Below are 144,179 nucleotides of genomic sequence, written 5' to 3'. Positions count from 1 at the left end.
TATTGTTTAAATGCTTATCTGAATGTTAAATGATCATTTAACGTTTATAAATTTAAAAACAATTCTACTAGCTAGTCTTTTAGTTCATATTTTGTTTTGTTTTTTAGAAACGTTTATGTTAACTCTTCTAACTATTGCTCTATGAATTGCAGTGTGTTTTATATCGCTTGTGTCATTGTAAATGCTAATAAAAATGTCTTAAATGATTACATATTATTTTAATGTGTTATGCCTAAGGATATTTAAGTTTTTCTAGTGATAAAGTAACTATATAAGCAGGTTAATTCATAAAATTTAATTAAAATAAATTAAAAACTAAATCAATAAAATGAACCCACAAAAGGTTCTATACACTCTAAAAAATGCTGGGTTAAAAACAACCCAAGTTGTTTTTAACCCAGCGGTTGGGTTAAATGTTTGCCCAACCTGCTGGGTAGTTTTATTAAAACCAACTATTATTTAAAAATTGCTATATGGCTAGCTTAAAATGAACTCAAAATAGTTGGGAAATTAAAAACCAGACGCAATTAGAGACAACAATAATAGACAAAAGGTGAATGTTTATTAATAAGCTTTAATATTTTATTAATATAAAATTTAATAGTTTAATAGTTTATTAATATAAATTTATTAATAAGCAATTTAATAAATGTTTATTGTTTAATAATTATTCATTCAACATTAATAAATGTTCATTTCCAACATACTTTGGGTTAATTTTAATTAAGCAATACAGTAATTTTTAAACAATAGTTGAGTTAAATAAAACTACTCAGCAGGTTGGGCAAACATTTAACCCTACCGCTGGGTTAAAAGAACCCAATTGCTGGGTTTGTCCATTTTCAACCCAACTTGGGTTGTTTTTAACTCAGCATTTTTTAGAGTGTATAGAACCTTTTTTCTGGCAATAAAGTACCCTAAAGGGTTCTTTTGATTGAACCCTTAAAAAGAGGACCTTTTAGGGGTTCCATATATGAAGTGCCTGATAGAACCTTTTTAGGTTCTATATAGATGTCATGGATGGCACAGAGACAAGAAGGTAAGATCCATGTGCAGCTTTAAATGGGGTAATCCAAAACGTAATCCAGAACAGGCAGGGTCAAAATCCAAAGAACAGTCCATACAAAACAAAGATAACAGAACAGAGAAACCAGTGACCGTAAATGAAACCTCAATAACAAAAGCAGAAACAAACAGGGTATAAATAGACAGACACAAATGATCAAACAAAAAACAGCTGAATGCAATCACAGGATAATGAGTGCGGGAAGTGGTTTATGGGAAATGAAGTCCAAAAGTGGTGAAGCAATAGTCCGGGTTGGAGTGCCCTCTAGTGGCTAACTAGGGCACTCCAACTTGTGATCATGACAACAGAACCTTTTCTTCTAAGAGTGTTATCACTATTGGGTTCCTGCATAGTGACTAGGTAACACTTGAGTAATTAATGAAGCATTTTAGGCATTTATGACCACTTTGTGAGTAAAAAAAAGACAATTGCTCACATCTCAGACACTTTAATGTTGTGATTAGTAATTAATTAGTAATTATTTAATAATAATTAGTAATTCTTTATAATTTGTCATAGTTACCTATTAGTTCTTAATGATGCCAATCTCATTCTCTAATTATTGATTAGCTAATAAGGAACTATCTTAGTCCTAAATTTGATATTACTTACTGATTAGATAAGCTTGTTTCTATATTAGTTAACAGTAGTAGCTGAAGTGTTAATGTAGTACTACTCATTAGTCCTGCATTACTTTCTGCATATTTAATTGCAGACTATTATTCTAAAGTGTATGTAGAAAATGCCAAAATATCGCAATCATTCCTTCTGGTATGATATTAATTTGATATGTTCGCTCAGGTTTTTCTGTCAGGTCTTATATCCCAATTATTTATTTCATTTTTAATTTGCCTAAAAAATAGACTTTGTTTTGTAGATATACTTCAGTTTTAGCTATGATTTTTACACAGTGTTGATTCTCATACAAGTAAAATCAAGCAGAAATCAAAACAAAAGTGAAGCTCTGATGCAGCATTTACTTTAAACCTACTTTACTAAAACCTAAACTTACCTAAATATTTAACAGTTTTGTTTTGTTTTTGTTTTTTTGTTGTTATTTTGCTGTGGTGATTCACAGGAAATGCTAATCTAGTTTCAAAAGAGCAATTGTGGACTTTTACAATTGTGCGCCTCTGAAGAATCAGCATCTGTTCCATTCGTTCTCAACCACCTCTTTATTTTTCTCTTCCTGTCTTTTTGCTCACTCTAACAAGCTGGCTCCAGCGAGGAGGGGAGGTGAAGAGTGCATACACACTGTTTTATGTTTGTGAGTGTGTGGATTATTTAGGCTACCTGTACATCTGTCAAACGGCCTGGGTAAATGGCTGAACAGTCTCATCCATATTTCAGAGCTTGTGGCAGAAGTAACAATCAGGGCTCTTGTATGGCTGGGAGGCCAAACTCATGAAATATTGAAGGCATAAAGATCAGGTTAGATCATTCAGAGACTGTGGCCTGTTAAGCAGCAACTTTAGTATGGGGTGGGATGTTTCTCGCTTGTTTCCCCATAAGAAAAAACACCACTTTTAAACACAAAACAGAGGAAAAACATAGTACACACTGCACAGGTAGTTTACTGATAGAACAGCTTGAACTGTTTAAGAAATATAGTTATTTCTCATAGGAACTGTGTGTGTGTGTCTGTCTGTCTGTCTGTCTATCAATAAATCTATCTGGTCTCAATATCATAAGTGGAAATGTGGTTTTAGCACACATACAGTACATTTGTAAGCTAAGCTTTCATAAACACTGAAACTTTATCAACCTATTGACAGCATCTAAAATGTTAACATATTAGGTATGAACAACTTTAGAGACATGCAGATATTTAAAAATCCTTTTGGGCTTAAAAAATATTGAATTACAGTTTTTCTCAATCGCTTTGGCACACTTTTCAAAACAGTCTTAACATTCTCTAAACTGTAAGTGCAATAGTCACAACTGTTTCCTGGAACATCGCAACTCTATTGCATATCTGCATAATGTATTAATTCAACCAAAACATTGAATTCATGCTTCATAACCTAGTTATTATGTCAATAAAATGCCATCAAAATAAAGTAAACACAAAAATGCTTTTGAACTGTACTGGTCAAAATGTTTAGATGTTTTTTTTTTTTGTTTTTTGTTTTTTTTCACCATGTTTGTTATAGTTCTACATTTTTCATGACACTGACTGCTTACTGTACTATACAAGAATGTCAGTTTTGCCTTTGAGTATGCTCTTGTATCAAACAATACCATGCTGGTCCAGGCTGGTTTATGCTGGTTAGTGTTGATATACTGCTGGCCATTGATGGTATAGTGCAGGTCTAGATGGAGAACCTGGATAGTCATGCTGTTCATAAACAAAAATGGAGTTGGTGAAGCTGGTTCACCAGCATAGTCTTGCGAGGTTGCAAGCAGTGTTTTGGGCACAAGCATTTTTTTTTTTTTTTTTTGCTTGTATATTTCAATATTTAACACATTAATGGTGTAAAGGAAAAAATATAAGATTAAAACATATGATTTATTGTAATATATGATTATAACTTTGTAATTTTTTTTTCTCCCTCTGTTGAAAGAACTAAAATTTTAATTGTTTTTAGTCACTTGAGACCCACACCTGGAGATTTCAACAACTGTTGTGCCTCACAAACTTCCCAGACCGATCGCTGTGCACTTTCTTCCTGACCAGCCTGAACATGGAGCATGTTTGTGGAGCTGGTGCTGGAAAACAGTAGAGTGGCCAACACCATCTGCCCAGTGGAGGATTTCAGCCCTACTCCCACAGCCAACCATCATCCTGCCACACGGAATGGATGCCTGAGCCCCCCACAGATGGAGAGATTGAGACCGTCACGATGCACGATCCAACACCAGGAAAATGGAGTGATCCAAACATCACCCTGTAGCATGAGCATCCAATAACTGACCAGGGGTGGCCTCCTCTTCCAAGACCAGCATGTCCGTCAGACTCCCCTCCTCTGCCTCCCATCTGTGGCATGAATCCACCTCGGGCCTTTCAGCATCCAGCTCCTCCAGAATGAAGGTTTCCCTTGGCTCTGCTTCCAGCCGCTGATCCCTTCACTCCACCTCGGCCTGTCGTCCAGCTCCCTTCCCTCAGCTCCACCAGGGACCTATCGGCCTTATGACTCCACTGAGATCCCTCAATTCTTCGGCTCCACTTTGGTCAGACGTCGCCTCGCCTGTGTCATGGACTTGCGGACTGTCCACTGCGCTCCGTCTCTCCACCCCTACAGCTCTGTCTGTTTTCACCTTCCCTCCGACTCCACCTCAGTCACTCCGACTCAGCCTTCTGGTTCCCCGGTTCCTCCTCGGATGGTCATCACTGCAGCTCTGTTGTGGTCGCCAGGTCCAGCTGTGTTGGCTGGTCCCATCTGCAATCTGTCTGCGCCAAGGGCTCCACCAACATCGGCTCCATTGCTCATCCCCATGATGTGGGTGAGGACTTCTCCAACATGGCTCCTTCCTCCCTCGATGTCGCCATGGGCCTCCTTCCTGGATGTTTCTACATCGCCTCTCCTGCTCCTGGCAGTTCTGCCTAGCCCTGATTGGTTATGTACCACTCCAACTCCACATCTTCCACCAGAGCCCCCTTCCTTCTTAGTTGGACTTTGTTTATGGCATGGCGATGCGGCTTAATGGCTTATTTTCATTGTGTTTTGGTTCTCAAGAAGAGGCCAAGATTTATGATCAATTAGGTTGATTTCCATTACATTTGAAAGTCTGTACCTTCTGCATCAATTTCACTCTTCCGTCCCTTTCAATTCATGTCTTCTTGCAATTTCTCCTCTTATTCTTTCCTCTACACCAATGCCCTCCACTTTACCCATCTCTTCTCCCTCTCCTTTTCCCAATCCTACTCTTCATATACCCTCTCCTTTTCTTAAACTCTCTTCTCCTCTGCCTTCATCTCTTTCTATCTTCTCCACTCTTCCTTTACCTCTCATTACACCCATTCCTCAGCTCTCTCCACCACCTTCCACTCTTACACTTCTTTCTTTTACCCTTCTTGTGCTTATTCTTATTCTTTATTTGTGTAACAATGTTTGTGTCACGGATTCCAAAACAGCACCAGATCCCACAGCTCCACCCATCATCTCCAGAATATTAACCATCCGCTAACACCTGCTGCAGCTCATCAAGGACACTCATATAAACTCTCCCTTCACCACCTCATTTTGACTGGTCTTGTTTACCGCTATGGCTTACCTGCCCGTCTGCTTACATGCTACGAGGACTATCCTGTTGAGAACTCAATCTTCTGTTTATTGTTCATCAATTCATCATTTATCATCTTCCTCCCTCATCATTATCCTACAAAAGATAAGAAAAACGGCTTTTGAGCTGTTGGAGTGGTGACTAAAGTTTATCTGCCTGTGCAACTTACCAGCGAGTTTCCTGCTTGTTTATTTAAATAAACTGCCATTACTGTTCTGTCCACGACAGTTTGTTACTTTTAAACATAGTTTTTATAGTTAATTTGATTGTGATAGCTGTGTTTGTGGTTTTTGTAAACTCAATAAAATAGCTGAAAATGTATTTTTCCTGATATGGCCTGTTATGAACTGTTGTAAACACACTGGCAAATTTTGTACAAAATGTTTTGAGAAAATTCTGCATATGATTTGTAATTTCTATGAGATGAATGAAAACTAACAATGTTTAGGACAATTACTAAGTGTTCACATCATTGTGTTAAATTTTAATTTTAGAGTAGTGATCTGAGTTTAGAGAAATGAGTCAAATTGATTGAGAAAACTGTAATTAAATATTTTCAATGCCATCACATTTATCTAATTTGATATTATAAGTAAAATTAAAGCTGCAGTCCGTAACTTTTTTTGATTAAAAATTATCCAAAATCAATTTTTGAGTACATAACAAGCCAGTGTTTCAAAACTATCTCCTTACCTTAGCCCGATTCACAACGGTATGCCTGTAATAATGTTTTGCAATAAAATCAGTACTGGTGGATTTTTGCGTCATTACGTCATGTCTGTTTACATGAAGAAGGAGCATCAGCTAGTAGCTATATCATGTGAGGATGCTGCTGGTAGCGGATCATTTATAGCCTTTTCTCACAGCAGCCGGAATAATTAAACTTCTCATTTTGATTGTAATACAGAAAGGTCCAAATGACAATCATCAGTGATGACTGAAGATTCACCTGTGTCAAAAGCAAAAGACTCACTTCACCCAAGCCTAAAATGTAACATTTTAAAATGTATGTCATCATCAGTTATGTTTTTATTTTGTTTGCTGTGGGATTTGCAGTTCTTGCGAGTTGTATGACTTTCTAATCTAATCAAATTTTTCAATACATGTGGACAATATATTGACAAAGTTTTTGTAAACACCTCTAATCAAAAACTTTCTGGATGTTTTGCACTTGATCACAACAGCATGTCATGTGAATTTCAAGATTTGTTTACCAAGCTTTTCTGATTGTGTCTGATTGAGCTCAGTAAGTTTTCACCCCATACCATCACTGTCTGTTAGTCAACATAATACATTTTAACAGCAGTCAGTGTAGGCAGAACAATGATTTTGCATGTGTCTGCAAGGGGCCTTGATTGAACTATCAACTGATTATAGAAGTCCAGCTGCCTTAAATCATCAAGCATGTTTGTTAAAGAATCTACACACACACACACACACACACACACTTTTTTTTTCATGCTCAGGATTTACCTTCAGCTTCATTTATCTCTTCGCCTTCTTTTCTAGCTAATGAAAATTTCCCTTACACTTAAACCTAACCCTCATAAAAACATTTATGATTTTTTTTATTGTTATTAAGTCCATATTTACTGTGTTTGTTAAGCTGTTTTGATTGTTGGCATTGACATGTCCCCACAATATTGCTTTCAGGATTTATTATCCTTGTGTGAACATTTAGTCCTTAGAATAGACAAAACCTGACCTACCCACACAAACATACACATGCATGTATAAATGTATCTTTGTGCATGTTACTTCATTTCCTTATACTCTGTAATAGATTATGTAGTTTAGGAACACACTACCCTGGTCAAATATATACAGAATAACATACACTTTGTGGAGGTTTATTCTGATATATCTATAAAGATTTTAAAGTTTAAGTTTGTAAACAAACACAAAATAATTTTTTCTTCATAATTTAAAAGGAAAGATTTTAAATGATAAAAATATTTATACATATACACATATATACACATTGAGAATATACACTATATGGCCAAAAGTATTGGGACGCCGCTCCAAATCATTGAACTCAGGTGTTCCAGTCACTTTGGGTTTCCATAGCCGAGCAGCTGCATCCAAGCCTTACATCACCAAGTGCAATGCAAAGCGCCAGAAGCAGTGGTGTAAAGCACACCGCCACTGGACTCTTGAGCAGTGGAGACGTGCTCTCTGGAGTGACAAATCACACTTCTCTGTCTGGCAATCCAATGGATGAGTCTGGATTTGGCGGGTGCTGGGAGAACGGTACTTGCCTGACTGCATTGAGCCAAGTGTAAAGTTTGGTGGAGGGGGGATTATGGTGTGGGTCTGTTTTTCAGGGGTTGGGCTTGGCCCCTTAGTTCCAATGAAAGGAACTCTTAATCCTTCAGCATACCAAGACATTCTGGACAAATTCATGCTCCCAACTTTGTGGGAACAGTTTGGGTATGACTGTTCCAACATGACTGCACACCAGTGCACAAAGCAAGGTCCATAAAGACATGGATGAGTGAGTTTGGTGTGGAGGATCCTGACTGGCCTGCACAGAGTCCTGACCTCAACCCGACAGAACACCTTTCGGATGAAATAGAGCGAAGACTGTGAGCCAGACCTTCTCGCCAACATCACTGCCTGACCTCTCAAAAATGCACTTCTAGAAGAATGGTCAAAAATTCCCATAAACACACTCCTAAACATTGTGGAAAGCCTTCCCAGAAGGGTGGGCCAACTCCATATTAAACCCTACGGATTAAGAATGGGATGCACGTAAAGGCCGGCGTCCCAAAACTTTTGGCAATATACAGCTATGGAAAAAATTAAGAGACCACTTAACATTGAATTCTGAACTTGGAGTGGTCTCTTAATTTTTTCCATAGCTGTATATGTCACAGTTCCAGTCATTCCCAGACTACATTTCCCACAATCCTCCCTGGCAATCACCTGCACTCACTTCACCAATCAGTAATCACCACACCCAGCTGCAGCACATTATCTGGACTATTTATCACATCCTGTCATACTTTGCGAGGTCTTGTATACTACTGTTGCAGTTCTGAGCATTGTTCATTCTGTCTGCCTGCCTGTTATCGAACCTGTTTGATCTTCGTCTACGATTCTCTGCTGCCTGCCCTTGGACCGTGTATTGTTTATTGGACTTATGACTGTTACCTGCCAGCCCTGATCTACTGCCTGTTTACTGACCTCGATTCTGCCTGTCCCTTGCTGTACCTGTTTGCCCCTGTCTGACCTTGACTGTCTCACTACGCTCTTATCTAATAAAAGTTTGCAAATGGATCCTACCCTGAGTCCCGCCTCGTTACAGTATATATACTGTACCTTGTATCTATCATAAATCAGATGACACTTTCTCAGCACCTGCTCAGAATTCCCTCTCTTTCTGTGAAAAAGAAAAGTGATTGTTTTGCTTTGACAAATTTACAACAGAAAAAATTTGCCACATTTGATCTTCTTTAGTCTCTTTATGGTTTCTACATTTTTACTTTGGGAATTTTTGCATTTTTACTTGTCTATCAAAAACACTGGCGTCTGTTTTTTCCAGTTTGGCAAACATTTTTACATTGCTTTTACAACTTTCTCAAATGAGAACTTTCATTTTTCTAATCACAACTGTAGGTAATGAACTTGTTATCAGAAAGTCCTTAGAGCTTTAGTCAATGGATCCAACTGCACAGGGCCCGTGGAGGCTTGTTAAACCCCTGAGGAGGGTCCCTAGTTGGCCCATTTTCCACTGCCCTGAGGGCCAGCTAAGGTTCTGCACTCTCAGGTCAGGTAGTCTCAGTTTGGCCCACTGGGGTGCTCCAGGCCAGAAGACAAAAAAAAAAAACTTATAATGCAACCTGCAGCAGTGAACAGGAATCAAGGCTGCTTTGCTCTGAGGATCTTTGGGAAGGTGTTTGGATAATAAGGGTTGAAACTTTTTGGCTTGTTTCCATGGAGACCTGGGTTGCAGGGAGAAAATTGGGAATATAGCCCTGGGCATTGCAGAGGAATGTTGGACTTGCTGATGCAATACATATTTCTGCCATAAAGACCTTTCTTTTGTTTTCTTTCAGTTTTGTTTTTATATTCTTGTTTGATATTTTCTCAAGTCTTATGCCAAGTCAACATGACACCATGTTAAATAAGTTATATAAAGAAAGAAGGGAAGAAACAGAATGACTTTGAAGAGTGGATGAAATCCCAAGTTTCTAGAAATGTATGCATTTAGAACTTGACCTGAATGAAACACCAGTCATTAATTTAATCTTCATATTGTTTCCTAACAGGGTTATGAAACTTTATATTAGAGTTCAGCTATGATCTGGAGGCTTGTATTTGTGAAAAAGAACTTAAGTGAGACTAGACCAGTTACATATCTTGTTCATGCTGGTAGCCTAGACTAGCCAGGTCAGAGTCTTGCACGTGAACATGGGTGAACCACTAATATTTGATTTGAATTTGATTTGATTGATTTGAAGTTCACACTTACAAATAATCAGAGTAAAAGTATGCATATTTTGCATGCTGTCTGAGTAGAAGGCTCCTAGGTTGGAATTTGGCCTGAACTTAGAGTACTCCCCCATATCTCTGGTTAGGATAGTAACCAGGCAAGTGTGAGGAGACAGAGTAATGGAGGGATGCAGAAAACTGTCAGTGAACATAGGTGAGTTGGCTATGTATATATAGGTCTCCTCGTGCTAATTGTATAAGCAATTTGAACATGTCCCTCCCGAACTTTGTTAATAAAATATAAATTGTCATTTGCGTGAAATCAATAGGCATGGGCAGATTGCGGTTCCAATAGCTAAGACTATTTCAACTCAGTTTTGTACCCACTGATAGGCACCTGCGTTACAAATGGTCCCGTGTTTATTTGTCACATAGTCTGAAGACTGTAAAAGGTTTCTAATTACAATGTGATTTGCAGCGTTGAGCATTGTAGACAATCATGCTGCAACTGAAGTTATTGACAGCTTCAGTCATTATGAAGGGAGCACTCTTTGAAGCAAAAAAAAAACAAAACAAAACAAAACAAAACAAAAAACAGTTCATAGTAAGCACTGGTTACACTTTGTTTTGATGGTCCCCTTTAGACATTGTTGACTATAAGTAACGTTGCACCTACATGTCAGCTAACTTTCATTAGAGTATTATTTGAGAGTAGTAGGCTGTTAGGGGAAGGGGTAGGGTTAGTATAGTAAGATGATATAGAAGATGTACTTGCAGAGTTAATTATAATCAGTCGAATATCTATTGGGGAACTATCACAAAGTGTTAGCAGACATTACCCTACTACTAATACTCTGAGAGTTAGTCAGTTGACTTGTAGGTGTAACTCTAGTTAGTCAACAGAATGTCCAAAGGGGATCATCAAAATAAAGTGTTACCCAAATATCTTTGAGCCTAGACAAACAAACAACTTTAAACAAGATAAACATTTAAGGGATATTTTACAGAATAATTAATTTTATAATTTATTACACAGACCTTTTTGCCTCAAAAGATGTCCTAACATTTTATCTAAATTAAATTTAATCTTTTGCGTTGGTTTGAGCTACAGTAAAGAAGGGTAGATAGTGTAAAGTTGGAACACTTTTTTACCAGGGAGTCAGTCATGCCGCAAACGCTAGCTCCAGAATGGGGCACTGCCTCCGAAATGAAGGTCTAGGCCAGGGGTTTTGTGATAAACACACTTGACAGGGAAGTAAGTGAATCCACACAAGCTTTATTGAACACACATGCTGAAGCAGAGGTAAACAGGTGAGTAGTTATCAGGTTTGTGGATGGAATGCAGATAATAATGAAATGTCTCCCTTACATGTGATAGACTGAAGGAGTGGATAGCAGAGAAGATTGTTGAAGCACACACCTCAGTGGCTAGACATGGGAGACGAGCACAGGTAAGTATCACTTATATGCACGGGCATTTCCTCCGAGTAGGCAAGGGAGGCAGTGCCTCCTCAAAAAAATAGGATGAGAAAATAATCCATATTACATATAAAACACCACAAATATTACAAATTATGACATTAAAAAGAGCGCAAGTCACGCGTATTTCTTAAGGAACACTGCCCAACAGCGACACCCGTAGGTAAAGTTACACAGAGGAGTCATGCTTTACAGTCTATGGAGTCATGCCTCCCTTTCCTCTCATAGGAATCCATAGAAAATCTGAACATAGAAAACCGCAACAAACAAATAAAATATATTGTTTAAATTATTATTGCCTTTAGTTATTATTTTGGAATGAATGTAGAAATGCTTAAAACACTTGATGCTTGATGAGATTGACTTGGTTTTGATAAATAGAACATTACATTGTTAATGTAAAATTACAAAATAGAATTGTATTTGGTCTCTTTTTTTTTTTTTTTTTTTTATGTACTGTAAAGTAATTTTCATTTAACAAGGAAGATGTGTCAACTTTAAGATTTACAATGATTCATAAAAAAAAAAAAAAAAAAAATGTGCCTCCTCATTTCAGAACACCACTGCACGCCATGGACGTCACTTTCCCGCCGGAACAGGCTCCCTCAGCTGGACTGAGTAGCAAAAGAACCTGCTGCGTGACTGGATTTAATAGGACAAACTGCGAAAACGCAAGTAAAACTAACGAATTACACTGAAGGTTGGGCTCGAAAGCGTTCCTTATAACTTGTCAAATAAACCTAATCCATGGATATTGACATGCAGCCGGGAGTCGTGTTTCCTGACATTTACATGTGCCTGATTTCAACATTTGGAAAATACATAAAGCAAATCTGCCTGTGAATATTTTATATAGCTACAATATAGCAGTGGCGTGCGGTCCATATAAGCTGCGAATGCTCTGCATACCCAAGCCATTCGTGGACTCGGCAACTAATATTAACATTACAAATTACTATTAAATCCCTTGTTTGATGTGTACCATAAAGCCTACATGATTGGTAATGCGTATGTAACTGTCCATAATTAATTTATTTGCCAAACGACGGTAATTTTCCCTAAATCTGCCAGTTACGGAGACTTCCGGGTAAGCTGATCTGCAGCAGCTATTGCGCCTTCGCGCTTTTGTTATGGAACGTCATCATTGTTGCGCGTTCTCATTGGTTTGCTGGTCTATTGCAAATTACATGGGCAGGATAAGCTATGAGCGGACCGCTCGCCCAAGAGGAAAAAATAGCTACTGCCAGATCTCGATCACCGAAAATCACATTGTATTTGAAACAAAACTAACTAAACTTAGCCAAATGGGGGGGTAGGTCTGTGACACTAGTGGCACCTAGCGGATTACAAAAATACAGCATGTTTTGCAAACACACCTTTCGCAATGTTGCGCCTCCGTCGACTCAAACGTCACAAAAGCTCTTACAGGTGCTTGTGAAGGCATGTCTCAACAGGTAAATATGGACTACTCTCAATAAAAGTTCCAACATATTAGAAATACTTTTCGCTCTGTTGCCATTTGTCATGAGCAAGCAAATGAGTAAACTAACATTGTCTAGAGAGAACATGAGCGTCTTGCATATTAGCTATAAATCGTAACGGTCGATGGTGATGTCACGTGCATACCCTCTATAACAGGGCTGGGAAAACTCAGTCCTGGAGGGCCGCTGTCCCTGCAGAGTTTAGCTGCAACCCTGATAAAACTCACCTGCATGTAATCCTGAAGACCTTGATTAGCTGGCTCAGGTATGTTTGATTAGGGTTGGAGCAAAACTCTGCAGGGACAGCGGCCCTCCAGGACAGAGTTTGCCCACCCCTGCTCTATACACTTCGACCGCCACAAGAGAGGAATCACAGGAACCAGAGTTCAGGTGATGATCACAGGTAAGTCCTATAGACATTGAGTGAACTGAGGTGTGTGCTTATATGTGGTGGCTGATAAGGTGAGTAATTGAGTGACAGGTGTTGGTGTTTAGAACTTGGTGGACTGGGATCGTTGAGTGGTGGTGAGAGAGCCTGGTGAACCTGTCACAGCTAATTAAGGTCTTCTGATCGACTCGGATGTACGTCATTGCTTATGTTGCATGAGTACCCACTACTGGTGGAAACCTTGCAATGAGTATAATTGAAACATCCTAAGCCCTTGATCACCTGGAAAATGCTATGGAGTTGATTTAATATTTACACTTGTTTCCCTTACACAATTATATTGGTGTATATATATATATATATATATATATATATATATATATATATATATATATATATATATAGTTGCCTGAAATGTACATATGAAGTAGACTCACTCCCTCTGTCAAAATCGAGTGGCCAAGGGTCTGTCCATATGAACTTCACTCGTTCACTTCACAGAGTGGAATGGATTTCAAAATGCTTAGAAATCCCGAGGGGAAGTGCTTAGGGAAGTTTGCGAGTGTGTGTCTAAAAGCGAAGTGGAACTCAGCCCTGGAAAGCTACTGACAGTTAAGTTTGATAAAGGTTGGAGCTGAACTCAGGAAATTCAACCTCAGAGGTCAGAATTGAGAACCCCTGGACTAGATGGTTGGTGCTGGCTCCAGGACAGACAAGGTTCAGGTCTGTGTTTACAATGATTAAGACCTCCAGGGCTAGAACAAACTCTGATGAGTCTGGGAGATCTGGGGCAGACTTGGGAATTTCGAGGAGGACTGGAAAGTATTCGAGAGGCCTTGGAAAGATTGGATTGTGGAGGCTCTGGGGAAACTGGATTGATGCGGTTCAGGTACTCTTCAGCTTTTTCCACCATAAGTGAAGACTCAATTAGTAAGAGTAATGAAGCATAAGTAATGTACTGGTCTAAGGACTGTGTGTGTCTCCCACGGCCATCAATAGGAACAGAGGATCATCCAGTCCAACCCAGGAAACATACCTTCTGTGCTCTATCTGTCCATGTTGTTTGGTTACAGAGCTCCTGGAATTCCTCCACATAGATCTCTAGGGATAGTCCTCAGGTCCAGCAGGTCTTCCACAGGAGGGAGAATAGATCCTTTTGGGTTTATAGTGAGGTCTGGTCAAAGTGAGGCTTTTTTATAGTCTTATTAAATATTGTCATTTATCAGAACTATACTTATATACCAAGTTCTTCCATGAAACACAAGATGGTGCAGTCCTTAATTGAACCCTTTGACAATTACATCATTAACTACATGGCACAAGCTGATTGGTTCCCGTTGCATCTGCAGCCAGTGTGCTTGCTGCTCATTATTTAAATATTTGGTCAGTATTTGCTGTATTTCAAAGTTCCTCTGAAACCCTCCACCTTCCCCAGCTCCACCTGGACAGATCTGCAATGGGTAATTTCATATGTGCTTTTTGTGCAGCAGCAGTATGTCCTACATGCTCACAGCAGTGTGTCGTGTATGTACTGGCAATAGCAAGTCTCTGTATTTGCTCTGCAGCAGCAATAATCAACAGCAGCAGCAATGTCAGCAGCAGCAGTGTAGCAAATCTATTCCACCAAGTCCAAATACATTAACATTGTCATATCAATTACCATGCTAAACTCTTCCGATAGTTGTCATGATAGAAATATAGTTAAATAAATTATAGTTAAAGGTGCCGTAGAACATCTTTTCAAAAGATGTAATATAAGTCTAAGGTGTCCCCTGAATGTGTCTGTGAAGTTTCAGCTCAAAATACCCCATAGATTTTTTTTTTTTATTAATTTTATAACTGCCTATTTTGGGGCATCATTAACTAGCGGCCCCTTTAAATCTCTCGCTCCCTGCCCTCCCAAGCTTTCGACTATACATGCAGTTAGACAGTGCATAAACAAAGTTCACACAGCTAATATAACCCTCAAATGGATCTTTACAGGGTGTTCGTCATGCATGCTGCATGCTGCATGCTTGGATCGGATCATGTGAGTACAGTTTTTATTTGGATGTTTACATTTGATTCTGAATGAATTTGAGGCTGTGCTCTGTGGCTAACAGGCTAATGCTACACTGTTGGAGAGATTTATAAAGAATGAAGTTGTGTTTATGAATTATACAGACTGTAAGTGTTTAAAAAGGAAAATAGCGACAGCTCTTGTCTCCACGAATACACTAATAAACGATGGTAACTTTAACCACATTTAACAGTACATTAGCAACATTCTAACAAAACATTTAGAAAGACAGTTTAAAAATATCACTAAAAATATCATGATATCATGGATCATGCCAGTTATTATTGCTCCATCTGCCATTTTTCACTGTTGTCCTTGCTTGCTTACCTAGTCTGATGATTCAGCTGTGCACATCCAGACGTTAATACTGCCTGCCTTTGTGTAATGCCTTGAACATGGGCTGGCATATGCAAATATTGGGGTCATACATATTAATGATCCCGACAGTTATGTATCAGTCGGTGTTATGTTGAGATTCGCCTGTTTTCCAGAGGTCTTTTAAACAAATGAGATTTATATAAGAAGGAGGAAGCAATGGTGTTTGAAGCTCAATGTATGTCTTTTCCATGTACTGAACTCGTGTTATTCAACTATGCCAAGGTAAATTAAATTTTTGATTCTAGGGCAACATATTTTTTTTTTTTTTTTATATATATATCATACAGGGCTATAATTGGATATCACATAATTCTATTGGGAATCACATGTTCCAAAATATTACATTGATCTAGTTTGAACCATTAGTTTTAGTTTGATGTTGGAAATCTTAAATGACATTTCCCTGTACGGTTCAAAAGAATTGATTCCAAATTATTCCCATCTAATGTGTACAAATAATTAATGTGGAAACAGAAATTCCATTATGTAACCTTTACACATTCCTTTCATCATTCATAGAAGCACTTAAAAAAAGACAATGGTGGAATAAGGTTTCGAGTGACTTTGGGAGACATACTAAGAAGAGAGGGATGACCGGTACGCATTCTATTAAGAAGTGGTTAAGGACACCCTTGGAGGGTGTTTAGAATTTAATTTCTCAGACAGTATTGAGAGAGAGAAGGAGGTGAACTGGTTGAGCAGAATAAAAAATATGACAGTAGAGGGAAGAGATACGGATGTAAGGGGCATAGAAACAAAGGCAAAGAATGGGGGTTGGGGGGGTATAATGACAGAAAATGCAGTCCACTCCTGAGCTGAAAGAAATGTTTTATTCATGCTGAGGCTGTAGATGCAAGACATGACAGAACAGAGAATTGCAAAAAGAGGGATGAATGCATAACATTACTGTCTAGCAAACACCACTGAAATATAAATAACTTGTTTACTACTCACTGAATTATCAGTTTTGTTATTACCTAGTCAAGTTAAGTTAAGTTAATCTAGGATCTTGACCCAAAGTGTGCTGCATACGTCCTAAAAAGTGAATCTATAACATGCCATAGTTTTTGGATAGTGTTGGCTATCTGTAAGGCAAAAATTGTATCTTTGGATTAAATTGTGATAGAAATGCCATTAGGAATCCTTTACAAATTTAACATTGCGTTTATTTAGGATTTTCTGGCCATTCTCATCTAAAATTGAATATGTTAAAAACATAATTTTTAATGATTGGATCTGTTTTGCTTTAGTTTTGCTGTGCTGGTCACCTTTATAGTCAACGGCTATGCCATTCCATCACTCTTTGACGGGCACCTTCCTTCTCTCTTATTGAAAATGCTGTGAGCATCGCCACCCTCTCAGCTCACGGATGAGGATGCTGGAAACACCCGAGCAGACAAGAAAAATGATCCTCATTTTCCAAAGGGCTGCAAGTCAGCCAGGAATGTCTATTATTCCATCGACACTGTCGGTATTAAGTTATTTCCCTCTCTAAATACGAAAAAGTTCATGAATATCTATTGAGTTCCAGGTGCGGACTCAGAGGGCTCCTCTTCACCACAATACTTTTCTCTTACGAGTGATTGAGACTCTGTATTCTACCTCGCTAACTTTTTTCTGCTGAGATTGAAGTGTAAGACAATAGTATTGGAAATTGGCTTATAAATCCTTTGAGAAAAGCACCACTACTTCTTTTTCTTTTCCATGAGAGGGTTAAAGATGTTCTTTTTGTTTTCACCATCTTGTCTCTTGAATTTGATTGCTGGGCAATCCTACGCCTGTTTAAGTCTGCACCCTTGCGCAAGCCGAGGCTCATGAGGGAGATTTTAATGTGCTCCAAAGCCTGGGAGAATGGCAGCATGCCAGGACTTGACTGGATGGTGATGCTGAGTGGAGCTACAAGCTGTTCCTGCACTCCCTCAATAATTTAGGTAAATAATATCATAAATAAAAGGGCCTGGGAGAGCTAGCACAATGAGGATTCAAAGAGGGATGAAGGGAAAGGGCAATGTTTGAGAGACATACAGTACAAGAAGGGAAGAAATCAGCAACTGTATGCTTATGAGCTACCAGGATGATCATATTCGTTCCCTGTGATTTTACCTTTAGCTTTGTATGGCCAATTTTTATAATTACCTGTTGAAATGTGTCTTTCATGTTTGTGTCAAATATTTAAATTTACAAAAGCCATCTTTACATTGCCATGTGTGGCATCTGACAAGGTATGTTTACTTACACAAGTCTGTTTAATGCTCCTTAAAGTTGTTATAAATGTATAACAACTGCATAATGTTCTGAGATTAATGTAATTTTAAATAGCCTACATAATTACTAGCAAAAGTGGATTCAGACATGCCCTAAGTGCACCTGCGCCATACACCAATTCTTATAGGTTTCTACACTGAAAACAAAATGGTGTAGGATTTACTTGGACACAGTTTTTACTCAGACATGGCTTATAAATTTCACAAATAATAACAGAAAAATGGCAGCAATACAGTGAATTAAATGTGAAAATTTAAAGCAGAAAGTCTGAAAAATGTTATTGTTCCTTCGTATTTTGCTGATATTTAATGCTGATATTTAATTACCTGCTATTTTGTCCTTGACTGTGTGATGTGATAATTTAACTCACACATCTTTGCTTCCTCTCTCTTTCGCTTCCCCCCCCCTCTCTCTCTCTGACACACACACACACACACACACTTTCACATTCTTCACACACATCTTTCACATCCTCCAGCACACATAGCCGCACATGTTGCCTCTTGTCATTTCCCTCTTCGATAGCGTGATCACACTAGTGCTATATGAGATTGTGTGGAAGAAACAGTACTCTTATATGTACGTAGATATCCAAAAACACAGAGCCAGAAACAAAGAGAAAGATGCAACCTAAAAATAAAACTTAAAAAGTCAAGACAAAACTACTGGAATGACATACTTATCCTCATTATACAAAAAAAGAAAAGCATGAATTAGGGCTGCACAATGATTAATCGCGATTAATCGTTTGCAAAATAAAAGTCTGTGTTATGTAATATATGTGTGTGTTTTGTGTATTATAATTATGTTTATATAAGTACACGCACATACATGTATATATTTAAGAAAAAAAATATTTATATATAAAATATTTATATTTATATGTAATATAAAAATATATAAATATATATTTATTTATACATGTGTATATATTTCTTAAATGTATACATGTATGTGCATGTACTTATATACATAATTATTATACACAGAACACATATATTACGTAAACACAGACTTTTATTTTGCAAACGATTAATCGTGATTAATCGTTGTGCAGCCCTAGCATGAATGGATTATGAGTATTTAAGTGGATTAATGTTCTTTAAAGTCCTTTCATTATATTTTTTATTTTATCTTTAGGGAAATAGTTCCCCCAAAATTAACAATCTGTCATTATATACTTCCTTTCTTTACTTCATTAAATCTCTTCATGTCATTCCAATCCTGCACACTACAATGTTATTTTTGGTAACACTTATGGTGCAATAAATTATTATGGCACATCAATTCATGCTTAACTAATGCACATATAATCACATGTTTATGTATGACTCATGAAGAACTATACCATTAATTAATGATTACTGCATCAGCAACTAATACATATTCTACATGATTAATAGTTTAAGATATATGCATCGTTATTAATTAAATGTGTTATAATGTATTAATTACTTAGTAACAGTCACGTGCATCAACAAGTAAAATACATTTGCAGATCATTAGCTAATGATTAATTAAGCAGACAACTGGAAGTTGAAATACATTGCTTTGACCAATTGTGATAACACATTAATTTACACTATTAGTTATTACTATGTTATTAAGGAATTAATACATTGACACATTTAATTAATAGCGATTCATATATTACTTAATCTATTAGTCATATAGACTCAGACGCAGTGATTATTAATTAATGGTTTAGTTCTTCATGAGTCATACATTAACACATGATTATCTGTGCTTTAGTTAAGCATGAATTAATGCATAATAGTGTACATGTATTGTAAAATGTTACCTTGTTTTGTTTTCTCTACAACAGAAAAGTATGGATATTAAAGCAACTCTTTTCCATACAACAGTTCATAGTGACCAAAAACACCATAAACATGTTTGATTTTAAGTCTTCAGAAAAAAAAAAAAAAAAAAAAAAAGTAAATATTCTTCAAAATGTCTCCATTTGTTTTACACAAAATAAATAACAGCATACAGGTTTGGAACAACATGAGGGAAAATGAATAATGATTTTTACCTTTAACTGAATTGATTCATTTTATTCACTGGGAATAAAATGCTTTAAGTAAAAAACTGAATGTCTTAAATCTTACCACTTGCACAAAGTACCATTCCAATAAGTAAAATAATAAATGCTTTATCTATACTTTTTTTTTTTTTTTTTTTTTTTTTTTTTACACACTTTCCTTTCTCTGTCTCCCTCTCTTTCTGGCTGTCTCTCTCTCTCTCTCTCTCTCTCTCTCTCTCTCTCACCCTGGTTTTTGCCTTGCTGCTATGTCTCATTTGAATAATTCAGCACAGTACTACTATTCTCCAGGGCTCCATTGTCTCAGTGTGGCAGCCAAGCAAAAGAGAGAGAGAGTGGAAAGGAGCAAAGAAGGAAGGGCAAAAGCCATAGCAGTGAGGCTTCCTTGCCTGCTCGCCTGACTGTGTAAATCAGTCCTAATGAGCCAGTGAAATGGCAGATAGTCCAACACACACACATAGCAGCCATCATATCTTCCAGAAGCTTAAGGTATTGACTGCTCACCTGACCTTCTCCTTATTCCTCTACTCACATCTCTGTACCTTTTCTCAGCCTTTTCAATTCATCTCTGTACCTTTTCTCAGCCTTTTCGATTCAGTTCAAGCCAATTGTGGTGGGGAAAAAAATATACATTGTATTTAACTTAAAGAAGCAGAATTACAATAATAAGGACATTCAAATATATTAATTTAACTGCTGTAAGTGCAGTTTTTAATAATGCATTGGAATTACTCATAAACATAATCATAACACAACAAATATGAGGTATTTTTAAAAACATTAGCTTGATCCATCCATCCATTTTCTGCTTGCCATCCCACAAGTCCTTTTCCCCTAGCAACTTCCTCTAGTTCCTCTTGGGGGACCCCAGGGCATTCCCAGGCCTGCCGGGATATATAATTCCTCCAGTGCGTCTTGGGTTGGCTTGGGGTCTCTTCCCAGTTTGACATGCCCTGAAACACCTTTACTGGAAGACATCCCGGATATATCCTTACCAGATGCATAAACCATCTCAACCTCTCGGATATCTGAGCTTTGCATCTGGAATCTCAGGGTTAGTCCAGATACCCTGCGGAGAAAGCTCATTTCAGACACTTTTACTCCTTCTTTCAGTCACTACCCAAAGCTCATGACCATAGTTGAGTGTGGGAACACAGATAGACTTGTAAATTGAGATCTTTACCTTTAGGCTCAGATTCCTCTTTGCAGCTTTCTGCATTACAGCCGTAACCGCACGAATCTGCCTATCAACCTCATTCTGCGACCTGCCATCACTTGTGAACGAGACCCTGAGATACCTGAAGTCCTCCACTTGAAGAAGCAACTCACCCCCTACCCAAAGAGGGCAATCCACCTTTTCCAGCTGAGAACCATGGCCTTGGATTTAAAGGTGCTGATCCTCATCCCCACTGCTTTACAGTCTGCCATCTAATGGTTTGCAAGAACCTCTTTGAGGCCGACAAAAAAAAAATTCTCCCACAGCTAAGTTTTTGCTTCTAATACAACTGCAGCTGCAGTCCTTCTATCTTGCCAATATTTGACAATCACATCTGAAGTTAAATGATCCTGAAAGGTCTATTTCATCCACACTGCAGCCTCCCTCGCTGTTGGTGTCCACCAATGTCTTCTTGGGATGCCACCATGACAAGCACCAACAACCTTTCCAGTAAAGTCCCTTTAAGATAGGTAATTTCACTCAGTGCCCATCTTTGAGACGCCTCTCGGCCATGCAAGAGCAGCTCCTCTTTGAATGGGGTAACGTCAAATTCTCCAAAACTGTTCACCAAGCTTACAATTAAATTTCATATTTGAAATCACAAATGAAATCTGACAACAACTGTCTCATAAATTTTGTTTCTAAACACTTGGATCATGACAAAAACTGCAGTTTTCAGGCTGGACCAATCTAATGTGCATGTACAGTCCTAAGCGCTTGTCTCAGATCACTGACTGTTTCTATAGGAACCGGAGCTTCTAAAGGCAGCTGCAGTGACATGATGACTTTACCAATCGGCGGTTGGCTTTTTTTATTTAGAAGGCGGCACTTATTCCACCATATTGCACGTTGCACTTTCTCCCATTCATAGTAATACAAGTGCACCGTCTTTCTGTATAGAAAGTCTTTGCTTTAAGCCTCAGCTCAAAGTAGTTTCTTCTGCAATGGAGGCTTTGGAGAACCCACTCAAACTCTATGTCTTCAGCCTTTATTGGGTTGAAGAAGGTGGTAGTTAAAGATCTGGACAGGATCCAAACATTCCCAGTTCCCATAACAATCTGTTTGGGTTTCACAGGTCTATCCAGCAGTCTCCCTCACCATCTTATGACTGGCTCTACTGAGGACCCACTTATGATGGGCCCCACTTAGGACTAGGGTTGGGAATTGAAAATCGTTTTCAGTTTTCATCCAAGCGCATCATGAATTTTCGATTTCGGACCAGGTTTTTCCATTTAGGTGCATCCCTAGTAACAGCATGAGATCTTAAAGGGACAGCAGCCTAGGAAACCTGCTACAGTCTGTGTCATTAACTTTAATCAAAGAACAAAAGAAAAAGAAAATTACTCACTGATCTTGACTGAATAAATTTTGTAACTTTTATAATTAATGTATATTTTATTTGTATAAAGAAAACAATTCAATGTTATTTTACATTTGATTACAATTTCTGAACTTTGTTCAGTTCAGGAACATTTTACTGTTCTTTAGGCTGCTGATATAGACTGCTGATTTTTGTTCACGGAAATCAGCTGCAACAAGACGTTTTGCCAAAAGACAGAATAACTATATTTGATATAAATGTTTCTCTAAATGATTTTACTTCTCTAGAATTGAAACTGGGAATCAAAAAGAATCAGAATCGATAAGCAGAATTGGAATCGCTAAGATTCAAATGATAACCAACTCTATTTAGGACCCCCAAGGAAGGAAGATAATTTGAACTGTGGTTCGGTGCAAAAACACAGAGCACACTCAGAATCTTCCCTTCCGAAACAAAGTCACATTGATGCAACATTCTCATCTAGTGTGCTAAACCCCAAAACCATGGCACTAAGCCAGGGATTTATTCCCACCTCCACATGACTCTTACCATGGGTGACTCCAGAGAAGGAGAGTGTCTGACCACCATCCAGGTGTTTGGTTACAGAACCTGAGCTTTGCAGGGAAAGAGTGTACAATAGAGAAAGAGTGCTGTCCATCAAGTTGTCCCTTGAAAACCCTCAGATATTACCTGATTTGAAGGGAATTTGACCATCCCTTCAGCCCTTCTGCTTCATGGAAGAAAGAAAGTGGTAGCTGAGTACCTGTCCTGCTTCTCTGACTCTTTGCAGCTAGGAGAAGCCTAGCTTTTGGGCTGAATAGCACTGGACACACATTACATCCCTGTTTCCCCTCCATACAGTACATTGTATGAGCAGAGTCCTTGGCACAAATTCTCAGCAAAGACCATGGCAACAAGTCCTTGGCTCAGACCAGTTATGAACGCACCATGCCAGGACCTGATAGGCTTTGGCCAGTCTGAGCCTGTTTTCTCCCAAGGTTTTTTTTTTTTTTTTTTTCCTCAATTTCTGTCACCTGATGGAGTTTTATTTTCCCAAAAACAAAAAATAACCTGAACCCAACAGCAAGTAATCTTTTTAGTTTATGTCTTTCTGTGACAAAAGCTTGGCCATTAACAACAACTTATTCATGTAAAACTGGCATTTGTCTGCATTCTGTGTCAAACCACAGATTTCCAGTCTTTTTATAGGCTACACTGTAAAAAATAAATCTGTGAAATAACAGCAGCTCATTACCTGGACATTATCCAGTAATTTTAAAGACATTTCTATTTACCCTAAATCACAATGCAGTGCAAAATTCTAAATATAGGTAAAACACCTGTGAAAAATAAATACAGAAAATTCCATTAAACTAATATAATACATTGTGCCCTATTTTCACAGATCTTTTACCACATGTATCCGTTTATCATGACACTCTTTGTCAGGTGCATGGACAATGATGTCATTTTAAATGTTTAGTGCTGGTATACATGGTTTATCCGAATCTGCTCTCCATTCACTATGTTGCATTCACATTTTCTGATCTCTCCCCCCTTCTTTTAACACAAGATTCACTGTCTCTTTTACCTTCATTTCTGAAGTGATGTGCATTGCTGCCATCTGCAGTTCAACACGTTCGCACTGTGCTGCAATTTCTATAGTGCGAGCAAGAGTCAGATCTATTCCAGCAATTCTCTGCACACTTACTGAGACCTGCGCTGACTCAAAGCTGAAGCTCTTATTTGATTGTCTTTATCAGCTCCAAAATCACAATTTTCAGCTCTGTGTGTGTGTGTGTGAGAGAGAGAGAGAGAGAGAGAGAGAGAGAGTGTGAATGCTCTTTTATAGATTTGCACCTCTGAGCTTTCTGAATTCTGAGTTCCAGCATCCAAGAGAACCTGCTGATCCTTATGGATACTTGGAATTCTTTCAAAATAAACATAGCAACATAGCAAAATTCTCACAACATCCAAGGTTTAGATCCAGAATAAAAAATCAGAATATGTAAATTATTTAACACATCTGATGGGTTGTTTTTAACCCAGTGGTTGGGTTAAATGTTCGCCCAACCTGCTTGGTAGTTTTATTTAACTCAACTATTGTTTAAAAATTACTGTTATGCTTGCTTAAAATGAACACAAAATATGTTGGAAATTAACTTTTATTAGCATGTTTAATAAATGAACAGCATGACAAATAATTAAATAAAACTGCCCAGCGCGTTGGTCAAATATTTAACCCAACTGCTGGGTTATTTTACATTTTCAACCCAATTTGGGTTGTTTTTAACCCAGCATTTTTTAGAGTGTATGAAAGTAATGCTTTTTGATTCATGTTTCTACAAAATGAGCATAATGTGTTTTTAAACATATTATTATTATTTGTTTTTGGAAATAGGCTTTCTTCCTTGTTAAAAAAGAAGAAGAAAGTTTTCAGACATGTGAAACAATGACAAAATAAAGGACATAAATAAATAAATAAATAAATGCTCAGGTTTGCTGAAAAGGTATAAATGATTTACTGGACTATAAGTTGGCAATATCATGGGAGAGAGTTAACAGGAAAAGGAAAAACAGAAAATAAATGTCAAATATGATTTGGGGGTAGAGGGTTAAATAATAAATAATTAAAGGGTTAAATAAGGGAATAAGCAAAAATAAATAAAAAGGGTAAAACATGTTCTAGGCAGGGACGGATTAGCCCCATAAAATATTAAATATTAAAATATGCCCCTTAAAATGGGCACATATTCACGCTTATACTCTTATAGTATCTGATATGTCGAAAAAGCAAAGCGTTTAGTTTCTTGTCACTTTCATTATGCTACATCAAATGTAAATTACGCTATCACATATTTTCCATTCAAAAAAACAAAATGTATATTTATATTTATATGGAATATGGATTTTTATATATTTATATTTTAATGGAAAATATGTGATAGCCTAATATGTATAAATTGAGTAGCTTGCACTGTAGGATATTACTATGGGTCGTTCAACATTCCTCTAAAACAGTTGTCAAATATTATATATATATATATATATATATATATATTTATATATATATATATATATATATATATATATATATATATATATATATATATATATATATATATATATACACACACACACACACACATATATATATATATATATATATATATATATATATATATATATATATATATATATATATATATATATATATATATATATATATATATATATATATTTATATATACACACACATTTTGAGTGCTTAGCAAGAACAACCTTAAAATGTAACTTTTGAAGCTTTTTGAGGATGAGTTTAAACTCTTTTATGCAAAAAGAGAGAGATGGGATAAAGGAAATAAAGGAGTCATCTGTATAGCATTAAAAACATTTGGTTGTGCAAGAGTGGTTTATGGCAATGTAGAAGGAATGACACAATAGGCCTTCTATCTCAGCAAAGAACTGGATACTCTGCTGCTCTCAATAAATCATTTTTTATAATAGGAAAGCATGATTCTGCCAATTATGATTCAGAGACTTTGTGAGGAAGCTGATAAATGAGAATTCAAAAGAGGAAGAATCCAACACAGAGAATAATTAAAACCTCTTGGTATCAATTAATAATTCTTTTTAAGTATATAAAAGTTATTTTCAACTATTTAAAAGAAATACATGGGTTCCCACTCCTTTCATATATCAACGCTTCACACTCCATCCAGTAGGTGTCGAAAATCCACCAATAGTTGCACAAAACGTAGTAGTAGAAGAAGAAGACATCGGCGCCAAATTTCAACGTTCAGGGCGGAGTTTGGTGTCACTTGCTGGTGTATAGATTTTATTCACTAATAATTAAGTCTTTTTTAAGTAGTTGTTCTACATGTCAAATCGTTTGGAAACTCCTGCGACATTTTGCGCCCTGTGAATCGAAGTGTCATGCCGGTGGACAGTTAATATTACGCGTCGCGTTGGACCAAACTAATAAACGTCAAAAATGTGGAATAACGTCGAGCTTCTGCTGAACGAGGACACTAACACAGTCCGACTGTACAGCGATGCTGCACAAGAGTCCGGAAACGCTTTATATCAAGTGGATACCTTGGTTAAAATCTCATCCTCCGAAAGGGTTAGCAAAAACTGTATTTGTTGCTAATTGCAATAACAAAAAGTAACGTTACTGTCATATTTGGTAATGACAGCTTGGGTTTAACATACCTTGCATTACGATATCAATATATGTGTGATAGTTTTGGCATTGTTGATACCTTGTTTTGTGTTTTACACTGAAATTAATATTGTTTCTATATATCTGTATTTGTAGTCTATTGTTTGATTAAAGATAAAATAATAACTATGATTATTGTTTCTTTTCCTTTTATCATCATCATTATCATTATAGTTATTGTTGATTTATGCTCCAGGTACTGTCTAATCCAAAGGTCTACGCCTCCTGTACTCCAAACTGCTGTATTGTTGTTGCTGACACTGCAGTGGTTCTCTTTGATCCTGGTTTCCAGACTGTTCTGATTCACCTGTATTTTGGTAACACAAGCTGTATTATGCACAGTTAATATTAACTGTCCACAGTATTGTTTACAAAATAAGGAAAACCTATATCTTTAATTGTTCTCATGTTTGATTCAGACTCCGTAGTAGACGCAGTTACTGCTTGTCCCCAAGGACAGTTTCTTCTGGTTGGAGAGAGAAATGGAAGTCTACACATCATCTATGTTCCTCTGAAAAAGACAGTGCTGACCAAAGTAAGCTGCAATAAATGGAATTGTATTCATTGGTAGTCTGACTCTAATAACACAGAGCTGTTGAGATAGTTAAAGTTGACAAATCCGAGTGTAATGGCTTCTCGAACAAGAAAAAGGCGGGACTTGATTTTGTCCATCGGGAATCCTTTGGAACGTTGTGGCTTGCTATTGCTGTGATGTCATGTGAGTGACAGGTAGTCCCGCTTTCGCGTAAATACGTTGTCAGAGAAGAGATGAAGCTGGAAGGGGAAGTTGTTTTTTATTTAAAAATTACAAGGGCACATGAATAAAAAAAAAAAAAAGTGCACAGATGTTAAAGGTGCAATATGTACGATTTTTGCAGTAAAATATCTAAAAACCACTAGGCCAGTGTTACATATTTTGTTCAGTTGATTAAATCGTGAGAAAATTGCAGTTTTAACCAAGGCTCTGGGACGTGTGAGGAGTCGCCTGTCAATTGCGTCATACCCACGTTACCCTCGGTTTCCAGTTTTATTTTGTAGAAACCATGGAAACACCAAAGACGCTATAATATTGACTTGTTTTAATAGGCAAGGGAACAACTGTTTGGCTAGGTTTATAGACAGAAAACGAATTATTGTTATATAGCTCAACACATTTAGTCTTATTAAATCTAGTTTTCCTGATTTTTTTGCGAGTACCATGCTTTACCATGCCTCAGAGAAAAACACTATTTAGTGAAGTAGCTAACATAGCATAATCAGATGCAGCTTTATTTTTAGTAACCGTAATACAGCATTTTCTTTATTATACATTTAGTGTTGCTTTCGTCAACGAAAATTATGACTAAATATCGTCTTCAATGAACCTTTATCACGTGACGAAAATGAGACAAGATGCAACGTAAATGCTGGTCATGTGACGATGACCATAATTAAATGTATAATGCAATATTGTTGACGAATAAAAACAAGACTAAATGTGGTTAACAAAATAAAAACTATGCTAAAATGTCTCTTCATTTTCGTTAACCAAAACGAGAGAAGACAAAATGTTATAACATTTAATTTCGTTTAGTCGCGTTATTATTATTTTGCAGTGTTTCTGTTTCCTGTGTACTATACTACTATACTATATTGACTGCGTTAAATAGAATTGCATTACTAAAAAGAGACTAAAATAAATCTTTCATTGACTAAAATGTCATCAGTTTCCGTAGACTAAAACTATACGAAAATAGTCATGGATAATAAAATAAGACTAAAATGCTCAGACTTTTAGTCGACTGAAACTTGTCTAGACTAAAAAGAGTATGAATGTGACTAAAACTAATAAAAAGTAAAATGACAGCTTGACACAAAGACTAGACTAAAACTAAAATTAAAACAGGCCGCTAAACACAACACTACATACAATACGTTTTAAAATTAATTGCATGCCATTTATCAACACAAGACATCCAGTATTTAATATGATATTCTAAAATCGATCTATCTTACTGCAGTGTGTCTCAAACAAGTGTCTCACAGCAGCCGCCGAGCGAACGCACAGAGTAATGTTATAACATAATTTTCAACCCTCTCAAATGTATCTAATATGATAAACAGAGATGTGTTACATCATACTCGTGACCGCATAAGCGTAATCGGCGCCGGTGACTGTGTCATAATAAAAGATCTGCTGCTTGTGAGGCGTGTGTTGTGCTCCAGCGGCCTCGTTCAGCTCCCACAACACTCGGTCCTGCTCTGCTTCATACTACAGTAACGTTAATAATTGCATCCATGAACATGATTTCTTCCCGAGTCCTATCCCGATTGTTTCCACCGGTTGCGATGTGAAGACCACATGTCCCAATCAATGTTCCCTCTAATTTTATTTCCAGCTGAGCAAAACTTTTCTCTGTTGAGCGCACATTTTGGCCGCCTGAGCAAAAACATACTTTATATCAAACCTGTACAATGAACGTAAACACACACACACACACACACACACACACACACACACACACACACACACAAAAAAAAGTTTTATCATGCAACTGTAACATTTAACTTCAATGTGCCGTTTCTATTTTATTTGACCCTTGATGTAACTTGATTTATTAAATAATATGTTTGAAAACAAGCAGTTCAGTCACTAAATTTAGCACATTTTAGGTTACTTGAGAATTTTTCACATTGCTGTATTAACTGTACGTCTTTACCAAGAAATTCTATTAAAAAATCATTTCTGTCCTCCTGCAGGACAGTTTAATTCTTTATAATAATATAATATGAGCAGTTACAATGATGGTTTGGAACAACCATAATGTGTTTTTGTACAGTCAATTATTAGCAACAGACAGTGTTATACCATCAAAATTACATGTTTACTGCTTATGAATTTCCCAAATTTTATATAACAGGAGGTTTCAAGATTTTTCATGGCAAGGAGCTCTAAACAATCCCCTTGTGAGATAATTTTTTTATTAGGCTTAAATTATAATATAATAAAATATAATATTTAAGTATTTAAACTGATATACAGTATTATATCAGTTTAAATGCTTCCATTTGTTTTAATATATTATATAGTGAAAACAAACGTAAGCATTTAACAGATCTGATAGCTAAATATTTTTAAGAAAAGTGGACGTTAACTCTTTTATAGTTATCTAAATATCCCTGAAACCCACAGCACCACCACACACAAAAATCTATTTAAATGGAGATATATTACTGATGTATTTTGAGTTTGCAAGCTACACCTGTGGTGGGTGTGTGATTGTAAATGTCTCAGAGTTTTGTTAGCATTCTGTGCCCATCATCTGTTATTTCCACCACTTTTCATTAAAACATGACGTTTTATTTCACATTTCTTTTCGTTTCGCGTTGCCTCTCGTATTGATGTAATTTAGTCCGCAAACATTACAGTATTCTTACCACGACTGATTTGGCTCAGGGCCAGCCAGCTCACACACGCTCAATCGTTCTCTTTCTGTGAAAACTGTAAACCTCATTCACCGGTTCCAACTCTATAACGACAATAACTCTATATTGGTTGTCCAGAGCACTGCAATTATTTCTCATTTAAACTACTACAATCATTTTCACGTCTGTTCTTTGCGCGGCAATAATTTTTTCTGCGTGGCCGCGGCTTCAGAAGTGCGTGGCCGCGCACGGGCGCAACTTGGAGGGAACATTGGTCCCAATATTTAGCTCTCAAACTTGCCGTGATCAAGCTACGCCTTTGTTTTGAATAGGCCTCTAGCAACCACTAGCAGACAGAAATCCTACATACTGCACCTTAAAAAAAAAAAAAAATAATAATAATAAAATAAATAAAACTATATTTAGCAAATTGATTTCATGGTAACTTTAATCTTTTTCCAGACTCTGCGCCAACAAAACTCCTCTGATGGTGATGAGACAACCTTTAAGAGCCTAATTCTACATGAGACACCTGGTTCTAAAGGTGAGTTTATGTAAATACTAAGCAGTAAAATAAAGATGTAAACTTATACAACTTATATAGATGTGGCCACTGACAGCATTGCCATAGTCTGTACTTTGTACTTGTTAAATTATTATTAAAACATTTTCTTTCTTTTATGTTTTAGGAGTGTATGATCTCTTTTTTATTGTTGACAATGGTTTCCTACACACATCCAATGTGGCTTTGGGAAAAATACAGAGAGCGATTGAAAACATGGATCTAGTGGCTTTAAATAAGGTAGATGTTTCATTTAATCAAATGCTTCTACATTTTTTCACACATTTTATTAAAGGGTTCACCCAAAAGAAATATTTTTTTTTTCTTTCTTTAGTTACAAACCCTTACGTTGTTCCAAAACCTTAAAGGATTAGTTCACCCCAAAAATTCTGTCATTAATTACTCACCCTCATGTCACTCCAAACCCTTAAGACTTTTGTTCATCTTTGGAACACAAATGAAGATCTTTGTGATGAAATCTGAGCGCTTTCTTTCTGCTTCATGTGCTCTATGTATGTGATTTGATCAAATTAAATCTTTTAAATCATTTAAAAAATAATTAAACATGATTGTGTCTCTTCAGAATACTTGTATTAAACCACTCTATTCATATGTATTACTTTTACTATTTTTATGAACATTTTTGATGCATGACAGTATTGGGGGAATGGCCTTTCATTGGAGGAACAGGTCTTATTAAAAAATCTTCCTTTCTTTGTGTTATGAAGATTAATGGATTTGGAACAACATGAGTAAATTACATAATCAACATTTTTGCGTGAACTATCCTATCAAAATGACCTAAGCTGGTCATAGGTATGGTTGTCTCATGAGTTAGCCAGGAGAAGGTAAGATTGTAGGGCTGCATGATAATGACACAAATCATATTTGTCATTTATTCCCTTGAAATTGTAATTGCGATTATTAATTATGATTATCACAATTTACATTGAATGATGCTTTGAAGAGTTTTACCCCTTTGATTGAAGCAAGCATATTTTTATATGAAATAAACAAGCTGAAAACTGTATAGCATTAAGCCTCAAATGTCCACTATACATTGGTTGGGTTTCTTCTTCTTCTTAAAAAAAAAAGCATGGTATTTTAAATAATTTTTTGTTGTTGTAATTGTTTCTTTGAACGATTACATAATTGTGGCACCCATAACTGTAATCCTGATTAGAAATTCGATTAATTGTGCAGCCCTAGAAGATTGGTTATTTTGTTTATCTTACAGATCCAAGATGATATTCTTTTGAACTTCTGCTCAACTAAAGAGATTCATGAAGATGGTTGCATCTCAGCAGGTCTGGTCTGCTTTGGAAGCACAGTCCACCTTCTGATTGGGGTAACTTTGAGTCTATATCTCAAACTCAACTGCATGTTGTCTCTCTTCCCAAAAATTAGCTGATGCTTCTTTTTCTTCTGGCTTTCCAGCAAAATGATTGACATAATTTTTGATTTCTGAAAAGAAATTCAGGTGGTCACACTTCACATTTCATTCCATTGACTTCCATTTATACACTTTTTGCTACATCCCAGAGTTTTAAGTTTATTGAACTCTGACCTGTGAATTTGTATCACGTGCAGATGTGTGACCAATAGAAGATTCCACAGTGTGACCTCTTAGATTAAAAAAGAGGATGTTTTGTTTTATACATTTTTGCAATATTACTTGAAACTGTCTTTACTAACTGATAAAAGACTATTTATTAAGTGCACTGAAAGTAATAATATTAATATACATCGTCTGTGCACGAGGTAGGGCCTTAAAAACATCAGCCAATCGATTAACCCTCTGGCTTGTCAATCACTGCCGTGACGTTCCTTGTGAGAGACTAGCGCGGCTGCGCTCTCCAGTAACTTTCCACACTCCACAGGCGCCGCATGCGATGTTTTTGACCGGAGACAGGAGAAACAACTGCAGATTATGAGTTACCTGCGGTGAGTCCGACATAATGAATCCACTAACACGATACAGCGAATTCCGGTGGTAAACACTCGTGTTCCAATACTCGTGGCACGAGTTTTGGGAGGCGTTCCCTCGAAAGGAGGGGGGTTGTTCTTACACATGCGCTCATTTCAAAAACTCAGAAACAGTCTTTGGTTTCTCAGTCGACGAAAAGATCCTCTTTATCACCTTTAATTAACCGTACACAAACTTAAAATCTTCAGTGCTGCAGTAAAGTGAAGTAGATTGCATGTTTTGACATGTTTGATATATGTTGATTTTTTTTTTTTTTTTTTTTTTTTTTTTATGCTGTGGAGTGTGACGTCATATTGCAACCTTTGCAGTGTCCGTAAAAATGTTGCGTGCTTAAAGTGTAGTGTGACTAGCCTTACAGCAGTCAAGAATTGGTGGGGAAGGCATTAGATACATCAAGTACAAAAAGAAAACTAAGAATTGATGGCTTAAGTTCACTGCAACGATAAATCTTTTTTAAAAGACCTGCTTCAAATGTTAAACATATCTTTTGTTGAGGATATTGTCAAAGATATGGCCTTTAAAAGATCTTTTACGTACTCTTACTCATATTTATTGATTAGAGACCTAAAATGCATTTTCAAATTAAATTTCATTATCATTCCCTTTCCATGACTTATACAGCGAAGTGACCCTAACTCCACTCACAAATTGAAATGTAGGAGCTGTAAGTAATTTCTTCACCTGTATCTTTATGACAGGCGGATGGTGCTAATGTTCTTTCACTTTGGACCATGGGTCCTGGGCAGACTTCACTGTCTCTCACAAAACTCCTTGACTCTGCTTTAATGTCAGGTACTAAATGTGGTTTTGCTATGTGTACATTGATTATTACTAAATATGAAGTGTGTTAACAAAGCTTTAAATAAATGAAAATATTCTTTTTGTCTATTCAAGTGGTGAAGAAGATTCAAGTTGTGGATAATTTGATGTATGTCCTAAACGAAGAGGTAAGGCCTTCTGGAAACTGATGTTGATGCTAGTGATGCACCCAAATTAAAATTCTTGGCTGATTTTCTGGGTTTTAGTCTGTAATGATAATTAGAAGATACCTTGCTGAGTTTTTTTATGCCGGTTTCTTGGTTGATTTAGGCCTGTTGTGGACCTCTGACTCTCAAAAATATTCATATTCTGTGCAGACAAATCAACCTTTCTATTAAGGGGCACAATTCACAATTGATTTTCAGGGGCATTTTACCTTTTATAAGGGTGATTTTTCTAACATTATATGTATGCATCAACTTTTGCCACATCTGAGACTAAATCCAATTCCATTACAATAATAAGATATTGTAAGGCTGTTATTAATCAAATGAAATCAATATCCTTAAAATCCATCTTTGCACTACAGAGGTGGCATAGAAATGGCATCTGAAGTGACATTTAGATGTATTTACACAGACTGTTCATTGTTTACCAAATGATTTTGTGGGTGGACCTCAGACCCTCTAAGGCAGGGGTGTCAAACTCAGCTCCTGGAGGGCCACTGTCCTGCAGAGTTTAGCTCCAGCCCTAATTAAACACACCTAATGAATGCCCTCCAGGAGCAGAGTTTCACACGTGCTCTATGGTGATCTAGGGAAGGCGTCCCTGGAAGAAGTAATGTAAATAAAAATGTCTTTATTGACTTGGACCTGTAATGTCACTTTCCACATTACATTCACAGTGGTGTTTTTAGGAAACCGAACAATTTGCTAACCAATCAGATCTCAAGGTACCGCCCAAAATTCCTCCATAATCAGTCAGACAGTCAGACCATTTTTATAATCGATCATTGATGTCACTTTCGAGTATCTGGGTACTCTGGGTGCCCATCCCTAGTAAACAGCATAATGTAGAATTGAGTACTGGCCCACTTCAAGCACTGCCGTCACAGTCATATTTCAGACTGTCCTCATTCAGTTTATTACTTGAATGCTGCTGTTAAATCGAGTGCTGCCAACTCTGGCTAATCCTGAAGTTAGCATTACACTGGTTCCCTCAAAAAAAAAAAGTAAAAAAAAAAAGGATTTTTCAATGGGCTTTTGAATTATCACAAAAATAAGCTCTGTGATCAACAAAAGTTTGATACTTAAGATTTGTCCATCAAGATTATTTTAACAAAGATAAAATAATGAAATAAAATAAAGTGAAATATGATTGGTCATATTGTCCACCCATACTTTTTTTCTTTTGTTTTTATTGTGGAGTGTGATCCTGCCTGAAAAAAATCTATATATTATCACACGTCCCCACAGTCAATGATAGCATTTTAAATATCACTGTAAATTATGACTGGTTATAATTGCATAAAGCATATCTGCATATCAAAATAATTTTGATTAGTCAAAAGTGAATTATGACTAGTGAAGCTTGGGGAATTAAATGTTAAAATGGCTTGCTATAATGTGTCCGCTCAGTTGACGATATCCATGACGTCATTAAAGATATATCAGATGGAAACTTGACTAGTCTGTGTTTTTTCTGATATCTCGAATCATCTTGAATCATCAATCCTCAGGCCATACAGCGCAAACATGATGTTGATGCTATTTTAGTTTCTTGCATGTCATACATTAGGCAGATGCTGTTTATAGAACTTTTGTTCTTTGTTGAATTTTATATGAGCCTAAAGATAACATTGGCAGTTGTCATAGCTCGTGGTAGTTGTTTTTATTTATGAAGTCCTTCCTAAGAGGTATAGGAGATGACATACAAGTTTTCGGCTTTTGTCTAGCTGAGATTTAGCAGCAATTCAGTTAGCAAAATTGTCAATAAAATGACAGTTAGTGCATTTTGCTGTTTCATATAATTTGTAAGTGTTACAGAGAACTTTAAAAATACATTAGTGATCTGATCCGATCACAGTGTTAAAAAAAAATGGCCACCGGCTTCAAATATCCTGATCAGAGCACCACTAATTTGTATATAAAATATTCTTTTTCTTTCTAGGGCATGCTCAGCTTGTTGGACATTCACTCTTTTGTCATGCTTTGTTGCTGGCCAGATCAATACATTGTTGATTTCCTGCTGATATCAGAGGGAAACTCTTCATCTATTACACAGTAAGTGTCTTATTTGACTAGGGTTGGGAACCGAGAACCGGTTCTCAGTTCCGGAACTGGTAGTGTTTTTTTAAAAGAACCGGAACCGTGCAAGATTTCTAAGTTTCGGTTCTGAAAGCAGTCCTGGTGTGATGGGTGGGCGAAGTGCAGGGAGTGTATCCTTTAATAGAGACATCTCACCTTGTGAATATTATAGCAATGAATGCACTGAAAAGCCCTCGCGCTACGCGTATACGTCAGATTTCAATGCAGAGAGAAAGGGATGCATAAAGCTGCACGATTAATCTTTAAAAGATCGCGTTCTTGATTTCATCACCCACATGATCTAATTCCCAAATGACAACGATTCACCCTTGTATATTAAACCTTTGACAAAAATAAAATCATGACATTCAAATCTGCGTTCGCGTTGCAGCAGATCTAGAGAGAGTTGTCATGTTTAGACATAAACAGCTTCACAAACAATCTTTTCAAACACACAGTATCATTATTTCTGTGTGACACATATTCCAGTTATAACAGAAGTATTATTATTAGATAGAAGTATATTATTCAGATAGAAATGCTGATGTTACCAATCAAAATATAATAAATTACCTTCTGAAAGTAACTGGAATTCAAATAATGACTGTATCGATTGCATTGTCATGCCACTAGGTGGCAAGAAATGACTGTTAAAAATGTGTCTATCACTGAATCATTCTTTCAGAAACAAATTAAGTCTTTATGAACCCAACTTACAAAGATATTGTTTCACCTGTCTGGATCTTACATGTGTGTTCAAGCATCTTATCTAATTTGTGGTAACACTTTACAATAAGGTTCATTTATGAACTAACCATGAGTAATACATTTGTTTATCTTTGTTAGTTAATAAAAATACAGCTGTTCATTTTACTTCACAGTGCATTAACTAATGTTAATACAACAAATATAACTCTTGATTTTAATAATGTATTAGTAAACAATGAAATTAACATTAACAAAGATTAATAAATGTAGAAATGCAGTTCATTATTAGTTCATGTTAATGTAAGCCTAGTTAACTGATGTTAACTAATGAACACTAAGTGTTAGCGAATATGAGATTATCAGTCTGTTGAATTAATTTTACAAGAATCATATGATTATGATTCCCAACCCTATATTTGACTTCTTTTTGTAAGAAATACAGAGACGGGGTGCTTGTCTTTCATGATTAATCCACACATTGACAGATAAATGTGTCTTTTGTTTTAATCAGGCAAGATGACAACAGCATGAAAATCATGACCTTGGTAGCTGAAGAAAACAAGGTGTGTGTGTGTGTACAGTATGTATCACTGAAAATATATACCGCTGAAAATATAGTTTTATTTCTCACTTGTGTTCTTTATCTATGTCAAGGGTCATGCTAGGAAGCTTGTGGTTCAGTCCCTGCCTTCGATGGAGGTTTTCTACTCACTAGAAGTTTCTTCTGAGTCTTGGTTGATCCAGAAGGGAATCAATATGGTAATTATAACAATGCATATTAACAGTATGGAAATATACGTTATGTAATGTAAACCGGTAACATTTGTTTCTAATGTTCAGTGGGTTGTCCTTAAAAAGTTTTTTGCCATATTTTTTTAGGGGATATACTGGTTGAAATGATGAACCTAAAATTGGAGTATTTTTCTATCGTGATTATGCTCGTGTTTCTTGGCTGAATCTCAAATGTCTGTGCTTTGGATGTAACTGTACACAAAAATTACAAAAGTGGTATATTTTCAGCACAACAGGGGGGGGAAATAAATATAAAGTTGCTTCTTCAAATTTCTGGAAATCCGTTTAAGTCTGACTGCTCTGATCGGATTTCGTATAGCTTTTTTTTTTTTTTGCCTATGTCAATTCCTCACTCCACCAAAGCAGATAATCTGGAAAAATAGTGCCACGGGACGCACAAAACGGATCTGAAGAGTTGCGATACATGGTTTGGACAGTCAATCATTTCGATCCAATTCCAAATGGATACACAAACAAGTTTGTATTTAATTTCTAGAGGCCACTGTTATACTGTTGAATGACAACAGATCCTTTGTGTCTAGTGCTGGAGTGGCTGTGGGAGCAGGAAAAACTACTTGTAACTATCGATGTGGAATCTTTGATGACCGATGCTTTCAATAATTGGTTACCAATGCAGATTTGTCTTAAAACCAATATACTTGTTGACCTCTAAAAGAAACAATACTTAAATATTTATGCCGGTTAATAAATTTCTACCAGTATATCGTCCACCCCACCTGCCCTTGATATCTTGTATTGAAGGGAATTCATAATTCAACTCTCTTCCTCAGGACACAATCTATTTGCTGGAGGGAATTTTGGCGAACACAAAGAGGTGACTAACAGACACAGTCTATAAATATTAAGGGGAATGAAGTTTTGCATTTATGTTGTGATGTTAATATGTTGTAGTGAATTCATCACATTTGAGGATAGCCAGAGACGCAGATTAATGATTTTTATGTTTTAAAGCAGCCCTGAAGATCCAGTGTCTACTGTTGTGATAAGATGCTTCACAGAGGCGCTGCCAGAGAACAGGTACTCTCTTGAGAACATAAGTAATATTGATTATAATTGAACTGGCAGTTTAATTCTGATTTGGTTTTAATTGTATTTTAGTTTCAGAAAGATATTTGTAATAGATTCAGCTGAAAGAATGCACTGCTTGATTTTAATGCTTGTTTGGGTGGTTTTGCTCTTTAAAGTACTTAAATACTTAAAGTAAATTAAATTACACTTTTCTTCAGGTAAGCAATTACTTCATATTGTTTTCAGTGCAGTACTTTGTACACTATTTCTCTCTCTGTTTTCTCCAGACTGAACAAACTTCTTTATAAGTACAAGTTTGAAGAAGCAGAGAAATTTGCAAAAGCTTTTGGGCTTGATGTTGAAGTAAGACGTTGGTAAAGTTTCCATATCAACATATCCTATATAAAAGAATTTTCATGGTAAGCTGATAAGGTTTCTTTTTGTTTGTTTTAGCTGGTGTATAAGGTTAAACTGAATGTTGTGCTGGAGAAGCTCATCTCAACATCAAGCAGTGATCAAACCCTTGAGTGGCCCGAGCTCATTGATGAGGCTAAAACCAATCTTATGAAGATCATGGTAATGTTCAGCATTGCAACAAATGTAAATGTGCAGGGTTTCATGTGAGACATGTGAAACTAATAACAATACTATTATTCCATTTCAAAAATATGTACAGTATGTTGTACTGTTGGCATGCATATGAAAATTTACTGATATTAAACGGGTCATGACACAAGGAATCAAACTTTTTTTGACAGAAGTCATCATTGCTGCTACTCTACCTTATTACTTTTGTAACCCACCCAGCAGTGATGAACAGTAGAGCTGTGGAATATAATAGTTTTTACGATGCATTGCGATATTTCACAAGATGAATAATATATCTTCTTCTTTTAAGGCAGTCATCCTATGTGATATATTGTGAATGTTTAACACTTCTCAAATATCCCACAGGATGAGCAGTTTGTGGTGCAATACTGCCTTACTGCTTCCTGGCCTACTCTCAGCATAGCTGAGGAGATGTTAAGTTACACCTTGAACCGCTTCCCGTGCTGCCAGATCCAAACAGCCTTGGCTAAGCTCGCTACCTTCGCCAGCATGTATGGACCCAACAACTTTGAGTACGTTCATCAGGCCAGTGATTACACCAATCCATTGAACTTTTTCTCAGTTATTAAAATGTCTGACATGGCTTCTGTCCACCCTAAGCTCTTAGCACTTTTGATTTTATTCACTTCATGTCCTACACATCCTTCTAGATAATTGTGTTTTCTACCTCCATTACAGGGGCATCTCATGGATTGAGTTTTTGAACAGCACAGATTATCTTAAAGACATCTTTGCTCTTCTGAAAGAGGGGAATCTTAGTGGAGCACAATATTTGTGGCTGCGACACGAGGTAAAACTTGAAGTATGGTTTGTTCTGTTGCTTCAGTATTTGACCAGGAACCTACCAATGGCTTGTGAATTGAGAATTTATTAGCCACAAGTATTTTTATACTGGCCTTGAATCTGTATTTTACATTTTCTGTATCTGTATTTAAATTTTTACATAGTAATTATTTAGCCAGTTTTCCCCTTGTGTTTACAACAAAGCACAAATCATTGTTATATACTCTAGCCCAGTGGTTCTCAACCTTGTTCTTGGAGAGCAATAGTGCTGTCTTATTGATTTTATGAAACAGTTCCATAAACTACAAAATTACATTTTCAGTTACATTTTAGGCACATAATTGATTTTTTTATTTTATTTTTTTTGCTTTGTGTCAACAAATTTCCCAGTGAAACCACAGCAGAACTGTTTTGCATCTCTGAGCAACTTTTGAAGTAATCAGTTTAATGAATGATTCAAGACATTCAGTGAATCAGCCATTTGAACGAATCATTTAAATGAATAACTCAATGGCGCAGCTCATTTATTTATACAGTGACTTGCTGCCACAGACTGGTGGTTTTAGTTTCATTTCATAAGTCCCCCTGTAGTCAATAATTGTATCCCTTTAAAACTCGCCTTTGATCACCAAAATGATATATTTTGTGAATTATTCCTGTGAAATTTTGTGAATATTCCTGTGAAAAAAATTCTTCATGCCTTAAAATAGCTTGAATGTAGCTCTACACCCTTGCTCCATTTAGTATACACCGATCTATGAATATGCAAATTAGCCCGGCCTCCACTCATACACCAGCTCAGAGATCCACAACTTACTGAGGTAAACTCTGTGTAGCTAATGTTACACAAACCATGTTCCCCCTTACCATCTCGGAGTCAGACAGCTGCCTTCTTAAAATCAGTATCCTTATACTATGCATCAAACACTTGCTTTATTTCTGAATGTACACAATTTTTTTAATATCATCAGAAAAAATACCAGGATAACCTGGCTTCTCTTGAGACTCCATTGCTTCACGGCATAGTAATGATATACCAGAGCCCACCTGTACGTTGATGTGGTTGGTTACAAGGTAGTTTTTAACGAATTGGGACAAATAAGAGTCTGTTAAATGTAAACTAAAAACTTAGTGAATGCAGTTTTAAATCCTTTTGTGATTTTTTTTTTTTTTACGCTTTTTCATTTTGGTAGAATGTTCCTCCATGTGGAGTTTCTACAATGAAAGAATTTTTGATTTTCTATACGTTTCTGATGGTATACTTTATTTTCTACTAATGTAAAAGTTGTTGCAGGTGCAAAAAAGCCAGTGTTTTCTAGACTTTTTAAATCACTTTGTTTTGAATTATTTTATCTGTTTTTATTGTTTACTGTAACTTAGTAAAGTTGTTGCTATAGGGTTTTTTTTCCATGATAATGAGTTTAAGTGGGTTTTTTTTTCCAGGGTGAGTTTGCCAGTGAATTTGATGAAGGCTGCCTGCATGCTTTGTTGGGCTCCATTTCATCAGACATCCCATCACAGGACCTATGTCTGTGGTTTAAGGGTGTTGTGGTCCCGTTTGTATGGAGAGTGTTGCCGAAAGGACAGGTATGAGGGCAGTCAATACACTTGATTTTAAACCACACCATTTATTCATATTGTCTTGGTGACCAGTTATATGTGACTTTGATTCACAACACCAGTTATCGGGAATAATTTTTGCTCTGTAAGGTGGATAAGAAAGGGTTTTGTGTGTGTATTTCTGTTATGATGCAGGTAATTAAAGGTAATTAAATCCAAGCAAAATGTTTTAAGGCAAACAGTTCTTGCATAATCTTACTGTTATTTCAAGTTTTCTTTTTTTGGTTGAAGATGGAGCAGTAATTTTTAAAATTAACTTAGTTGTGCTTCATATTAACACACTATTTATTTTTTAAATGTACACAGAAAATCCTCGCCAGGTGGTTGGAGCAGCGTGCAAGGAATCTGGAGTTAACTGAAAAGGTAGTTAACTTTGAAGAGTTTGAAATGTTTTCCAAAAAATGTGTAGTAGTATTTTGAAATACCTGGATATTACTTTCGAAATAAATTCAAAATTTCTAAACACAACCTAGCAAATAATTAGCCAGCCCATTTGTGACCCTTTCTGTTTCTAAAGTGTCATTTGCTGTTTTGACAGACGTCGATAGTCAGTGACATTATGTAGCCAAATCTGACTTTAAAAGGTGTAAAAATGTGTCTTGATGCATTCTAAACATCAGATGACTCATTTAATACACAATAATTGAGCCTTAACAAGAGTTTTAAACCAGCAAGGTAGTGCTTTAAAAGAACCATTTTTTTTTTTGTTGTTGTTGATGGATTTATTTTATTTATGAAGTTAAATACATGACCTAAGGTTCGTATTGGCATTACACAGTAAGTGACATTAACAAATTAAATGTATGATCGAAAAAAGGCATAACTGATGTATGTAGTCACAAAATCAGAGACCTTCCCCTCAACAAAATCCCTACTCCATTGGTCACTGAAGATACATGTTAATACCAGGTGAAATCTCAGTTGGTCTCAAATGCCACTTGAATTCTGATATCCTAGTGAAGCAGGTGCAGATGAGCCAAAGTAAATGCAAAGGCTCTCTTTCTCAGGTAGTTTGATTTATTTTATTAATATAATTTTTATTTTTATTTTCTTTTTTTATAGAGTGACTGGCCTCATAATGGACTGGTTCTGGCTGAACTTGGCTTGCCTTCCCTCTGGAGGTCTATGGGTTTGGTAAATGTCAAGTTTGTCCCCAATTTTTAATCTTTTTGAAAAGTACTGAGGATCTTATTCCTGGAAAGTCGCTGCGAGAAATCGTAGTACTGACCAGACCAATACATGTATCCTCAGATAAGAATTAAATTGTTTTTCAGACTGAAAACTGTGGAGCAGAAGAAGTGCAAAATCTGAGGTCACTAGTGGCAAACCTCCGACAGCTTTGTGACCTCTACACCAAATATAACTGCCACCTCTCACTGTCTGACTATGAAAGGGTGAGTATAAAGTTTAGATGTTCTTATATTTCAGTGGCCATAAAAGTTTTGGACACTTAAGCCAAAGATAAAAAATAAAAACAATAAAAAACTGAAACCAATAATAATAACGAAAGAAAACCTATTGTTTTTATTATAGGTATTGTTTGAACACTTCATCTGTGCATATGTTTTTATTTTGTATTTTTTTGACCTCTAAATGTTTAATAAAAATGTAAATACTGGACCTTCCAATGAAAACGACAGACTTCTCTGGTGATGAGTGCAAAATTTCTCTAATCATTTATTCCGCTTAAACCCTGTCCCTGCAAGCTTGTGTTCACCTGCCTCCATTTTTGAGTGTAACTGCCACATCTCAACATCCAAATCAACAACTGATGGTGGATAGGATACTTTTTTTTTTTTTTCTTGATAACGTGTTACAATACAGATCCATTGCTACTTCTGTTTCACTTAGTGTAATAGATGTTCTAGCACTTTTTGTTGCATTTGTACTGTATTGCTGCTTATTCTTTATAACCACTGAAAGTGTCTGGGCATCAGACTGTGAGTCAAAGAGATCTAGAGAGAAAGAGAGAATTTGCATTTTCATTAGCCTGTCTTCTGTTATATGGGCAATATCACACTCACAGTCATGCAATATGGATAAATGGTAAAGTCATTAAATAGTTCATTTAGTGACTGTATTAAGCTAGTCCCCCTCCCCACAGTTAAAATTCACTACTAAGTCAAAATGTTAGGAGAAATGTGATATTGCCAAAATAATGGCAGATGGGCTAAATGAAAATGCAAATTCACTCTCTGACAGTAGGTGGCAGAAATACAGCAGTTACCCCTGTACTTAAACCATCCTGCCAAATATCAGATCTCTTTCACTTACAGTTTGATGCCCAGACAAATCCACTCTGTTGTTTATAAATATAAACACAAGACAACATGTGTTCACAATACTAATACTAGTTTTTTTAAAACTAGTAAAATTTCACAGTCCACTCATTTTCTTTGTTTTTAGAATGGTTTCAGTTTTTGTTTTGTTAGTTTGACCCAGTGGTTCCCAAACTTTTTAGCTTGGAGTACCCCTTGAAGGGATTACCATCCTTCCGCGTACCCCCTCCCTTCCACTTCGACTGCAGTCACACCTTTACCATTAAGAGACAATATTTGCCCCCCTAAATTGATTTTCCAGTGCATTTTTTTTTTTTACTTTTCTGAATAACTTTATAAAATAAATACTGTTTTAAATAAAAAATGTTCAATAGAGAAATATGCAATGATGGTAAAACTAAGTAAAACTTTTAAATATTAAACTAAAACCACCAGTAGGTGGCAGCAAGTCACTGTTTTTATGAGTGAGTCATCGAGTCATTCATTCAGTAACGAAGCAAGTGGCTGTGAATGAATCATTGACTTTCACGATTCGTTCAAAGCCGCAGAATTGTTCGCGAAACACAGACGGGTGTTGTAGTTCTGCTGTGGTTTTCGTTAGAACTATTATTTCATTGCAAAATAGAGTAAATACGGACAGTACTGTGTTTAAAACGTACGTTTTATTTTTTTACCTGTTGTATAATGTCACGTTTGCAGTCATGTGGATATTTGGGAACAATGCATTCTTGCTCGTTATCATCATTAAATACAAGAACTCACACAAGGTATGTTTTTGTATTGGAGTCTTAAATCGAAATTAATCCATTATCTGTGTCTATGTTTGTTCTTCATGTAAGTGCTGAATCGCCACTTTTAGAAAGGTGCATTGTCGAGAACGACGGTAATTTAACGCGATTTAAGGTATTATTTTAAGGTAGAATTAAATGAACTAGCATTTTGCTCGCGCACCCCCTTTTGTCACCTCACATACCCCCCGGGGGTACGCGTACCCCAGTTTGGGAACCACTGGTTTGACCCATTGAATTTTTTTTAATATATCTGTAAAATGTTTTATTTACCTTTTGATTATTCATACCTGTATACAGAAATAAATCTCTCTTGTATGTAATGTGGCAGGGAAGCACACGTAGTATGGCCTTTCTGATGCTGGATAAGGTGCAGGCCCCGGAACTGATTCCTGCAGTAATTGAGAGCAGCATTCAACCTTATGCTCTTGAGAATGGATTGGACCTGGACCAGACCCTCTTACACTATATCAAGGTCACCTTTATTTTTCAAAAGTTTGGAAAATTGTTGTTTACAGCATTATTTTTAGATCTACTCTCGTTGCACCAGAGGTTTATAAAATATTTAAAATATATATTTTTGGAGGGTGAACTAACCCCATAAAATTATTCCTCAAAATAATTTACTCACCCTCAAGCTATCCTAGGTGTATATGACTTTCTTCTTTCAGTCAAACACAATCTGAGTTATATTAAAAAATATTCTGGCTCTTCCGAGCTTTATAATTCAAATCGATATTTTGAAGCCCAAAAAAGCACATCTATCCATCATAAAAGTAATCTACACCTCCATGGGGTTGATAAAGGCCTTCTGAAGCGAAGCATTTTTGTAAGAAAATGAAAAACATTCACGAGAGAGTTCTGGAGTATAGGGCTGAGCAAGCAATTAATCATATTTTTGATTTCAATTTCGATTTTGGCTTCCAACGATCATGGAAACAAGATAATCGAGGTAAAATGATTACTATACCGCTTCCTCTTTCATAGTGGTGTGCTTTCATTCCTCCCTAACTCAAACTTAACATCAAAAATCAGCTGAATAAGATGTAAAGATGTTAAGTGATGTAAAATGCAGTCTACTGTTGCTAAACTTGCTTGATATTAAACAGTGCTATTAAAAGTGCATTAAGCCGCGACAGAGACGCTGTTCCCTAGCTGGCCACCTGTGCACACGCTCAGAGACAGTGCAGAATGTGCGTAAGCAAAGTATACAATGGGCGTCAGATACGCGCCTAAACCATCAAATAGCCTACACACCAATACAAATGCTTTTTTTGGTAAGTATCCTCATAAACACAGTTGGTTATGTCTTCAGTGAACACTGAGAAAGTGTGCATGTGTAACAGTGGGCCTATATTGGGTCCGTGCAGCTCTTAAATGGACAGCAGCCAACATTAAAGGTGTCATTGAACATTTTTTTATAAGATGTAATATAAGTCTAAGGTGTCCCCTGAATGTGTCTGTGAAGTTTCAGCTCAAAATACCCCATAGATTTGTTTTAAATATTTTTTTTTAACTGCCTATTTTGGGGCATCATTAGAAATGCGCTGATTCAGGGCTGCTGCCCCTTTAATTGCTCACGCTCCCAGCCCCCAGAGCTCTCGACTCTATCATTGCATAAACAAAGTTTACACGGCTAATATAACCCTCAAAATGGATCTTTACAAAGTGTTCGTCATGCAGCATGTCTAGTCGTGTAAGTATGGTATTTATTTGGATGTTTACATTTGATTCTGAATGAGTTTAACAGTGCTCCGTGGCTAAAGCTAACATTACACACTGTTGGAGAGATTTATAAAGAATGAAGTTGTGTTAATGAATTAAACAGACTGCATGTTAAAATTACTCGTATCATGAAATAAGACTTTGATCATATCACCCACCAATAATCGTGTAGGAGTAGCGTAAGCTTAGGAGAGAGTAGACTCCTCTCGTGGTTCAAAAAATTAGGGCTGGGTAACAAACTCAAGCTTTGTGTCTTGTACATGGAAGTATGAATCGGTGTACTGATAAAAATGTATAAACAATGCAGAGATTTTTGTCAAGACCCCAATATGTTTGTATACAATATTAGGCATGTGACGGTATCACATTTTCATGTCGCGATTAATTGATGAAGCTTTTATCACGGTATACGGTATTATCACGATATTAAAATAAGTTGCAAAACCATTTTTGTCATAGTTTAACAGGTTTAAGAACTCTTTTTGTAATAAAACAAAAACAACTCTGACTGAAATTTTCAAACAGATTAAAATGCAAAAGAATTAGGCTATAAAGAACAACAGATAACACTTTTCTCTATTTAATGCATTAACTAAGATTGAGCAATAGCTACATTTGTTACAGAAAGTGTTATTTTTTGTTAATGTTAGTTTAGAAACACAACTGATCATTGTTAGTTTTATCTCAGGTCCATTAAATAAGTTATTTTGATTTTAGTAATGTTATTAAACAGTAACTAAGAAATTAACATTAATTAATAATAATTAATACTTTATAAGTATTTTTATTGTCAGTTTAATGATAATGAATTAACATGTTAACTAATAAAGCTGTTTGTTTTCAAAGTTTTACTGAACAATAACAAATAATCAGAACATTTCTAATCATTAGGGCATGTTGTAGTCCAGATTAAAATATAAAAATGTTTAGGTTTGAAAATAAATATCCTTTAAGTCTTTTTTAGTATTCAGTATTTGGTGCTGTGATGAACAACACTGAGATTACAAAAAAATGAATGGCTGTTTGAAGCATTTTAAAAACTTTACTAGCACAGTTACTTTGTTTGCACGGTTTCCGTGGTAACCGCTGCATGCTGCTGTTCCATCAGCGCCCTCTGCTGTCAGAGAGTGAACGCGCACTTTCATTCAGCTCGTCTCCTTGACTGGTTCCGCCATGTGCTTCTTGTGCACGTTGGGATTGTTTACATCTGAGCGCGTGTCCTTTTGATGCAGAATACAGCGGTGTTGTGCATTTTATACGATTGATGGGTAAAGTATTCTTAATTGCCTTATAAAAAATTAATAATTGGTAATAAATTATTATTTACGGTATTCTGAAGTGCCGACGATTACAATATCGTGCATATTCATTATCGCGATTTATCGCATTACAGAATATCGCCACAAGTCTGTACAATATACAGTACATCAGGTGGTCAGTGTTTTGTGACCAGGCATTTTTTAATGATTTGTAATTATAAAATAATTTTGATTTATTGTGCTATCATTTTATGTTTTGATAGTTTTGATGTGTTTCAATTTTAGGACCTGCTAGACTGTTGCAGCTCTCAAATCACCTCTCTCTTCACTGAATGGGAGGCCAAAGCTGTGGCTGTACTACACTGCATGACAGACACTAATGTAAGATCTGTTCATACATTTAACATACAGTGTACTGTTACATAGTATTACAGTGGATTTATATAAATGATTTATTAACTGACAATTAGTGATAAATTCTGGATGGTAGGGATCGGCAGATACTGCAGTGTCGATACTATTGTACATGTTTGTTTGTTTTTTATCACACAAAAAAAGACAAATCTAAATGGGACATTTTTATTATAATTGGTTTATTATATGATTGTTTATTTTAAATAATTCTATGAATAAAATGCTAGCTTTGAAATATAATTACTCAATTTGACTTAAACTTTGTGTATACATTTATCTCATTACAACACACTATTTTGAAGCATTCATAATGGCAGCAACTAGAAGTCAGTAATGTTCGATGAAAGCTGGCAATTTCAGTGTGAAGGCATACTGTCAAATTTACTTTAACTTCCTGTTTTTTAACCAAAGTAGATTATTTTGACAAAAGATTGTCTTTTTAACACGTTGTAGAAGGTGATGGATGCTGTGATTGAAATAATGTACAAGGCCGTGGTTCCCTGGAGTGACACCATTGAGAAACTTGTTCAGCAGCACTTGGAGAAGGAACATCCAAAGTGAGTATTGTGGTAAAACGTAGGCCCTTTCACATGACTTGTAAATGTTTCCCAATGCACCGAACTTACTATAGAGTGAGGCTTCAATGTTCACTTTGGTGGCACATTGTAACAGTACAAAAAAAAATAGGATTTCACAGTTTTCACTAAGTACGTTTACATACACTTTAAAAGTTTGATTTCAGTTGGACTCAAGTAATAATTTGACTTTTTGAAAATGTCATATCAATGTCATGCTTTCGTCTGATCGATATCATACTAGTCTGATTTTTGGGAATACCTGGGTGATGCAATTGTAGCTTGACTCCTTCCAGAATGTATACATATTAATTGGACTGCAAGTGTGTGTTTCGCAGTGTGTGTTGTGCACACACTGTGAAAGGTTTAACTTTCTTTTGTTTGATTATAACTGCTGTTGTACAGTACAGTCTCTGGGCATTTAATGATTCAGAAAAGATAAATTGTTGTCTGGCTAACTGAGATTTTGGTACAGAGACCTTTTGGGATCTATTGGAGCATTTGGACCCGCAAACAGTCCATCTGACGATAGACTTAAATGATTAGTTCACTTTCAAATAAAATTTTCCTGATAATTAACTCACCCCCATGTCATCCAAGATGTTCATGTCTTTGTTTCTTCAGTCGAAAAGAAATTAAAGGGATAGTTCACCCAAAAATGAAAATTTGATGTTTATATGCTTACCCCCAGGGCATCCAAGATGTAGAGGACTTTTTTTCTTCAGTTGAACGCAAATTATGATTTTTAACTGCAACCGCTGCCGTCTGTCAGTCAAATAATAGCAGTGATTGGGAACTTGAACAATAAGAGTCGAAAAAACTTCCATAGACAAATCCAAATTAAACCCTGCGGCTCGTGACGGCACATTGATGTCCTAAGACACGAAACGATCGGTTTGTGCGAGAAACCGAACAGTATTTATATAATTTTTTACCTCTAATACACCACTATGTCCAACTTCGTTCAGCTTCCGGCTAGTGAGGTCTGATCGCGCTCTGACCATGGAAGTGATGTCTCGCGCTCATTGAAGTATATGGGCGAGACATCACTGCCGTCAGCAGAGCGGGTTTTTTGACCTCACTAACAGGAAGTTGAACGAAGTTGGACATAGTGGTGTATTAGAGGTAAAAATTATATAAATAATGTTCGGTTTCTCGCACAAACCGATCGTTTCGTGTCTTAGGACATTAATGTGTCGTCACGAGCCGCAGGGTTTAATTTGGATTTGTCTAAGCGTTTTATTTACTGTTATAGTTGAAGTTCCCATCTACTGCTATTATTTGACTGACAGACGGCAGCGGTTGCAGTTAAAAATCATAATTTGCGTTCGACTGAAGAAAAAAAGTCACCTACATCTTGGATGCACTGGGGGTAAGCAGATAAACATCAAATTTTCATTTTTGGGTGAACTATCCCTTTAAGGTTTTTGATGAAAACATTCCAGGATTACTCTCCTTACAATTGACTTTAATGGCCTTCAAACGGTTGAAGGTCAAAATGACAGTTTTAGTGCAGCTTCAAAGGGCTTTAAACGATATCAGACAAGGAATAAGGGTCTTATCTAGCAAAACGATCTGTCATTTTCAGAAAAAAAAATACAATTGTTTATGCTTAATACAAACAGATTTTCACCTTGCATGTGCTTCCGCTTTCCATATTCTTCAAAAAGCTTACGCTGTATGTCCTACGCCTTCCCTATTCTTACGGGAAAAAACTAAACTGGCGCTGCGTTCGTTCCGTAAATTGAATAGGGAAGGTGTAGGACATACAGCGTTAGCTTTTTGAAGAATATGGAAAGCGCAAACATGTGTAAGGTGATCATCTGTTTATATAAAGCATATACAGTTGTATTTTTTTCGAAAATGACTGATCGTTTTGCTAGACAAGACCCTTATTCCTCGTCTGGTATTGTTTAAAGCCCTTCGAAGCTGCACTGAAACTGTCATTTTGACATTCAGCCATTTGGAGGCCATTGAAGTCCACTATAAGGAGAATAATCCTGGAATGTTTTCAAAAACCTTAATTTCTTTTCGACTGAAGAAAGAAAGACATTTTGATAAAATATATAAAACAAATAGCTGCAGTTCATCAAATTCAGCTTGCACTTTTTGTAAGTATTTTCGATCACCCTTTAGTTTAGGCTCCAATTCTCACTATTAACTAACTATTAACTACAACTTTTGCTTCAATAAACTACTAATTACTGCTTATCAATAGTTTGTAGGTAGTTGTTAAGTTTAGGTATTGGGTTAGATTAAGGGATGTAGAATATTGTCATGCAGAATAAGTCTGTAATATGTGCTTTATAAGTACTAATAAACAACTAGTTAATGACTAATGGTAAAGTGTTACCATATTTTTATACTCACAGACAGGAGTTGCTGAGAGAGGGTTACAGATTGATGGAAATAAAGAAGCTTCTCAGATGCTATGGCATCCGCACCTTAGCCCTCTCTAACACTCGTGATATTATGGTGAGTCTGTCTTCATTAACTTAAATGTCCTATTATGTGTGTTTATTTAACAATTTGGCTATTTCTTACTTTCTTAAAGATCAGCCTCGCTGTTCATGCAAGTACCTGATATTTTACTGTTGTTTGCTTTGCTAAGATGCTTGTGAGGCACATTCTGAAGCAGGACCTGCCCACCTCTCTCGAGGACTCACTGAAGTTAATTGAGGCCTACAAACTAAACCCAGCAGAGATCCACCATATTCACTGCATCCAGCTTATACAGTGTAATAAGGTATTACTCCCACAGAATTGGCTGTTGTACTTAAGATTAGTAGAATCAGTGTGGCTTGGTGCTATAGGTAACATGATCACCCTCACATTTCTTCTTAGAGACTGAAACCATAAATGGGTACATTTTCTATTGTGGTGAATGATCGTGCATTTATGCCAAGCGATTGCTTACGATCTACTGTTGATGGATTGAAATTTACTTTGTCTTTGCATTGTAATAATTTACATGGTTCTAAGAGTGCATTTTTTATATCCCTCATGTATATGTTTATATGTTTGAGTGAGGAGCTGGAAGTAGTTAAGACATTTCAAAATAAGAGACCCAGTTTGTTTCAGTTTTTTTTTTTTTTTTTTTTTAATAATAATAATAATAAAATTATGCAGAACATATTTTGTTCTGGTTATAATTGGTGTTTAGGGTGACAAAATAATGTGTATCTGGCATATACTTTAAAGGGTTCATTCACCCAAAAATGAAATTTCTCTCATAAAGTACTCGCCTTCATGTCATGACACACGTACAAGACCATCTTCAAAAGACGAGTTAAGGTATTTTTGATCAAATCTGAGAGGTGTTCTGACAAAGAACCCGGAAGCGCTGCACTGTCTAGAAAACGTCAACTGCGTAGGAGACTGACAGAAAAAGAGAAGAAATTGTTGAATAAAGTCATTATTTTTTTGTATTTGTGCACAAAAAGTATTCTCGTCACTTCATAACATAAAGGTTGAACCACTGTAGTCACCTGGACTATTTTAACAATGTCTTTACTACTTTTCTTGACCTTGAATGTGTTAATTACGTTGCTTTCTCTTGGGGATCAGAAACCTCTCGGATTACATCAAAAATATCTTAATTTGTGTTCTGAGGATGAATGAAGGTCTTACAGGTGTGGAACGACATGAGGGTGAGAAATTAATGCCAGTATTTTCATTTTTGGGTGAAATAACACTTTAATGTTTAGAATATACATAATACCATAATTATTAAATGTATAATGTTTGAAGCAGAAATATTTTATCTAGTGTACTTAAAAAATAAATAAATAAATAAAATAATTTTGCTTGTAACAAATCATTTTGCTTGCAACAAATTAATTTTCAATATATTGTAAAAAATATATCTCCTAGCCCTAATCAGCTGTTAAAATATGGAACTGTTAAGAAAGTATTATTAATTCAGATCTAAATCAAGGTTGTCATCACATTTGGATATTGTATTTACAGAGGGAGAAGTGCATTGCACTGCTGAAGAATCTGCCCCATTCTGAAGCAGAATTTGTGATTGAGCGAATGGCCTGTTGGGCAAGACTTGAACTTCAAGACAAGCGACACATTTCTGAAGAGGTCAGAATTTGTGTGAGAATTCTGGTGTGAAATGTGGTTCAGAAATGTGGTTATAAATAAAAAAATATACATATTGCATAGTCTAGAGTCTTGAATTGGTAATGTTTTAATGGGGAAAATATCTTAATACTAAATTAGGATTAACTTTCTATATAAAAGGTTTTTTCTACTTATTTATTTTTTGCATTATTGTTATTGGACATGTTTTTGTGAGATTCATCCATATAAGCAAACATACAGATATTCTGAATTTAATGTCTTTTCTTTCAATAGCAAAAGAAATTACAAATGCTCATATCACAGATTATGGTTGAAGCTTTAAAGTACCTGCAGAGCATTCAGACAGGTGAGTGCACAACCAATTCTCAAAGTATTAGTACTGGTATACTAATAATATAGGTTTTAAAGCAATAGTTCACCCAAAAAGATTACCATTTGCACCCTTACCCTCCTTTGAACCCAAACCCACTGGAAATGCCCAAATTAAAATATAGTTTATGAAGCCCTTGGACTATAAGTATAACTGTGGTCTCATTTTAAAGATAGTTGGCAATTTGGTTTATTAAGACTCAGAATTAGTCACAAAGAAAAATGGTTATAAAGGCTTAAATGTGTTACATTTTTATATAAAATAATTTTCATGAAATATTTTGAACAAAAAATAAAAAATAAAAAAATGAAATAGGCCTTGTGACATTCTAGAAACTGCAAATCTGACCATGTTTCATTTGAAATAAGCATCAGCTATTGAGCATAATCAATTTAATCCAATTTTTTTTGATGAACTAAATTGATTGTTTTAGATGGTTTCCTGTCCTTTCTTCTTTGTAGATGATGCATTCAAGAAGACTGAATGTGAGAACAATCTGAACATGTTCACAGCCATGTCTCATCTACAGGTCTTTATTTGTTCAAAATAGATTTTGAGGCATTTGATGCCATCTAAAGGTTCCACAACAAATTGGTATGTTTATTTTAAAATGTTTTAAAATGTTTTTGATTTTAGGAAGACTTTGACATCTTCTTAACACCAGAAGAATATGAGGATCCTGTAGTGAGACATAAGTTCAACCAGCAGCTCATCACTGCATATGAGAATGCACGAGCATGGCGGCGCTCAGGAAAACAGCACCCTGACAAGGTTTCAAATAGTCATCTGAATGGTAATGCTGCAGTAGCCAATGATCCAGATGGCAAAACGAAGACACTCTCTACTGAAGCTGGGCTACACCGACTGGCAAGGCAGCTGCAAAAGACAGAGCAAGAACTTTGGGCAGACCTGGCGCTGAGAGCTTTGGATGCTGGAGATGTGGAGAAAGCCCTACAGATCCTAAGGTGAGGGAGGAAGGAAGAAGTGAGGGATGGGTGGGTATTGAAAGATCTAAATGCTGTAAAAATGTAAACTTCTCAATATAGATAAAGTTAGGCTCATATGAGGTCATACATCTTGCAGAATGTGCAAGATGTTAATAATTTTAACAAGATAAGAGTGATCATAAAAGTTCCTTTTTTTTTTTTTGTTATTTTTTATTAAACTTTTTGAATTGAATGATTGGGGTAAATTTAGCTTGTTTTGTCTTCTGGGAAACATGTACATGTCATGTGTAGCTTCTGAATTGCAGTACTAAATAAAAAATAAAAAAATGAAATGTAAACAAAATTAAAAAATTTACCCATCATCATCCGGTTCAAAAGTTTGCACTAATGTGTTTTGTTGCCTTCTTGAGCATCAGTGAATGTTTTCACCTTTTGTAATAGCTGGTAGTCCCTCAATTGTCCTTGGTGTGAAAACATGGATCTCAAAATCATACATGCAGTCACTGTTGAAAAGGGTTAAAATATGCAGAAAATGCTAGAAAACCAAAGAATGTAAAGGACCTGGAGGAGTTGTGTAGTGTGCGTTACCGCTGGCAACGAGCACTGCAAGAAACCAGTCCACCCGAATTTGTTCAAACTAAAATCAAACTTACCTGCGGCATTTAATGAAGTGCAAGTTCGGCTCCATGTGCAGAGAGATTATTTAAAGCTAGGCTAGGCAATGTTTTTCATTAACACTTTTTGTTATACTGATTGAAACTCTCTTCACATCCTGGTAGCAATCAATAATAGAAGTGGTCAAAATATAAAAAAAAAATGTAGATATATTTTCTGTGGAAGCGTCCGGCAGGTAGGACATCCTATCATTGTATTTGGACTAAATGCAATGATTGGATGAATATTTTATGGTCCTGTCATCATATCCATTTGCATACTTCTATGCACCCTGCTCACGCAAACATCACACGTCATCAGCGTGTTCTATGGGTTGTAGACAGACAGTCTCCGAGTCTTAAGAGACACGACAGCTTTATAAGATGAACAGAATTTAATTCAGACTTTTATTCGAATATAAACATGATCAACACACATACATGGGAGCATGTCAAATATCGTAAACAGCTCGCTCGAAAGCAAGCACGTTTCAGCAAATGGACAATTTGATGAGAATATAAAAAATATCTTCATTTATGTTAAGATGAACAAAAGTCTTGATTTTGAAATGACATAAGGGTGAGTAAATGATGACAGAATTTTCATTTTTGGATGAACTATCCGTTTAACATCTAATATCTTCTCTCATATCGTTAATTTCACCCCATATAGTGAGCTATACCAGCATCACTCCAACTGCAGTACAGGACGAGTTCTGTTCAGCACTGCGCAGCGCCTCTGCCAGATGCTGGAGGAAAACATCCCCATGGTTCTGCCTGAAAAGGTTAACCTCCCTGCTGTCATCCATGGGCTGGCCTGCCAGGCTATTACTGTCTGCCATAGTGGTACTAAAACACTTTCACCATTCATATTCTCTTAAACTGCATATCACTTGAGTTCTCAATCAGTCAGCTTTTTATTTATACATGTCTTTAGTCTGTCCTTTACACTAACTTAAAAAAAGTACATGTATTTCCCTTTCACAGACCTTTTGCTGGACTGTTTGGAGCTGTGTAAAAGCACCAGAAGTGCTGCAGATGTGTACAGACAATGTCAGATTGAAGATTTTGGATTTTTACCTAAGGTAAGCTTGCTAAACGTTGTTTGTGTATATATATAATATATATGTGTGTGTGTGTGTGTGTATGTATGTATGTATGTATGTATATATATATATATATATATATATATATATATATATATATATATATATATATATATATATATATATATATAATATATATATAATATATATATATATATATATATATATATATATAATATATATATAATATATATATATATATATATATAATATATATATAATATATATATATATATATATATATAATATATTAGGGGTGTAACGGTACACAAAACTCACGGTTCGGTACGTACCTCGGTTTTGAAGTCACGGTTCGGTACAGCAGGTGGAGAGAAAACTAAACATAAAATTGCTTTTTTATATTATTAAACAGAGGTTTACTGAACAAATTGTGTTTTTGTCTTTAAATATATTAAATTAAATTAAAACTAAAAGTTTCTTAAGGATAAAAAAAAAATGATCTCTGCTAATGCTATAAACTATGTAGGGAGCCCTAATTTGAAAGAAACCCAAACTATTAGCCTAAATTCAATTGCTTTTTATTTTTAGATAAAATAATGAACACTCAAATAACAAATTGTATGCAAATCTGTAAGCTGCACCTAAGGCAGTTTTTGCATTAACTTCTAAATGTTTTTACTCCAATTCGTTGTTGAAATATAATCATTTCTACACAGTGGCTGTTATTTTAACATCAGATTTATTTAAACATACATTAAATAGCCTGATCAGGATATCACTAAAAGATTAAGTAAAATAATGAATATATTGGCTAATACAGTGCATATATTAAGCGAAAGAGTTCATTTCTCTAGCGAACTAACAAGCTGTGAACACTGAATGGCTTTTCTGAGGTAAATGCGTCATGACATATTGTTGAATACGGACGCTTTCATTGATGTCTTTCCACCGTTGAAACACTGAATGAGCGATTACATGAGATATGACCGTTTCAGTAAGTTGTACTGAATCTTGCAACATACCTTCAGATGTTCTTTCATGTTTATTCTGTAACTAGTATTAAGGAGGAAGAGATGAACACATTCACTTGCGCTCCGTGCTCGCGCTGCCGGTTGAACTGAGGCGCCTGTACAGTGATCTGTCACCCCACATCAAAGCACGTCAAAATGGCATTTTCTGTTTAAACTTCATGATTTCGTGGACAGAATTTGAAGGATGACACTTTGTTTCTTTTCGAAAGTAACAAAACGCAGAGCTTATTGCGGTTATTGGTGGTGAATATTGGTTGCAATGTAATGCTTCGGTACACATGTGCACCGTACCGAAAGCCCTGTACCGAAACGGTTCGGTACAAATACGTGTACCATTACACCCCTAATATATAAATATATATATATATATAACTGTTCAGATTACTTTGTTTTAGACTCACGGTTTCGGTACGGTTCGGTATGTGCTATGTTCAGGGAAAAAAAAATTATTACTGTCAAACAAAAACAAAGAAAATAAGAACAAATAAACAAATGGCACAAATAAATACAGTAAAGCAAAGATACAAATAAAAAGCTTTTCAGGGTTTTCATGTATCCAGTTTTCAGGTACAGAATTTGAATAAAGTAGGTAATAAAATGTAAAACAATTGAATAAAGTAGCTAACAAAATGTAAAACAACATTGCATGTAATCTTCACTGTATAAATTAAATATAGATCAATCATTATTAATTATTAAGTTACTATTCAGTCATAAGCAACAGTGATTTTGTTGTCTTTTGTTGTTTGATTAACATTAAAAACACATTCAGACAGCCGGAATGCAAGGGCTGCTGTCTCTTTAAGACACATGCGTTCTTTCTCCAGTGTATAAGTTCACTTAAGACTATGCTTACTAGAATACTCGCTAAGACGGGCATGTTGACATAATTTTGTGTGAATTTGTCTGTTCAAGCACAAGACTTGAAAGAGACCTCTGTATTTGCATGCTGTACACGTACTTCTGCGTGCGCGCTTCGGATGAGTGCACAAATCTTCTGAAAGCGCGCGTGTAAGTTCTCTTTTGCGTCTTGCACTCGGATGTTTAAATTTGCAAGGCCTAAATTAGTTTAGTTTAAACACAGATAGCAACATGTGCCGTTCAAGGTTTCACCTGCTCTCTTGAGCTATCAACACCCGGGTGATGACGGCAAAATGACTGCTCATATAGAGCATATGATACGGCACTTGCTTTGAACAAAGTTTAGGGGTAGCCTGAATGCATATCCATCGACAGAAACATACATTAACCTATCATTGACATGCCTTTAGTTGACACATGCTGTCTTCAGCCGCAGTGAAGTTCAAGCCACTTTGTTTCTCCATACACTTTTAAGAATATAGATATGACATTGAATGATATAGAATGACATTGCATTCTAAATACATAGACATTAATATAGAGATGGTCCCCACTTTGCAGCTATAATGGCTTCCATTCTTCTGGGAAGACTTAACGAAACATTTTGGAGTGTTTCTGTGGGAATTTCTGCCCATTCATCCAGTATAGCATCTATGAGGTACGGCACTGATGTTGGACGAGAAGGCCTGGCTCACAATCTCCATTCCAGTTCATCCGAAAGGTGTTGGATGGGGTTGAGTTTAGGGCTCTTTGCTGGCCAGTCAAGTACTTCCACATCAAACACATTGAACCATGTCTTTATGGACCTTGCTTTGTGCACTGGGGCACAGTCATGCTGAGATAGAAAAGGCCTTTTTCCAACTGTTCCACAAAGTTGGAAGCATAGCATTTTCCAAAAAGTCTTGGTATGCAGAAGCATTAATATCTCCTTTCACTGGAACTAAAGGGCCTAGCCTCTGAAAAACAGCGGCATACCATTATTCCGAAACTTTACAGCTTTACAGTTGGTGCAGTCAGGCAGGTAACGTTCTCCTGGCCAAACCCAGACTTGCCCATCAGACTGCCAAACAGAGAAGCGTGATTCGTCACTCCACAGAACGTGTTTCACTGCTCCATAGTCCAGTGGCGGTGTGCTTTACACCACTCTATCCAACGCTTGCCATTGTACTTGGTGTAAGGTTTTCATGCAGCTGCTCGGCCATGGATTCCCATTCCCGCCACACAGTTTTAAACGCTTCAACTTTCTAATAATACCACTTACTCTTGACCTTGGTATATCTAGCAGGGATGAAATTTCATAAAATGACTTATTACAAAGGTGGCATGCTAACACTGTATCATGCTTGAATTCACTGTCTTCAGAATGACCCTTTTTTCACAAATGTTTGTAAATGGAGACTGCATGGCTAGGTGCTTGATTTTTATACACTTGTGGCTATGGGTCTGATTTCAATAATTAAGAGGTGTGTCCCAATACTTTTATCCATATAGTTTTTATATACTTCTAAAAGGTTACAATGAAAAATTATTTTAGCTTCTTTGATTCTCTGAAAAGAACCGTACCATTGTTAGCTGGTAGGGGTGGGCAATGTGACAAATCTTGTAAGGGAAACAGTAGATTTTGGAGACTGTGGAAGGTTGCAAGTTCATTTCTGTGTGGCGCAACATTCATTTTTTACATCTCAAAAGCTTCAAACAGGGATGTGTAGACTATTTATATGCCCTCTATATATATTTATTTTCAGGAATCTGCATTGAGTGTTGAAGAGGACACATACAGTGAATCCCATTTTCATGATGTCTTTAATGAGGACTGCATTGTGCTAGATCCAGTCTCAGTGCTTCCGCTCCAGTACAAAATCACCAGAAATTTGTTGCCACTATCAGGTAAGCGTATGCTGCTATTGCTGGAATTGCAAACTAGTGCCTTAATATAAATGATTATTTTAAATTAGACCTTGGAATAATTCAGAATTAAGAAACACTTTTTATTAATTTCTTCCTTTGTGACCTAAATGTTTAAATAAAGATAATTAGATATATTTATATATTTAAAATATTATTATATTTTATTTTAATATATTAAAATAGAAAACATTATTTGATGGAGGTTTTCAGAATTTTTAGTTTTGGTTGAACTATTCCTTGTCGTCTATCTATCATCCATCTGTCGTTCTTTATATTAAATGTAATTAAACCAGGATCATTTCACAAGAACACTGCTTTCACTGTTAGATTCGAGGAACACTTTTGTTTATTTCTTGTTTTGTTGCGTTTTTTTTTTTTTTTTTTTTTTTTTTTTTTAACAGATATATTACTTATATTAGACATTTACTTTTTTAAAGGTATATTTAGTTAGTACAATATAACATAATTGTTTTTTATTTTTTTTATTTTATAAAGTACTTTATAATTAAATTGTATAAATTAGAATATCGGCGCCATCACAGAGAGACACAAAATCACTTTCCAGAACATTTTCATTCACTGCTCCTTGCTGGTAGAGTAATCTTCATTACCCTACCTGGACAGCCAGATCCATGAAAACTCATCTCTTCTGTCAGCACGTGCTGAACAAAAACCTTCTTGTACTATTCTGAACAATGTCTGAAACATTGTATTACTAGCACTTCACGTGTTTATTGCCTCCTTAAGATACATTTTGTAATTGAATGGTGACTCTTGAATTGTAATCAAATCGAATCCATGAGGCCTATGCCAATTCTAAATTGTGAGCCATATGTCTTGCCTCGTTTTGCTTGTGAAAATAAAACTGTCCTTTATTCTAGAATCGAGGCTTTATCCTTTTGGCTGTTCCTGCCTGTCATACTGTGCTCTCAAAGAAGGTAAGAGCATCTTATTAATGCGTTAACTAGTATACAGTGAGACAGTTCATACTATTCTTAATACCAAGGTTTTTCATTTATTGATCATCAAAAGTCCGCCAACTGATGCAAAATGCGTCATATGGCTGTCAAAAGTATTTTGCGGACAAATAAATGGGGATATCTGGGTATAGGTAACATAGGTAACATGGAGAAAGAGTACACAATGTTCACTTGCATATACTTCTGACATTGTAAAAAAGCTAGTTGAAAATCAGCAAACATGTACATGAGCAGAGAAGGACAGTCCAACTACTATCCATGAGTTTGGTTCCACACCAACTCCGGCTCATTCCCCATCAGAGAGGTCACATTCCCTAATTCCAAAGTACCAAATGCCATTTCCTCCAACAAGGTTCTCTTTGCCCACCTCTTCATCTGCCGGCTTTTGTTCATCCCACTGGTCCCATATTAATCTCCCACAAAGATGCTGCCCCAGTTTTTTTTTTTTCTTTTCCCAGTCTGAACCCGTCCGGGTCCCATAGATTAGAGCCCGCTCACCTGTGAGATACTCTCCCAGGCCTGGCTTCAGGAAAGGGCCCAAGTATCAAAAATCCAGGCATCTTTTTTATACTGACCGCATCATATTGGAAGGGGTTGAGCTACTCTATTATAAATAAGTTGTTGTTGGTAAATATTAGAATATTATGGATTAATCTGTCCTAAAAACCCTTCACTTTCATGCTTTCATTATTTTTAGGGCACGTTCAATTCAGCATCCCCAACTTTAATTGGTGACGACATTAGCTTCTTCTCTGCAGCTTCTGCTGTTTTCTGTTCAAGACTAGCAGCTTTAGGGGGCCAATGGAAAGGTTGTTTGTATTAAACAGTATGGTGCTAGTTGTTTGTGTTGTACTTGTCCAGGGTTTAAAAGTGTATATTATGATGTCTCACAACATACCTACCCAGGATAAAGTGTGATCAGTGTGATACATGGAAATAACCCAGGATTATGTTATTCCAAGACTAAATGAACAGTTTCAAGTGTGAAAAACCCAAATGTGTAAAGACTGTGGAATATAAAGAACTGTGGTTTATTATATTTAAAAAGCAAAAGATGGTTTTAAAGTTTTATTGTATTGTGTGAGGCGAATTAAAATAAAATGGCCTTATGGATTTCTTCATGAGAATTCTGTCCATTTTCACAGGCACTGATTTGGTTGGGCCTTTACTCAATCCCATGGCCTCTATGCTGCAAATGCTACAGGAGTGCAGTCAGCTTGAACTGGCTCTGCGACTTCTGATGGAGTCTTACGGCAGTATATATCTGCACTTTGTTTCTAACAACATGGACATCTCGCTAAGCAAAAGGGTGAGAATACTGTAAAATAGTTCAGTTCAAAGACCTATTATGCTTTTTTACATTGATACCTTTCTTTAGTCTGTAATATTGGGGTTTGAGCATTAAAAAGGTCGCAAAGTTACAAATCACAAAGACCAATGCAATGGGAGTTATTCTTTATATCAGTGCGCACTGTTTCTGAAGTCCCAGAAATGCCTTGATTATACACTTTTGGATGCCTGGGGGGAATTACGCATTTTCGTTTAATTACACGTGTTCCTCCCATAAATAAAATGCTAAACGTGGATTAATGTACTAAGACAGTGCCGTTAGAAGACTTTGTTCCAAACACAATGTATCTGATATGAATAAAAATCTTCGTCAAATTATAAAGGATATTTCAGCTTCCATATCAGTGTTTGGAATTTGCATTTAACAAACTATAAATGTCTTTTTATATAGGCCTATAGCCTTAGCCTGGGTGCCAGCCCGAACCCCGCCCACAACATTTTTTGGACGGGAAGTTCGGTCTGGACTCGATCCATTGTGGAGTAACTATGCTCGGCTCCCAGAAGGCCGAGCCAATCAAATTGTCAGGGCGGGCTTTAATCGATGATGGACAGGCTATCTGCGGTTACGTAACCACCCATGTCATCAAAGAGAGCTTGGGGAGTTTAATTGACAAGCGATCTAACCAATCAGAACGCCGCATCCACCATTTTGTCCAACAAAGCAGTCAGGAGTTAGAAGATTTACATTGGTGGAGTTAAACTTGAAAAATTTTGCATATTTTCATGAGAAATTCATTCTCATGTTCATTCATGTTTATTTGATGCTATAAATGGACTAGTAGGAAGAGATGATCGGTTCACGAGCCTCTTGAGCTGAGGCGCTACAGCAATCTGTCACGATCATGGTCACAACACATTAAAGAGCCACAAAACGGTTTTTATTGTTTGAATTTTTTAATAACTACACAGTTTGAAAGCTGGGACTTTGTTTAATATCATAAGTAACCTGCTCTGTCTCGTCTGTCGATGTGTTGTCAGTTTCTTCTTTGCTCCGCGATGTATTTTCCACTCTGTGTGGCGTGACTGCACCACGGCTTGTCGGACAAAGCAACAGTAACTAAGGGGGAGTCTTTGCAAAAGGTCAATTAGTTTACAACAATGATGGCTGTTGAAGAACTGAGATGTGTAGATTCCGCCAAACCTCAAATAAACATTGTGGTTTAAAATACTGAATAGTTGTGAAATATGAAAAGCACTGAGCGCGTCCATCTCTGGCTCAATGCCAGCAGACAGCGCAAAAGCAGGTTTGAATTTAGCAGTGAAGCACTGAATGTTTAATCACACTGGTGTCATTGCACGCGTTAAAGGGTTAAAATCATGTATAAAATCGGGGGTGAAGGGAGGACAAATTGAAACTGAGGGGGCACAAATCAGATCTGAGGGGGCAATGGCCCCTTTTGCAATATAATGCAAATGAAAGTTTTTTTTTTTTTTTTTTTTTTTTTATGATGATGATGATGATGATGATGATGGTGTATTTCTCATTTCCAGCTTCAGTCTAACAACCGCATGGCCAGAGACAAGCAAACTCTTGACATGATAGAGAAAACTGTTCTCTCATCTGTCACTGTGGTCGTGGTCTCCTTGTTACAAAAGGTGTGCAAAGACACTCAAGATGCACAATTATATTCTATTAAATGATGTAGTTCAGTCAGTTCATTAACTGTAATGGAGTTGTGTTACAGGTGCTCAACTGGAGAGTGGTCGACTCTGATTTGGCCATTGGACTTTGCACCATTTTGTCCAAGGCAACGGTCGTGGATATTTTGTGGAAGATGATCACCAGTGCCTGGCAAAATTATGACAAGATTAAGGTCAGACGCAAAATTGGTTTGTGACACAAGCTTTCGTTTATTATTTGTGCTTGCTAGGTAGAGACTTCTGTCAAAAACATAAAACTTACCAACCCCACACTTTTGAATTGTAGTGTATATTTGATAAAAATTTAGTTTATGATGACTATTTGGTTTATGATATGACTACTTTTTCAGTTATTTTACTATAATTAAGGTGTTCAGTTTTATTAATTATATTAATATTCACAATTTTATTTTTGGCTGAATATTTTGAATGAATTACCAAGAGCATAAACAGCATATTAAACATTTCCACAGATCACTTTGATCATATTTACAGATGGTGCCAGTAGAAAACACAGTAATTTGGTACTGGTAAACATTAATGTAATTTAGGCAATAATGACAATAATAGCAAATAATCACATATTTAAGATGCTCTCAAGGGTGAACTTAATGTTCAGCCTCCTCCTTATCAAAAAACGTCCTTATAAAAATGTTTGTTTCAGGAGAAAAATAATTCTCAACAATCCACTGCAAACTCACATTCATGTCTAGCTTCAGTCTGTTTAAAAATCCCCCTTTTCACTATCCAGGCAATTTTTGATTATTACTAATTAAATTAAGCCCTTCACTACATTTTTTTTTCCATTGTTTGTTTTGTTTGCAACAATTGCATGGCCAAGCATCATTCAAATTTTCCTCAGAAAATGTAAAAATATACTTGAATAATGTTATTATAAAATGTATTTATTTATAGGTTGTTGCTATGGTGGGAGCCCATCTAAGTTTTTTGTATAAGGATGAAGAGGAGAGAGGAAAGTTTCTCTCTGTCATCACTGATGCGGAATGGGGCATTCAGCTTGGCAAACTTGGGGTAAGTGATGAACGTATGCAAAGTTTTTCATCATATAACTTATTCAAGACAAAAGCATGTATTTGTTGGGAATGTATCAAGTCATTTAATAATCTGTTTTAAAAACACACAATATGGCCAGAACGGTTTGAAAAAAATCCATCCTTTGAAATTTGTTCTTAGGTTTCCATCCAGTCTGTGTTTAGGCAGTGTGCAGAGACGAAGAGAAACTTGATTCCGACACTTGTGAAAAACAAAAACATCACTCCTGACATCATACTGCATTACTGCAGGCAAGTCAGCTATTCACTTTTTTGCTTCGTTTATATTGGGTTGTAAAACACACACTTGGCAAGGTTTCTAAGAATATTATGAGGTAGGAGAAAAATTTGTTCCTCTACATGTGAGCTGCATCTGGATCAAATTTTGTGGTGATAGCAAAAAGTAATAAAAATAACAACATTTGGAACCAAGGTAGCCTTTTTGTTTAGCCCTTGACACCCGGAAGGCATTTTTAAAATTGTTGTTCCTCTGTGAGGAATATCTTGTGAGTGACGCAATGGATTGTTGATTTTGGGCTCTTTTCAAGTGGGGAGCATCCACTTAATAATGGTTAATAATGATGTGCCATTTTCTATGATCTATGCATGTTTAATGAAGTAATAAGCAAAAATGTCATGTGAAAGCTACATTTGATTTTACTAAGCTATGTGCGCCTGTGGAGTTTTATGTGTCGTATCTCCGTGAGTAATATCTTGTGATTGACACAATGGATTATGTTGATTTTGCAATCATTTTAATCGTGAGAATCTGCTTTAAATAATGATTTGCCATTTTCAGAGCATGTTTCATGATTTTACAAGCGAAAACAAATATATATAACGTGAGACTCTTATCGGGCGATTTAAAAAAAAATATTGTCGTTAATCTATTCTCAAAGTTGGGTTGGGAGCTGGGTCTATACTACGCAAGCTATGATGACTTTCACCTTGATATTTTAGCGTAGATGTATACCTAGCCGAATTGACCCTTCGCAAAGACCCGCCCCCCTTAGTTACTGTTGCTTTGTCCGACAAGTCGTGGCGCTGTCACGCCAAACAGTGAAAAATACATCGCGGAGCAAAGAGGACACTGACAACACGTCGACAGACTAGACAGAGCAGGTTACTTATGATATTAAACAAAGTCCCAGCTTTAAAACTTTTTTTAAGAAATTCAAACAATAAAAACCGTTTTGTGGCTCTTTAATGTGTCGTGACTCGTGACCATGGTCGTGACAGATTGCTGTAGCGCCTCAGCTCAAGAGGCTCATAAACCGATTCGTAAAATCTCTTACTATGAGTCCATTTATAGCATCAAATAAACATCAATGAACATGACAATCAATGTTGTTTCAAACACGGAATGATGTCTATATACACAATTTTTCAAGTTTAACTCCACCGAGGTTAATCTTCTAACTCCTGACTGCTTTGTCAGACAATTTGGCGGATTAATTTTAGTCATTATTTGGGTAGCACACATATTCTGAATGTCTTCGGCAGAATTCAAATGAGCCATTTTAATCTAGATTAATTCCAAGATTACAGTGAGATTAATCTAGATTAAAAACATTAATCTATGCCGACCACTAATAAAATATATATATATATATATATATTTTATATATATATATATTTTATATATATATATATATATATTTATATATATATATATATATATATATATATATATATATATATATATATATATATATATATATATATATATATATATATAAAATATATATAAAATATATATATATATAAAATATATATATATACATACAGCTATGGAAAAATATATATTGTGTATATATATATATATATATATATATATATATATATACATACAGCTATGGAAAAATATATATTGTATATACTATACAAACTTGCATATTTTACATGGTCTCAAATCAGAAGCATTTCGTATATTTAAAAAAAAAAAAAAAAATGTAGGCTGCTTTGGAAAAAGGTAGATAAAGATACCTGTAATTTAAGACTTATTTCAAACACACATAAAAAAAAAATCAGCTGCACTTTTTACAGTATGTGTACTTCCAGTGTATTTACCCAAGAAAGTACTGGGTAAACTAAGATAACTATGTAGGTCGGTGCTTCCCACAGGTTTGAAATATACTTGCGGTGGTAGCCGGGCGAAAAATCCTCCTATTACCCACAGCACAAAAATGGTACTACATGTGAAAAACAAATAATGTGTTTTTTTTTTTTTTTTAACAGTATTTTTATTTATTGAAATTAATTTTAATTACATAGCATATTACAATTAATTACATACTAATATTATGCATTATTATGCATTGCAAATTATGCAAAATTACAGCATTTAAATGGTTCACCTTTTCCAATGTTCTCCTTGCTGTCATATAGTGTCTCTCTCAGTGAATGGGACACAGATTTTACTAGTAAAATTTATAAAATTAATAATATGTGTCAAATAATGTTCTTAGTCTTTTCTTCCTGTGGGGGAGACTACAATAATTTACTATGAATGAAATGGAAATCAAATTAAATACAATTTGTGTAACCAAAATACCAATAATGCCCAAAAGAAAAAGAAAAAACTTAGCGTGTGACTTTTAATTATAAACAAGTCCGAAATACACAGGTACTCTTATTTTGAAATGTCTGTACTATTGCAGGCTGATCCTTCAGATTCTTACAATCGTCTAAAACATTTTATATAAAGGCCATAAAGTAGACTTTGTAATAATTCATCAACGTTCATTAGCAATCACATGGCATAAATCTGCGCTTTTCATTGATTGAGAATCACTTTGAAGCAGACTGAAGTGATGTTGCGTGAGCTTGTAGAACATGCAACAGCGCCGCCTTTTGACTTTGCAAAATGCAGCGCCTGTGGGAATGTCAGCGGGAGTAAACAGTTCTGACGCACACATAACGAGCAGGTATGAAACGACTAGTTTATCGATCGTGGATGGTTTCATTATCTTGCGTGGATATAAAAGTATAAGAGGATAAAAATAATAAAAATGTGTCTCCAAATATACTTGGGCGGCCGTTATTATACATGGGTGGCCCGCCCAAGTAAAGTCTATGTGTGGGAAGCACTGTAGGTTAATGTTAGGTTTAGAGGTAGGTTCAGGGTTAGTACATAGTTACTACCTGGTTATGGTACTTTTTATAATACGTCCATAGTAAGTACATAAAAATGTACCCATACATTTTCTGTTTTTTTTTTTCTTACAGTGTAATACTCAAACTTTTTTCTCCTCCTTCTTTTGTTTTTTTCTTCTTTTTTTTTTCTGCAGCACATTTGGATTGGACAGCCATTCTGCCATCAATCTGTACATAACCACTCTACTACTGCAGGAAGATAGATGGTATGAGATGGAGATTGAAGAAGGTGATGCCAAAGGTACCCTGCAGGGTGAAGAGTTACTGCTAGGAAAAGATGACAAGCTAGAAAGTGCTCTACAGATTGTTCCTCAGCTCGGCTCTGCCAAAGACCTTGTAATCAGTCTCAACACAGCCTTGATCAAGGTTTTGTACTGCATAATTCACCTCTCATAACCCAGTCCTAGTCATTTTTAATGTAAAATAGTCCATAGAAAATATTTCATAAATGTTTGTGATATTTTATGGGGTACAGGACACTTAAATGAGGCATTGACTAATGTATAATTTGAAAATGCATTTTTAACATTTGATTACTCAAATGTCATTTTGATGTCTTACAGTAGAGATTACTCTAATGGTGTATAGTTTGTAATAATGTGAATGCAATCTTTACAGCTAAATCCTTACAACTATGAGTGGATAGAAAGAGTCCTCAAAACTATTCAGATGGCTGATGAGAGCACAAACCTTCTACCTCTTGGTCAGGTCAGTGAAATGCCAAGATGGAGTACATATTACCAAATAAGATGAAAAAACAGATGGCTATTTTATTTGGCTTAGGAATAAGTTTCATAATAACATCTTTATGATTTATTGTTTAGATGGTTGGATTACTCCAGCATTTAAAGTCACACAGAAGAATCTCTCCCCCCACTGACCTGGAGAGCTCATATCTTTTGGAGAATGGTCTTGAACCCACTGCTCTAGCTAACACCCGCCTGCCTTTTCATCTGCTATTCCAGACCAACCACGCCTTCTGGAAAATTGTCTGTGTGTATCAGTTTGTTGACTCTTTGCAACCTTATTAATTGTACCATAACTTTCCAGATTTACCTTATTGTGTTTTTAATTTGTCCTCATTTCTGTTTTAATTTGATGTATTCCTCTTTGTTTTTCTTTTTGTTCCCATAGCTCCTGAAATTAGTGAGGACACTTTACCCACACTGCTCTTCATCTGTAAATTACTTAAGGTAACATAACATACATGTTGAAAGTGCTAAGATCACTGTCCTTCTTATTATTCCTGTTGTTAGTTTTTTTTTTCTTCTTTTTTTATTTTGCATGTCAATTAATAATATTATTATTAATAAAATTTTATTAATAATAAAACAAGGGTTTTGAAGTGCCCCTTTCACACAGAGTTTCTGGAAAATTTTGTAAAAGTCGTTCCGCAACTGCTCTAGGAGTGTGTGATTTTGTTCATTCACACTGCCAGAGTACTCGTTCCTATACTCTGTTTTCATTCACACACATCCTGGTCAGTCAGTAAAGCCAAAATGACATGACATAATGCCACATCTAATGTACTCACCAGGAAGCCTCTCGTAAACAATTGCACTGTGTTTAGTACCGCTAAGCTCATGGTTCATTTTACTGCCTATATGATGGCCATGGCCACACCTAAAATAATCAAGACCCCCAATCATCAAGACCATGTAAATTGTTTAGATTTAACATAGGTTAATTTATTAATCTCTTCACATACTTTATTATTTATGTGACATGGATAAATATCAAAATTAAACAGCATTTATGTACAATTTCCCTTCTTCCCTTCTGATTGGTCCAATTTTGTTTTGAGATCTCTTACCCAGAGCAAGTTACTGTGGTGAAGAACACTGGTAAAAGCCAACCCTCTTTCATGGTACCTACAAACCCAGGGTTGATGCAAACTTTTATCTAAAAGTTGCCGGGCTAGCCAGCTGAAACTGATTCATGGTACAGGCTGCAGGCCAACCTAAACTGTTAATCCATTAACTCTGAACAGAAAATCTGGTGATTTATTTTAAAATGAGTTAGAAATTATCATTTACCCTTCATTTTAGAATGGTTTCACCCATACTGTGACAAAACGATCTGTACTAAACACCAAAATATTTTAGCTTTTCTTCAAACACAAAAACAGAGCATGTCAAATGTGGTTAAAATCATAAGATACTTTTTCATTGTTTGTTTTATTGTGCCATCCTAGGATTTTTACTATGCCCCTCTGATCTGGTTTTAAAAGCATTTACCAGACAAATTCACTAGAGCAAGAGTTATGTGAAGTAACCAAAACTAAACAAAAATTGCCACTTGTACAGGTGACATATTTTTCATTCTTCTTTCTTTTTTGCTTTTTTTACCCAGGTTAATCTGGATAAGCTGTATGCTTTAGCTGTGAACCATGTGTTCAAGAATAATCTTTTGCCTTTGTTAATGGATCCGTCTAAGAAAATCCAGCATCTTGGTCCCAGCAAAGAGTTGTCCAGTGTGACTCAGAGTATCTTTAAACATGCACTATGCATTCAGAATCTGGAACTTGCTGCAGCCACAATCCATAAAATTGCTCAGGACCTTCCTGCGGGTGAGTCAGGTGGTATGACAGCACTCAAACCCCCCCCACCCCACACCCCCACACCCCTTTTTTTTTTTTTTTTTTTTTTTTACAAATCACGTACAATAAATGTGGATGTTGGCCAATGGTGTCAAGATACAAAAATGGCCAAAAAGTAAAATGAAAGTAGTTCATGTGACTCATATATTATATTGCGAGTCTTCTGAAGTAATACAATAGCTTTGAGTGATAAGTTGTTATTCACAAAATTTGTTTTCCATGATGGCATACGTTGGTGCCTGATGATGCTGTAGTGGACTTGAACAAAAGGAATTATAATAAAAAAAAAGTTGGACAGTGCTGTGCATCACATTTGATCTTTAACCTTTTCGTTATTGTTATTATTTGATTCCAGGCGCAGAAAAGACTGATTTCTTAAAGTTCAGCTTGGAACTTGTACATAAGTTGCTGAAGTCTGATAATCTGGAGGTAAGTTGGCTTCTCAAAGAAAATATAAATATTATATTGTTTTGAGGACAAACAATGTAAAACCATGTTTTGCAAGTGCAATGAAAGTATATCTTTTTATAAGCTGTCTTGAAAAATAGATAAACATGAACATGAAACATGGCTCGGCTGTTAAAACAATCCATTTGTTGTCCAAGTGAAGACAGTACTTGATTCCCCTATTTACATTTAACATCTGTCTTGGCTGATTTCGAATCATCTTCAGTAGCCTCTTGTGATGAGATTTTGTCGAGTGTCTAGTGCAGTGGTTCCCAAACTGGGGTACGCGTACCCCTGGGGTAGGGCTGGACGATATGGCCAAAATTTATATCACAATATAATTCTTAATTTCGGTCGATACGATATAATTCCGATATCGATATGAACTATATAATAGACTCATAAAAACTGCCAAAAACGGCCACAACGGATGTCTGTACCTACAAACTTCTGAAAAATGAATTTGCCAAATCTATGAAATCTCTTCCTATAAAACTATATAATATTTTAGAAATAAAAACAGTACTAATAAATTTATGTTCAGCTTTTATTTGTATTTAGCCTGTATTAAAAATAAACACAAGACTCACACATTTTAGTAATATTAAGATCTTTAACATTAAACTATAATGTAGGCTGATTTTATTATTTTTAAAGGGTCATGAAACCCCAAAACACTTTTTTTGAGATGTAAACAGATATGTATAGGCTGCACATCATTGAAAACACTAAAGGTACTCATTGTTATTCATAAGTGAAAAATAGTTATTTTTGCATTTTTCATAGCGATTTCTGTCTTCCTGTTTGAAAAGCTGAGTCGGAACAACATCACAAAATCTGATGTAATCGTGTACTTTCGGCCCAAGTATGGTCATGGTCGAACATGCTGACGTAGACAGTTTTGAGCAAATCTCGACATATTCATGACATAAACCTCATTTAATCCAATCACTGTGCTGTAGTGTGCATAAGATTCTAATTGCAGTATTATGCATAAGGAAGCATCACTTCTCTCGGAAGTGGATTGTTTTGCTGTAATCTACCAGCCCAAATGGAAAATATGTTTGCATGAGATCGCATTACAGCGGAGAATTCAAATAACACAAAAGTGCTGCTCATTCACCTCTGCCTGCTCTAGCTGCGTTCAGATACGCAAGCCGTAGTCTTTTTCCCTCAGCACAGCACGCGTGTTTGTATTTTGCTCGCGATGCGGTCAGAACTGGAGTTTGAATACGAACACATTTAAAATACGATTGTTTTTATGATACACAGGTGGAGCGCGCATATGCTCGGTTTCAGCGCGGAGCTCCGCGATGAGTTTAATAACACTAGCCACGTGACACATAGCTCATACAGAATAAAGTATCCGTGTTTAAAGTTTTTATTTCACACATTCTCCTGCACCAAACATTAACCAGCATGGTGTAGTTATGCACACATATTTTCATCAAGTTGTGGAAGCTTGTTCCGTCGCATTTGCATCAGGTGTACTCATTTTGCATGACTCTGTGGTGTACGTCATCACGCAAATAGCCAATCGCTTTCTGCTCTTTCTAACGGCTGCGCCTCAAGTCAGTGCTGCTGTAATGTATCGAAATACCGGAAATGTGTTTAAAAATCATATCACGGTTATTGAAAAAAATTATATCGCGATATATATTGATATTGAATTATTGTCCAGCCCTACCCTGGGGGGTACGTGAGGTGACAAAAGGGGGTACGTGAACAAAATGCTGAGTTGATTTAATTCTACCTTAAAGTAACATTAAAATCGAGCATGCATTTCTAACTTCCAAAATGTCATAAATCCAGTACATTTAATTAAATTACCTCATCGTTTGCAGTTAAAAATGACTGTATCCACCAAAGGGCTGGGCGATAAAATGATAACGATATGTATCGCGATAGACACGTGATCGATATCAATAAAAAATGTGTTCGATAAAACGTTCAATATTTTTTTTATTCTTCGTCGGAAGAAAACAGAGGTTGCGAAGAAAGTTTGGTTGCATTAACAAAGGCACTCGTTCTCTGATAACCTAGCAACATAGGGAGTGACACGCTAACAGCCAATCAAGTAACAGTATCAATTTTGGTTGCGCCATATCGTTGTCTTGTGCTGGATTCCTCTTCAGTAACCGGCGACTCATAAGCAGAAAATGAGAGTAATAAAAGAGGAAACATGTTCATTGTGACTTTAGACTAGGGTGACCACCTGACTATTGATCTGTTGCAGGACAGTAGATGTGATTTTGCGGGACAATGCGGGACACATGAGACAGATAAATTTACAACTATTAATAAATATTGATTTACATTTGTTGGCAAACTTGGCATATGCGGCGAATAATATTTCTGCCAGTGGGTGCCCACACTATAATGTTGCGCTTATGGCAACATTAAATCCTGGAGAGAAGACAATTCTAGATTCACGGCTGCACATGCAGGAGGACAAAAGTTTGAGCGCGCAGATGTGATATCTGTGCGAGAGCGCGCGCGCATCCAGTTTTGTGCAAGAGAATCCGCCTATGAGTGGAGAGATTACTTGCGCATTTGATGCGCGCTCGACATTTTTCAATATAATAACGCCATAGAACCCGCATTAAATTAAATATTAACGTGAGAAGAAAGTCATTTCTGAATTTCGCAATGTTGTGTTGGTTAAAACAAATGGAGAATATCTCGTTTTTCTGTAGGTGCTCGACCATTTCCGTGTGTGGCGCTTGATCGCCGCCGTTCCTTTGAAATATTTAACATCAGGATGGATGATTACATGCTTTAAATCATCGATTTGGGCAGATTTGAGCAGCTCTTGATGTTCTTATCCAGTATGGAAGATGAAATCCTTGCTGGTGTAGTTGTGTTTACCGACTTTGATGAGGCCCGCTCTTTGCGCTGTCCACTTAGTTGTCATTTTATTATATTTCTTACTGTGGTATTGTCATTTCAGGGATGAAAAAAAATTACAGACATAAATGAAATGCAGGACACTACTTAAGTCAAAATGCGGGACGGGTGGTCACCCTACTTTAGACATTTTAATTATTTGAGTTTTCCATGGTTGTTGACATTTCTGTCTTAATAACTGAAGGGATTATGATCAGAGGAAGGTTAAGTTTAAAATAAAAATGTTTAAATGTCATATATTTTTCTTCTGGTCCTTATTTTAAATGGGTCATAAAAAATATCAATAAATATCGACATCGACCGATATGAAACACTGATATCATGATACAGTTTTCAGCCATATCGGCCCAGCCCTAATCCATCATAGACTGTAAAACAGGCAGCATGCACATGATAGATTGCGTGCCGAATCTGCTGCCTTAAATCGCGCTAAATTACTGTCGTTCTCAACAATGCACCTTTGTAAAAGGAGAGATTTAGCACTTACTCGCATGAAGAACAAATATAGAAACAGATAATGGATTAATTTCGATTTAAGACTCAAACTTTCTCCGATACAAAAACTTACCTTGTGTGAGATGTATTTAATGATGATAATGAGCAGGAATGCAATCGTTCCCAAATATCCACATGACTGCAAATGTGGCAGTATTATACAACAGGTCAAAAAATAAAACTTCAGTACTGTCAGTATTTACTCTATTTTGCAATGAAATAATAGTTCTAACGAAAACCACAGCATAACTAAAACACACGTCTGTGTTTCGCGAACAATTTTGCGGCTTTGAACGAATCGTGAGAGTCAATGATTCATTCACAGCCACTTGCTTCGTTACTGAATGAAAGACTCGATGACTCACTCATAAAAACAGTGACATGCTGCCACCTACTAGTTTAATAATTAAAAGTTTTACTTAGTTTTACCATCATTGCATATTTCTCTATTGGACATTTTTTATTTAAAACATTATTTATTTTATAAAGTTATTCATAAAGCTAAAATAAATGCACTGGAAAATCAATTTAGGGGTCAAATATTGTCCCTTAATGGTAAAGGTGTCACTGCAGTCTAAGTGGAAGAGAGAGGGTATGTAGAAGGATGGTAATCCCTTCAGGGGATACTCCAAGCTAAAAAGTTTGGGAACCACTGGTCTAGTCAATAGTTGTTCTCTGGTGCAGACCATCAGAGGCTTCCACAAGATCTGAGCAAATATAATATATACTGCTGAATCATATGCATTTATTCAGCTGTTTCATTGTGTTCAATATGATTTTAAATGACTGGAATAAGAGCATCAACACACACATGCAAGTAAAGCAAAAGCTAATCGGTAAATTATTATTATTATTATTATTATTATTATTATTTTTTTTTGCACCTCAAATTCATTCATAAATAGAAACTTAGGTAACACTTTATTTTAAGGTGACATAATTAAATGTTTCTATATGTACTTACTATAGTAATAACAGTAAATTATGCATAATTACAAGTAAACCTAACTCGATCCGTAACTCTAGTAAATACATGTAGTTAGTTAATATTTATCTGTACTTATTTGAGTAAGTACAATGTAACTATTTCACCTTAAAATAAAGCAACTAAAACTCAACAGGTATATTAATTATAATCCCTAACAAATTAACAAACTGTTAACGAGAAGACCGGCACTGGACTGTTGCAGGTTGGAAATGTATTTTCCACATTTGGAAAGGAAAATATGCATTAATGGGAACATTTCTGCAAAAGATAATTGTTAATGCTGAAAACATGATTCATTGTTTTAATCAACAGCCCTAAAAAGAAATAATAACTCTGCCCTTGACTAAATGTGTGTTATGTAGGTGCATTAAATGCTGTTGCAGTCTGCCGTGCCTCTATCAAAAATGAACTGGGAACCTGTGGTTGCCCAATACTATTTAAAATGATCTTATAGGGATACCCAAACATGAAAAATGGCATTTACTCACCCTTGTCATTCCGAAACTGTGTGACTTACTTTCTCCTGTGGGAGCATTTAGAACTGTCCAGAAGCTGGACCACCGTTTCTGTTTACAGAAATAACATAAACACGCAGGAATGATTGACAGAATTTCCCCATTTTTACCTGACAGCTCAAAATTTAGTTTATTACTTTATATTGGCATACTGCTGACAGGTGTTTGTCGAATGAGCAGGGATGTATTTACCACCATGGCTTTGCATTTTGGTTGACTATACTGTGTTTTTTTTGTTTTTTTTGGTTGGTTTTTTCCAGTGACATATTATATGTCAAAAGATTATGTTGTTAACCACATTTATTTCATGAATCTCTGTCTGTCCCAATCCTTCATTACTCTATCCCACACTCTTCTTGTTTGCATCTTTTGCCAGGAAAATTTGCAGGCTCGAGGTGAGGCACTCATCTCTAAACTGCAGTTGCAATATCAGCGCTCGGCCACAGAGAACGCTCTCCTTTCGTCTCAGCTCAGCTCCCCAGAGCTCCTCAAACTCACAGGCATGCCTGGTCGCCTTATTGTAGCTCTCTTTGAGCATAGCTCAGTGGTGGACCGTATGAAAAACCCTGCTGGGATGACTTACCCGGGTAAGGTCAAGTGGTATAGTATATCTGTGCTATAAGAATTGCTTTAATCATTTAATCATGCGTTATTGATTAAAGGATTAATCCCCCCCCCCCCCCCTTATTTTTTACTTTTTTCTATTAAAAAAAAAACGGTAACCTAGGGGGTTACTAAAGCAGTATTTAGCTAATTAAAATCCAAAATCCTAGTCCATACCAAGTAATAAATTGACTTGTTAGTTATTCTATTATTTTCAGAGGTTGCCCTACAAATAAATACAAGTATTTCACAAGTAGGTTTAAATAAGTACATTATGTTACTAGATATTAACTTTTTAATACTGACAATCACTGACAACACAAAATAATGTTTGTTTGTATACACATGATTCAATTTAACAGTCTAGAGTCAGAAATTAATACTTTTATTCAGCAGAAACGCATTTAATTGATCAAAAGCGACAGTAAACACTTTAACATTGTTACAAAAAAACTAAACAAATAATCCATTTATCAGAAAATTCTGAAAAATGTACACACAAAAAAAAAACGTTTAGATGCCCAACTGTTTTCAACATTGATAATAAGAAATGTCTTGAATCTTGAGCAGCAAATCAGCATATTAGAATGATTTCCGAAGGATCATGTGACACTGAACACTAGAGTAATGCTGAAAATTCAGCTTTGCTTACAAAGACATAAATTACATTTAAAACTACTCCATGTAACTTTTTTTTGATTAAAAAATAACGCTATTATGGTAGAGTGCAAGAAAATCCATCTTCCCAACTTTACCCAAATATACTTTGTTAAACCTATACGAATTATTCATATTTTTAGAGCTGTAGTGACAGATTTGGCAAAAAATAGCATCATATCTGCACACAGAGGAAAAATATCTCCAACTATGGGTGGTGTGAAACTGAAAAACTTTGAAAATTCAAAAATGTACCATTCAAATCAGCAAACCTCTGGGAATTAAAAAATATATATATTATTTTGTCAGTTTTATTTTTTAACCACTAGAGGAGCAAAGTACATAGTGTAGCTTTAAAAACATTATTTTTAATTGTAATACTATTTAATAATATTTCACAATGTTCGTTTATTACTGTATTTTATAGATACAGCCTTGGTGAGCATAAGATGCATGTATCTATATATGCATGTATGTATTTATGTTTGTATGCATGTATGTATATATAGTAGGGGTGTAATGGTGCATATATTCTTTGAAAACAGTCAGCCACAGTCGAACCACACTCCAATCCAGAAGGGGGTGCGTGCGGTAATGGAACGCTGTTTGCTAAATGTCACAAGAGATAAAAGCGCAGAAGAAGCATCTATGCATAGATATGGTTACGTGTAATCTGTTAACCAGTTTCAAACGCGGAAAGACATCAGTTAAACAGCTTGAGAATAATATCTCACGTATCATTATAATTTTCCTCTGGCAAGTCATTTAGTGTCTACAGTATGTTAGTTCACTAGAGAAATGAACTGTAGAGGGGAGCGTTTTTCTCTAAAAATATGCACTATATAATAGCTTATATATTTATTATATTTACTTTTCCTGTTAGTAATGTCGTAATTATTTAATGTTTAAATAAATTTGTCATGAAAACTATTTATGACAGTAACTGCGTAAATGATCATATTTCAGAATTGAATTGTAGTGAATTAAAATGAATAATTTTATAAATAGATTTAGAAGTTAATGCAAAAACCTGCCTTATGTGCAATTTATGTGTTTTTTATTATTATTATTATTTGAGTGTTGATTATTATATAGCAACTGTAGTTTATAGCTGTCCTTAAAAAAAAAAAAGTTAATTATAATTGAATTAATTTTAAAGAGAGGGACACAATTTGTTCAATAAACCACTGTTTAAACAAAACGAAGAAGAAAAAAAATTGTTTCGTTTTCTCCCTCCTGCTGTACCAAAGCCAATACCGAGGTACATACTGAACTGTCATGTTTGCGTACTGTTACACCCCTAATATATAGACGTTTCTACATATAGATAGAGAGGGACATTTCTATTTGGATTTAGCCCCTTTTTTCTTTAACTGGACAGACATTCACAGCGTGGCCAAGGATATTGCCTCCATCAACAGTGTCGATCTTCAGAAGATCCGGAACATTCTTTTGGAGAAGTGGTTGTGCCAAACAGGGCAGTCTAATGGCAAGGTATGTAAAATATATCACACACTGCAAATTCTCCAGTCTTTTGAAAGACAAACACTATTATTTGCTATAGTAGTACAGCAAATCCCCTCTGTAACTTGATTATATCTGTAAACATACTTCGTATAACGATGCATTGTTAGATGAGACTTAAACTCGTACCTCCTTTGCTGTAGGACATAATTCAGCAGGACTACGTGGCAGATATAAATGATGACCCTGATCTCATGAGGTACTAATACAGAATCCTAAAAATTAAAGTGTTTTATTATTTTGCCATATAATATGAAACATTACCAAGTGGATTAAACATGTTTCTATAACATGGATGCAAGTCTTGTTGAAGTTTTTCTTTCTCTTCATGTCCTTCTCTTTATATGGCAGAGTTGTTTATTTGCTGCAGATGCACCCCATGGATATAAGTGCTCGTTTGCTCAGTCCCATCCTGACAGCACAAACCTGGGTAAGTAGGACTTTTCACCTTCAACAGAAGCCTGAGGCGCCAGGCCCTGTTCTAGGATCGTGTGACTTAGGGGGGGATTTGCACCCGCCAAGTTTACATCATTGCAAGTCTTTGGGTACACACAATTCAGTTCATGGTTCTTCGGATTTCAAAAGCAAAATAAAATGAGGTTAGAATCTTATAGAGGACCAAAACTTTGAAATAAATAAATGAGCAAATGTGAATGATAAATAAATATGTATTTTGCATAAAACAAATTATAAATGCATAAATAAATCGAATGGGGAAATTATAATTTATTTTTTCAAAATCTGTTATAATTGAGAAATAAAAAGGCAGTTTTAAGCCCTCTGATTTAAATATTTCACTTAAAAGGGTGTGTTTCCTTTAAGGCTTCAATATAAGGCCCAGTGCTATGATTTGCATTAATTCACTAATATATTCATTCAATTATTAATAATAAAAATGTATTGTACAAAGTGTTTTATGTGAACTAGCCCAGACGCAAACCATGTGTTGTTAAAAGTAAATGGAACTCATTTGTATTTGTCATTTAGAACTAGATTATGAAATTCAGTTATTTTTGTGACTGGTTATGATCTACTGTTGATGGATTATATAACAATGATTACTTTGTTGTTTATATCACATGTTGAAAATGTTTACACAAGTGCATGTTTTATCTTTTTTATACGAGTGCATGTTTTATCTTTTTGAATGAGCAGCTGGAATTACTAAACCACTAAACCGTTTGTATGGTAGAACACAGATCACATTTTAGCATTCCTGCTGAAAAGACAAGCATAGCTGGTTACTACTGCAGTGTTTTGGATGTTCCCACCAGGATCATGAACTAGCTTAACCATTTCCTTTCTCATCCAGCATCACCAGAAAGGCCATACTGGTTGGCCAGAACTTTACCATAAACATAATCAGTAAAAAAAAAAAAAAAAGTTTAATGAACTGATGTAATGGTAATACACCAACTTTTTGTACCTTTTGTACTGACAACCACCATACAAAGAGGTGGTAAAGAAAAAGCCACATAATTAAAGTTCATCACGAGTATATTTTCCACATGCTGAGGTAAAAACTAATGTGTAGATGTTTGTATGGTGTCATACAAATGAATACAAACCACATCATGGTAACACACATGACACTAAATGATGCAATAAACATTTATTTAACATGGTAAAATGTGTCATAAAACCCTAATGTACATAACTGATAACAAAAGACTGAGAAGAAACATAACTATTTAAATGAAAAAATCAAAAAAACAAATGTTGAGTGTCACACAGAGAATTATGGGGATATCAATTTATCAGTTTTTCACTATAATTTATAAGATGATGTGTTCTTTTTCTACTTACAAAAACTGTACATCTAACAGTTTTTGTTAAACTTGCATAAAATGATCTGTTAGATCTATAAATATAAAATAGTAAAAAGTTATAGAACTTTCTAATTTTTTGCTGTAGCATTTTGGTAAAAATAGAAGCAAACTTGAATATGCAAAACAATATCTTTGTTAACAAGATAACTTTATATCCCAGACATGCATAGAAAAGGTTTTGTCAGATTGCAAGAATGACTTGCATGTTGAAACAACATTTTGAATGTTTTGAAAATAAAGAAATCAGTAATGTGTTACACATTATACACCATTTACTTTCCTGTCATAAAGTTATTAGTGGAGTATATGTTTGCCAGGAAAGTAAAAGTCTGAAATGCTTAACATTTGTTTATCTTTTCAGCCCCTGGGAGGATCGGGCCTTCGTTTGACCTTTGAACATCGTAGTCGTGCTTTGATCTGTCTCACTCACTTAGCAGATGCTGTCACTTTGGAAGCACTTTCCAATCAGCCAAGTAGCAAAATCAAGTGAGCAGAATCAAGAATTATAATTTAAGTATAATTTTCTTTCACTTGTTTGTGTGCAGTTTTATAAGAATGGAACTGTAACCATTTTATATGTCCAAGTGTTAATGCAAAACACTTTTTTTGCCATTTATTTTAATCAAGAATGATGAATTTTCAGCATTAATGAGCATGTATTAATGTTTTCACAGATATTATTTGAAGTGTTACATGTACCTTGCCCAGATGGAGGCCCTGAACATTCCCTATACCTTGGAAATGTTCATCAGCAGCCCGAAAGAAGGCATGATTAAGGGTTTATGGAAGAACCACAACAATGAACCTCAGGTAGATATTGCAACTAATATTAAAACTCCTCATTTCAACAGTCAAGTTCTGTTGATTCTTACTACAGTTTTATAAAAAAAAGTGTGGGATGATGAGAAGTGGTGGGGGAATTCAAAAGTTTGGCATCGGTAAGATTTATTTGTTTTTGTTTGGTTCTTTTTAAGAAATGAATACGTCTGTTCAGCAAGGATACATCAAATTGATCAATTATAATGCTAAAGAAGATTTCTATTTCAAATAAATGCTGTTTTTATAACTTTCTATTTACCAAAAATGTATTCCACAGAAATAAATAAGTTTTCAACATTGATCATAGAAATTAAATAATGATGCTTGAGCACCAAAATACATTCAAATAGAAATCACATTCTGAAATCAACTGAACATTCATCTTGGTGTGAACAGCCATGCAGTGCTTGAGCATTTAAAGATGTTTATATACTTTCTTTTATCAAATTTAATGAGCAGAGAAAACCATTTATAGTTTATAAACACTGTGGCACTGCTCTTTTTGAGTGTCTCAAGTTGTTAGACATTGTAAGACATGTAAAAAAAAAAAAAAAAAAAAGTATGTGACTTTTTTTTTTCCCCCCTCACAATGCCACTAAAACATAATCTACATACATTTTTCAGTAAGGCATGTCATGTTGCTATTTCTTTCCAGGCTGTCCGTCTTGTAGCCGATCTTTGTTTGGAGTACGAGGTTTATGATTTGCAGCTGTGGAACAGTGTCTTGCAAAAACTTATGTCTTTCAATATGGTAAGTCACATGTACATTACTCTCATTTTAAAGCTGTTTAGTCATTAGTTAGTCATTTTGTGTACTTGTGCACAAACACTGCTTCCTGAAACAATGGGAATGATGGAAAATTACAACTAATTGATATTTGTAAAACCTAAGAAAACTGTGTGTGAAAACTATGAATCCTGTCTTTATTTAGATTAGTCATACTTTTTTTACTGTGTTTGAACAGTATACCTGAAGCTGGCTGGATTTAAAGGGTAAGTTCCCCCAAAAATGAAAATTGTCATCATTTACTCACCCTTATGTTGTTCCAAACCTGTATCTGTTTTTCTTCATAGAAGAAGATATTTTGAAGAATGTTGGATGTTGGTAACCAGACAGTTGACGGTAGCCACTGGCTTCCATAGTAGGAAAAAATACTATGGAAGTTAATGGCTACCATTAACTGTCTGGTTACCAACATTTTTCAAAATATCTTTGTCTGTGTTCAACAGAAGAAAGAAACTCATACAGGTTTGGAACAACATAAGGGTGAGTAAATGATGACAGAATTGTCATTTTTGGGTGAACTAACCCTTTAACACATTCGTGTGATGTTTGTTTAGGTGGATGATACATTGCTGCCTCCTTGTGTTCATTGTGTTGTCTATTCAGAAAATGTTTCTTCTTTTTCTTCTATAGACAAGCTACTTGCAGAAGGTTCTTGAAGCTCTCATAGCAGTGCCCAGCCTTTTAGAGGTGATCATTTTCCTAACCTTTGTTTTTTTTTTTAGATCAGGTGTATCAGACTTATTTTAAAGCAAGGGCCAAACTAAAATATTATTTATTGTGGGCCATAACATGCTTAACACTGGCAATAGAACTAAATTTAAATATAAATAACAGCATATTTTATTGTATTGGAAACTATATTTCGTCATTTGTAAATGTAAAGTTTTCAGCACAAGTGTAAAATGGTCTGCGTCTTGGTACAAGCCTTGCAGCAGCATTTAGTGCAAACTGTGAGATAGTGAGAGCTGACTAATGGCTTGCAGTAGTCCAAAAAGAATGAAATAAAAGCATGTATAACTTTCACAAACCTTAGACATTGCAGATTTTAGTTTTAAGAGAGTTATTTGAACTGAAAGCCAAAATACTGTCTGAGATCCAAGAAATATATATATATATATATATATCATTCTCTCACCCTCAATCCATCCCAGATGTTATATCACTTACTTTCTTCAGATATATTCAGATTGAAATATAATGCATCTCTGTAAGTTCACATAATGCAAGTGAATGGCTCCCCAAATGTTGATGCTCTAAAAAGCACAGTCATCATGATGCTAATCCATATGAACCAAGTGGATGAATCAATGTCCTCTGAAGTGAAACAATGTGTGCATTACATAACATAAGTGTGTTGTGAAGCTCATCGCGAAATAACGTGAAAGCATGGAGTAGCATAACTTCTTGCATGAGCTGTACTTCTAATGCTTACATTACTTCAGAACAAGTTTCACAATGCGTTTACTTTTACCTCAAGCCACATGTAATACTTGTTTCATAGTCAGAGATGTTACCCAATCATAGCACTGGGCCTTATATTGAAGCCTTAAAGGAAACACACCCTTTTAAGTGAAATATTTAAATCAGAGGGCTTAAAACTGCCTTTTTATTTCTCAATTATCACAGATTTTGAAAAAACAAAACAAAAAACAAATTACACTTGAGGAAACATAATTGTAATTACACTTCAGGAAACATAAACTAGAAAAAATGCCAAGTCATGACCCCTTTAAATCATTGCTCAGTTTATTTGACATTTATGATTTAGGTCAATTTAACGCACAACTACCTTTTTTTCCCTCCCTGCAGGGGCAAAGTCTTTCCAGAATATGGCGGAGCGTGATTCAAGCCCCTTTCTTGACAGGTAAAAGGGACATACTTTAAAATTTTCAACATCACTGAAAAATTTCTATTACTTAAATGCTTTTAACTGTTTGTCTGTATGATCATTTTACAGCTTCTCTTCCTCTCAGCCCTCGACAGCATGATGTTATGTATAAGACATTTGTCCTGCTTCTAAAGTAAGTCTTCAGTCCAAGGGACAGTTTGATCAAAATATAAAGTATGAGCATAGGGTGTGGCTAATGTATTATAAGCAATAGTTTATTAGTGAAGTTGATTATATGGATTAAGGGATTTTTTTTTTCCATTTATGAGTTTCTGTTAATTAAAATTAATGATAAATTAAATTAAATGAAAATTCATTATTTAAATGAATTAAATAAATTGATTAAACATTATTTCATTAATTAAAATGAAAACTTGTGTGCCGACTATCTTTTCAAAAATGTAATGAGAATTGTTTATAAATGTAAAAGCTTTAAAAAAAAATATTAAAAAATATTTAAAAGGTTTAATATAAGCTATAAAAGTCAGAATTAAACAGACAGCTCCAGGGCTTTTGTATCACTGAGAATTTTTATTGTACTTTCTCTACTCATATTGTAATAATGGAATACTATGGCAATTGCTTTCTTACCTGTACGTGACGGTGTTTGGCTTTGGGGGGTTGGACAGAAGATGCTCCCCGTTCCCTCTTCTCTGCCATTTAACTGACTGAATGGCAGTTTTTCAAATTTTCCCCTGTGTTTGGCCTAAAACACTGTAGTCAACATTTCAAACTGGATGACAACAAACAAACACAGAGGTTTTTCATATTTTCAATCGCAACCTTCTCTCTGTATTTACAATTCTTTGCTGCCATTTGCCACTGCCTAAAACACTCTGGATCCTTCACTGGAAACTGAAAATAACCCCACTAAATGTTTATTCTTTGAATTCTTGCACCTGGGAAAAATACAAGTCGACACCATTATAACTAAAAGTTTGCAAAGAAGTATTTCCTACTTAAGCAAGGCAGTATTTGACTGTGGTCAAGCCTGTCTATAGCAGACTGGTGGAAGTGGCCTTGATTGGCAACATGTATAGGCAGGCAAGTTTTACTGAAAGCCCACTTTGCCACTGTGAAGTACCGCTTTAACACATAACAAACCATATGTTATAAGAACAAGAACTTATACAGGGGCATTTTTTGCACCCATATCTTAAATTTTTGGGGGCAAAACGGGTAAACCCCGATAAATTTCCTTCCTGCTTTCCGTTATTGTTGAGGTGATCATGTAAATCTGCTCTGCCTGTGTTACTCTGTCACTGTCTGTAAATTCCATTTAAAAACTAAAAATATGGCAATTTTATTTATTTATTTATTTTGCTGGAAAACTTGCAGTTTAATAATTGTAAAAAAAATTCAGTTATTCAAAGATTAGAAATTATTCAAATATAATGGATAAACAAGCCATTGTTTTATTTTTCAATTTATAAGCGCATATTCTCGCTCTGCTACTCCACAAAGAGAGTACTTTGTCAACACTGTCCTGCTATTTAATTAATTCAATTATATCTTTGATTTTATTATTTATTTTCTGCTGTGTCTTCTATATTTTCTCAAATATCATGTTTCATGTTTTTTAGATGTCCATTTTTATTCACTTTGGATCTGGTTGCCATTGCCAAGCGGTTTTCTCAGTTCAATCTGCAGGCCTTCTCTTTGGGCACACTGTTGCTCATACCTTGTGCCAAAAAGAAGGAACCACAAATTCAGGTAGGTTCACATTTACTATAGGGGATGATGGGCCAGGGTAATAGTGGCATCCTACCCCTTCTTCCCCTATAGTGGGAAGCTCCACTCCACCGACACAGTCTTCACTGCTATTGTTTGTCGTTCCCGAAGGTTCAATTGCACAAAGTTAAACATTTCACAACTTTGTCGTGTCACTGGTCACGCTAACATCCTGTTGCCAATGATCACTGTCACTAGTGTCTATGGCAGGGGTGGGCAAACTCGGTCCTGGAGGACCGCTGTCCCTGCAGAGTTTAGCTGCAACCCTGATAAAACTCACCTGCGTGTAATCCTAAAGACCTTGATTAGCTGGTTCAGGTGTGTTTGATTAGGGTTGGACTATGCAGGGACAGTGGCCCTCCAGGACTGAGTTTGCCCACCCCTGGTCTATGGAGTATTAATGTCTGTTATGAGATTAGTTTTGCAGATGTACCATTTGCTTTTGAAAATAGTCCATGTAAGAAAGCACATGTAACGTGTTACTATGTCACCTTAAAATCCCATGATTTATTTATTTTTTTTGTCTGTGATCTGAATACTGAGTTTGATTTTCAGTTTGTACTAAAACATTTTTTTTGTGTGTGTGTTTTATACATTAGAGCTTCCTGCTGTCCTGTAACCCTACCCTCATTCTGGATCAGATTGAGGAAAGCATGACCACCGGAGAGTTAGCCGGCATTCCTTCACAGGTTATTCCTTCTCTTATTGTTACACAAATCTTTTCTCAGTCCTTGATTAGTCGTATATTTTAATTCATTTTTATTTACTGTAGATCAGAGACACAGTGTTCACATTCCTTTGTCGAAATGGCAAGTCTCAGACATTGATGAAGACCAAACACTTCACTCATTTGAAGAGGCACTTGATCTCAAAGGGTCACCCTGAAGTAGTGCAGGAGCTGCTGAACTGCCTTGTGGGGCAGAATGGGTTAGTTGATCCTACATGGAATTTCATACATTTACCTCTTATTTCCTTCATCAGTTTGTGAAGTTAAACAGCATTTTTTTTTATTTTATTATATTTATTTATTTATTTTTGTACTGGTGAAGCTGTTCTACATAACAGAGTTACAAGGAATAATATACAGCCAGCCAGTCAGTATTGCAAAATAAACCCAGGCAGAGTGATCGGGAAGTATCAAGACGAACACTGCAATAATGTTAAAGTAATATTAATACTGAAGTTCTCTGATGTCAAAGAGAATTTTCTCTCAACTTATGATGATCATTTGCTCTTTTAGAATAACAATCTGTAGTATATTGTACATTTTTAGCGTCCTCTTTCCCTTTTGCTTTATAAATTTCTTTGTAATAAACTTTAAATCAGGGGCCGGCAACCTATGGCACGTGAAGGGATAATCACTGGCAAGAGACAACAGCTAAAGAGGTGTATTTATTACATTTAAATAAATTTCTCGAACTTGCATAAAAATGTACTGTACATTTTGAGGTAAATTTCATATCTGACAAACCATGTGCTTCTGTAATTGCATGCCATAGATTTTCTGACCCCTACTTTAAGGTATTAAGGTTTTATTTTACCTTTATTATGTATTACAGTTATTTATACTTATTGCTAGACTTTTATTTTTAACAGTTTATCAGAATTTAAATATTCACATGATGATACAGTTTTGGGAAAGTCAATACATAATCAATATTTATATTTGACTTTATGTGTGTCAGTTGTTACATAATTTTTTTTCGGAATTTGGTTTGAGTAGTAACAATCAAGATGTAATATGTAAAAAGATATGATTCTTTGTAATATATACAAATGAGTGCTGTCAAAATTAGTGTGTTAACACATTTGATTTATTTTTTTCAGTTTAACGCGTTAAAAATATTTAAAGGGATAGTTCACCCAAAAATGAAAATTCTGTCAGTAATTACTCACCCTCATGTTGATACAACCATGTAAGTCTTTCTTTCATCTTCGGATCACAAATTAATATTTTTGTGATTAAATATGAGCAGTGGAATACTCCTACATTGGCTTTAAGGGGGCCCAAACTTGTCCATCCAGAAAGTCAGTGAAGAAAATGTTTAAATAGTCCATGCCACTACAGTGGCTCAACCGTACGTTTTTCATGCGACGATAATACTTTTTGTGTGAAAAAAACAAACAAAAGAACGACTTTATTCAACTATTCATTTTCTCTCTTGTAGGCTCCATGACGCATGCACGAGAACTAAACTGACGACGGTCTTCTTCTACTACTACTTGTTACTGGCTGCTCACTCCTGCTCACTCCTTAGGAGTATTACCGCCACTTAGTGTTCAAGATGAAGTGCTAAACTTTGTTTACAAGCAGGTGAACGTGCGCGCTGTATGTAAAAACCATTATTTGTAAATATGTCGGCAGTTTAGTTCTCGTGCATGCGTCATGGAGCCTACAAGAGAGAAAATGAATAGTTGAATAAAGTCGTTCTTTTGTTTGTTTTTTTCACACAAAAAGTATTATTGTCGCTTGAGAAACGTACGGTTGAGCCACTGTAGTGGCATGGACTATTTAAACATTTTCTTCACTGACTTTCTGGATGGACAAGTTTGGGCCCCCTTAAAGCCAATGGAGGAGTATTCCACCGCTCATATTTAATCACAAAAATATTAATTTGTGATCCGAAGATGAAAGAAAGACTTACATAGTTGTATCAACATGAGGGTTAGTAATTACTGACAGAATTTTCATTTTTGGGTGAACTATCCCTTTAATGCAGCATCCGTTTTTTCTGTCATAATGTGGCTAGCGTTACATTATGTGATCACGCTTGTGACGAGCAGGGCAGGCGAGAGCCGTGAGACCGGTGTGTTCCGAACTGCGTTACATTGGTGCCTCCGAAGCTCCTCCGTGAGAGACTCGAGGCCGGCGCGCCTCGCAGGTGATGCTCATTCGTGTCACCGGCCTCGCGCCGTTCCCTCACTGCTCTCGCCCGCCCTGCTCGTCACAACGCTCTACATGGAATTGCTTTTAAACCTCCACAAGACAATCGAGAACGCACTGTATGTGAATGTCGTGTCTGTGTGACACACACACGACTCCTGTGCACAGAAAGATGCGCATCAGTGTCCAGTTCTCTCTCACGCTTGAACAAACAATAAGGCACAGAATTATGCCAAAATGCCCGTTTTGTCGAGTATCCTCATAAGAGCAGTCTCAAATGAGTTAAATAACGACTTTAATGAACTTAAAGAGTTGTGAGAAAATGAGATAGGCATCATGATTGGCAGTGGCAGCTCTTAAAGTGACAGCAGCCTAGTAAACCAGTTGCTGTGATGTCTGTTATTAATGTTAATCAAAGAACAGAGACGATTGTAGCTTTAATAAGGATAAATCTATATTTAATTTATAATTTATGCTGTGAAGAATGTAAAGTGTTAGATAGCTTTATTCATGTTCTCTATATGGAAAGGAAGGAAGGCCATGGGTAGATTTAAGTTCACTTAAATTATTTTTTTTATGCCTAATAAATGTTGAAATTGATAGCTTTTACTTTTACTGTAATGTTGAATGTCTATAATTTAATGCTTTAAAAAAAATCTATTTCATAGAGACATAAGTACCAGTATTAATATCAATGGTGATAATATATTAAAAAAAAAAAAAATACACAGTCTTTAAGTTGTTTCAACATTAATTTGAGTTACTGTTTAATACTGTTTACTATTAATTAGAGTAACTGTTAATTAATTAATTAATTAATTGATTGACTGCACTAATACAAATGCATCTATTTTTTATATCCACTGTAACTCATGTAATTACAAGTAACTTGCCGTTTTATGCTTCAAATGCTAGAAGTTCAGAGGTTACAGTTTTGATTAGATAGGTGTTCCTAATTTTTGTAAGTAAAACAAGTTAATTTGTGTTTCTAACACAAAGTTGAATAAAAGAATTGTCTCACTGTCCTTTTTCCCCTCTGAATAGTGAAGAGGAGGCATTTTCCTTTGCCCAAGAATATCTGAAATACAGAGAGATGAAAGGAGGACAAACAGCACCTGTGAGCAACACCCTCTCTGATCCTGTCAGGGTAAAGCCTCTTAAAATATTTATACTTTATTTTATTTTTTAAATGTATTTGCTTTTCATTTGTAATGAATGTTTATTGTGGTAGTATATAATCTGCTAAGGTTCTCATTTAATTTATTTTTTTATCTTTTTGTCCTTCAGGAATTTTTGGAAAAGGCACTTAAATCTAGGGGTACTCAAACATCAGCATGAGATTAAAAATCATTTGTAATCTGTGGGCAGTTATACAGTACTTTCACTAATTGCAAGACTGCGCAAGTAAAATGTTATCTGCTTGCTTATTTTACATTTGTATATTGTTACTTAATAGTATTTCAGTACTCATGTTTTGTGAATATTAACACCATTGTGTATGTAGACATCTGATTTACAAATAAAAATGACTATTACATTTTTTCAATAATATGGAACTGTTAATATAGCAAGGAGCAAGCATGGACCATGTAGCTCATCACGTATCACTGTCATGGCTTTGGACCAGAGCCGTTGAAAACAGAATGCTGACACTCCCATAGACTACCATAGGAAATGAAGAATGCGGAAGTAATGCATCATTGGGCAATCAATAGTTCCAAACACTGCATTGAAGCCCATTCATTTCAGTGTTTCTCAAGCACACTTGCTGGTAAGTTGATGAAATGACTGCATTTTTGACATTGCTCATGAATCTAGTCAATAGATGTGTTATGTGATTTAGTGCATGTTTACAGTTTAACGTGAGCAACAGTTACCATAACCAGATGCCAGTTATATTTTTAATAGTTGTTCGATAGAATACTGTGAGGAATGTAAGATGCACAACATCACTCCACACTCCCTGTGACTAATAATTGTGAAAACTTTCATTCCATTTAATTTCCCGGAAAAAAATGTCTTGTAATCTTTTGAGAATGTCCAAGAAAGATCTCATTCTGTTGATTCCAACCTTCTCTGAAAGAAGCACATAACTGCACACTGCTGCTTTAGTAGTACTTTGAACTTTATTCTATCAGTTCCTTATATTCCCATAAAGACGTGTATACACCTAAATCTAGTATATCTTTAAGTAATCAGTAGATGGAATTGCAGGTTGACTTTAATTACACATGAAGATTTTGTTGAATGAAAGAGTACATTACAGTTTGCTTATTGGATTAGCATCACATTTTTTGGGTGACATTTAATTTTGCTAGGTTTAAGGGTGGGTTAAAGGGATATTTTATCCAAAAATGAAAATTATCCCATGATTTACTCAAGCCAACTTAGGTGTACAAGACTATCTTCTTTCAGACTTGATGTATGACAGGATGTACTGTAGGAGTATCATAAGCTTAAGACGCCTCTCGTGGTTCAAACAAATAAGGCTGTGCAACAAACTCAAGCTCCTCTTCTCTCTTATCTAAATCCTTTGACATTTCTCTTAACATTTCTCATTTTAGACTTCTAATTTGTGACCGGTGTTTTGTTTTGCTCTATCCTCTGTGCTTCCAAGTTTGTCATTACATCATACGTCGAGTCAGGGGTTACCCTTCCACCACAAATCGATGTGTTCAGCCGGAAGCTAATTATTTTACTTTATAAAGTTTTAAATGTGGATATTTTTCTTAAAAAAACCCATTGCTTATAGGCTATATAACAAATGCATAATATCATGGTTAGTTCATGCAGAAATGAAAATGTAATTTATTACTCACCCTCATGTCGTTCTACTCCCGTAAGACCTTTGTTCATCTTCAGAACACAAATTAAGATATTGTTGATGAAATCCGATGGCTCAGTGAGGCCAGCAAAGCCATTCAAACTATGAGCCATAAAGGTACTAAAAACATGTTTAAATCAGTTCATGTGAGTTCAGTGGTTCTATCTTAATATTATAAAGCAACAAGAAAACTTTTTGTGCGCCAAAAAAAAACAAAAATACTTTTTAACAATATCTATATGGGCCGATTTCAAAACACTGCTTCAGAGCTTTACGAATCGAATCAGTGAATCGGAGCACCAAAGTCACGTGATTTCAGCAGTTTAGCCGTTTGGAGATCCAAATCACTAATTCGAAACAAAAGATTCATAAAGCTCAGAAGCCTTATGAAGCAGTGTTTTGAAATCAGCCCATATAGATATTGTTGAAAATTAATTTATTTATTTTATTTTAAGCCATTTATATATTCTGCAATTTACACTAAAAAAAAAAAATAAAAAAAATAAAATGATAATCTGCCTTTTTTACACACAGATTTACACAGTTCAATGACATAATTCTAACAAGTAAATCAATGTATGTGAGCCTGTTTGTCCCGCCCTCATGTGGAAAAATGTCATCAGATAAGAAAAGAGGTGTCACTGTGAGTAGGAAGGAAATTTTTGATTAAAGATTAGGAGTGCACATGATTTTAAGAAAATACACAATGATTTGCATCATGGATAAATCATTTACACTATAATATTCCATAAAAAAAGGGAATTGTAAATTCTGATTTTTATGGTGATTTTAAAGCAGTTACTCTTAGCTTTTGCCAGCTCTGACTAGTATTTTCCTGGTCCTACCTTTTTGGAAGTAGCCCAGCATACTTATTTTTGTAATACATTTTATGACTTTGATGATAAACTCTTATTTTCCTTATTAATATTGACTTTATGATAAGTCATAAACCAGACCTGTATAGGAACCCTAATATCTTTTAAACAGGAACAGCTGAATGCAAGTTTCACAGGGGTGTACTCGTGCTGTGTACTGTATATAACGCGTATGACGTAAAGGTGGCACCTCTGACGAATCATCACATTATATATGTGAACTCTTGTGACTAAATGTGAATTTAGGCGTTATTAAAACGCGCAATTATTACTCCTCCCACAGCAATGCTGTAGTGCGACTCAAACCGGCAAGCCTCGAAGACCAGAACAGGTTTTTCCTCCATGTCCTACTTAGCGTCGCGGTGTTCCTGATAACACGCAAGAACATAAAAGCTCACACTGGACTGTCAAACGACGGACACTTGGAGCATAACACGATAGGGAACTATTGGTTAACCACAAAACACGAGAGCTCTATAAAGGATGAATTCAATACGACAGGTGCCTTCGCGGGTTAAAAGCAAAAGGACGGAAACTATTTTAGGAGCCGAGAGAGAGCATTTCGAAAAACAGCAGGTATGGCAACCTCGGAACACTTGATATCTTGTTACGATGCTAATGGTTAGCGTTCCTATGTGGATATAGTGCTAGCATTGACTACATTTTACGACATAATATGATGCACACTCGAAACATGACTGAGGATGCACGATCACAAACACAGCTTGCGTAGGCACTTCTCATCTACACTATTGCAGAAATGGCGTATTTACAGAAATATCGGTCGTTAAAACATACAGGTGTACCTTTTTCTTTTTTTGAACGATTCTCGCTGAAGTGATAAACTTGCTAAAACGAAACAATAGGTTTTCAAACAACTGACAAGACCAGTTTGTGTCTGACATAATGTCATCCGGGGACTCGGTGAACCTGTCCATACAACTACGTTACTGTACCTGCAAAATAATCAGAACGCCAGATCCAGCACGTGATCTTAACATATGTTATTCTGTTTGCAATGATTATTGTTCGTTCTTGACTTCTTCATGGACTCTCTGACAGGCTTATATGATGTGTGATGCTTATATGCCCTGTCAGAGTACAAATAAATGGGTCGATGTAAATTGTATATCAAAGTAAAATGCAATAGATTGTAGTGACCATTGGATTTATGCCATAGATTGTTCTTTATATATATAATATAATATTATATAATATATATATCACACACAAATCACATCGATAATCATACACTGATTAAAATTTTTAAATGGACAGACTGATGTCTCTGATGACTGATGATATCGTCCTAGTAAAAAAAAATAAAAAATCTGAAGGCATGGCAATATATTGCAGTATTAGGCCTATATTCATAATTAGGAAACTTTAAATGGATTTAAACGGAAAACAGAATAAAAAAAAAAAAAAAGTATGATTCACTCACTGATTATTTATTTATTTGCATATTGAGAAGGAAAATATCTTCTGTTCTGGCTGTTAAATATCAAATTCTTGAGGTCACAAAAGTTTGTATCTCTGTCTAGTCTATTACTCAACCTTTGCTTGCCAAATATATATGGTTAGGTTTTATTTTAAGGTCTATTGTAAGTGGCTTGACAAGTTCTTCCAGTTTCATTATCTTTTCTTTTTCACCTCTGTCAATACTAACCTGTAGTCAATAGCATTTCGGTCGTCAGTTTTCCCGGTCACTATAGCATTTTGAACAGTTCCACCAAATAAGCTGAATAATATATATATATTTCTATCATGGAAGTAAATGTGTAAATTTGTAAGAAAATTAAAAGTAAATACAATAGTTATAATACTTTTCACATTACCAAAAAAAAAAAAATCATGTGATGTTAAAAGGCTGCATTTTTTCCTTTAGTTATGCAGGCCCAACAACCTGGTTTTGCAGGTTCTTCTACACTTTTGGTTTGTACTCCACACATAGAGTTGTTGCTGGTTGAAAATGGTGAGGAACTGTCAGTACTGAGTGAGATATCAGTTAATGGTTACACTTTATTTTGATGCTCCACTTTAGACATTTACAACTACATATCAACTAGAGTATTAGTAGACTGAATTAGACTGTTAGGGTAAGAAGTTTATATGTAGGTGTAAAGTTACTTCTAGTCAGTAGAATGTCTGTTGATGGAGCATCAAAATAAAGTGTTTAGCAGATATTAAGCAGACAGTCTACTAATACTCTAATGACCAGTCGTTGACATGTAGTTGCAAAGTAGTTAGTAGAATGTGGGCAATTGGAATAAAGTGTTAATTAGTAGTTTTGTGATAAATATCTTACATTAAATAATTAAATATTATTAAATATTTTAAGAACACTTTTGTGCTTCCAGTAAGGTATATAATTTAAAGGGATAGTTCACCCCAAATTATTATAACATGTATAACTTTTTGTCTTTCATGTTGCACAAAAATAGATGTTATGCAGAATGGGCCTTGGTGATCACACAATGAGATGTTAGCTAGGGTGACCAAACGTCCTGTTTTCCCAGGACATGTCCTGTTTTCACGTCCTGTCCTGGTTGTTTTTTATAAAGTGATAAAAAAATGTCCTGGTTTTCATTGTTTTTCATTGGGCCATTAAATTGACCGGTGTTACGAGATTTTCGGTTTCTGAGATTTTTGGTTTCCGAAGGCAGAGCACACATAAAAATGAGTTTCGCAGACATGCGCGAGCACGTGCAACTGAGAATATTAGTTCACTTTGTATCTCAAGACAATAGTGGATTTTTCCATAAAGGTAACCATATTCTCAGCGTCGCGGCTGACTTATGTCTAAACTACAGTTGTTTACTTCTAGGTAACAGTTTATAATGTTTTCAATAGTTTGCACGATTCGTGCAGTCATCTGTAACTGAATAAACAGATACTTTGTGTAACAGCAGAGCAACCTTCAGCTATCGTCTACAATGAGTTCAGCTCATTGTGCTCTTCCTTTGTACCTTGCGATGTAACAGCTGATAGGCCTATATAAATTTCTTTATAACTTTCATGCTTGTTTGTTAAGCAACAAAAAAACTGCTGGGAAAGATCAGCTCTACAGCAAAATATAGATGGGCAAACAAGGAGGAATGAGGAAGAAAATGAGGATGAAGAAGAAAACTAAAGATATAGACATTTTTTGTGAGTGCTATTTTTGTTAAACTTGGATTGCTAATATAGCAGATGTATTTTTTTAGTTATTTATTATTTACTTATTTTTCTAATACAGAAGAGACATTATTTCTATCATTATTTCATTCGTTATTTTTGAAACTTGTCATAATAAAACATCTGAATTTATGTCTTTGGTTATAGATAGCATTTTGTAATATAACAATTTTCTATCCATACAGAGGAGTCATACTTTAAATGTGTTGAAATTATAAGGCATTTTCGAGTAAACTTCGAGTATCATTTGAATTTCTCATTGCCGGGCCGACTGTCCTGGTTTTCGCTAATCAAAATATGGTCACCCTAATGTTAGCCTTAGACAGAATGACAAAAGTTGCAATGAAAGTGGATGGTGACTAACATCTCTTTGTGTAATCACTAAGGCCCAGTTGTTCAAAAGAATTTTGATAAACGGATTGGCTCAAATCTTGAAAATGGGTTGTTCAAAAGAAAATAAAAAGCTTCTGAGATCAGATTAGATCATGTAATCCAATCTTGGTTTTGATCTGGATCAAACCCTCAGTATGTGTTGTTCAAAACACTTAAGTAAGATTGGAATACATTTGTTTCCAAAAATCTGGATTATCCTGATCCCAGCAGAAGGGTGGGTTCAGGATTAATCTAAGCTACAAAATTTAAAACTTGGAAAAAATTGTATTATGTACTAAATGTACACATTTATATTTTGCACTTCATTTGTTCAAATGTAACAGTAGGCTATTATTAAGCATTGCAGTATAGTAAGTAAAGTTAAAAACAAATTATGTCCAGCTGTCAAAAATAAAAAGATGAACCAGTCAATGGTAGTTTCTATCAATTGCACCCCTTATTTCATGTATATTTTTATTTATTTGGTGTGGGTTAGATGAGCGGCCTAACTGTTTAAAAGAGATTGCAAATAGAAGGGGATGTTTATATCATTTAATTGTGCTGCTTTCAGTCCGTTCAATTAAAAAAGTGACACATTGCTGATTTTTCTACCTGTTGTTCTTTACAAAGCTAGTAGCCAATATTTTGATACTGTATGTAGTCCCATTTTCAAGCCCATTTAGGCATGATCCAATCCAACGTTTCTTTGAAAAACCGGCACAAAAGTAATATGAATTTACCTGGATAGCAAAACATGGGATTTCCCAATCTAGACAATTCTGATCCACATTAAACTTTTTTAAAAAACTGGGCCTAAATGAAAGAAAGTCATTGGAACAACATGAGAGTGGGGGTGTTAACAGACCTTTCATTTTAATGGAACTGTTCATTTAAATGCTCACACAAAACATCAGGAACATTCTCACACAAAAGATCTATGTTCTTTTCTCACTGACTTGTCAAATACGCCACATAGTTCAGTCTGTTTACTTTCCAGCCCTGTGTGTTTTGCGTCAGTCCGCTGTAAGCTCTCGCGCGAGTTGGGTCGCCCTGCATTGACAAATGTTGCCAAGCAACCTAGTGTCTTTGTGTTATCTCTCTGTAAAGAGAGTATTCAGAGGTGGCGAATATATGTCAGCCTATCGTAGGGATGTCCTTGCACGAGTCAGTGTAGGTTGCATCAGGAGGGGCATCCGGCATAAAACATATGCCAGATAAATATGTGGATGATCCGCTGTGGTGTCCTCTAGTGGGAGCAGCCAAAAGAGAGAGAAAGAGAGAAATAGATGTCCTTGCTTCAGGAGTGTACATGCAGAGGAAGTTACCTTGAAAGAACAGGGTGTATTGTACACTGCTGAGCTAATGATAACACATTTGTTTGGCTTAAAGTATTATTGTGTCATTAATATTTTAGCAATGCTACTGAAGAGTATATTCACACACAAGCCCTAAAACATAACAACAAACAGTAACTATGACAGCATAAAAATTATGGTACAAGAGGCCATACCTTATAGCAGTTTTACTAAGGTGTCCTTAAACAACACAAAGCAGATAATTTGGGCTTTAAAACCACAACAACAGCAATATGATGAAAGGCAAGTAATGTATTACATTAGTAATATAACAACCGTTGGTTGTTTATGGTTGCCAAACAGCAGTACATTAAAATAGATTGCACTGTGGCTGTTTTATAATGACTTTGGATGTGGTTAAATAAAAAAGCAGTTGAAATAAAAATGTAGGAAAATATGTATGAAGTCGTCTGTCATGTCATGTTTGGGCAGTGTTCTGGTACCTCAGTTTCACATAGTCGTCCTTTTTATTAAGTAGGTTATTGAATGCCATTCTATTCACTGAGAGCAGGAAGGGCAAACCCAGAGCTGGCTCAGGTTTCCTTCAGTGTTCAGTGACTTGGCCTGTTCTTACTATCTATTTGGTGACACAAAAAGACAGTTGGCAAAATGAGAAGCATGTGAAACAGTCTTCCAGGGACATGTTTTTAAAATTTCTTTTTAATTTGTTAATGGGCAAATGGAGTTAAATTTCATACTCTGGAATTGTTTCATGTAAAATGTAGTAACCCCTTCTTTTTTTTTTCCTCCATGTTTTCCATTTTAATGGTTAAATTAAATTAAAGAGGCCATATTATGCCCTTTTACAAAGTCTTGATTTTGTTTTTGGGGTCTACTAGAATAGGTTTTCATGCTTGAATTTTTCACATATTTTCCATTGTTGCAGCACCTCTCTTCCTAGGCTGCGTTCCGCTCCAATTGTAGACATGCACTCGCAAACTTCCCTAAGCACTTCCCCTTGGGGAAATCCCTGCTGCCAATTTTAAGTGCTTTCTATTTTGTGAGGTGGACGAGGGAAGTTTATATGGACAGACCCTCGTCCCCTTGATTTTGACTGTGGGAGCGAGTCTACTCTGATGTACACTTCAAGCAGCTCTGTATCCCACAATTCAACTTGATTGTGACGTCACAGCAGAAGTGTATGATATATATTCGAATTAATCGCTTAGTATTAATTATGTTGAGATTCAATCGCATAATACTTGTCGCCACCTTATGTTCACAGTCTCACAGTTTTTACTATTGATATTTTGTTTCATCTGTGTAATTTTATTTTTCTCCAACAGCTCATACCTATAGGATTTTAGATATTTTCTCCAATTACTTATAAGCATATAGAATGGTGCATAAAACAAATTCAAGTACAAAAGGGGTTTAAATAATAAATCAGCTCCATAGTGAATTCCAAGTGATCAAGGGCTTAGTACGTTTAATTTAAATCTTATGCATGAGTTCTGCCAGTAGTGGCACTCGTGCAACGTGAGCAATGATGCACATCCGAGTTCACGAGATGGACGTAAGTTATCGAGTTATGAAGGGCATAAATATTTGGAGTGAAACACAGCCCTAGTCTGTCAGTAACACTTTAAGTTCCTCTGTCTATGTTGCCCCTCCTTTTGAAAAGCACAGTGTGCTCTGATTGGTTGGCTAGACCAGTGTGTGGTGATTGTTATCATGGCCCTTACCATAACCGTGAGTTTCAAAACACTACTGATGCAACTCAACCCCTTTTTAGGGGAGAATTCCCTTGGAATTGCTCCATTTATTTATTATTATATTTTTTTTGTGTGTGTTTGTATGCCATGAGGCAGGAATTATTTAAATGAGGAATAATGTGACGTGTTTGTTCCCGGAAGAAAATCAAGACTTCAGTCGAGGCATTTGTGGGAGTTCAGAAATAGTGCTTACTATGCTTACCTTTTGACTGACTTTGTGCATTGTAACTTTGCAGAACTTTTTCATACACTAAATAAAGTTTAAAAACACAAAAAAAAGTATGACACATATATACGCATACACATAGCCTTGCAAAGTATACTTGACGTATGCGTGCACAGGTGTTCGACACATGCACATCTCTCGCCACGAGTTACAACCCATGTATATATGTGTATTCTTTCATGCTAGAGTTGTACAATTGAGGGTACTTTTTAACCTTTCGCACAATCCATTGTCTATGTAGGCCTCATTGTCGCTGTAGCTTGCATACGTTCCGGTCTGTTCTGTTTATGAAGGTTTTCTTCGACTACCTTGTAAATCGACACCCCCAGGGCATGGTTGCCACCTTGTGAATAAGCTAATAAGCTAATTCAAAGAAGAACACATGGTTAAAAATCCGGCGGTGCCCGTACTCTTCTGATGACGAAATTCACATCACACGCACTGTACACTGACCCTCACGTATTCATGAAACTTAATATTCATAATTCATAAAATTTAATTGAATCAGTATTTCAAATCCAAGTCGCTAGAAAATGTAATAATTAATTTACAACGAACATTTTACAATAATAATAATATATTCCTATCATAATTTCTTCAAGTTAACCAGACTTTCGTGAAGACTGTTAAGTTAAACATTATGTTTGAGGCACTGTCAGTGATCTCTTTAAAGGAATTGCCTGCTTAGTTTGTCAGTGGATCTTCATAGAGTTGGTGATAGTGGCCTTCTCATGTTGTGGTTAGTGGCTTTCCTTGGTTTTAGATTTCTTTTATGCCTGTAGGGGTATGGCATTTTGTCAATTACAGTAATTGTTTTTTGTTTTTATGCTGGTACCTTGGCAGTTTTAGGCCTGTTGTAGACAGCTGACTCCTAAAGCTTTTCATATTCTTCATTCCATTTACATTGGGGGGTGATGGAATATGGATGTGGCGGTTTGATGATAAACCATGATAAAATATTATGATAACATTAGTAATAGACTTTTTTCTTGCATTTGAGAGTTTATATGTCACAGTTCAGACTTCAAATCATGATATTTAAACTAGCAGTTGCAAGAAACACAGATATTTACACGTATGAATATCCATTTCTGCAATAGATATTACCAGATGATTTTCACAGCATTTAGTTTGTCATTTAATGTGATAATTGTTCATATGGATATAATATTGGATATTGAGTTATACATAAAACTACAAACCAACATGTTCTCACCTTAAGGATCAAGGATATCCCATTTCATCTGGAATTTTTAGCTAGGTGGTTTTTACAGCCATAGGCTGCACAATTCTGTGACGTTTAAAATTCATTGATTTGTTTGTGTGAGTGATAAACAGCATCATGTTAACCATTCCAAGATGGCGGACACGTGGACATGTCTGGAGTGGTCGAATGTGGTATCTACGTATACACGTATACGTATAACTATGGTAAAAGCTGTCAGTTTAAACCAGTGTGACAAGATGGCGTATTGATTCCATAGCACCAACTCTTTACTTGAGTGTTTCTGCCAGCTTTCTGTAGCTCAGCTGTTGGTCTTCCTGTGAAAGCATACTTAGCATCTGGCATCCAGACACAATATCAAAACTGATATAGCTAATCAAATTTCTGATTTCAGCTTCTCTTGATTAATTAAAAACAATCTTCTGCTGGTTATGTTTGTTTTTTTGTTTTTTTATATATTATTTGACATTTCCATTATCTTGCAGTGGTAACAATCCTCTACTATCTTTTCTGCTTGTGGCCAGATGTCAAGAGCTTAAATCCTCCAAATGGAGCTTTTCTCTTAAAATGATATATTTTCTGCCCTGGATTTGTTTGCAGTGTTTAGCATTTCAAAGATAAAAATGGATAAAATGAATTAAAAGAAAGAAAAATAAACACAACGATTATCTGCCAGGGTTATGTTCTTGTGTTGTCATGTGCCTGTGTTTCTTGTGTTTCCTATCAGTTTAGTCTTGTTAATTCCCTTGTTAGTTTCCTTGGTTTCCTTGGTTAGGTTCCTTGTTAGTTACACCTGTGTCTCATTTAGTTCCCTTAAGTGTATATATATACTCCCGGTTTTGTCCAAAGGGTATTCCAGAAAAAAAGGTTAACATACAGTCACATATACCCTGAACTCTTGGGGTCGATTAACCCAAACCTTACTTACTCAAGGTATGCAGGTTCCAAAAACAAGCCCAGGAGTAAGTTCAGCCAACCCAGAGTATGTTCCCAGTTAACACACAAGACATTCTCAACGACAAATCGATGATTCACTATGGAAACAGATGCTGAGAAAAAGCGCACCATTCTACTTCCTACTTCTTTTGTTTAATGGCGATTTTTACATAATCTACTTGGTGCACATCACCAACTATTTGGTGGTTGTGCAATCATTTTTTAATCTTTTCATTTAATAAGTCATATTTATTTACTAAGAAAAACAATTGTATTGTTTGTTTGATGCTAATTATTTAAAAAGATATCTCACATGTGTTTTATTACAGAAATTATAGCATTTTATTACAGAAATTATAGCATGGAATGTCCTGTTATAAAATAGGAAAAAAGCAGATCAATGTGTGAGATGACAATAAAATGAATACATATATTGGAATTGAATAAACGTTTAAACATTACCGCTTTATGATAGTGCTTGTGTGTGTATGTAACCATATAACAAATTTAGTTACAGTAATTTAACTATATTAATTACATAACATGCATCTGTGCATCTGAATACCTCTTCAGCAAACTAACCCTGGAACATAATATGTTCAGAGAGTAAGTCGCTATGGCTACTTACATACCCAGAAAGGTACCTCCGTTTTTGGATCCAAAAGTTCCTTGCTTTCAAACATGTGTATGTCACATAACCTCTGGAATACCACCCAGTTCTTGGTCGGTCATCATCTTAGTATATGTGTGAAGTGTAAGTTGTTACTCTTGATTCTCCAGTGTCTTCTATTTGTTGGTCATTCATGTTGGATTTCCACACAGCTGTGACAGAGTTGTTCTTTGCAGTTTGTCTGTACGAATTTGCATCTGTGAAGCGATCTAGATCTGTGGTTTGTCTCATTTGCAACTGAATTGATTCTCTTAAAATATCTGTGAAGACAAAGCACTCACCATGCATTAGCAGAAGTCATATTACTGGTAGTGTTGCATTTTTTTATCTCATCAATACATGTAATGAATACGATTTGTGTGTGTGTGTGTGTGTTCGGTAAAGTACACACGGAATGTGAAATGGCCTTTTATTACATTACCACTTTTGATAATTATGCAATAAAAGTAAGTATAATATCATATAATAGTTAAACAAAATTAAATATATAAATGTATGTATATACAGCTATGGAAAAAATTAAGAGACCACTTAACATTGATTTCTGAACTTGGAGTGGTCTCTTAATTTTTTCCATAGCTGTGTATGTATGTATGTATATATATATATATATAAAATATATTTCTAATATTTGCATTAGTTTAAAAAATCATAAATATGATTTTTATTCACATGGCTTCTTGCTCCCTGTGAAAACTACTAATAATAATGATATTCCAGTTGTCCAGTCAAATAAATTTGGGATTCACCATCCTTTTTTAATAATAATATTGATAATCATGATAATAATAATAATAATTAGGGTTGTCCCCGACTAGTCACATGTTTATGATATTAATTTAATTACTTAAATATATACTGGAGGTGTGGCTTCAGAAAATAGTTTCAGGGCTGAGAAAAAATATTATACAGTATGTAACATTGTTCTACATTACAGAGAAATACTATACCATAATAATGTAAATTAAAATATAAATTAAGCTTGGTCAACTAAGCCTTTTCTTGTTGATTTGGTCGACTATTACACCATGTCTACACTGGACGCAACCATTGACACATCGCATTGATATGCAACTGGTTCACACCAGTGTTGCCAAGTCTGCAGTTTTCAGGAATTTGGCTACTTTAAACTGCTGCCACAGGGTTTTTTTTTAGTCCATGGGTTGAAGTGACTCCACCCTAGAACTCGATTTTTACACCCCGGAACACATTTTTTTATCAGGGAACTCCCCGGAACATGATTGGGCTAGTTTTGACTATGATTGGGCAGGTCTTGAATAGCATTTGGGCTTCTTTTGTTACAAAAACATGGCAACCCTGGTTCACATGATTAGCCAACCATGCTGAGAATTCGGGGCCAAAAATGGTTTGTAACCATGCTGTGCGGTGCTGGATCCAAGCTCAAGTGGAAATATAACTAGAATTGTTTGGCCCGATGGTGGAAAACCTTCTCTTGTTACCATATATATATATATATATATATATATATATATATATATATATATATATATATATATATATATATATATATATATATATATATATATATATATAATATTCATCATCAATAGCCATTTTCATTAAATGTTATGAAACTAGGATAATTTCACATGAACACTGCTTTTTCTCCAGTGTATACATGTATGCATACTTTATAAAATACTTTTTTTTTTCTTTCTTTCTTTTTTTTTACAGTCACAAGGTTATAGGTTTTTGATCAAATGTAGTACCTACTCAGTATGCAATTTTAGACAGAGAATAAACCCTGCAGGAAGTGACCTTCCAAGAACAAAATTGACTAGCCCTGAGTTGTACCATAGAGGAAAGGATCCCCCAAAACAGGGTCTGTTATGAAAGTTAGCCAATAGGCAGACCATCTGTCTAAGATTGTGTGCCAGCGTTTGGCACCTCACCAACCCAATTCCTCGGGCTGACATGCTTTGTTCTGCACAATCTGCTCTTTGTGCTGTCCGTTGCCTTCATTTTGTTCTCCCAGTTTTGGGGCTGACCAGCACAATCTCACTTGCACATTAATGAGCCACAGACCAACATTCAAAGGAATGCACATTGAATTCTGTGCCTCTGATTTGTGCTTTTGTAAAAACATCTTCCAAAAGTGACATTAAGTTGTCAAAGTTTTATTTCTGTCCTAGCCAATCTGAGAAAGCATTCACTGCTAAACATGCAAGAAAATGTATAATGTAATTATATTTATAATATGTCCATAATTTCATATTCATATTTTTACATTATTATTATTATTATTATTTTTTTTTTTAAGTATGTAAAACTTATAATTAATGTAATGAAGATAATTGTTAGTAGTAGTAGTATCATGTAGGAGACATGGCTGCACATTATTAATAATCCAGTGATAAAGAGTGGTTATTTTATTAAGAGCGGTAAATATTTTCTTCAATATTTTTTTTTTGTTTTGTTTTAAACCATACAATGTGCAGCTTTAAATTGTACCTTTTGCCATACAAAGGTGTATCTAGTGTAAAATTGCATCCGTAAATTATATTTAATTTTGGTGGTGGGTATGTTAAGAAACATTGTTTTCTGCTGTGCCACAGCATGTTATTTGACACCTGATCCCAGAACAAAATATGTGTTCACAGCATGTTGGAATTACTTGTAGAACTTGTAATTACAGCTTGTAATCTCTACCACTACAACTTGTACCATATAGCACTGCAATGTGATGAAACTCTCAAAATGGCAGCAGCTTCAGCTGTAAAAAGTGGTTATGCAGTTATCTAGTAATACTAGGCTATTTCTGTTTAATAATTCCTATAATTGACTATTGTTAAATAAGGAATAATTGACAACAGACCATTTAATTATTAGAAAATAATGCCCGAGGTGTTAATGCGAAGTAGAGTGGCCGTTACACCTTAGGTATGCATTATTATCTAATAATTCAGTGAACTGGAGTCAATTATTCCTTATTTAACAACAGTTATCACACCTCAAAACATTGTTCAGATTTTGTATTTCAAGACATTTGTCAGGTTTTTGCCCTTAAAATGCTTGTGTGTAGGACCAATTTCTTACGCGTCTCATCCCACGCCTCTGTTGCTAATTCCAAAACGTCATTGCAGAGCTAGTAACAGAGGCTTGAGTCATTGATAGCAGAATAATACTGTTATTAATGTAGTTATTAGAGAGAGAGAGATTAAGCATATGTGAATTACCTGTGTTTGGCAGCAACTACTACTACTATCTACTAATAACGAAACTGAAAGTTTATCTGCTTCAAGAATAGCACTGTTATTTCCTCGCTAGTGAGAAATGTAATGTAGCTTTGAAGTTGGTAAACTATTTTACTAATGCAATCATCAGAGCAGCGCTGACAACACTGTGCGAGTGTGTGTCCTTTTTTTGTGTGCTGTATGTGTGTGCGGTTCAGTGGGAGTGAGAGCAGGAGAACGAGATTATGTGCTTTCCATACATAAAAAAGTGTAATTTTCTGGCAAAAAACATGGAAAAATTTGTCCTTTTTATCCTATTGTTTACTATTTTTATTTGCTTGGTCAGTGTCATTGTGAGTTTTGGTTCTTTTGCTGTTGTAGGATGTAAGGACCTTTTGAAATAACTGAAATCATTTGGTGAAGTGAAATGGACATGTAATGCGGTCAAGACCTGCCTAGAACTACTTTAGCCGTGCGTTTCCCTGAAAACACCTTAGAAAGTTTGTCAACCAATCAGATTCTAGCATTCAACAGTCCTGTAGTATAATAATGTCTGTAGTATAATAATATAATTATATATAATTATACCCTGTAGTGTAATAATATAATGTCTTAATAATGTAAGATTAATCTGAAAATAAACAAAAATCATAGAATAGGCCTACAGTTAAATGTAGCTAGCTCAGAGTTGGGTAACTACTATCTTAAAGTTTATTAACAATGCATTTGCATAAATGTTACTTGTATTGGGGTTTTGTCTATTGACTACTCAAACTACACATTCTGGTGCTAATATTTATGTTTAATTAATTTTTTGACAGAAAAAACATGGCTGTGAGTGATGGAAGTGCAGTGCGTTCAATGGATTGTACTGTTTAACAACAGACCGATTGTTCTGCTGATGACTTTCCAAAAAAGTAGACAAACTGTTTTGAATGTTGTTATTTGTGATTATTGAAATTACATGATCAAGGACGTTTATAGGCCTACAGTGCATGCCATTGTTAAGACGTTAGGCTTAGTCTGTCTCTCACAGCCTCGTTTTCATCCCCGTTAAATTCAATATGGAGTCTAACCTGACTAATGTCTGTAAGAGCAATCAAGGAACCTGTGCTAACCAAACAAATGCCATTAAAATGAATATGGATGCTAATGGAAGAAGGCTCTTTTAGAGTTTAGTGTCTTAGAGCTCTGTGGCAGGAACCAGTGTCAGAGTGTTTTAGTGCTAGATCTATTATTATTAGATGTTCAGTCCACATAAGCAGAAGAAAGTATGTTCAGGAAACATTGATGGAGCCAAGCATCATGAAAATTAAACTGTTCTGAATAAGAACATACTAAAAAAAGGTTTACATTTTTTTGTTGTTGTTTTTCTATGGTGCCTTCACTTAATATGGAAGAGGATTAGGGCCAAGCAATAATAAAAAAAAAAATAAAACCACCTTGAGATTAAAGTTGTTAAATTATGAGAAAAAAGTCGAGATAAAATGTTGAGAATAAACTCATTCAATTATGAGAAAAAAGTCGTTAAATTACGAGAATTTTACATTTTATCTCAACTTTTTTCTTATAATTTAACAAATTTGTTCTCGTAATTTAACGACTTTTTTCTCGTATTTTAACGACTTTATTCTCAACATTTTCTCAACTTTTTTCTCGAAATTTAACGAGTTTTTTCTCGTAATTTAACAAGTTTATTTTCAACTTTTTATTTCGACTTTTTTCTCTAAATTTCACGAGTTTTTTCCTGAAATTTAACAACTTTAATCTCGAGATGGTTTTATTTGTTATTATTGCTTGGCCCTAATCCTCTTCCGTGACTTAATGACAAGATACCATGCCTAATGTTTTTAGTTTAGCATTTTTGTATTTTAGTAACAGGGAGACATTGAAAAATCAGTTTGAATCGACATGAGGATGAATAAATAATGACATATTTTAAATTTTTGGGTTACCTATTCCTTTAACAAACAAACCAAAAAAAGGTCTGTATTCAATCCCGAGTGACAATGTTTAAAAAAACTTGCATAGTAATTTTTTTTTATGTTTCTCTTTCCTTCTTAGCTCAGCAGTATCAGTAAGGCCATCAATTCCACAGAGACGCCACTGAAGGAGAAACATGCACGCAGTATCCTTAATTCAGACATCTTATTATTGTTGTTTATTCAACTATTATCCAACCAGGTAGGTCAACTGAACCCTTCGTAAGAGGATAAGAAGTAGTACTGCAGTCAGGTCTGAATTCTGTGTTAGTTAATACAGGTTTATAATAATATAAATGTAATATATAAGTGTTGAAAAGCAATATTGTCAAACATTGCTGTCAGATAATGCTGTTAATGCTTGTCATATAATTGTCTGGATGAAGACCAGGGGCCAGTTGCATAAACATAGCCATTATGTTAAGACGTTGTCTTAAGATCTAGAATGACCCACTAGCAGTTATTTAAGGGGGATTCAATCTTACTTTTTGATATCAAATTAGGCCAAACTATATTTTTATGTAACTGATTTAAAAAAGTTATGAACAGTCTTAAAGGGAAAAGTCTAACTTTTAAGACTAGTCTTAGCAGTTTATGCAACCGGCTCCAGTTATACTCTGTATGGGGAATGATACTGGTTTTATTCCAGTTTACAGGAGGAAACATGAATGAAACTTACTTGACAACAGCAGTTCCTGTATCAATATCCTAACGCAGTGGTTCCAAAAGTTTTTACAGTCATGTACCCCCTGAGGCATTTGACATACTTTTGCGTACCCCCTTTCTTCCACTTTGACTGCAATCAAATCCTTTCCATTTAGGGACAATATTTTCCCCCTAAATAGATTTTCAGGTGCATTTTTTACCTCTTTCTCACCCTATTAAATGTAAACCACATTTTCCTGGTTTTAAACTAGAGGTGTCATTTTGATTAGAAAATGATCGCTTTTAATGTTATTTTGAGTTGGGTTAGAATTAAATGAAAGGCAAAACTCAGCACTTGTTTGCGTACCCCAGTTTGGTAACCACTGCCCTAACAAATAGAATAGCCTTAATTAATTATCATAGTCACCTAAAGGGCAATAATATAGTTGCCTAAAGGGCATCATACATGGTACGCAGCAAGCTTTTCTTGCAATCTTGCCAACTCTCATGTGTACAGGACTTTTCATATAGTAGTTATAGTGTAGCAAAATGACCTCATAGCACCATCTAGCCCCCAATCAGCACTAATAATCAGAACATTTATACCATACTGGTGTGAAAGTTATGACATTGTGGCAAGTCTAGATATCAGTTTTTAAACGTTATTATTAACAGCACTAACTTACAAAATGTGACACCAATTGTGCTGGAGATTTTTTCCTTAAAGGCATGAACAGGAATTATTTTGGGAACCCACAGAGAGAAGGGAGCCTATACCTTCTGGTCATATGCCGTCGGTCTGCCATTGCCAAGCAGCGCCATCCTTAGCTGGAAGTTCTGCCATGTATTACACAAAATCTTGCGTGACGGTCACCGAAATGTAAGCATGCTTCCATTTGAATTTCATTGTAATTATCTGTTCAAACACACGTTTATTAATCTATTTTTGTTTGTCTTTCTCAACAATCATTTTTCATTTTCTCATAAAGGTAGATTGTAACAGAAAGGATGAAGTGTGTTCTAAGGACAAGGGTATTTTTCATAAATGTCTGGTTAAGACCAGTTGTCACATGTTTTAAAAGGCATACATTTAACCATATAATTACTATATAATTAAAATGTTATATTTAATTCATTAATATTAATTATTAGGTCTCTCAAGTGATTAAAATGTTTAATCTAATTACATGATATGCCGATTAATTAATCTAATTAATCGCAAAATAATCACACATCCAATTTGGATGAGTAATTACCAATTACCAAGTCATTTCAACGAATTGCATCAAATAGACATTACAAAATAGCTTTAGAAATAAATATTTTATTGGTTTGGTTACCAACATTCTTCAAAAAATCTGCTTTTATGTTCTGCAAAAGAAAGTCAATTTTATTTTTGGGCAAACTATCCCCGAAATATGAAATTATTTTCTTAATGAAATGATGCTCCAAATTAAAAATTAAAACAGCCAGTAGGTGTTGTAAATGTCTAAATGAGTAAGTCATTCATTCATTTGATTCATTCAAATGGCTGATTGATTTCAGGAATTAAGTTAAAGGTGCCCTAGAATTAAAAATTGAATTTACCTTGGCATAGATGAATAACAAGAGTTCAGTACATGGAAATGGCATCCAGTGAGTCTCAAACTCCATTGTTTCCTCCTTCTTATATAAATCTCATTTGTTTAAAAGACCTCAGAAGAACAGGCGAATCTCCACATAACACCGACTGTTACGTAACATTATGAAAGGCATTAGACAAGGGCAGCCAGTATTAACGTCTGGATCTGTGCACAGCTGAATCAATGGTATGCAAGCAAAAACAATAGCGAAAAATGGCAGAGGGAGCAATAATAACTGACATGATCCATGATAACATGATATTTTTAGTGATATTTGTAAACTGTCTTTCTAAATGTTTTGTTAGCATGTTGTTAATGTACTGTTAAATGTTGTTAAAGTTACCATCGTTTCTTACTGTATTCACGGAGACAAGAGCCGTCGTTATTTTTATTATTAAACACTTGCAGTCTGTATAATTCATAAACACAACTTCATTCTTTATAAATCTCTCCAACAGTGTAGCATTAGCAGTTAGCCACAGAGCATAGCCTCAAAATCATTCAGAATCAAATGTAAACATCCAAATAAATACAATACTCACATAATCAGACGCATGCATGCAGTATGCATGACGAACACTTTGTAAAGATCCATTTTGAGGGTTATATTAGCTGTGTGAACTTTATGCACTGTTTAAGGCAAGCACAAGCTCTTGGGGCGGGGAGCGTGAGCATTTAAAGGGGACGCAGCATGAATCTGTGCATTTCTAATTATGCCTCAAAATAGGCAGTTAAAAAAATGAATTAAAAACAATCTATGGGGTATTTTGAGCTGAAACTTCAGACACATTCAGAGGACACCTTAGACTTATATTACATCTTGTAAAAAAAGTTTGATGGCACCTTTAATAGTAGTCTTTGTCTTGAAGCGGTGCTGAGCAGATCGATCGGTGTATGACATCAGAGAACCACAAGAGTGATGGAAAATCGCTCTTGCAGTACTTTGATGTCATACACCGATCGATCTGCGCAGCGCCGCTTCAAGTCCAACAGACCTAATGGCTGTCTTTATGAATGAGCCATTTAATCATTGGTTCATCTGATTGATTCGCTCAAAACATGGATTCATTCAGAAACAAAACACCACTGTGTGTAGCTCAGAGATGCACAACAGTTCTGCTCTTTATAGGTAATATTTTTGTTGGAAAAATTTAGCAAAAACAGACAATACAAAATTTTTTTGCAAAATCAATACCTCATTTGCACTTGTGCTATTCAGGATAAAAACACCACTCGTGTGATATTGCGTAACAAACCGACAGAGACTGAGGGAGAACACAGGGTATATGTACATGAGACAAACAAAGGACCTTAACAAGATAATTAACAAGACACAGGTGAGGAAAATGATTACTAATTACACATACTGGTAAAAATAAAGTCATAGGGAAACTAACCAAACAACACAATGAAACAACTAGGAAAATAACAAACAAACTCAAACCATGACAGTGTTAAATTAACAGCCCTATTAGTAATGTTTGCTGGCCAAAACATTGGTTATATATTTAGGTTGCAGTAAAAAGTATATAACAAGAAAAATTAAAAATGATACTTAATGACAACGAAGATGCTGATCCTGGCATACAAAACTTCTTACCTTACCTATTCAAATGCTTACCTTGTGCTTGGTTATAAAAAAAAAAAAAAAAAAGAAGCGTTTTAAGTGTTTTTCTTTAAATAAAGATGACTACAGACACCGTAACACTATGTTAAAGTACAACATGTCCCATCCGACACACATGATCACAAAGTTTTCCTTTGCTTACATAGATTGTTGGTTTACTATGAGAAGTAAGAGTTGTCCAACTTAACAGCACTTCATCATCAGCTGCCTACTCTTGTCTATATTCAAAAGGCAAAATATTCAGCATCCCAAACCAGCCTAATGTCTTTTGTTCTTGGAGCAGACTGTATTGTTCATTGTCTTATTTATTCTTACCAGACCTTACAAGACTGCATGAGACATTACAGCAACATTGCTGAGACAGGGTTACTCTGGGCAAGTCAATGTTTATTTATCCCTTTATTATTTATTAATCCCTGATTTCAACATTCTCAAAAAAAAAGAAACTTTTTAATGATTTATTGTCATAAATTTCCATCTTCAGAGTAACACACGGGACAGACATGGGTATGGACAGCTGGTTTCTCTACATTCCAAACTTCTCTGCACCAAGATGGAGTTTCACACAAAGGTACATTTTGATACATTCACATTGAGCCCGTAATATATTTTCCACATTTGACAGCCGTTATTTTAGGTCAGTGGTTCTTAACCTTTTTGACTTCAAGTCTCTTATTTCACCGAGACAATATTCAAAGGCCCTCCAACCCGATCTCATGAGAAAACGTAATTATTTAGGTGAAGATTTTGTATGAATTTGTACAAAAACGTGTAATTATTTTTTTTAAGTCCACCCACAAGCCAATTTAATGTTGTACATATGTATTTTAGCATTTTTTTAGCATTAGGAGCCAAGCACCTAGGTCTCTGGCTAAAAATTTAGATTTAGATTTTTTTTTCCGGTGAAAGAAATACAAAAAATGAAGGAAAAAGCCAAAATATTAAATGCCATGAATGAATAGTTACAGAATAATCCACTATTTTGTACGAACAGGTCAAAATGACATTTTTTTTACCTGAGGTTTAGGGCTAAATTACAGGGGGTAGAAAATGACTTTAAAAAGATGGCAGCATCATTATTTTACTTTTACACAGAGTTTGATTAGTCAAATCGGTCGACTTATGCAATCCTTGTTGCATTAAATGCCAATGGTGACTAGGGTTGTAACGATATACCGGTATGACGATATATCACGGTATGAACACGTACGATTATCATATCGTGTACATTTGCTTATTTACGGTATTGTAAAAAAATAAATAAGATGCAGAATTTCACTTGACAACAACTTTCTACTTCACTACACTCTAAACTTGCTCCACACATACAGCAGACAATGTCAGAGACAGAAGTTGCTATCTCTAATCTCTATGCCCCGTTGAAAAATAAGTTACAATTTGCATTATGGGAATACTTTAGATATAGAAAAACAAACGCAGGGCTGTCCTCGAGTGTAGATATCCAAAAACAATGTGGGCGCAAAGTAGGCCTACCTGCAAAAGGAGGAAACGCATCGAACATGTTCACCTATATTCGAGAACACCATCCGTGTAGATGCAGGTATGTTCCGTTTATAACTTATTTCGTATGATATGCGTGATGGAGAAGGAATCCCGGAATCCAGTCATGAAAATGGAATGTACAGTATAACGCAGCGATGTCAGGTAAAAACGCACGATTTGTTGGACTGATGAATAAAACGAAAGCAGAGCTGTACAATAAATAAAATCGTGACATGGTCTAGGCGGGGTCTGTGAATATTAAAGCGCTGTATAAATCTTTGTTTTGCCTGTCAGTCTGCGTGAATGAGCTTCGCCGTTTCCTGTACTACATACTCAAGTATGCGCGACGCTCTTATTGTTTTTTCAGTGTTTGCCGTCTCGTTATCAGAGGACATGAACACAAACATATCCAAGGTTGCTCTGAAATAGCGCTTAATGAGCATTTCATCATTTTATGTGAGAAAAACCATTGTCAAATACACTGAAACTCAAAGCTCTTCACTACATCCCGTCAAAATAAAAGGCCGCTTTTTAACTCGAAGAAATTGACTGAAATTTATTATGATTGTTAAATAGAATGTACTTCTCAAAATAATAACAAAAAAGTTAATTTCATTTTCATCGTTTTGATAATATTTGTATTAAAAAATAAAAGCCAGAAGAATTAGTCAAGGCAGAATTTCTGAATTTTAATTATTAATAAAAGTTGTTCATGTTCTAATCCATAATAATTTATTATAAGTGTTTGATTGTTTTTGATTACTGAAATCTGAATAGAGAAAACAAACATTTTAATTAATTTATTATCATTTTAATTGATGATATAAATAAAAATGGATTGTTTAATACCGAATACTGTGATACAGTGAAACCGTGATATTTACTCAGACGGTTATCATACCGTGGAAATCTCATACCGTTACAACCCTAATGGTGACAGTTTAAAAATGGGAAAAAGCACTCCTCTTTTTATTTATTTTTTTTTATTTTTTTCCCTCATGAAGATGCCAGGAAAGGGTGTCTTGTAATGAGCCAAATGTAAAAGCTCATGTTCAGGGACGTGCACAGGGGGGTTGCTCAGGTTGCCCGGGCAACTGCCCATATGCCCTTCTCGACTTACGTTGCCCTTCCGAGGTGGAAAAAAATAAAAAAAAATCGTACAATGGATGCAGAATTTCACGTAGGCCTAGATAAAAAATAAAAAATCGCAAAGCCTCATTCACTTCCATATTCGGGCACCCGTCCGAAAGTGAAAGTCAGTAGGGGAAGGGCAAACTCTGTTTACTTGGCTGCAGCGCTGCACGCGACCGGCACCTGAGCTGAGCCTGCATGAGCGGCACTAGAAGGAGATTGTCGCGGTTGTCGGGTGAGACGACTTAACATTGTCGGAAAGGTGAGTAAGGTTATAATCGTTAACGAAAACTAGGTGGGAAAAAACATCGTCGTTAACTGAAATAAAAATAAAAACGAGGCATTACAAAAAAACGATAACTAACCAAAACTGTAATGTGTGTTTGGCAAAACTAACTAAAATAAAATAAAATTATAGATTAAATGTCCTTAGTTTTCATCTTTGTCAATGTCTTTCATAGAGCAAACGTTCAGCTTCATTTCATTTCCCTGCGTCTCTCACTCACGCGTCTCTCTCACATACTCGCGCACGCACAGCCCCTCCCCTCCGTGCACACCGCGCCTCCATGAGAACGAGTGTTGGAAGCAAGTTCGCGAAAGGTTGGTATCTCGTGAAAACCTTTACACAATCACACATTAAAAAGTGGTATAAAAATATTTTTAATTCTGAATATAATTTTGTCAGTGTGTTAATGTCGACCCGAGAAGCGATTGCTAGTTAACTAGACGCAAGTTTGAGGTAAAATGCACTTGGGTTGGCGATGTCAAAACACTATTTAAGATGTGATTCAAGTAAGGGGCCGTTGAATTATTAGAAAAATAATGCACACCTGAGGTGGTGATTCGGTCACGACTCGAAGCGGAGTCAATTATTCCGCTTATACCATATAGACCGTGTGTTTGTTTGTTTTTTTTGGGGGGTGGGGGGGGCGCCCTTTTTTTAGGTCAGAGCAACTGCCCCTCAAAATTCCTGTGCACGTCCCTGCTCATGTTAATAACTTGAAAACAGAATATGTATCTATCCCAATTTTACCAAGTAGCACTTTGGATTCCAGTGCGAACTTAAGGGTAGTCCCACTTAGTTGAAATGAAGTTTCTCTGTGCTCTCTTTGCAGCATTCTGAAATTCCAGCCAGTCTAGAGGCCTCAGATGAACTCCTGGAGCGTACAGCGGGAACAGACATCAATAATGTGTATGTGGAATTCCATTTACTCTATTTTTATTTCTTCTGTATTATATCTTGGCTGCAATATCTTTTCAGACTTTGCACTATAGGACCCCTACATTAGGTCTCCGATTATTATTGGTACTCATTTATTAATAATGACTCTTATTATAAATGTTGAAAACAGTCATGATAAATTTTTTTTCAGGATTTTTTGAGGGATAGAAAGTCAATATGAGGTTCTTCTACTGCTTACTGCTGGCCTAACAAGTGAAAGCACTTTACCAGATAAAATGACAAGCTACTTCTGTTCACTCCCAAACACATTTTAGATGGTTTTAAAAGAGAAACATTATGCTTTATTGACAGGTTTGGACACTGAAGACCCAAGAGCAAAGTCAGTTAACAGAACCTTTTATTGAACGAAAAAGTCCAACAAAAAGAAATGCATACATTAATATAAAAAAAACATGCTGGCTAATGTAGAGGTGCACCAGTTAGTTTTGAGAGATTTGAGATGTTAAAAGAGATGTTAAAAGAAAGAAAAAAAACATAAATTTTATCATAAAACTGCAACCTAATAAAAAAATGGGGATCTAAATACTGAAAGCATTATATCTGTAACTCATATATTTAGCACCAAAACTTATGCCAGTATGTGCATTTACAAAGTTTGATTTTAGTCGGACTAAAGTGATAATTTTGTTTGCTATGCCTAGCAATTGTACATGTATATTTGGACAGACAGATTGTAGCAGGTTGTACAAGACTGGAGCTGGACTACACATTCAACTGATTATTATTGTGCCTGTACAGGTGCTGGTCATATAATTAGAATATCGTGAAAAAGTTCATTTTTTTTATTGTAAATTATTTTAAAAAATGAAACTTTCATATATTCTAGATTCCTTACATGTAAAGTAAAACATTTCAAAAGTTTTTTTATTTTTTTATTTTTTATTTTGATGATTAGAGCGTACAGCTCATGAAAGTCCAAAATCCAGTATCTCAAAATATTAGAATATTTCCTAAGATCAATCAAAAAATGGATTTTCAAAACAGAAAAGTTCAAGTTCTTTAAAGTATGTTCATTTGTTCACTCAATACTTGGTCAGCAGCACATATTACAGCAAATGACTTGCTCCTAGCACAAATTACAGCATCAGTTAAGTGTGGCATGGAAGTGATCAGCCTGTGGCGCTGCTGAGGCACTATTGAGCCTTCAGATCATCTGTATATTGTTGGATCGACTGTATCTCATCTTTCTCTTGAAAATATCCCATAGATTCAGGGGTCAGGCATGTTGGCTGGCCAATAAAATACAGTAATATCAGGTCAGCAAACCACTTGGAAGTGGTTTTTGCACTGTGGGCAGGTGCTAAAGTCCTGATGGAAAAGGAAATCAGCATCTCCATAAAGCTTGTCAGCAGATGGAAGCATAAAGTGCTCCAAAATCTCCTGGAAGATGGCTGCATTGACTTTGCACTTGATAAAACACAATGGACCAACACCAGCAGACGTCACGGCCCCCCAAATCATTACTAACTTCAGAAACTTCCCACTAGACTTCAAGCAGCTTGGATTCTGTGCCTCTCCAGTCTTCCTTCAGACTCTGGGACCATGATTCCAACATGAAATGCAAAATTTACTTTTACCTGAAAAGAGGACTTTCGACCACTGTTCACTGTCCAGTTCTTTTTCTCATTAGCCCAGGTAAGATGCTTCTGATGTTGTTTCTGTTTCAGAAGTGGCTTGGTAGTCCTTTTACTGAAGATGTCTGAGTGTGGTGACTCTTGATGCACTGACTCCGGCTTCATTCGACTCATTGTGAAGCTCTCCCAAGTGTCTGAATCAGCTTTAATTGACAGTATTCTCAAGCTTGTGGTCATCCCTGTGCACCTTTGCCTACCCAATTTCTTCCTTCTAGTCAACTTTGCATTTAATATGCTTTGATACATCACTCTGTAAACAGCCACCACATTCAGTAATGACCATCTGTGACTTACTCTCTTTGTGGAGGCTGTCAATGATTGTCTCCTGGACCATTGCCATGTCAGCAGTCTTCCCCATTAGTGTGGTTTCAAAGAACAAGAGATACCCGGAATTTATACTGTAGGGATGGTCATTTAATGAAACTCAAATGTAAATATTTTAATATTTTGAGATACTGGATTTTGAACTTTCATTAGCTGTACTCTCTAATCAAAAAAAAAAAAAAACTTTTGAAATGTTTTACTTTACATGTAGGGAACCTAGTATAAATGACAGTTTCCTTTTTAAATAATTTACAATAAAAAAAAATTAACTTTTTCACGATATTCTAATTATATGACCAGCACCTGTATATGTATTTAGTCTGCAATCTTATAATTGCCAATGTCACCGGACACTTTATTAGGTACCGCTGTTCAACTGCTTGTTAATGCAAATATCTAATCAGTAAATCACATGTCAGCAAGTCAATGCATTTAGACATGTAGACATGGTCAAGACAATCTGCTGAAGTTCAAACTGGGCATCAGAATGAGGAAGAAAGGTGATTTAATTGACTTTGAATGTGGAATGGTTGTTGTTGCCAGATGGGCTGGTCTGAGTATTTCAGAAACTGCTGATCTGCTGGCTTTTTAATGCACAACCATCTCTACGGTTTTCAGAGAATGGTCTGATTTTTCAGTTCTGTGGGTGAAAATGCCTTGTTGATTCCAGGGGTCAGAGGAGAATGGCCAGACTGGTTCGAGCTGATAGAAAGGCAACAGTAACTCAAATAACCACTCGTTACAACAGAGGTTCAGAAGAGCATCTCTGAACGCACAACAACCTTGAAGGAAATGAGCTACAGCAGCAGAAGACCCACCGGTGACACTCCTGTCAGCTGAGAACAGGAAACTGAGACTATAACTCACCCAAATTGGACAATAGAAGATTGAAAAACCATTGCCTGGTTTGATGAGCCTCTATTTCTCTGCGACATTCAGATGATAGGGTCAGAATTCAACATGAAAGCATGGATCCATCCTGCCTTGTATGAATGGTTCAGGCTGCTTCTGGTGGTGTATTGGTGTGAGGGATATTTTCTTGGCACATCACAGCCTGAGTATTGTTGCTGACCATGCCTACCCCTATATGACCACAGTGTACACATCTTCTGATGGCTACTGCCAGCAGTATAACACACCATCTTACAAAGCTCTAAACATCTCAAACTCATTTCTTAAACATGACAATGAGTTCACTATACTCAAATGGCCTCAACAGTCTCTAGATCTCAATCCAATAGAGCAGCTTTGGGATGTGGTGGAACAGGAGATTTGCATCATGGATGGGTAGCCGACAAATCTGCATGATTTGCGTGATGCGATCCTGTCAATATGGACCAAAATCTCTGAGGAATGTTTCCAGCACCTTGTTGAATCCATGCCTCGAAGAATTAAGGCAGTTCTGAAGGCAAAAGCGGGTCCAACCCGGTACTTGCAAGGTTTACCTAATAATGTGGCCGGTGAGTGTATGTTGCCTTACTTTAAGATGTTAACTTCTAAGAGGGTTTCTCTCTGCTTCCTGCTCCAGGTTCCAGCTCACAGTAGAGGTGTTTGATTACATGGATGCAGAGCTTCGATTAGCAGAAGCTGGTGAGTGTTCAGTTTATGGTGTTGTCTCTCATTTTATATCAATTGCTTCCGTCAACAGCCAACCAGGTACTCTACCTCCCATTATTTCACAACTTCTTTCAACCACAATTTCAGAAACCTCAATCACATTGTACATGTACATTAACAATAAAGAGATTAAATTCTGAATAGAATTCAGTGTTTTCAGAAATCCAACCTCAAATCATCCAAGGACAATGAGGTTTAATGGACATGTTTTGTTTACATATCCTGTTATTATACTGATATGCAGTGATTAGGAAGTGGCAACTCCTTGCATGATAATGTCCACGTCTAATCTCATCCTGGTTAGCCATATATAATCATGTGTGAACAGGACCTTTTAAAAAATGAGTTCTGGCAATTTCCCTGTTTGTGAAGTTGTAACATTACCAGCAAATTACTGGTGTCATACTGTGTGTGAACAAAGAACAGTATTGCCAGTTAGAGCATGTACAACGTCAACTGACATATCAAGTCTTCTTTGGGCCAATCATAAAGCTCTGTCAGAGCTGTTTACAGTAAGTTTTGCTGCTTTTAATTGTTTTTCAATGGAAATGTGCTAGATGGATGTCTGAGCATTGTGCCGTGTCTCGCATCTCCATCAGTGCTGTGGTTTTGCAGTTATTGTGTACTATAGTGTATCGTGTTTTTAAGAGCAAAACTGCGTTTGTGATCATCTCCGTACGCCTGTCACTCAGAATAATAAAAAAAAATGGGTCAAATTGGACAGATGGTGAAACTAAAGCACTTCTCCTCATCCACTTGGCTCAGCGTTTAAAGGTCATTTCTGATGACTGACATCACAGAGATTACCAGTATTTTGGTACTGATGTGTGAAGGCTATCTTATCTTACGTAAAACGTTGTTTGAGTGAACAGCACATCGGTGTTATACCATAATCTTGTGAATATGGAACATACATTGAATACTTGTTTGTTTTTTATTTATAAAATGGGATAAAAGTTTTAATAAGCATGAAAGCATATAAAAGCAACATATATAAACGTTTTATTTCTGATAACTTGACGTGTACATTTTAAATCCCTAAACATTTCTGTTTTTTGCAGTCTCCTACCTTTTGGTTTTGATTATGTCATGGAGGTTACTGTCTTCTGTGTTTGATATTAAAAAAACCCTGCATAATCTGGTGCTAGGTTATTTTACTCTGTGTTCTTTGTATTCGTAGTGCTCCGCCAGCTCAACATGTCCATCGCTATCTCCACACTGACGTCAGGCCAGTGTAAACTAGCACCGCTCATCCAAGTCATCCAGGACTGCAGTCACCTGTACCACTACACCGTCAAACTGCTCTTCAAACTGCACGCCTGTAAGAGCTTGAGTGCTACTGTAGTGACTAATTCCTCTGATAATACTAAAAGCTGATTGACAAAGAAAAAAGTTGTAAATGTCTTAATCAAATCATAATCAAGCTTCTTAAAAGCTTTGTAGACACATTTTACAACGAGGCAGCTAAGTCATGATGGAATTTCTATAGTTCATTTTTCACATTCATACAACTAATTTCTGAGCTATTATCTTAGTTTTCAAAATTGACAATTGTAACTTGTAAATCAAAATCAAAACCAGCTAATAATAGTCAATGTGACTTTAACATTAATGCATTTCTAACAAATGCTGAAATTTCACCATAATTGCACACTTCTTGAGCTGGTTGTTGATACTCTGGTTCTTTCTTTTCTTTTTCTTTTTTTTTTGTTGACAGGTTTACCAGCAGACACACTCCAGGGACATCGTGAACGCTTCCATGAACAGTTCCAGAGGTACATTCAGTCATTTTCATATTAGAAAAAAAACTGCATTTTTATTTTGTCTGTAGCATTCTATATTCACCATATGATTCACCAAAAATGCTTGGGTTTTTAAGTATACAATATTTTATATTAAAGGTGCTCTAAGTGATGTCACACGTTTTAGGCCAAAACATTTTTTGTCACATACAGCAAACATCTCCTCACTATCCTTTAGCTGCCTGTCCCCTGAACACACTGTAAAAAAACGCGGTCTCTGTAGTCGCCACAAGCTCCGAAAACGGCAATAAAAACAAACTGGTGCAGCCTGGACCACGAATCATAATAAACACGCTCCAGCCAATAACCGACAAGAATGATTTTAAATGCGCGTTCATGACTGTTTCAGGAAGCAAGAAGGGGAGGGTCTAGCTAGCCTCTGTTTTGTTTGACAACACTTTGAACGTCAACAGGAAGTTACTCTACCCAGGATCACTTAGAGCACCTTTAACATAGCAGCGAGGGGGCATTTTCCGTGTCTTTAATCACTGGGAAAAGTATTTTCAGGAAATGGGAAAGAAAATGTTACATGTGGCTAAAATCATGGTTGATTTAAAAAGCTGTCACATCAAATTCACCCAAAAAATTTTATTTCTGTGATCGTTTACTCACCCTCCTGTTGTTTTAATATTTTTCAGCCTCAAAACATTCCTCAATAAAGCACGAGACATGCTATACTTCAAGAGGCTCATCCAAATACCTAGACTGCCTGATGTAAGGAAACTATCTTTGAATTCCGTTAACACACATGTATCACACTTACAAATACATCCTTATTCCGTGTCAGCATTATGATTCTGATATTCTGTATTTTCAAAACGCTTTTTTATTCAAGACTCCACCCAACTTTCTTCGGGCCTCTGCTCTGGCAGAGCATGTTAAACCCATGGTTGTCATCCCAGATGAAGAGGAGCTTGAGGAGCCGGAAGAGGATGAACCCGAGCCTCTGATAGACGTTAGCGAAGCGCAGACTAGCATGGCATCTCAGCCACAGGTACCTGCAAGTGGAAACCAATGAGCCATGATGATATAGATAGGTTGTTGAGTAAAAAACAGTTGCAGGAGTTGTAAAGCTCTTTAACTGTGTTGGCACATAGATGTTTTTGTGTAACATCAAAGTTGGGTGCTTTATAGAAAATGTAGCATGATCCTTGGCTCCTATTTATTCAAATTCTTAAATGTGTCCGGTTTTGTTTTGTTTTGTTTTTTAAGAGTGATATATTTGACCAGGCCTTTGGACCACCTAATAATGGATTTGATGATAGGTAGGTTATTCTTGATAATCACACCATAAATAATTATTTTTTTATGGGGAACTGTGAAAGAGACATTTTGTGATAGTCGTGGAAAGTTTATTTTAAAGACATTCTGTATATCTACAATATGTACCTGTACTGTACTCTGTACTTTTTCTGTAACACAGAGACCTCCAAATCGAACAACTGAAACGAGACATTGAATTGCTGCAAGCTGAGCTTGAGAAGATCAAAGGAGAGGTGAAACACGGTCCATATTATCTTCAAGCATTTAAACCTTTGAAATTGGAATACAGTCTTTGAGATGAAACAAGACTCCAGACTAACATCTGAGAACAGTGGCACGCACCTAGACTTGCCTCGATATCATAATTTTCAAACCAGTACGTTACTATAAATGGCCCCTTTGGTGCAGTTCAAATCTCCTTCAAATTTTGAATATATTTTATTTAGATAAATTATAATGAATTGTGAAATAATGCTAATGTTATTCAGAAAACTTGAGGGCACTATTTCCGTACCTTGTGTTAGGTGTGAAACAGAGGAGACAGAAGCACTGTAGGATCCATGTACACTGCATTCCAAATTATTATGCAAGTGACATTTCAGTAAGGTTTCAGTACAATAATCATTCAGATTTTAGTTTTTCTAAGAAAATGTTTGTTTATTTATCCATGTCTTTTTAGATAACTGGTATCAATCTCAGACAAAGTAATTTGCCAGATCTATGGAAACCCTATTTAGAGGTTGTTCCACATTATTAAGCAAGTCACAGTTCTCATGCAATATGGGGAGGAAGAAAGATCTTTCTGAAGATGAGAAGCATGAAATGGTGCAATGTTGTGCAAAAGGCATGAAAACAACTAATATTGTGTGAAAACTGAATTGAGATGATCAAATTATCATAAGATTTGTGAGTGATTTAGAGCACAGCAGAATTCGGTCAGATAAAGGCTTATTAATGAAAGTTCCTGTCAAAAAAAATTATTGTATTAAAAGGGCAGCTATAAAAAAAGCCAGTGTTGAACAGCAAACAGGTATTTGTAGTTCCAAACCCGTAAGACCTTTGTTCATCTTCAGAACACAAATTAAGATATTTTTGATGAAATCCAAGAGGTTTTTTATCCTCCATTGAAAGCAATGAAATTACCACATTCACTGTCCAGAGAAGTAGTAAAGACATTGTTAAAATAGTCCACGTGACTACAGTGGTTCAACCTTAACATTATGAAGCAACGAGAATACTTTTGTGCGCAAAAACAAAACAAAAATAATAATTTTATTCAAAAATTTTTCCCCTTCCCTGTCTGTTACACTGTTGGCACAGTGCTGCGTTTCAATATGTTTACGCTCAATATTGGCCAGCTGCTCGGCATGCCTTGTGCTGCTCACGTGAAGAGGCATCGGCCAATACTGAGCCGCCATTCCGACATAGAACCTGGAAGCTGCAACGAATATAGCTTAGCAGAGGAGAGACAGGGAGAGACGAATTTATCTTTGCTGAATAAAGTCGTTATTTCTATTTTGTTTTTGAGCACAAAAAGTATTCTCGTCGCTTCATAACATTGAGGTTGAACCACTGTAGCCACGTTGACTATTTTAACGATGTTTTTACTACTTTTCTGGACATTGAATGTGGTAATCTCATTGCTTTCAATGGAGGATACAAAACTTCTTGGATTTCATCAAAACATCTTAATTTGTGTTACAAAGACGAACGAAGGTCTTATAGGTGTGGAACAAAATTCCAGAAATTTCATTTTTCGGTGAACTAAACCTTTCATTCATTATAATGCAGTGTCTATTTACACCAAGTGCAAATAGCCTTCCATGTTGGCAGAGGCTATTTACATTAACTCCACCCACCATTGTCTGAATGAGCCAAACATAATTGCAAAATAAACCCATCTGATAATTGGAGCAGTTACATGGAGAGTAAGGCAAGGCTGCATTAGCTTTTGACGCAATCAACCCGAGTTTGAATCCTCGTTTATTTAAATTCATTCTTCTCCCTTTTCTCATTGCATATTAACTCAGAGAGTCCGTTTATTTTGAATAAAAATAAAAAATATTTAAAAATTGCCTAACAGGTATTTAATTGTGGTGCCTTTTTATTATTGGTGCCTTGCTGCCGGTATTGAGATACGCTATTGGTTACCAGTCTGAATCTCTAACCATTAGGCCACGACTGCCCCATTACATTGAAGTACAAATAGTATCTGCATGTACTTGCAATAAATATATATAGCGTCTAACAACAATTTACTTTTTGTGCAAAGAAAATACTATTTTCACTTAGTGCAAATAGCCTCTGCCTAAAACTGACTTGGCTTTTGCTTCCTTTTTGAAGCTTGAGAGCAAGCCAGTATCCTCTGCCAGTGTACTGGAAAAAGTAACTGGAACACTCATCAAATTTTGTGCACTGGAATATGTGCTATAATCTCACCGTTGTGTTTTTTTTCTGTCTCTTTTGCCCTACTATACCACCTTTGCCCTGTGCTCAGGCTCAACGCTATATCACACAGCTCAAGTCGCAGATCAACAGTCTTGAGGCAGAACTGGAGGAGCAGCGCATGCAGAAGCAGCGCACCCTGGTGGAGAATGAGCAACTACGCATGGAGCTAGAGGCCATTCGCCGTCGCAACACTGAACATGAGAGCATTCAGATGAACTTTGTTGAGGCAGAAAGTGAGTTAGTAAGAAAGTGGGCACATAAAGATTCCTAAACAAAACTGTGGCAACTGATGCTGATGACTTTCTCATATATAGAAAGATCCCAAGCAACAGAGCAGCGTTATAATAAACTGAAGGAAAAGCATGCTGAACTGGTTGCCAACCATGCTGAACTCCTCCGAAAGGTATGACAAAGAATACAGTGTACTTATATGTGTGTATACATGTGTGTTTGCATTTGTTTCAAATAAATTGATTATTCGGTTTTCTGGAAATCTGAATAAATCAACTGATATATGCCTGTATGAAATAGAATTCGTGCACATTTGTATATGCGCATGTGTAAAGGATATGCAGTTGTGAATGTGTCCTTTATCTCTTTTTAGAGTGCAGATACAGTAAAGATGCTGTCAGCCACACAACAGACTCAAGAGGAAATTGAACGAACTAAGCAACAGTTAGCCTTTGAGGTAGACAGAGTCAAACAAGAATCAGACATGAAGGTAAGTGTGCACACAAGTCTTCCTTCGCTTGAACTGTAACAGCCCCCCAGGACTGATTGTAACGCTTCATCTTGTTGCTTTAGTTTGAAGAACAAAGGTTTGATATGGACAGGCTGAGGAGGGAGCTTGAAGCGAAGAATGCAGAGATCCAAAAAGTCAAGAGTTCATTACAGACTTCTGAGAAGGTATAGTATCTAGTATTAATTTTACATTTCCTTAGCTCTGTTCCACTACATGTAACCATAATCACGGACAGGTTAGCATTTCACTCACACGTCTATGCAGACTTGTCATATTTGCATTCTGTTTAAAGTTTATTATGTGCCATTAATGTTTTGTTGAATTCAGTATTTCATCTGTTTGTAATTTTCTTTTTCTCACTCTGTAACTCTGTATCAATTCATCAGATTACTGTAAATGTTGTTAGAGTACACGCTACAATTTTTCAGCTCACCTTATCTGTGACCCAGTCTGGTAAAGGTTTTGTTGCCACCAAAGCTGGGTTTCCTACTTAAGGTTGCTTCCACTTTATTCTGATCTCAGGTTGTGGTGTTGCAGTCATTCTCTTCCCCACCCTTTGCGGGACAAAAAGAGACTACTCAGACTTTATCCTGTTAGAGTGTTATGGATTTATGATGACCATATATGTCAGTGGCATAAATCTGATCTATTGGTTGTTTGTTTTATTGGCAGTAACAAGGGTGTCGCTGATTTAGTTTTAGTCATAGTCTTTATGACTAAAATGACATTTAGTTTTAATCATATTTTAGTCATCTGAACTTTCTAGTCTAGTTTTAGTTGACTAAATATCATGCAATTTTATTTGACTAAATCTACAGTAGATTCAGTCCGCTAAAATCTAATGGTTTAGTTAAATTGTAATGTATTAATTAAGAATTTCTCTAAAATTTCCAAATCCATTTTATGTACTCCTGGAGAAAACATCTATTAACTTTCTAATATGAATGATATTAAAATTTGAACATGCAATACAGACACAGATTTAACTGATGTGACATATATATATATTAAAAAAAGTAAAACCTCTTCTCCTAAAGAAGAACATATGAATTTCTTTTCAATGATATATACATATTTGAATGATATATGCATTCTTTATAACAACTTGCATACAACATTGTTCCTTCAAGCATGCATATTTATTTGTATAATTTAAATATAATTAATCTTTACTAAAGCTATTAAAGAGTGATTTTATCTGTCTTTTGTTGTTTGATTAATATTAAGGGCAAAGATGGCAGCAGGTTTATTAGGCTGCTATCACTTTAAGAACGAATGCTGGGATCCAGTACACTGATGCACATCTGTGAAAACTGTTTACATTTTCTTAAGACATAACAGACTGTGTTTATGTGATTACTCTCCAAAAATTGACATTTTGACTAGGGCTGTCAAAATAACGCGTTAATTTTGATTAATTAATCTGAGAAAAAATGACGCGTTAAAAAAAATAACGCAGATTTATCCATTCCGTATTGACCTTTGAACCTGGAGCCGTTCTAGCCATAGATATACATAATAAAGCCTTTATTATGTATATCTATGGTTCTAGCTACCATTCGACTGTAAAATGAAGGAGGGAGACGACGGACAGAACGAGCAGAGCTCCTCCCTCATGCACGCGAGCTCTCCTTGTCTTCAAAGTAAGCACCGTCTTTGCATTCTCTCTACCTCACAAATAATAATCTAAATCAACTGACACAATGCTAAAAGTCCGTAAGACCGAATCCATTTTTCACAAGGCGCATTCGGATAATGTTTATCCTGAATAACCGCTGGTTGTGATTAGTGCTTAAAAGAACGTCAACGTCATCTTCTCTGACAGGCGCCCTGCACGTGCAGCTGACATAAACCACACTTTCAGTAAACAAAACGAAAATCCTATACAGTGGTGAAGTGTTTTCTGTGTTGACAAATCTTTTGCGATGTCCTAATAACAGTCGCGATTCGCACACAACGCGTCAACGTCCGCTAATGTCCAATTCGTGACCTAATGACTCATTTGAACAGATTCATTTTAATGAATCATGACAACAACTGATCTCTCCACACGATCCATAATGAATCATTTACTCGAACAACTCTGAAATGAGAACATAAGTGTGCTTACCCCATTTAGCAAGAGTGGTTAGTAAAATTAGCCTTAATAATCCACAATATTTTCAGGTTATTTAAATGACAATGTGTAGTAAATTAGGCCTACCTATAAAATCAGTTAGTTTAGACTGGAGTGAGGTGAAACCAGAACAAAGCAAGTTGTTGTTAGCTAGGTTTATTGTATATGGTAGAAAATTATATTATTAGTTAATATAACTTCTAAATGCTACTTTTTAATATTTTTCAGGTTTAGCAGAAAAGCATCTTCTCTTACAAAGCTATAAAATCACTTTTTTTTTTTTCTTTTTGCAAAGAGGGCAAGAAAGAATGACGGGTACTTTATTGTCAGTATCGGGCTGGCAGATCACATGGGTAGGCCATTTTTTTGAGTTTGTGTGGATGACCATGTCTGTCACCACCGAAGACCATTTTTGACCCAAGAAAAACCCTGCATTGATTCATTTGAAATGAAATATTTAATACTTCCACAGCAAAAATTATGTATGCGATTAATTTAGATTAATTAATCACAGAGTATGTAATTAATTAGATTAAAATTTTTAATCGATTGACAGCCCTAATTTTGACATAACGTTGTGTGTATTTGTCCGTTCAGGTGCGAAAAGACGTGAAAGAGAGCTCGCTTCAGTACTCGTACGCTGTCTGAGAAACTGCTTTCTGTGTGCATGGATGTGCGCTTCGAGTGTGCGCACAGAAAACCGTATCGAATATAGTTCTCTTTTGTGTTGTCACACTTTTTCAGATTTATTCTGCTCTTCTCTTTCACCCAGACGTTTACATTTTTTAATGTTTCATGAGACATGCAGCAAGTGTATGCCAACTTATGTCCCACCAGGTAGATCAGTATGTTACAATTCAAAAGTGTGCATCTACCATGAAGGACATAAGTGCTGACTGGATCTATCATCAAATCTTCCCTCCTTAACATTTTAGTCATGTTTTTATTAGTTGACTAAAATGTCAATAGATTTTCATCATACTGTCGTTTTGTCATTCAGAGCTGGTTTTTATTTTCATCTCATTTTCATCTGTGAAAAAAATGTCATTGACGAAAATAAAGACAAATTATTCATCATTGGCTACAAGCAGTGTTAATTTCAATCAGCAATAGGGGTGTATACATTCATGATGGGGTTGTAAAGCAGGACATTTGTAGAAAGACTGTAGAAAGAGATATGGTTGAGATATTACCAAAAAGGTGTCATGAGTATGTTAGTTACTTTGTGGTTTGGTTCGGTTCTCTTTGCCTGTATTCCAAATCCTTGTTTGTTTCTATGGTTACTAATTATGTCATGCACCTGTCTCTAGATCTCTTGAATAGCCTCCTTGTGTATTAAAGCCCTGAGTTTCCCTTGTCTTGTGTTAACGTTATTATAGTGTGTAGTGCTTTGTTTTCCCTGGTGTTCATTAAAAGTCAGTCTCATTGTCTTCTTGTGTTCTCCCTTGGATTACTACAGCTAACTCATAACAAGTGGAAAAAGTTAAAAGAATATTATTGAAAGAAGAAGGGTTACGATCAGACAAGAGCTTTAGGAGAGACGTTAGAGAGTGGAAAGGCCTGCAAACGTATGTCGAGTTTGCTTTGTTTCTGCTGTATACATGAGTAACATTGTAACACTTTTATCAGATTTTAAAGTCTGAAAGTTGACTTCAGTCCTGGTTACCAGATTTTATCTGCTTGAACAGTTCATTTTGTCCGATTATTCTGTACATATGTTTTTCCATGATCTGATAATCCGGCAGTCACTCTGTAGTATGACGCTGGGTTATAGTGTTCCTTTGTTACTGTATTCAGTGTTCTTCCTAAAAATCGGAGGTCACTGGCACTTAGAAGACAAGGCTCGCACCTTCAGTCAATGTCATTATAACTGCCATTATTCTATACAGGCTTCAGAGAATCGTCACACCTGGAGGGTGTTCCCATAGTATCAGTTACTGAATCAGGGTATCGTCACTACTAGAGAATCATGGTTACATATGTAACCGAGATGTTTCAGAGCATTTGTTGAATGAGATTGGATTACTTTAGTTTAGTTTTTTTTTTTTTTTTTTTTGGTCCAGTACATTGGCATAGCAAAAAAAAAAAGAAACTGTTTATGCTGTAAATTCTTTCTAAAAATTCAATATTTTTTATTTGCTGTGTTTCCTTCAGACAGGAGAACAGCTGAACAGCTCCATGGCTGCACTTCTGGCAGAAAAGGATAGGCTAACACAGTCTATGAGTAAGAAAGAGGCCGAGCTATCCTCCCTGAAGAAGGAAGCTCAGCTGAAAGAGTGTACTCTACAGCAGGAGCGAGACAAGACCATCAAGGAGCTGGGAGAACTACAAAGCAAACTCAAAGAGAAGGTAGGGTTATGGGTTATGCTAATGAAGAAGACTTGGATTGATCTATATTGTGCCAAATTCACTGCATTTTTTTTTTTTTTTTTATCCAAGTCAGTTTATATTGTATAGAGCACAACATGAGCTGCTAGTGACCGCCCAATCAGAACACCTTAGCAACCCAGAATACCATTGAAACCACTTGGCAACTTTCCACAAAAAAATCTATTTATCTACCTATCTATTGGAGTTGGGGAAAAAAGTTTACAGTGTTGCATCCTCTTTTTTTTAATGATTAAAAATCGACCAGCCAAAAAAAAAAAAAAAAAAAATTATTCTGAGTTTTATTTTTAACTGCTTACTTGCGCTAGAAATAGATTAGTTCGAAAAGGGTGAAATACATTTTAGCGTGGTTCTTTGCTTACATTATGCTATATCTACACTGTTTTGATGAAGAGGATAATACCCACTCTATAACTGCAAAACTGAAAAAGACACAAAGCAATTGTAATGGAGAAAAGTCTTCTCTTTCTTGCAAATAAAGCTCAGGAGGCAGAGTTCCAGAAATCAAAATAAGCCTTCAGGTCATCTGACCATCTCACTCACATTTCACACTTTTGTACAGTTTTAACAAATGATCTCATTTGATCTCTCCCTTTCTCTTCTTGGAATCTCCCCAGTACTCCCGAACACTTTCGCCACAGTTACTTCATTAATCTTGTATTCTTTGTAAGGGTAACCAAAAAAGCAACTTACTATAAGTGCAGCTGCCAACTGCAAGCAACTTTCTTTCAACATTTTTTCCCGTGTGATTTCCCTCACAGTCATGTAGGCCATGAGGCCTTCAAAACACACCTGGCTTTTATAGTATTCAAACTACTTCTACAATTGTTTTCTATAGTATAAATAAAATATTTCCTCGCAATCATTAAACAAAAGAGAAAGACTGTGTCTCTTTGTTTATTTGACAATCTTTCTGTAACTGTCTATCCTAGAACACCTTAATATTACCCATATAATCTTATCAACTGCCTAGAACAGGGGTGGGCATACTCGGTCCTGGAGGGCCGCTGTCCCTGCAGAGTTTTGCTCCAACCCTAATCAAACACACCTGAACCAGCTAATCAAGGTCTTCAGGATTACACACAGGTGAGTTTTATCAGGGTTGCAGCTAAACTCTGCAGGACAGTTGCCCTCCAGGACCGGCTTTGCCCAGCCCTGGCCTAGAAATACCCTGCCTAGCAATTAGGGGTGCACCAATACCATTTTTCCTTTTCCTGACAATAGGCAAAATTAATTAAAAGCTATTGCCATATTTGACCACAAGGTGGCGCTGTCCTGAAACTTTTTGAGTAACTTCAAGACTTGACGTTGGTGACACATACCAGATACGCCAAAGTGTTGCAGTCATACAGGCTGTGTCTGAAATGGCATACTCTTGAGTAGGTACTTATTTTGTAATTCCACCAAAAAAAGTGTATATATATTGTTATATATGTTTGTGTGTGTGTGTGTGTGTGTGTGTGTGTGTGTGTGTGTGTGTGTGTGTGTGTGTGTGTGTGTGTGTGTGTGTGTATATGTGTATGTGTATATATATATATATATATATATATATATATATATATATATATATATATATATATATATATATATATATATATATATATATATAAATATACATACACATACACATGCATACACACATATACATATATAACATATTATATATAATATTATTATGAATGTGTGTAGTTTGAATTTAATCTTGAATTTAATTTAGTCCATTATCATGTGACCTATCAGCATCAAATGCGTCACTTCACTGCCATTCACAAATACTCTCCCGTGGCCTCATGGGATAGTAAAGTGTCCATAGTATGCACAAATAGTAGGTCATTTGGTAACTTTTGGCCTACTCTTTTATGGGTACTGTGAATTCGGACATATTACTTTTGTCACATACTGTTTTTGCCTACTATTTAGTTGGGAAGTATATAATTTCGGATGCAGCCACAGCCTCAGAGTGGCGGACATGTTTCTCAAGATACACTACTGTCATCATGAACTATGATGACAAGTTAGACAAAAACACTGCATGCCAATTTTGAATCGTCAGACCCAACAGTTCTTTAGTCAGCGCCAATTTAATGTAATTGAATGTTTCACATTCCAAGTTTCATAAAAATATGTCAGTGCTTTTGTAAATAACAGTATTTTACTGCAAAATTCAAAACGGTCAGCACCCAATATGGTTGACATGGGGAAAATTATGTATTGATCAGTTTGGTACAGTATGCTGCACTGACTCTATCGAGACCAATCTCATGATTTTTGGTCAAACTATTTGGAAGTTATAAGCAAGAAATATAATCATTCATAGCCCTGTATTCCTTTGGTTCAGTACGGATACATGTGCTGTTGCAGCCAACGCCACTACGTGAATATGATATTTCCTCCACATTTGTTTGGCGGTATTAAATGTAACAATTTTAATGAAAATCCAATATTAAAATTCCTGAAAATTGGCATCCCGCCTATTTTGGGGTCACTGTAGCTTTATACACATGGTGCTAAGGTAACTTTTGTGAAATATGTTTGTAGTTGAGTCATGAGGAGCAGCTGCAGCAGAAGTTGTTGGATGAGCAGTTCACACTGCTGCAGGCGACAGTCACTGAGGCTGAGAACATCATTCAGGACGCTGTTGCTACACTAGACGACCCTCTGCACATCAGCTGTTCCAGCTCCCCAGGTACTGCCACTCATCCCAATAAAACTTTATCAAAACAATTATTTACATTTTTATGATCTGCATGATTTCAGTAAAACATCCTCAAATGGTCTCTCACTAGATTACCTCATTAGCCGAGCAGAGGCCACACTCGGCTCCATTGATATGGTGCAGACGGGCCACTCTGAGTATGTGAAGAGTATGAGGGGTACGTTCTGTCTCTCACTCCCTCTCCATTTTGTTTGTGTATATGTTTGCATATTCTTTATTGATGCTTGTATGTTATATCCTGTATACTGTTTTTGGTTCAGATGCTGGGGGTCTGGTTAGGGCTCTTACTAAGTTTTCTCATCTCGCTGCTGACACAATAACCAATGGAAGTGCGACGGCACACATGGCCCCGACTGACCAAGCTGACCGTAAGAGCACACACTTATAAAGCTTGCACTTTGTGGAAAACACTTACATATGCACAAACCCATCTGTGTTACCATAGATTATGGTTTTGTTTAATGTCAGGTTTACTGTCAAAAACATGTTCAGGTGACATTTTGCTCCAAAATCAAAAGAAATTTATATTATATTATATTATATTATATTATATTATATTATATTATATTATATTATATTATATTATATTATATTAAATAATACAATTAATATTCTTCATAATTAATATATTAGAGAAAATTATGCCTATTTTTAACATTAAGAGGAGCATTACGTTATTTCATGACATTAAGCATATCCTCACAACTCATTACTGTATTGCAATAATTATGTAATTTCATTTATTGTAACATAAAATATTATTTTCTTTTAAATTGCATATTATTGTATTAGGGCTTGCTGATGCAATCATAAATCATATCATATAATTAATATCAAGGTTTCAGGTTATTGTCTCAATTTTTTAATTTGTTTATAGCTCCATTCATATAATTTCCCTTGCATTTGCTGTCATTATGGATTTATTATGTTATTGTAAGGCATTGAGATGTATTGAATCATTCCAGATGTCATGATGTGTATCATATTGTAAGGTAGTTAATCTTTTTGCCTTATTTTATTTATTGTAAGTAATGTAGACTTAAAGGGATAGTTCACTCAAAAATGAAAGTTTTGTCATTATTTACTCACCCTCAAGTGAAACCTTTATGAGTTTCTTTTGTCTGCTGAACACAAAAGAAGATATTTGGAAGAATGTTGGTAACCAAAGAGTTGATGGGCCCCACTGACTTCCATAGTATGGAGAGAGAAAAATAATATGGAAGTCAATGGAGCCCATCGACTGGTTACCAACACTCTTCAAAATATCTTCTTTTGTGCTCAGCAGAAGAAAGAAATTCATACAGGTTTGGAACAATTTGAGGGCGAGTAAATGATTACAGAATTTTCATTTTTTGGGGTGAACTATCCCTTTAAAAGTAGGTTTGAAAGAGATAGAGTTGGACTGGCTGACTAGATGACAGAGGTCAGACTCAAAATGTTCCCCATGTGCCAAAAGCTCTTAGATACTAATGGAGTAAAATGTGAACCTGGACATATTTTCATGACATTTCCTCTTGTAGAACTACCTAAGGTGTACATTTGTGTCAGCATATGTGTATCTATGTGTTTATTTATAGGTTTGACAGAGCACTGTAAGAGTTGTGCCACCCAGAGCCTGCAGTATCTTAGGAATCTTAAGTCAAAAGCATCTCTAAAGGGGGCTGATCCTACCTCGATTCAAGCTGCGGTGCAGAAGATTCTTAGAATAGCACAGGTGAGAAGTTGCGAAGCAAACACTCAAGCTTCATTCCAAAATAAAGTGCGCTGTTTTGCTGTCTGCTGTCTAAATAGACAGCTACTTTGGCATAATTCTAACTGAAATGGAATGCTCTACATAGGCAGCAGTTTCTTAAAGGGGTCATGCCTTGATCTTTTGACATATAAGAGGTCTTTGTACCATTAAAACATCCTGTAAGTTTCATAGCTTAAAACATCCTTCTCATTATAGACAAAGCTTTTATTTAATCAAGCTCCAAAAATGACTCGTTTGGATATTGTGGGATTTGTAACATTAGAAGGACAATTACATTTACATATGACTTCCTCCAGAGCAAGACATCAACGAATAGTTTTACATCATCGCACCGTAGGCCCCGCCCACCGGTCGCTCACTGGATGTGAGCGTTGCGCTGTGTCAAAAGCTAATAGAACCCATTATAATCACTGATGCTGTCAACACTGGATACAGTATAAGAGATGCGCGTATAAACGTTTCTGACATGAACAGTGGCCATTTACACAAATATTGACAAATGACAAATATTGAGTATTTTATATACATATTTATATGCTCATACAATTAATGTCTCAATCATTCATTTACTCCAACCTCTATATCTTGCATTATTTTCTTTTCCTTTTTCAGGATCTGAGGCCAAAAGGACTAGATGTTGGTAAGGACGAGCTGGGCGACATGGTGGATAAAGAAATGGCTGCTACCTCTGCTGCTATTGAGGAGGCTGTTAGGAGAATAGATGTGAGTAAAAATAACCACAGACATGTTCACAGCCCTGTTATTGATTTATAGATTCGTGAAGTGTTATGTTAGTACTTGTGTTGACACTGGGTCACAGTGGGGCATAGTCAGTTCATATTCACATTAATTTTAAGGCTTTGTTATTGAGGCATTGAGGGTATTAGTATAGTAAATCTTTAGCTTTTTTTTTTTTTTTTTTTTAATCTTGATTTTAATTGTTTGGCTCTATAGGAAATGATGAGTAAGACCAGGAAGGATGCAACAGGAATCCAACTGGAGGTCAATGAAAGGTCTGTGATTTTTATGCCTGTAACCAGTCGATACAATAACTGATTTAATTTACAGAACGCTTGCATGTATCCATTTATATGCATTTTCTCTCTTGATATTTTTCTTGAAGAATCCTAAATGACTGCACTGACCTTATGAAGGTAAGATAAGAACATGTGGAATCAAAGATGCTTGAATTTAATATTTGGTCTTCTATTTACATCAGTAGATATGTTTCCATCCAGCTTAAATTTTGGAATGCGCATAAATTCTAAAAATGAAAAGACCCGCATAAACTACGGTGGAAACACATTTACCGAATAAATCCCTCGATGCACAACAAAAACTCACATGACTTTGCTTCAGCAGAGGATGTGATTGGATAGCTGGACTAACCAGCTAACCATCTCAAATGTTCGTTTCCCAGGAATTGATGATTTTGTTCTCTTGAACATATGGGATGGAAACGATGTTTGTCGTTTTGTGTATAAATGTTTTATGCGATATTCCAATTTTGCGCATAAGTGAAATTCACAACTTTGAATGGAAACATAGCTAGTGATGTTTATTCAGTGAATAAAACAAACTTGTTCTATCTGTTGTGTCCTTGTTTCTGTGTATTACACAAATAAGTACTGAGTAATATTAATTAACCATGTGCTTACTATAGTTATACCATACATGCATACTTTACTGTTATTACAGTAGTAAGTACATGTAACATGTATAACAAGGACACTGTAAAATAAAGTTACTGTGTATCAGTTATACATTATTTGAATGTTAAAATCCTGCAGGCAATTCGTCTTCTGGTGTTGGCATCCACAGACCTGCAGAAGGAGATTGTGGAGAGTGGAAGGGTAAAGTGTTGTTAAAATTATTATTATTATTATTATTATCCTTACCATTATTATTTTATCCTTATGTTGTCCTTGGTGATTTAAATTGCACTGTAAAGTTAGTTTCAGTCTGTATTATCAAATAGAACTCCATCTAAGTTTCTGATACCATGCATTTTGTTCATGTCTAATTTTTAAAGAAAAATCTTTGGTTTTATTTGAATTGATATACATGTGATTGTTGTGTGTGTGTGTGTGTGTATGTGTATGTGCGTGTGTTTGTGTGTGTATGTGTGTGTGTGTGTGTTACCTGAATGAAACCTCAACATGCATTGCTGGTATTTCTCTTTCTAGGGCGCAGCTTCGGTGAAAGAGTTTTATGCTCGTAACTCTCGCTGGACGGAGGGTCTTATTTCTGCCTCCAAAGCTGTGGGATGGGGTGCAACACAGATGGTGTATGTATTTTTGCTACAAGTTCGAGAGCTATGATACAATGTATGATCAATTTTTTTTTTTGTTTGTTTGTTAATGAATGTGTGCTTTCCCTTTCCAACAGTGATTCTGCTGATAAAGTGGTGTTGCAAACTGGGAAGTATGAGGAGTTGATCGTCTGCTCTCACGAGATCGCCGCTAGCACTGCACAACTTGTTGCAGCCTCCAAGGTTACACTTTTATATTGTAATGTCATATATAAATATATAGGTCAAAGAATCGAAAGCGATCAGAAAAAAAATGAACGCTGCATTAACTGCGTAACAATTATCTCATGCATTCAAAAGTGTCTATTAATATATTAATCACTTTTTCTTTTTTTTTTTAAGTGATTCTGGTCCCACTTTATATTTAGTGGCCTTAACTATTATGTACTTACATCAAAAAATAAGTACAATGTACTTATTGGGTTCGTATTGAATTGAAAAACACATCTGCTGCTATTGAGGTGGGATACGGGTAAGGTTAGGGACATGTTTGTTGGTATGGGTAGGTTTAAGGGTAGGGGTAAGGTGTAAGGCATGGGTCAACAGTGTAATTATAAATGCTATTACAGAAATTAATTACAGATGTAATTTTATGCAGGTGTTTTTAAAATATAAGTACAATGTAAAAACATGTATGTACACAATAAGTGCATTGTATCAAATGATTAATTTAAATGCAAGTACATAGTAGTTAAGGCCACTTAATGTAAAGTGGGTCCATGATTCTTAATTTAACCAGAATTGTGCAGCTCTAATGCACATTTATTACATCATGCTTTTGCGTTATATTACCCTGGCATTAAATTATACACAAAAAGTAAATACTGCTGCGATAGGGTGCTGTTGCAGAGGGAGAGACTAAATTGTAAAATCCATCTCTCATTTTTTCCTCTTGTGCATAGTCATGGAAACGCAATAGTGCATTTTTTTCATTTTGCTGTTTTGCAAATGGGAACACAATATTTATTATAATTATTTTCTGTGATCTCCAATATGCCTCAAAAGATGTTTGTCCTGCAATTCAAACCCAGAAATGTAAAAAGGGTCCATAATAGTCTATACTGTGTTGTCTGTGTTGTCTTGACCTTTTTGTTGCAGTCTGGAGCCCTGCACAAACTATTGTATTTCATATTTTGTCAAATTTGCTTCGTTTTATCTCTGTTCTGTCAATTGTTTTTTTTTTTTTTTTATCATTTTATTATTATCTGAATGTTTTGAGGCACTGCCTCACATCTTTTCCTTTTCATCTACAGGTGAAAGCTGACCGCGGAAGTAAGAAGCTCGGCGTTCTTCAGCAGGCCTCGCGTCATGTTAATGAGATGGCTGCTAACGTGGTGGCGTCCACCAAGACCGGCCTGGAACAGATCGAGGATAAGGGTAAGTGTGATGTTACAGGGGCTTTTGGGTCATGGTTCCACCTGCTTCTCTTCAATAAAAAATATATAGTGATTCTATGACAATGACTTATTCACACAGTTGTTTTTTTTCTTCTCTTGCACATTAAGACACCATGGACTTCTCTGGCATGTCTCTAATTAAGCTCAAAAGAGAAGAAATGGAGTCACAGGTTTGTTTTAACAAGCTTTTTTTGTCACATGCTTAATGAAATTGTAAAGATGATGTTTATGTGCATATATGACTTGACATACTTTTTCTGTAAGGGAGTAGTGTTGGGGAACAAAAGTTATCCTAATGTGCTGATATGATCATACTTATTGATTCTAGTAAGCACTCTAGCTGCTGCATTTTATATCAGCTGATCCACCACTTGATCAAGCTACTTTTTTGATGACTTTTTTTTTTCCGATGTCTAGAATTGCTCTTAATGAGCTCTTTAGGACAGAAAACCCGAGCTCTGTATGTGTTGTGTTTGGTAAACCCACACCCTAGCCAATCTGACCCGTTTAACATAAAGTCAGTGATCCGAAATGGACCTCATTAAAGTAAATCTAATGCATCACCGTATCTGATGTCAGGAGAGTTTTGGATGGCTTCTGCATAGCACGTCACAAATCTGTAATGATGATTGTATCTCGAGCTGTGCGTTCGTTCGGTCGGCTCAGAGGGGGATGACGATAGTAGTCAGACAGGCAGAGGTCAGCTTCAGGAGATCAGTCCACACACAGCGTTAATCTAGGGATGAAGCAAGAGCAAGGTCAGTAACAGGCAGAGATTGTTAGGAGGGAGCAGCCCGAAACAGCAAACAAATAAAAATGGGGCAATCTCACTCATAGATGGAGTAGTACACAAGATCAAAGCCAGGCATGAGAAACCAAAGAGTGATGGAGCTCTAGTGAGCATCACTGGGCAGAGAGATGGCATGAGCCACACATGTTGTCACAAGACTGAACAGACAGAGAGAGACAGGGAAACGGACACCAGCTGAGAACACGCAAAACACTCTGACACCAAAGAGCTGCAGAGCAGTCTAGATGAGAGCAAGTTATAGAGCAAGCCTCTTTGTTGGGAGATAAAAAAAAGAGCAGTAAGGACAGCTTACAAACTCTAGTTCTGACAGCACAGCTATTATACAAGGTGAAAAGCAGAGGACCCTAGGACTAAGCCTTGTGGCACTGAACTTTTGATTGACATGACATTTTATTTACTGAAACAGTGATAGCGGTCGGTCAGCAACTGCCATGCTCTTCAAGCCAACATAATGATAATGAATAGCATTAAAGTACCCATAAAGTGGCTAGAAAAGTGCAGATTTCCTTGACGTGTTGACATAATTTCATTCGAAACATGAAGTCATAAAATATATAATGCCAAGGTCACGGGCTTGATTCTCTTATGTGATTTAGTATACACCACTAAGTTGACCTTCAGCTGCTTCAGGTATTCAGTGTAAATATATAACAGTCTTGTGCGGTTTGTTGAAATGTGCTCCACTGATGTGCAATGCAATGCCTGGCCACAGTGGGCTAATAAGTGCTGGTGTCCTAGCAATCATGTTATTCTGTATTTTGAAATTACTACTGAAATTGTTGAAATTATTACTAAAATGAATTGAATGTAAATGAACGGCTAAAACTCAAATAGAAAGATTAGAGATAAATGGTGTTTGAATTACTTCTTAAACCTGAAGTGTACCGCTGGCGTACACGCAAAAAAAAAAAAAAAATCATAATCAAATTACTAAGCAACCTCTGAATTGAATAACACAAAATAGGTATCATTTTAAATGAGTTTTGAACGTATATATCATTTTTAACGAGTGCTGAGTAGTCCGCCAATGGAGTGTACCGCCAATGGTGCCAACTAGCTATGAATAGAATAATATTTTTCAAAACTACTGCCTTGAAGAACACAAAATAGGTGTCATTTCAACGCTTAGAGTCTGAACTTTACAATGATTGTAGCCAATTTGATTAACTCCTAAGTAGTGCTGAGTTATTTGCTGATAAATTAAAAAAAAAAAAACATGTTTTCATAATTTATGAAATACTTTTTTTGTACTATGTACTGTAATATGTCAAAAACATCATACAGCTCAGATCATCATAGAGCTCAGTCATGTGTCATATGTAATTTGAAAGGTCTTGTGGAGTAGATTACAACAAGCATACTTGTTTTGGGCTTTGACTAAGCTTTTTTTTTAATATTCATGTAGCCCTGCAAGACCCATATGTAAATAATATACGGATGTGGCAGTCATGTCACGTTTTCTCTCATAACTTCAGGAAACATGCTCCAATCATGGAAAATGCACATTATTTAAACAGATTCTCATTATTAAAATGATTAAAATGTCCAAAATCTACATAATCCCTTGCGTCGATCACAAGATATTCCTCACAGAGGAACAACAATTTTAAAAAATGCCTTCCGAGTGTCAAGGGCTAAACAAAAAAAGGCTACCAAGGTTCCAATTATTGTAACTTTTACTTTATGCTATCACCACAAAATGTTATCCAAATGCAGCTCACATGTAGCCTGGGTGCCAGCCCGAACCCCGCCCACAACATTTTTTGGACGGGAACTTCGGTCTGGACTCGATCCATTGTGGAGTAACTATGCTCGGCTCCCAGAAGGCCGAGCCAATCAAATTGCCAAGGCGGGCTTTAATCGATGATGGACAGGCTATCTGCGGTTACGTAACCACCCACGTCATCAAAGAGCACTTGGGTTGAATTGGTTTTCACCAACGATGACTGCAGCTGGAGAAGTAAGATGTTTATATTCCGCTATCACGTCTGTAATAAAATAAATCGACAGCGCATTCATTTTAAAAGACGAACAAAGAACCGCAATCACGGCATTTGTCGATGGGAAAGATGTGTTTGCCGTCCTTCCAACAAGATTCGGCAAAAGTTCAAGTACAAGTTCAACATACGTCACTTACTGCGTTGCTCTGATTGGTTGTAGGTCTATCCAATTGAGTGCAGAGTTTTTGGGTTTTTTTACTGGTTCGTTTAAGACACGCCCCATAATTCAAGTGCAATGGAGCAGTATCAGACTCACAGAATATGAGTATGACGAAGTCAGGCTAGCTCACATGTAGAGGAACTTCACCAAAAAATTATTTCATTATCTTATGTTATTGCATGTCAAATAAAAAAGCCTTTTGTCAGCATTTTTCTCATGTCCAAATGTAATGTTTTTTCTAAAAATGTAAAAAGTTTTCTATCAAACGACCGAATAAGATATTTTCTTATCTAAAGGTGATTTTCAAACATTGATCCCATGCTGTTGTTATATCACGTCTGGACTACTGTAATTCTCTTTATTATGGGGTCTCCCAATCATCTCTTTCTCGATTACAGTTGGTTCAAAATTCAGCAGCTAGACTTCTCACTAAGACGCGCAAGCATGAGTCTGTTACTCCCATCTTATCAGACTTACACTGGCTTCCTATCAAATTTAGAGTCGATTTTAAAATCTTACTTTGTTTATAAAGCTCTTAACAATCTGGCCCCTGAGTACTTGACCAGTTTACTTTCTCGCCACTCCCCGTCAAGAACCTTAAGATCATGTGACCAGTGCTTACTTGTTGTACCATGAACTCGACTTAAAAAACGAGGTGATCGGGCCTTTGCAGTTTATAGAAATTATAGAATAGCCTACCTTTATATATCAGGCTAGCCCCTTCTGTTGCCACATTCAAGTCATCCCTGAAAACATTTCTCTTTTCCTTAGCTTTTTATAAATTTTTTTATTTTTATTTTTTATGTTATTTTTATGTTTGTGACATGTACAGCATCAGCTGTTTTTAAATGTGCTTTATAAATAAAGATTTATTGATTGATTGAAACGATACCTACCTTTTGACTCTCCTTGCTATAGTTATGGAGTTATGAGTCTTTACTTTTGTGTATGTCACTCAGAAAAACAACTCTAAAAATGTCTTCAGGGCTTAAAGGGTTAAAGACTCTTTTCACAAGCTGCCACTATTTTAAAGTGAAGGAAAAGTGCTTGAATTTCACTCTTAAAAATCTGTACAAAACTTCATAACACCCCAATAGTTAAGTGTATTTACGAATGCTAGTGTTAAGTTCCTGAAAACAAGCAGCACTTCTGCAGGTAAAGTTGATACGATGCATATTATATAACTTTGCTTTTTATTTCCTCTCCCAGGTGAAGGTTCTAGAGCTTGAGACCATGTTGGAAAATGAGCGCCTGCGTTTGGGTGAACTGAGGAAGAAACACTATGTGATAGCAGGCGTCCCTCTAGAACAACTGGCTCAGGACAATGGCCTGGTAGCCTCTCCAAACGTGACTGCTGGCCCGTCCTCCCCCAAACCCTCAAAACCCACTCTAATGAAGAAACCAGCTCTTGCACAAAAACCCAGCATCCCACCCAAAAGCACGGTAACGCTCTTTTTGTTAATATTACACGTTTTTCTCATCTATTTAGGTTTACATATGAAGACTTCAGATGCAAAAGCCTCTAAGTGCCGTCTGAAATTGTCTTCTAAAATAAGCATTTTTATCAAGCTTGTATGTTTATCTTCAGTTATTTTACTTTAATGGCAATGAAAAGGACCTATTAATTGCCATTGAAGTGAAATTACTGAACCTAAACATACAAGCTTGATAAAAATTAACATTTTTCAATGTTGCAAAGTCATGTGTACAATCATTGTAGCCAATTATGCAATGGCATTGTTGATTCATTGACATTCTAATTTGTTGATTAATATTCTAAACACGGATCAGCCACAACATTAAAACCACTGAGAGGTGAAGTGAATAACATTGATTATATCATTAAAATGGCCCTTGATGACAATGCTAACCAGTTAGTAATCTGATTTGATACAAGTAAATAGTTCTGCCACTTAAAATATTTATTGCTTTTCTTGCCACTGCTAAATGCTGCAACTCATAGTTTCACTGCTAGTGCCCAATACTACTGAGAGCCAGGGCAGACGCAGATAGTAACACAAACACACACACACACACACACACACAAAACTTTATTCCATAAATCATTAGAAGCAGACTGATGTTGGACACCTAAGCTTTACTTAGGAACTTTTCCCTTTAGAGGTAGAAACAGAAGTTTGGGGCTAATTCTAAACAGTCATTGCACTGTTTATAAAAAATAATAGATCATCTGCTGACCAAAAAATTACATCTCCACCCCAGGAATATTGAATCCAGTCTTTTAACCAGATCCCGTCCATTTTGTATGGTATCTAAAACTGTTTTGTGTAATACTCCAAACCAGTTAACAGTAAATCTTGTCTAATGCCCAAAATCAGTTAACAAAACTGCATTTTTCTAGTACCAAAACTGTAATAAGAAAAAGTATTCTATTAGCCTGAGAGAGGAAGCTAGAAACAAAGCGATGATAAAAAATTAATGAAGCATTGTTGCGTATGTTTCAATGCTCAAACTTCATCTGAGCTTCATCCCTACTTCATTGAAACTTCTGAACTGGTTTTTGTCTGACAAGCACAAATCCAACAAGTGTTATTATACTAAAAGAAAAGCAGTGGATAATTACTAACCTGTGATGTTAAAAACCTTAAATTGGAGACATTCTCTTAACTCGAGAAGACAAATACCTCTTGAAAGCACACAATCATAAGATTAAACAATATTAAGTACTTCAAGAGCAAGGAAATAACTGAAATAATTAGCTGTAAAATATAATATAAAATAAAAATATGATAAAAATAAATTATAAATATTGAATGATTATAAATGAATAAAAAAACAGCACAGGTGTATGGTTGCTTTCTTGAAGCTACACAGCTTGCTATTAAGAATCCTTTGATCCCTTAAAAATGATTGATATGTTATAGATCGTTTCTCACCGATTGTGTTACTTTAGTCATCAAAGGAAACTTGTTAATAGGCTTGTGATTAGTTTTTATTACCAAGATGATATTATTGATGACTTTTATTTATCAACTAAAGCTGTCTGTCCATTTCTTGCAGTTGAGGTGAGCACATCTGGATGAAGATATCTGAAGACTCATTGAATATCAAACTTACATGCATCCGAAACCGTTATTAAATTTGTCTTTCTTTTTCCCATGTCTGGACATTCAAACGTTTGACCATGTTACATGCGAGACCTTTGCCTTTTTCCATTTGAGAGTGCCTTAGAGGCTACAGATTATTTTTATCTTAGATATGGAGCTATATAGTACTGGGTGTTCATCATTTGCGTACAGTTACAAACCATTTAGTTTTTAAATTATAGATATTATTTTATTTACAATACACATAGTATGTAATAGGGCAAATAGTGAATAGCGTCTGGCTTAAAGGGATAGTTTATCTGAAATAATGTAATTCTAACATGGGCTCATGGGAAAATGTGCCTCTGTGTGAATTTTTGCAACACTACAAAAACATACCTATACATACAAATCACAACTTTTATTCCTTTTCACACAAATTATGATTGAGCAGATTATTGATTTATAATTTAACTTATTAATTTATTTTAATACATCAAATGTTTGTGTCCATGCATTGTTGTTTCGGATCTCACTGACTGTCATTGTACAGTAGCAACAACAACAAAACTCTCAGATATAAGAATGCAAACAGGTTTGGAATGACGTAAACAATCATACTGAGGTGAACTATCCCTTTAAGGTCAGAGATGATGGTATTGCAATGCATTTTTAATTTGTCTTTGCATTCACAAATGTTATTTTATGTGTGACTCTTACATAATATATTTAAAATATACTCCATTTTATGAAATACATAAGGGTATTAACATGGTGGAAAATAATTCTGCAATGTTGTGCATATCTACCAAGTACTGTATATGCAGAATCTATTTAACTGGGATTTTTTGCTTTAAATTAGGGTCTTACAAAAATGTCTTTTGCTTTTTCACTCTGTGTCTTAATAAAATGTGTCAATGTCTTTACACATCAACATCTATATATATATATTAACATATTTTAGTCATGTTTGACTGTCCCTTGTGATAAATGTAAAATGAACAATAAATATTTGAAGAACAAAAACATTTGGAAGTGGACTTTTTTGCCATATGCAAAACTGTGTGCAATAATAATAAAAATATGGATCCCATTTTATATACTACGATTAATCATTTCTTCAAGGAGGCTATGAATGTGGTGCCAAGGCTGGAACCAACCTGCTTTGTGCAGTAAAAAATATAATAATAATAATAATAATAATAATAAAATCTTATGAATGTCCCCACAAGGATAGTAAATGACCTGAAATAACCAATTTCATTAGTTAACATTAGTTGACGTGAACTAAGGCTGGAAAATCCTAATAAAAATGTACTAATACATTATGAAAATCAAAAATTGTATCTGTTAATATTTAATGGACC

General features: G+C 35.8%; 2 protein-coding genes across 4 annotated transcripts; both read left to right on the top strand.

Annotated features, from left to right (window-relative positions):
• The first annotated feature begins 26,173 nt into the window (after positions 1–26,173).
• kntc1 (kinetochore associated 1) lies at positions 26,174–89,443 on the top strand. 3 transcript variants are annotated; one of them, XM_067406252.1, is made up of 60 exons: positions 26,174–26,484; positions 26,780–26,900; positions 27,003–27,118; positions 30,451–30,532; positions 30,678–30,790; positions 31,788–31,898; positions 33,236–33,329; positions 33,432–33,484; positions 35,466–35,578; positions 36,822–36,873; positions 36,965–37,069; positions 37,894–37,937; positions 38,078–38,140; positions 38,419–38,494; positions 38,585–38,707; positions 39,086–39,252; positions 39,419–39,530; positions 40,967–41,110; positions 41,450–41,506; positions 42,206–42,277; positions 42,418–42,537; positions 44,542–44,685; positions 47,480–47,575; positions 48,062–48,165; positions 50,556–50,658; positions 50,795–50,929; positions 52,153–52,272; positions 52,546–52,618; positions 53,104–53,171; positions 53,279–53,607; positions 54,916–55,088; positions 55,230–55,327; positions 58,947–59,088; positions 59,991–60,047; positions 61,235–61,398; positions 62,937–63,035; positions 63,125–63,253; positions 63,996–64,112; positions 64,275–64,384; positions 67,423–67,654; positions 67,907–67,996; positions 68,113–68,281; positions 68,423–68,481; positions 69,641–69,857; positions 70,243–70,316; positions 75,616–75,826; positions 77,881–77,993; positions 78,167–78,222; positions 78,375–78,453; positions 80,214–80,338; positions 80,527–80,662; positions 81,327–81,422; positions 82,089–82,145; positions 83,268–83,322; positions 83,416–83,479; positions 84,930–85,059; positions 85,677–85,766; positions 85,850–86,004; positions 89,006–89,108; positions 89,249–89,443. In XM_067406252.1, exons 1-60 carry the CDS (start codon positions 26,353–26,355, stop codon positions 89,297–89,299), a joined length of 6,693 nt encoding a protein of 2,230 aa, XP_067262353.1. In that variant the 5' UTR covers positions 26,174–26,352; the 3' UTR covers positions 89,300–89,443. The 3 variants fall into 3 exon arrangements, with proteins under 3 accessions (XP_067262353.1, XP_067262352.1, XP_067262354.1); XM_067406251.1 differs by having other exon boundaries at positions 62,931–63,035; XM_067406253.1 differs by lacking the exons at positions 26,174–26,484; positions 26,780–26,900; positions 27,003–27,118; ... (1 more) ...; positions 30,678–30,790; positions 31,788–31,898 and adding an exon at positions 32,354–32,494 and having other exon boundaries at positions 62,931–63,035.
• A 2,512-nt stretch (positions 89,444–91,955) lies between these two features.
• Positions 91,956–143,872, top strand: hip1rb (huntingtin interacting protein 1 related b). The gene is made up of 32 exons (XM_067406097.1): positions 91,956–92,236; positions 106,595–106,658; positions 107,895–108,037; positions 110,725–110,781; positions 110,891–110,977; positions 114,156–114,232; positions 117,770–117,831; positions 119,039–119,179; positions 119,576–119,633; positions 120,299–120,374; positions 120,496–120,654; positions 120,873–120,925; positions 121,084–121,156; positions 123,421–123,604; positions 123,686–123,774; positions 123,976–124,092; positions 124,176–124,277; positions 128,384–128,578; positions 131,156–131,303; positions 131,404–131,490; positions 131,594–131,701; positions 132,911–133,047; positions 133,699–133,809; positions 134,041–134,099; positions 134,210–134,240; positions 134,877–134,939; positions 135,273–135,373; positions 135,475–135,580; positions 136,651–136,774; positions 136,903–136,964; positions 140,975–141,208; positions 142,787–143,872. The coding sequence occupies exons 1-32, from the start codon at positions 92,144–92,146 to the stop codon at positions 142,793–142,795; spliced, it is 3,210 nt and encodes a 1,069-aa protein (XP_067262198.1). The 5' UTR covers positions 91,956–92,143; the 3' UTR covers positions 142,796–143,872.
• The last annotated feature ends 307 nt before the right edge of the window (positions 143,873–144,179 follow it).

Source organism: Chanodichthys erythropterus, chromosome 13 (genome assembly GCF_024489055.1).
Source record: "Chanodichthys erythropterus isolate Z2021 chromosome 13, ASM2448905v1, whole genome shotgun sequence".
Lineage (NCBI taxonomy): Eukaryota > Metazoa > Chordata > Actinopteri > Cypriniformes > Xenocyprididae > Chanodichthys > Chanodichthys erythropterus.
The sequence above is the reverse complement of the archived record's forward strand: the minus strand, read 5'-3'. Positions and strand labels throughout refer to the sequence as shown.

Excerpts from the sequence above, each read along its gene's own strand:
- kntc1 (XM_067406251.1), top strand. The coding sequence starts at position 26,353 with ATGTGGAATAACGTCGAGCTTCTGCTGAACGAGGACACTAACACAGTC. Across the intron at positions 37,070-37,893 it reads TCCAGAAGGGAATCAATATG|GACACAATCTATTTGCTGGA; the intron begins GTAATTATAACA and ends TCTCTTCCTCAG. Across the intron at positions 48,166-50,555 it reads TTGGAGAAGGAACATCCAAA|ACAGGAGTTGCTGAGAGAGG; the intron begins GTGAGTATTGTG and ends TTATACTCACAG.
- hip1rb (XM_067406097.1), top strand. The coding sequence starts at position 92,144 with ATGAATTCAATACGACAGGTGCCTTCGCGGGTTAAAAGCAAAAGGACG. Across the intron at positions 108,038-110,724 it reads TGCGTGACGGTCACCGAAAT|ACCTTACAAGACTGCATGAG; the intron begins GTAAGCATGCTT and ends TATTCTTACCAG. Across the intron at positions 131,304-131,403 it reads CAGCTGTTCCAGCTCCCCAG|ATTACCTCATTAGCCGAGCA; the intron begins GTACTGCCACTC and ends GTCTCTCACTAG.